General features: G+C 46.2%; 1 protein-coding gene and 1 long non-coding RNA gene across 14 annotated transcripts; both read left to right on the top strand.

The window, feature by feature from the left end:
* The first annotated feature begins 22,384 nt into the window (after positions 1 to 22,384).
* On the top strand, positions 22,385 to 59,124 carry AKAP1 (A-kinase anchoring protein 1). Of its 13 annotated transcripts, none has more exons than XM_063628426.1 (12): positions 22,394 to 22,573; positions 42,683 to 43,676; positions 43,824 to 44,963; positions 47,809 to 47,942; positions 49,582 to 49,708; positions 50,286 to 50,413; positions 52,254 to 52,431; positions 53,906 to 54,056; positions 54,655 to 54,722; positions 56,182 to 56,255; positions 56,784 to 56,846; positions 58,024 to 59,124. In XM_063628426.1, exons 2-12 carry the CDS (start codon positions 42,707 to 42,709, stop codon positions 58,096 to 58,098), a joined length of 3,108 nt encoding a protein of 1,035 aa, XP_063484496.1. In that variant the 5' UTR covers positions 22,394 to 22,573; positions 42,683 to 42,706; the 3' UTR covers positions 58,099 to 59,124. The 13 variants fall into 13 exon arrangements, 11 of the variants coding, with proteins under 11 accessions (XP_063484493.1, XP_063484496.1, XP_055112375.2 ...); XM_063628425.1 differs by having other exon boundaries at positions 22,409 to 22,573; positions 50,253 to 50,413; XM_063628427.1 differs by lacking the exon at positions 22,394 to 22,573 and adding an exon at positions 23,431 to 23,704.
* Positions 59,125 to 68,752: 9,628 nt separating this feature from the next.
* LOC134735314 (uncharacterized) lies at positions 68,753 to 70,283 on the top strand. The gene is made up of 3 exons (XR_010118394.1): positions 68,753 to 68,896; positions 69,556 to 69,624; positions 69,855 to 70,283. It is a non-coding gene; the product is annotated as an uncharacterized lncRNA (long non-coding RNA).
* The last annotated feature ends 73,323 nt before the right edge of the window (positions 70,284 to 143,606 follow it).

The following is a 143,606-nucleotide window of genomic DNA, read 5'->3' on the forward strand; positions in this document are numbered from 1 at the left end:
ACATAGCATTGACATTGTATTGAGTATTATAAGTAATCTAGAGATGATTTAAAGTATATAGGAGAATGTGCACAGGTCATATGCAAATACTACAACTTTTTTTTTTTTTTGAGACAGCGTCTCACTCCATTACCCAAGCTGGAGTACACTGACACCATCATGGCTCACTGCAGCCTTGATCTCCTGGGCTCAAGCAATCCTCACACCTGAGCCTCCCAAGTAGCTGGGACTACAGGTGCACGCTACCAAGCCCGGCTAAAATACTACAACATTTTATATCAGGGACTTGAGCCTCTGTGGATTTTGGTTTCAATGGGAGGTCCCAGAGGCAATCCCCACTGATACCAAGGGATGACTGTATACCTAGAAGTCAGATTGCTGGATTATATAGGAGTTCTATTTTGTGATACAGATTCCTTGACTGTAACTTACACTGGTGGGCCAGAAATGCCAGAATCACAGGGTAAGATGAAGCTTAGAGCAATAAAGCGCTAATAAGGCACTAATAAATGATAGCTAATATTTATTCAGCACTTACTCTGTACCAGGCATTGGGCTAAGTGTTTGCGTGAAATATCTCATTCAATCTTCACAACAATTGTAAAAAGCAGGCACTAGTTCTGTCCCCATTCTAGAGACAAGAAAATGGAGGCACAGACATACTAACTAACTGGCTCAGGTCACAAAACTAGTATGTGATAGAGCTGGGATTTGAGTCTGGCTTGCTGGACTCTTGAGTCTGTCCTCTTAAACACTATGCTAATGAGGAGCAAGGCAAAAAGATTAGAGAAAAGAAAGTGCTTCTCAAATGGCTGTAATGGCTTTTAGCCATTAGTATTTAATGGGAAGTATAGACAGGTCTATTGACGAAGAAAGAAAAAGAACCTAAAATTGTAGGTGAGGTGGTCATCCAAGAACAAAAGGTCAACAAATTGAGTTTCAAAAATCTGATTAGCTTTTATTAGCAATTCATGAACCACGCAGCATCCAATCTACAAAACAGAAAGGAGCTCCAATGAGCTGACAGAATGGGTAAGTTTTATGGGCAGAAAGAGACAGAGGAAAGCAGGAACAATGAACAAATGGTGGATTGATCATTTCAAGATTACTTTCCTTGTAAGAATGTAAGTGAAATCTTATTTGGCTTAATGGGATTTGGTTATCATCTCTCTCCTGATTTCTTGAAGATCTGATCTTACAAGTAAACAACTTTGGTTTGGTTTGATGACATGGAACTTCAGCCTTGTTTGGGGCCTGCTGTTTTTTTTTTCTTTTCATACCAGATAGGTAATGTTCGAGACCAGCCTGACCAACATGGAGAAACCCTGTCTCTATTAAAAATACAAAATTAGGCCGGGTGTGGTGGCTCACGCCTGTAATCCCAGCACTTTGGGAGGCTGAGGTGGGTAGATCACAAGGTCAGGAGTTCAAGACCAGCCTGGCCAACATGGTGAAACCCCGTCTCTACTAAAATACAAAAATTAGCTAAGTGCGGTGGTGAGCGCCTGTAATCCCAGCTACTCGGGAGGCTGAGGCAGGAGAATCGCTTGAACCCAGGAGGTGGAGGTTGCAGTGAGCTGAGATTGTGCCATTGCACTTCAGCCTGGGCAACAAGAGTGAAACTCCGTCTCAAAAAAAAAAAAAAAAAGGAAAAAGTGATGGAGAGGGGTAAGTGGCAGGTCATGCATGCACTGACTCCTCACATGTTGGCTCTCATGTCCTTAGTCAAAGCAAGTCTCATGACCGTACCTCACTTCAAAGAGAGCATGGATGTACATGCCTACTGCATGTTTGGAAAAGGAAAGAGAATATTTGTGATGGAAAAAAAATCAAGCATAATGATATTTGTGTCAATGACAGCTCAATGTTTATAGAAAACAGTGGACATTTTCTAGGTTTTATAGAAATTATGTGATGCAAAAATGTTTATCATGTAATACAGGTTTTAAAAAATGCATTAAATGACCAGGCACAATGACTCATGCCTGTAATCTTAGCACTTGGGTAGGCTAAGGTGGGAGGATCATTTGAGCCCAGGAGTTCGAGACTAACCTGGGCAATATAGTGAGACTCCATCTCTGTAAAAATAAAAATAAAAATAATTATATATTTTAAAATGCACTAAATGATCGCCATGTAGAATGGAGAACTCAAAATGAGGTTACTACTTTAATTGGTTTTAAAGTGAGAGAAGAAATCATAGACAACATATTTAAAAGTAAATATGGATTAGCTCATTCGTGGATTAAAGAGTTAATGGTTTCATGGATTAATGAGATATCATGGGAGTGAGACTGATGGCTTTATAAGAAGAGAAAGAGACTTTAGCTAGCACACTTAGCCCCTTGCCCTGTGATGCCCTGAGTTGCCTCCAGAGAGACCCCACCAGCAAGAAGACCCTCAGCAGATGCAAACTCTCGACTTGGGATTTCTCAGCTTCCATAATTGTAAGAAATATATTTCTTCTTCTTCTTCTTTTTCTTCTTTTTTTTTTTTTTTTTTGGCGACAGAGTCTTGCTCTGTCGCCTAGGCTGGAGTGCAACGGCACGGTCTGGTCTCACTGCAACCTCCACCTCCTGGGTTCAAGTGATTCTCTTGCCTCAGCCTCCCAAGTAGCTGGGATTACAGGCACCCGCCATCACGTCCAGCTAATTTTTGTATTTTTAGTAGAGACGGGGTTTCACCATGTTAGCCAGGCTGGTCTCGAACTGCTGACCTCGTGATCCGCCCACCTTGGCCTCCCAAAGTGCTGGGATTACAGGTATGAACACCGTGCCCGGCACATTTCTTTTATTTATAAATGACCCAGTTTCAGGTGTTCTGTTATAAGGAACTGAAAATAAACTAAGACGAGAGAAAACCTGGCCAAGGCCCATCCTAACGAACCAGCAGTCTCCCTATTCTATTTATTTATTTATTGCCATTTAGGAAACTTGTTACAGTTACAAGTCCTAGAACAGAGCTTTTCCTCCAAAGATTTTATACACACGCGCACACACGCGCGCACACACACACACGCACACACACGCGCGCACACGCACACACACACGCGCACGCACACACGCGCACACACGCATACACACACGCACACACGCACGCACACACGCACACACACACGCGCGCACACGCACACACACACGCGCACACGCACACACACCCGCACACACACACACATATTTTTTGAGACAGAGTCTAGCTCTTTCACCCAGGCTGGAGTGCAATGGCGTGATCTTGGCTCACTGCAACCTCCACCTCCCAGGTTCAAGCTATTCTCCTGTCTCAGCCTCTTGAGTAGCTGGGATTACAGATGTGCACCACCACACCCAGCTAACTTTTGTATTTTTAGTAGAGACAGAGTTTCACCATGTTGGCCAGGCTGGTCTCAGATTCCTGGTCTCAAGTGATCCCCCGGCTTTGGCCTCCCAAAGTGCTGGGATTACAGGTGTGAGCCACCTGCCTGGCCCAAAGATCATACTTATTTCACGAAGTTTCAGGCTCAAGCCCTCCCCACTATCCTGTGCCACACATGCCCATAACCTCAGTGCCAAGTCAGAGGCTGAACGCTCATTATGTGCTTAGTATAGAGTGGATCGTTTAAACATTAAAATATTCATGGAATGAAAAAAATAGGTACATTGCATTTTACCATAGGAAAACTAGTAAAATTGGACCACGTATTCCTGACCAAGGACTCAGAACTAAATAAGTCAAAAATACATCCTAAAAGAGTATAAAATCTGTAATCACCTAAAACAATAAACATGTGCCACTCCAGCTTCTATAAAATGGGTTTGAGGTACTCTACACAGTGATTACACAGGGAGTCCAATGAACTGTAGAGCACATAAAAGTACCATTGGATCACACACTTGAACTCAAGCCTAATTTGATGGCTATCAGGTGGTCAATTATAATCTTGCTGGACTAGTTAGACCTTAGCATGGCTCATATGAGATGATTTAATGATCCAAACATACCTCAAAGATGCCTTTATTTTCTCTTGATCTGTTTCCCTGGAGAGCAAGCAGAGGTATTTAAAACAATTTCCATGAGTCAGTACCCTCAGTGCTTAATGTGCTATTGGTAATGACAGTCCTTCCAGCCAACTGGGTCGAGTATTGAGGAAACAAGATGCACTGGGAGGTGTGGACGCCTGGCACGTGACACGCCCACTGGGGTGGGGCATGCCCTGGGAGGGAAGCCCATGAGTGTGGGTGCCGGGAAGCCATCCAGTATGGCAGGCAGAACTTGGAACTTGGGGTGCAAGGAAGCTGATAATAAACAGTTTTATAGTAAAATGGGAGGCCTCAGAGTCATCTGGTATAACAAGAGGTGGACAGAGGGTAGCAAGAGACCAGATATTTTTTTTTTTTTTTTTTTTTTTTTTTTTTTTTTTTTTTTTTTTTTTGAGACGGAGTCTCGCTCTGTCGCCCAGGCTGGAGTGCAGTGGCGCAATCTCGGCTCACTGCAAGCTCCGCCTCCCGGGTTCATGCCATTCTCCTGCCTCAGCCTCTCCGAGTAGCTGGGACTACAGGCGCCCGCCACCATAGACCAGATATTTAATTAACGCCCTTGGCATTCTTGGATACCACAGTCGCCATTCAAAATACTTTGGGGTGATCCCAGAGATCCGTGATATGTAGTCATTTGCCATTTTGCCAGGACAAGGATCTTAAACACCTGAGGACCTAGGAATGACTTGAGTGAATGGCTGACATTCCATCTCACCATAACTTTGTGGTTCTTTGTTCATGGTTGGGTATGCAGAAATTTTCCTTCGGTAATTAAAAAAATAAAAATGACCACAATGGTTTTTTCTTTGGAAAAAAGTCAGCTGCTTCTTACTGGTATTAAACTGAAGAGAAATTCAGCCAGAAAATGAAATATAACTGAAAGTGAAACTCAGCTGTGCTGGGCTAGAAGGGGTTGACCAGGCCCGCTTGCACTTTGTCTGTCTGTCTGTCTGTCTCTCTGTCTCCCTCTGTCACCCAGGCTAGAATGCAATGGTGTGATCACCACAGCCTCTAACTCCTGCCCATCCCAAAGTGCTGGATTACTTGAATGAGCCACTGCCTCTGGCCCGCACTTATACTCTAATAAAAAAAAAAAAAAAAGACATTGAAGAAGCTGTTTGAATATGACCCCAAAAAGGGTCATCAAAGGAGAGTTAAACTTTAGTGAAAGTTGAAAAGGGGGTTAACATGAGACGTGAGGCTATCCACAAGCAGCAGTGAGCCTTTGATTCTGGAGAACAAGGGGCATCTGCATAAACAACACAGAGATTCAAAAAGGCTTGGAAAAGTGTTGCTCAAGCATGGTATGGGTTGGCTGTAATCAGAAATCAAGCTTGTGGGAGCTGTTTTTGGGAAAGCATGTCAGCAGGTAAGCAGCAACATTGCCCCTCGCTGGATGGGTGGAGATGGGGAGGGACTTAGTCCCGGAAGGCCTGGAGGGAGTGCTCAGCAGATCATCATCACACCACTGCACTGTGCACTGCAGCCTGGGTGCAGACCCTGTCTCTTGAAAAAAAAAAAAAAAAAGTTGGGATTGGGGGAGGACTTTTGGCCCCGGGAGTGAGGCAGAAGCTAGCCAACAGAACCTAAGACAGGGGCCGGAAGTCCAAGCAGACCCCAGAGCAAACTTCCTTTGTGTTGTGCTCCCCAGTACCAAGCCAAACATCCTACTCTTCCTTTCTAAAATCAGGATCACTCCTAAAAATTGTGGCAGGGCTGACCCTCCAGGTTCAAAGGAGGTTCAAGAGCTCTGAGATATAGAGAAGAGGGCTGGAAAGGCTAGGAACCAGAAACGGCGTGAGAAAATTTTCCCAATGAGAAGAGCAGGGGCAGACTGCTGCAGGGCTCCTGGATAAATCAAATGATGTAACATCTGGTTCTCCTTCTTTGCTGGGGAACCTTTACATAAAGTCCTCAATTTGTGGCTGCCTGGCTTAAGGCTAGGGCAATTTGTACTGTGTCAACTTGAATAAGTTGGGATCTACATTTCCCAGAATCCCATTCCCCATACGGTTTCAAGAGTGAGTTCGCCAAAAGAGGAATTTGCAGGATATTGGACAGAGGTGAAGCAGCAGCCATTACCCTCTCCCTCTGTAGGCTGTCGTGATTAGAAGTGGTTACAGACAGATGCAGAGGTGCCTATGACCACTGGCACCGCTGGTTCCAGGTGTAGGGCCCGTCTTTTTTTCTGTCTGTCTTCTGCTCCCAATCTACCTCTTCCTACCAACTGCTGATGCTATGGAACAATGGTGTTTTTGTTTGTTTTGTTTTGTTTTAAGACAGAGTCTGGCTCTGTCCTCCAGACTGGAATGCAATGGCGTGACCTTGGCTCACTGAAACCTCCGCCTCCCGGGTTCAAGCAATTATTGTGCCTCAGCCTCCCGAGTAGCTGGGATTACAGGCGCATGCCACCACATCCAGCTAATTTTTGTATTTTTAGTGGAGACTTGATTTCATCATGTTGGCCAGCCTGGTCTCAAACTCCTGGCCTCAAGTGATCCAACTGCCTTGGCCTCCCAAAGTGCTGGGATTACAGGTATGAGCCTTTGCGCCCAGCCCAATGGTGACTCTTGACTCACCACCAGATGCTTGACAGTGATGCATAAAGGCAGCAGCTATGCAAAGGGACGGCTTCCCACTGACCTCCCATGAGCTTGTTTTGCCATCCTATTTTGGGGCTAGATGTGCTTAGCTTCTCAGATTGACCAAATAGTAATCTCTTCTCTGATCCCCAACTTTTCTCCTAGACCTTCACTTTCTTGGCTTCCCTTACAAATGTGTAGGATCTCATCCTAGAATACATTTCCTATCCCATAAGTAGTAGTTCTGTTTCCCTGGATAACCTCTGACTATATACTAGGTAGACTGAAAAATCCAGGCAGGTGTTTACTTACTCTTCAGGATTATTTGGTTCCAAGAAACAGAAAGCCACGCTGAACTAATTTAAGCAAAAAAGAGGGCCGTTATTGGCTGAGGTTCTCAAACCGTGAAAGTGCTGGAGTGACTAGAGCCAGGAGTTTAAAAACTGTCAGTCTCTTATCTCTGCCACTCTTTTCCTGTTAGCTTTATTCTTCCCTCCATGGGGAAAGGCTGATCAGCCCAGCTTGGGTCATGCGTCCACCACGTGGACTAATCACAGGCTAGAGGAATGAAGCATTATAATTGATCCACCTGGGTCACTTGCCCACCTCCATGATTTGGAATTGAGCCTATTATTAGAAAAAACTGTAGCATGAATGTGGCTGCTGGGAGAACTGTAAGCCAGGAAACTACCTCCGGTTACATCTACTACACTACATTTAGTAAAATTAAACTGGGCAATTTTGAGCATAACCAAAGCCCTTTCTCGCTAATGCATTTAAAGACATATCTAGTAGTTGGAGGACACAAATAAGTTGCACAGGCCCTTCACAGAATCTGATATTACAGGCCAGGCATTGTGGCTCACACCTGCAATCTCAGCACTTTGGGAGGCTGAGGCGGGTGGATCATCTGAGGTCAGGAGTTCAAGACCAGCCTGGCCAACATGGTGAAGCCCCATCTCTACTAATAATACAAAAATTAGCCAGGTGTGGTGGCGCATGCCTGTAATTGCAGCTACTTGGGAGGCTGAGGCAGGAGAATCACTTGAACCCGGGAGGCGGAGGTTGCAGTGAGCCAAGATTGCACCACTGCACTTGTCTGAGCAACAAGGGCAAAATTCTGTTTCAAAAAAAAAAAAAAAAGAATCTGATATTACACTAAAATGTGTTGAGAGTTTTTTTTTTTTTTGAGATGGAGTCGTGCTCTGTCCCCCAGGCTGGAGTGCAGTGGTGCAATCTCGCCTCACTGCAAGCTCTGCTTCCTGGGTTCACACCATTCTCCTGCTTCAGCCTCCTGAGTAGCTGGGTCTACAGGCGCCCGCCACCAGGCCCGGCTAATTTTTTGAATTTTTAGTAGAAACAGGGTTTCACCGTGTTAGCCAGGATGGTCTGAATCTCCTGACCTCGTGATCCGCCCGCCTTGGCCTCCCAAAGTGCTGGGATTACAGGCGTGAGCCACCGTGCCCAGCTTGAGAGCTTTTTGTACTTTACTGGAAACCTTACAAACATCAGCTTATTGAGGATCTTTAGATGGAGCTCCAAAATGTGTCTCACTAGAGGCTTGCTAAGATGGGCAGAAGACATTCTGACAGTGAAAGAAGGGTGAGAAGAACAATATGTTTTTTTTTTTTTTAGATGGAATCTTGCTCTGTTGCCCAGGCTGGAGTGTAGAGGCACAATCTTGGTTCACAGCAACCTCTGCTGCCCAGGTTCAAGTGATTCTCCTGCCTCAGCCTCCCAAGTAGCTGGGATTATAGGCATGCACCACTACATCCAGCTATTTTTTTTTTTAGTAGAGATAAGGTTTCACCTTATTGGCCAGGCTGGTCTCGAACTCCTGGCCTCATGTGATCTGCTAGCCTTGGCCTCCCAAAGTGCTGGGATTACAGGTGTGAGCCACTGTGCCCAGCCAAGAGCAATATAAGTCTTAATTAGGAAGCAAAGGAAGTGAAAGATGGAGAAGATTACATCTTTACTACATTGAGTCTCTCTATCCATAAACATATTTAATAATGTCTCCATTTGTTTAAGAATTATTTTATGTCTTTAAATAAAGGCTATAAGTTTTCTCCATGAATGTTTTGGCCATATTTTATTAGACTTATTCTTAGATACTTTATAGATTTTGGTACTATTATACATGGTATTTAAAAAATTATTCTAATTGTTTGCTATTAATATACAAGAAAGTATTTCCCCCTCCGGTGCCCCAGGCATTTTATATCCAGAAACTTTAGTGAACTTTCTCATTAGTTCTAAGAATTTATCTAGAAAGGCTCTTGAATTTTCTGTATATTGTCTCCTAATTTTTCACATTAAAGTTAATTTTTGTGAAAAATCCAAATTAAGTAACGTAAGCCTAGGACTGTAACATCCTGTATTAACATTTTATGCCTTAACAACTAGCAAAATTTATTTAGCTCTTGCTGGAAATCATATTGGTCTATGGAAGTGCTTTGCAATGTGTGTTCCATCAGCCAGGAGAAAGTTTCATACTTCATACTACATTCTTTTCTTGGAGATTCACAAAGGCCCTGAGAAGTCCTGCAAAGAAACTTCTCAAAACTGGGTAAAGCCTGCATTCCAAACTGACTTCATCATGGAACCCCTTTCCAAACAATACTTTCCAGCCTTCTGAAGAACTACTTTTTATAAAGAACACACTTTGGGAAATGATGGTCTAACGAAACAAGTCATGAAAACTGGGTAACCCCAGGATTTTCTCAAGAATCTACTCTCTCATTCACAATGTTATATGGAAGCTAAGCTGGGTGGAATGAGGCTCTATTTGGCTTTTTTCTTTTTCTATTCTTCAGTCTGTAACGATAACTCCCTGTGGGTTAATGCCGGCATCTGAAAGAAAGAAAAATATGCACATTAAATCTCATGAGGCTACCCAGTATGTCTGTTCGTCAGGAAGGGGTCACAGCTGGTCACAGTGGGAGACTGTCCTTGGAATTCCCATCAGTATCTTTTAACCGATGTTGAGATCACATTTTTTTTGTTTGTTTCCCTTCCTGCTAAACTCCAGGCAATCAGCTCTCATGCCGTGTGTTTTTCCTTACATTATACAGAACCACAAGTGTTTATCAAAAGCTGTCTTTTCTGTGTTCTGCATTATGTACAAAGGCTAAAAATTTGACAGAGTACAACTAAATAAATGGAAATATAAAAGCTCCACAAATATGAACATATTTTATTGGGGGAAAAAAGCTGTGATTATGTAAGTTTTCCTTGGATTGCTATTTCTGATCAGGGTGCTTATTACATTATCTGAAAGGATAATAATGAGTGTCTACCTTAGTGGGTCTCACATCAAACTTACTTGAGGAGCTCTGAAAAAATACAGGTTTTTCCCCAACTGGGACCCTCTGAATTAGAATCTCCAGTGACAAGCTTAAGCACTTGTATTTTTAAATGTTCTGGACTTCATTCTCTGGCATTTATTATGTGGCCTTTCTTTTTAAATAAATCATCTTTCAAAATTGTCTTGCCTACATTTTTTTTCCTGACTTCGATTTAAAATAACAATAAAGAACATTTTTAAATAAAAAAAATCAATTCCGGCCAGAAGTGACAGCTCATGCCTGTAATCCCAGCACTTTAGGAGGCCAAGGCAAGAGGATAGCTTGAGCCTAGGATTTCAAGACTTGCCTGGGCAACAGAGGGAGACTATGTCTCGACCAAAAAAAAAAAAAAAAAAAAAAAAAAAAAATAGCCCAGTGTGATAGCTCATGCCTGTAGTCCCAGCTACTCAGGAGGCTGAGGTGGGAAAATCACTTGAGCCCAGGAGGTTGAGGCTGCAGTGAGCCATGAATGCACCACTGCACTCCAGCCTGGGTGACAGAGTGTGACCCTGTCTCAAAACAAAACAAAACAGAACAACTTTCCAAACACAAACAAATGATGCTTTTTCCATGTCTGGCTCTGATCCTTCTTCACATAGAGAAATTCTGGAATTCTGAATTTGTCACTTAGCATTTTTTTTTTAATTTCCATGCTACCATACAGTAATAGTAATTGTCATTTTTAGCAATTGCAGGATATTCCAACACGTATTTATTTGTATCGTAACTTAGCTAACCATTCCTTTACTATCAGACCTTTAAGCTATTTCTCTATTTTTAGTTGCCCTAAGGAGCTTGATATGTATGGATTTTGCTTTTGTTTTGAACCAATTCCCTTGGGATAATTTTCTGGAAGTCTGGTTATTGGGTCAAAGGATACGAACGTTTTTTATGTCTCTTGTTAATGATTACTAAATTGCTTCCCAAAAGGTTGAACAAATTCACAAAGCCATGCCCCAACTCCATGGCATAATTGCTGAGGTTTTCAGAGAGGGGCAGACAATACTAGAAGTCTGTTGGGTTTTCCCATGACAAATCAATAAATGACTCTAAATATACAAGTCCTATTACCTTACCTAAGAAGAAAGGCAAGAAGCCTAGTAATAACAACAGTATTATGGCACTGCTCGAGCATCTCACCCTCTATCGGCCAGCACTTTCCTTGCATTCTTTCTATTATATAATTCTAATATATATTCTATAATTCTCAATACCCTAGGAAGTTAGATCTTGCTGCTCCTCAGTTCACAGATGAGACAAGGGTGGGAAGAGAGGTTTGATGCCTTGCCCAAGGGTTATACAGTGAGTTAGTATTGTAATGTGAATTTGAACCCTGTATTGTTGGGCTTAAAAATTTTATTATTTCATCTTTTTCGAAAACTTAAAAAATTTTTTGTTTTCCTTTTTCTTTCTTTGCTGCTTGAATCAGAATGAACCCTGTGTTTTACAACTGCTGCTATGCTATCAGGTTGGTGCAAAAGTGATTGTGAGTTTTGCCATTACAGTTTACTTTTTTTTTTTTTTTTTTTTGAGACAAAGTCTTGCTCTGTCAGCCAGGCTGGAGTGCAGTGGCACGATCTCGGCTCACTGCACCCTCCGCCTCCCAGGCTCAAGCAATTCTCCTGCTTCAGCCTCCCTAGTAGCTGGGATTACAGGAATGTGCCACCACGTCCGGCTAATTTTTGTATTTTTAGTAGAGAGGGGGTTTCACCATGTTGGCCAGGCTGGTCTCGAACCACTGACCTCAAGTGATCCACCCACCTTGGCATCCCAAAGTGCTGGGATGTGAGCCACCATGCCCTGCCTTACAGTTTACTTTTAATGGCAAAACTCACAATTACTTTTGCACCAACCTAATAAATTTCACACCATTGATTCCTAAAGCAGTCCCAAAATCTCACCAGCTAGGTGCCTCCTAATTCATAAATTGGCTGTAAAATGGAATAGGACACAATAGATGCAGTAGGTTAAGGATATCCACAATGTCCTGCTGCTTCTCCCATCAAGAGGTGGTCTATCGACCCTCCCCTTAAGTCTGGGCTGGCCTGTGACTTTTTTTGACCAATAGAATGCAGCATCACTACATCACACCCAGACTTAGGTCTGACAGCTTCAGTGTTCACCCTCTTGGAGCCCTAAGCCACTAAGTAAAGAGGACCAGTCTTTCTAGAGAGACCACAGAAGAAATGTGTGGCCAGCCCAGCTTTTTCAGCCATCACTGCTGAGGCTCTAGACGTGATTGCCACCATCTTGGATCCTCTATCCTCAGTTAAGTCACCCAGTTGGCAACATGTGGAACAGAAACAAACCATCCCTGATGAGCTAAAAATCAGCTGTTGTTTTAAATGCTGTTAAATATTGAGGTGCTCTGTTATGCAACAAAAATAACTGAAGCAATAGGGTTTATTTTGGTGAAAACCAAATACAGAAAGAGTATCAGCAATATGTCCAGTCTTCCCCGACCCTGACACAAGCAGAATAAAACCCATTGACATTTACCACCTCTCATGCCACCTGGCACTTAACCTCTATCACGACACTGACTCTGCTGCACGCAGCCTTAACTTACGTACCTGTCTCCCTTCCCTACCAGATTAGGTGTAAATTACCTTGGTAATCACAGCCTTTTACACAAGGCCTGGCACAAAAGAGTTGCTTAATACATATTTGTTGAATGAACTTTGACTTGCTCTTGATCGATTGATGAAAGCACTTGAAATGGAATAATAGCTTTCATTTATTGTGCTCAGCATTGTGCAAAGTATTTTACATAGATTATTTCATTTAATCTTCACGATGATCCCATGAAATAGGTCCTATGATTATCTTCATTTTACAGACGAGGAAACTAAGAGGCTAGGTAACTTGCTTGAGGTCACACTGCTAGGGGCCAGCGCAGATTCAAACCCCACTTTGCAAAGAGAAAATATTTTATTATAAAACATTTCAATCACACAAATAACTATAGAGATGAATGTAACACACACCAATGTACTTCTGCTTCCCCAAAGCAGAAGTCTTTTGCTTCAAGTCTTTACAATGCTTTTAAATAAATAAAATATTACAGATTCAGCTTAAGTTCCTTGTGTACTTGCCATTAGGAGGGTTCACAGTCAACTTCAACTGATCTATATCCTTCTCTTCCTCCTTTATCCTTGATCCCAAGATAACCATCAACCTGAATCTGGTGTCACTCATGACAGGCAACTCAGGCCTGTTTTTGTTTTTTCAACATATTCATGCATTCACAGGCAATGTTTTGTGGGTTTTAAAAAACTACATAAAAGGAATCATATTGTTTACACCCTTCCATGCCAGAAATGGCTTTTTCTCAGTCAATAAATACATTTTTGAGATTCATCCATGTTAATATATGTAGCTTTTTGATGCTATATAATATTTCACTGTAGAACTACACCATAATTTATTTAGTCATTCACCTGTTGAGGGAAATTGTTTCCAAAAAGAATTTTTTTGTTGCTATTACAAACAATGTCTCAATGGACATTTGTATACATGTCTCCCTAAGCAGATCAGTAACGGTTTCCACCTAGGAGTCCAGTTGCTGGATTACAGTTTACATACATCTTTAACTTTACTAGATTTTTTCCAAATGTTGGGCAAAGTAGTTGTACTGATTAATATTCCCAGAGCCCAGTTTCTTTTTTTTTAATTTTATTATTATTATACTTTAAGTTTTAGGGTACATGTGCACAATGTGCAGGTTTGTTACATATGTATACATGTGCCATGTTGGTGTGCTGCACTCGAGCCGAGTTTCTTAAACATAATGCAATTGTCTTTTTTTTTTTTTTTTTTTTTTTTTTAGACAGGGTCTCACTCTGTTGCCCTGGCTGGAATGCAGTGGTGCAGTCATAGCTCACTGCAGCTTTGATCTCCCAGCCTCAAGTGATTCTCCCACTTCTGCCTCCCAAGTAGCTGGGACTACAGGTGCATGCCATCATGCCCAACTAATTTGTTTTATTTTTATTTTTAGTAGAGATGAGGTTTCGCTATGTTGCCCAGGCTGGTCTTGAACTCCTGAGTTCAAGCAATCCTCCCACCTCAGCCTCCCAAAGCACCGGGATTATAGGCATGAGATACCGCACCCAACCGTAAGCAAAAATCTTGATATCAGTTCTAGGGTTATCACCAAACAAGTGTTTTTAAAGTATCTGTGCTGGGCAAGGTAATACTTTAGGCATTTGCAGCAATGAAATGAATGAAGCCATTGCAGTGTGTGCACAAAATCCTAAGAGGTCTGGTTGGTTGTGTCATGGTAGATAGCACTAGCTCTGTTAGGACTTACCCCCAACTACAACAGTGTCTCAGAGGGTCATGCAGGTCAAGCCCTGCACATGGGCATCCAACCCAAGGGCAAGTAGGGGCTGAAATGCAGGCTGGGCTTCTGCACTCCACTCACCATGAAGCCTCGCACAGGGCTGTGCCTGTCTAGGGAATGGAACACCTGTTGCCTAATTTGCATAATGCCACTGAATAGGCTCATGGCAGTCCTGGGTAGAATGCATTCATCTGTGGGAAACTGCTGTGCTTGATCAAATGAGAGAAAGAGATTACTAAGAAATTTGCTAGTTTTTAGAATAGGTAAAGCCAGAAAATGGTTCCAGAGAAATAGGAGGTGGTGTGTGGGGGTTGGTGGCAATGGAAAATTTGGGTGGAGTATCCAAGCTCTCATATTGCTATGTACTCTGCCCTATCACTCCTAGGAGTGGGTCACCTTGGCCAAATGTCTCATCCCCAGGGAAGCTCCTGTCTCCCTGAAGTTCTGCAAGACTTCTGGGTCTTGCTGTTTCAGACCATCTCAGCTGCAACTGTGTGCCTAAGGGTACGAAAACTAACAAAATAAATATGGTACATGAGATTGCAAACCTCACCCAGAAAGGGTTCACTGCAGTTTCCCTACAGATTCAAGCAATTCAAATGCCCATACACAGGCATCCAGCATGGTTGGGTGGCCCCCAGGAGGATCTCAATAGTTGGACCAGAAGATATCTCCCATGGAATCAAATGAGGTAAGTAACAGTGTTTGATGATTTAATTGCTTCTCTACATGCATGAACCTTGCTGTAGTTAAAGGACCTAAACTGGGTCTGGATAGAACCTCACCCTACCTGAAGGAGTCTGCAGAGTTTCTTAGGCTCCATTTCTAAACTAAATTCCAACTGGAAGAAGCTGGGAAGAATGGAGGGGGCTCTGGGAAGCTGGGAAATATGGCCAACCATATTCCTGACAGCCACTCATTAAACAGAACCAGAATCAGGATCTTAAATAACTAGCTAAAAAATTCCCAAGTAGTATGTGGTGGTGATGGTGCCTGGGTAGCAGTCCCCTTCATTACAGCCCCCTGGATGGGGCTCCTGCCCTGGGAAGCCAGGGCACCTGAGGTTCAGAAGGCAGTCAGGGGACAGCCCTCTTTTATCATGTTCTGAATGACATCACATTCCCTTTTACCAACTGCTGTCCATGGTTCAAGAAAGAAGGGCACTGTGTTAATTTCCTAGGGCCTCTGTAACAAAATACTGCAAACTGAGTGGCTTAAGACAGCAGAAATTTATCGTATCACAGTTCTAACGGGAAGAAGTCCAAATCAAGGTGTCAGCGGGGCCATGCTCCCTCTCTGAAACCTGTAGGGGAATCCTTCTTTGCCTCTTCCTTACTTCTGGTGGTTTGCTGGCGATCTGGCATTCTTTGGCTTATAGATACATTAATCCAATTTTCTGTCTTCACATGGTGCTGTCTCTTTGTCTCCCTGCCTTCACATGGTTGTCTTCTTTTTTTTTTTTTTTTTTTTTTGAGATGGAGTCTCGCTCTGTTGCCCAGGCTGGAGTACAGTGGGGGGCGATCTCGGCTGACTGCAACCTCCGCCTCCTGGGTTCACACCATTCTCCTGCCTCAGCCTTCCGAGTAGCTGGGACTACAGGCGCCCGCCACCACGCCTGGCTAATTTTTTTGTATTTTTAGTAGACACAGGGTTTCACCATGTTAGCCAGGATGGTCTCGATCTCCTGACCTCACGATCTGCCCGCCTTGGCCTCCCAAAGTATTGGGATTACAGGCGTGAGCCACCGCGCCCACCCAAAACATCATTCGCCCAGGCTGTGTGGTGGCACCATCACAGCTCACTGCAGCCTCAACCTTTCATGCTCAAGTGATCCTCCCACCTCAGCCTTCCAAGTAGTTGGGACCACAGGCACATGCCACCATGCTGCGCTAATTTTTTGTATTTTTAGTAGAGACAGGGTTTCACCGTGTTAGCCAGGATGGTCTTGATCTCCTGACCTTGTGATCCACCCGCCTCGGCCTCCCAAAGTGCTGGGATTACAGGCGTGAGCCACCGCACCTGGCCTGGTTGTCTTCTTATAAAGACGCCAGTCTCACTGGAGTAGGGGTCTAATCTATCCCAGGATGACCTCAGTTTTAACTCATTACATTTGCAATAACCCTGTTCCCACATAAGGTCACATTCTGAGGTACTGGGGGTTAGGGTTTCAACATTCTTTTTGAAGGGGCCTAATTCCACCCATAACAGACCTATTTCTGTATAAACTGCTCCCTTGGTCTCTGGATTTGCCTCCAGTGGCAGTTGGTTAATCCATGGGTTCCAAGTCAGATTGTTTGGGTGAAAATCTTGCCATTGCTCTTGTGTGACTAATGTCTGTGAAACAGAAATACAGTGATACAGATTGCTGTGATACAGAAATAAATACAGATAACAAGAGTATCTAGTATTTGAGGTTGATGGAGGATTAGGATAAAGGACTCTGCATGGTGCTGGGCATTAAGTGCTCATTAAGCCTTAGTTACTTAAGTGCCATTAGTATTGTTATTCCACAGCTCTTTCTATTGACTTCTCTAGGAGTGGGTTATTTATTCTTCCCTGCAGACACACATGGTCCTGGGGCATAACCAAATGCATCTCCATTTTAAGAGAACTGGGAGTGGGGTGGAGTGTGGGAGGGCTCCTTCAGTGTATACATATAAAGGAGACAGTTCGTATTTATTAGCACTAAAAAAGTTCTTTCTGTAGATGCTTCCAATAGAAAAGTAGGGCATTTCTCAAACATGTGCCCCTGAAATTGGAGGGACTGCCAAGAGAAGAAAACCAACTGACTAATTTTTTTTTTTGAGACAGAGTCTTGTTATGTTGCCCAGGCTGGAGTGCAGTGGTGTGATCATAGCTCACTGCAACCTTGAACTCCTGGGCTCGAGACATGCCTTCACCTCAGTCTCTGGAGTAGTTAAGACTACAGCAGTGTGCCACCACATCCAGCAATTTTTTTTTATTTTTTTTGAGACAGGGTCTCACTCTGTTGACCAGGCTGCTATGCAGTGGCACAATCACAGTTCACTGCAGCCTCAACCTCCTGGAGTCAGGCAGATCCTCCTGCCTTAGCCTCCTGAGTAGCTGGGACTACAGGTGAGTGCCACCATGCCCAGCTAATGTTTTTTATTTTTTGTAAGAGACAGGGTCTTCTTATGTTGCCTAAGCTGTTATTGAACTCCTGGGCTCAAGCACTCCTCCTGCGTCAGCCTCCCAAAGTGTTGGGATTACAGGTGTGAACCACTGCACCTGGCCATATATCGAGCTAATTTCTAAAATTTTCTTGTAGAGATGCGGTCTTGCTACGTTGCCCATGCTGCTCTTGAACTCCTAGCCTCAAGCGATCTTCCTGCCTTGCCTCTCAAAGCTCTGGGATTATATAGGTATCAGCCACTGCACCCGGCTCATTAACTAGCTAACTGTTTTTTGTTTTTGTTTTTTCTTTTTTTGAGACAGAGTCTCACTTTGTTGCCTGGGCTACAGTGCAGTGGTGCGATGATAGCTCATTACAGCCTCAACCTCCTGGGCTCAAGCAATCCTCCCGCCTCAGCTCCGCAAGTGGCAAGGACTAAAGGCAAGTACCAGCCTGTTTAGCTAATTTTTAAAATTTTTGTAGAGATGGGGTTTTGCCATTTTGTCCAGGCTGGTCTTGAACTCCTGGGCTCAAGCGATCCTTCTGCCTTGGCCTCTCAAAGTGCTGGGATTACATGCATGAGAATTAACTATCTTTTAAAAAGAGACTCACAAGGTGACATTTACCTTGATGGATTTTCCCAGGATCCTGTGTCAAGCCCTCACTAAGCTTTAAAACAGGTTCAGAAACTTCACCATGTTCAAGTCCCAGAACTGAAAGCTGACTCATACTAAAAATATTCACATGACGTACAAGATACAGAAAATGAGAGAGGGTAGGTTATGTAATTTATAATGATAAAAATGTCATTGGTGGACCAGTGCCTTTCATCGGTCCGATCATGGATTCTCTCCTTAGTCAGAATGATCAGAAGGCTGCTGGGTGGGTACAGAGTCAGAGTGAGGGGCTTGGGTCATAGAATTTAAATGAATAATAGCATTGGGTTCAGATCTGACTGGTCTGACTTCTCAGAGAGCCCAGCTTCTTGATTAAATGAGATTGGATACCTTCTTCCTTTCACGGACAGTTACTACTTCTTCTATTTTTATTTTTTTTTTTTTGGTCTCGTTTGAATACTTTTATTTTTTACCTTCTTATTCTGACTGACATACTCCTTTCTGGATAAAATGTTTTGCTCTATTCACCAGATTCTAATTTTTTGTTGTTGTTGTTAAGGTCAGGATTAGAGTCTGATAGAAATGATCCATAACTAATCTGTACAGAAAAATGCCATATTTATAAGACCATGCAAATGATTTCAGGGTGTTGTGGACATCCTTGATGTCCCAGGTTAAATTCCTATGCATCCTAGGTTAAAATTCCTGCCTTAGGCAGACCTTGCCCATTTTTGGGCTGACAAAGCTGAAGCCTAACAACCTTATCTTATTTTCCTCATGGCCAAGTTCTTAGGATCACCTTCCATCCTCACCTCTCTTCTTCTAATCTTATATTAGGGCTACCGTGGTGACCTTGGAACTGCTCAGACCTTGTGGATACTTCCTCAGCCACAGGTACTGGGTTGAGGTCTAATGGTGATTGTAGTCAATCCTATTTTCTCACCTTTTCCCCTTTGACTTGTATCTTGCACTTTCTCTAGTATTCCAGTTAACACACTCCTCTTTTCTTCCCTCATTCCTTTTTTCTGGCAGACTGTGCCCATGTGCCCTTGCATTGGGTATGACTGACATATTTCTCTCATTCACCCCCAGTCTTTGTCCTTCTTTCTCATAACCATATTCATAGCCCCATCTCCCTGTTTTACTCCTTCCATCTCCCTGTTTTTCTTTCCTAAAAATGCTTCCAGGGCTTACATCCCTGGACATCATTTTCGCAGTTTCTTTCTATTCCTACCTCCACTACTGCTAAGCATTGCCTTTTTTTTTTTTTTTTTTTTTTTCCCGAGATAGAATCTTGCTCTCTCACCCAGGCTTGAGTGCAGTGATGCGATCTCAGCTCACTGCAACCTCTGACCCCCGGGTTCAAGTGATTCTCCTGCCTCAGCCTCCCGAGTAGCTGGGATCACAGGTGCGCATCATGCCCGGCTAACTTTTGTATTTTTGGTAGAGACAGAATTTCACCATGTTGGCCAGGCTAGTCTTGAACTCCTGACCTCGTGATCCACTGGCCTCAGCCTCCCAAAATTCTGGGATTATAGGTGTGAGCCACTGTGCCCGGCCTAGCATTGTCTTTCTTTACCTTTTTAAACATGATTTTCAAACCATATTTGTATTTCCCATTCAGACCACTCCTCTGAGCTCCAGACTTGCATATCCAACCTAATTACTATTTATACTTCGATGTCACAAAAACAATGGGTCAAAAATGGAACCAACACTTCTCTGCCCCCAACTTTCTCCTTCTCAGGAAATTGCACCCCAGTTCACATTGTAACTCAAGCCAGAAGAATCATCATTCATTGTTCCTTTTTCTTTACCACCACCAACATGAGTAAGTCTGCTCCTCTTTCAAAATATATCTTAAGTTCAAAGCAGTGTCTTCATCCCCAGAGCCATAATCCTTTGTTCAAACTAGCATCATTTCTTACCTGAACCACGTCCAGCATCCTCTTTCACTACTCTCCCTGATTCGACACTGATCTCTCTCTAATCTGTTCTTCCCATAGCAGCTACAGCTTGCTTTTAAAAACAGAAATTATGTCACTCTCTACTTAACCCTGTTTAATAGCTTCCTATTCATTCATGAAACACATTTTTACTGAACACCCTGTATGTACCAGGCCCTTAAAAATCCCTGCCCTCATGAAATAAATGAAGTCTAGACAGGGATAAGGGTTATGAAGGAAAGAAGGGGTGAGGGATGGGGAATGTGTGTGTGTATATGTGTGTGTGTGTGTGTGTGTGTGTGCGTGCGTGTGTGGTTACCATTTAAAATAGAGAGTCCACGCCAGGCGCCGTGGCTCACGTCTGTAATCCCAGCACTTTGGGAGGCCGAGGCGGATGGATCACCTAAGGTTAGGAGTATGAGACCAGCCTGACCAACATGGTGAAACCCTGTCTCTACTAAAAATACAAAAAAATTTAGCTGGGCATGCTGCCACGTGCCTGTAGTGGGACTACTCTGGCAGCTGAGGGAGGAGAATCGCTTGAACCCCGTAGGTGGAGGTGGCAGTGAGCTGAGATCGCGCCACTGCACTCCAGCCTGGGTGACAGAGACTCCTCAAAAAATAAAAAATAAAATAAAACAGAGCCCAGGGAAGACTTCACAGAGTCTGAGTAGGTGACCTTTGAGCAAAGGACTTGAAAGAGGTTGAGACAGTGAGCTTTGCAGAATATTCCATGTGGAGGGAGGCCCGGAGGTAGAGTCATGACTGGCTTTGAGACTGAAGAGAAGAGAATAAAATCCAAGCTTCACTATTTACTATGGCAAATACTAAGTATTTACTAAGGCAGTCCAGGCCCCCATTCCCCCAAAAAACAAAGACAAGAAACGATCCTCTTTATCTCCTTTCCTGACACACCCTCCCTCAATACATACCATCCACACTGGTCTTCCAGTTTACCAGAAGTTGTTTCCTGCTTTTTCCTGTGTTGTGCATCTGCTAGGAATACTCCTCCAACCCTTATGCCCGTATACAATTTGCAAGGCTGGTTCCTTCTCAACCAATAGGTCTCAGTTTAAATTTCACTTTAGGCCTTTTCTGACCACAGGACCTAAAACATCTGGGCTCTTTTTGGCCGGGCGCGGTGGCTCACGCCTGTAATCCCAGCACTTTGGGAGGCCAAGGCGGGCGGATCACGAGGTCAGGAGATCGAGACCATCCTAGCTAACACGGTGAAAACCCGTCTCTACTAAAAATAGAAAAAATTAGCCGGGCGTGGTGGCGGGCGCCTGTAGTCCCAGCTACTCGGGAGGCTGAGGCAAGAGAATGGCGTGAACCTGGGAGGCGGAGCCTGCAGTGAGCCGAGCTCGTGCCACTGCACTCCAGCCTGGGCGACAGAGCAACACTCCGTCTCAAAAAAAAAAAAAAAAAAACAGGGCTCTTTTTCTTTCTTTCCTATGTCAGTTTCCTATTTGTTTCCTTCCTGACATCTACCACACCATGCAATTGGGATTCATATATATATATATATATATATATATTGACTTAAATCTCATTAGGTATAGTAAATGGCATCTGTCATTTAAACTTGCATTTGATCACTAGTGAAGATTAAGCATTTTCCCAAGTAATTGTTAGTTCTTAGCATGATCTATTTTCTATATTTTGGCCAAACAAATGTTCATTTAAAGTCACTTTGTTTTAAGGATGAGAGCAGGGCTGGACAGCCAAAACGCTACCCTCTCCATTTATTTTGGAGGAATTTATTTTCCCAAGTTCCTGGCAGAGACAGTGACTCACCGTGACTATCTCTGCAAAAATCATTCCAAAACCCACACCAATTCAGAGAAAAGTGCTTCATTTCGATAACATTAACTTGTGAAAACGAGCAAGAAAGTTGCATTTGAGTGGTACCAGGTCTCGCCATTATGCAGTTATCGAGCAATTATTAATGGCCAACCCAATTATACGCTACAAGGAAATGACGGTCACAGGGAAGCGCAAAGCCCCGGAGCGAGGGAAACCCTGCTCCTCACCGGCCCCTCTGCCTTTTCCAGGGCGCTCTCCGTCCCGAGGCAGGAGATGGCCTGGTTGACCCTTCGAGCCAAGGCGGCAAAACCGGTGCTGGGCTTGCGGGGCAGGGCATCAAAGTTCCTCCAGGTGCTGTACCGTCCCGCCTGGCCCCTCTCCCGGGCACCGGAGAGATGACGGCTCCTCTCGCGAGAGCGCGAGCAAGACCCGGCTCCGGGCAGCGGCGGGATGTTAGCCCAGCGCTTTAGACCGCGCCCCCTCTGGCGCAGCTGGGAGAGGCGCGGCGGAGGCACTGCCGGGAGCGGCCGGCGACGCGCACGCGCAGGTGAGCGGGGCGGGCTCGGGAGCGCGGGGGCACGAGGACGAGGGGCGGGGCCTGCGTCGCGCTGCGGGCACGTCGCCGCGCGTCTTCAGTATTTAATGTCTCTGTGTTCCACCCGCCTGGGCGAGCACGTGGGGGAGCTGCGGAAGCGCGGCGCTGCGGGCCGGGCCGCGGGGCACAGCTGGGGGCCGGCGGCGGCGCGCGGACTCCGCACCCCGCACCCCGACGGTCGCCGAGGAGCTGGTAGGTCGGGGGCGTCTGCGCCGGGGACCCCCTGCCGGAGACCCGAAGGCGGCGCGGTCAGGGCGATGGGGAGCCTGAGGTGCAGGTGCAGGGTGCGACGCGCGCTCCGGGTACCCCGGGGGCGGGACGCTCCGGACGCAGAGGTGTCCTGGGGGCTCTTGGCCGCTGCGCGCTGTCAGGCAGGCCCATCTTTCCCTCCCCCGCCTGCGCCCCCTCTTGTCCTCCCCCGCCAGTTGTCTGCCCGCGGGCTCCTGACAGATCGCTTGTGCGCGGCTCTGGGCGGCGCTCTGCGGCCGCGCCGTCCTCCCCACGCGCGTCACTGTCCTCGGGGGCAGGGGCGCGACGCCCAGGTCGCCTCTCTGCACCTCAACTTTACCGGAGCGCGCTCACTCGCCTGCGAGGCTGACCTGAGCGCGTCCCACCCAAGGTCGCCCAGCCCCGCGGGCGTTTACTTTTCAAAGGTCGTGTGTACACAGTCTGAGCCGGAGCTGCCCCTTCACTTCTGGAGCCTCACCCAACTTCTCACCCTCGGCTCGCCCGCCGGCGCAGCCCCTGGGAGTTCCTTGCGGCGAGCCAGGGGAACCGGGAAGATGGGCCGGGACATCGGCCGGTTGTGATCCAACCGTGTTTCGGGCTGAGGGACCGTTCGAACCGAGTTGGGGTCTGGAGGTCGGAGGCTCAGAGGCGTCTCGGGGGGATTTGCATTCGTAGCCCCTGCAGGCGTGTCCGGAGGGGCGGAGGCCGTCCAGCCCGGGGTGTCTGCCGACCTCACGCCCGGGGGCGCCGAGGGTCACGTGTCCGGCCCCGCCAGCGGCCCAGCGCCCCGGGTCCGCGATCTGGAGGGACCGTGCCAGTTTCGGGGTTACGATGTGCTAGGAGAGGCAGTGGCTGGATGCCTCGAACGCGGGCTTTCTGGCGTTCAACTCTTTTGTGCCCTAGCTGAAGGTCTTCCTGTTTCCCTTCCAGGGAGGGATAGGAGAAGAAAGGTGCTGATCGTGGTAGGCAGTGCTGTGGCGACTCGGAACGGCATGGGAGCCCTGGGCGTTTCGGGATCTTCCTCTCCTGGGGGATGTCCTGGGTGGCGGCGCCTTCCTGCCGCTGTTAACACAAATCCGGTGGACTTCGCTCCAGGTGCGAGTCGAGGCCTCTCAAGCTGGGTAGGGCGTATGCGCAGGGCAATTAGTGAGGTTAACCTGGGTATCTTTCCCCTACTGTAGTGCGCGTTACTTCGTGTTTAAATTTGTCTCCAATGAAATCTAGGCTGCTGGACCTGGTGCAACAGTATCTGTTAGTTACTGATCAAGGAACACCGTTCACAAAAAGCTATTAATTCTGGCAACTAGTAGCCTTACATGCTCATGTAACTGCTAAGTCCTTCCCAAATTAGTACCTTTTTTTTTTTTTTTTTTAAACTCTTTATTTAGAAAGCAAAGCTTGGACTCTTAGCACCACCCATCCACTTTGCTCTTAAAGGTACAGAACATCTTTGAAATGAAGAGGGCTGCCTGACTTGATCATTTATGTGATTCCTCTGTTCTTGGCATTGAAGTGGTTCACCTGCTGATTATTTAAGACCCTGAGCACTGGAAGCAAGTGCAGTTATGTTTTGGGAGCCTTGTGACTTGCGTTGAACTTTTCTTCTTTAACCTCTAACTAGTTTTGTAGGTTTCGCATAATTCCTGGGTGTATTCTCTTTGAAATATGGCCCTAGGTTAGAGGAGGTCCTCTGGATCCTACAGGCATGCAAATCACTAAAGCTTGAGGCCATTGCTGGATTAAATAGGCTCTGTCTTCATGCATGTTGTCAGATGATGGCTCAGAACTTGCAGGTAACATATCCTAGCCAATGGGTGAGACAGGTCTAATGGATTTGCGTCTAGGTCTAGTTCCTTGTAGGAATATCTCTCCCATCTCCCAGTTGTTTCTAGGAAATGCATTCTCACTTGGCCACTGCAGGGTGACAGTGGAGGTGTCTGTTGTAAGTGGCCTGCTCAGGTGCTGAAGTCGATATGTCTCCAGTGTAAGGTTGCTGAACATCAATATTTAAAAGCAATTTATCTTGCTACCTGGTAACCCAAATTATTCTTGAGCTTTGGACATAGGCTGGTTTGCAGCCATATTTTAGGGGGAGGCTGGTGTTAGCCTCTGCAGTATTCCCTTTTCCTGTCCTAAAGACAAATGGAGATCATATTTGTGATACTGGGGACTGTGATAGGTGCTTAAGCATTGCTCTTCCCCTCTCCTCCCTAAACAATCCCTGAGACTGACTTTGTTTCTCTTGAATTACTTGAGTGACTTGAATTCTATTAAAAGCACCCCTCTCCTTAGCCTCTGACCCAGAAGCTTGTTTGGGAGGAAAAACGAATTGGTTTCCCTAAGCTTTGCTGGCTAGCCTTCTGCTCCCAGCCTGCAACATGACTTGATTGTGTGTGCATTTCAGGGCTTTGAAGAGCAGGCAGCTTGTAGCCAATGTACCTGGAGAGCTGGCTGTAGAGTTCCCCTAGGTCACTCCTTCCTAATCTTACCTGTGAGTCTGAATGATTGGGCCTCTCTATAGCTTGGTCTGTTTTCCTATTGTGGGGAAATCAGTTGTTTCAGGTATGAGTTAATACCTTCAGCTTGTCATTCTCAGGCGTTTTCTTCCACTATGGGGAGGTAGTAGATCCTGTGGGCATCTTGTCCCATTGAAATCATCTCATATACTGTTTGAGAGTTGCTCATCTTTATGGTGGGGGGTGTATTTTAGTCCTAAATCGTGCTTCTTAGGGCAAGTTCTGTTTCTTCCATGTTCCTTCCTGGTGTAATACCTCAGGCAGTTTTCACTTTTATGATCATTCATTAAGTTCCCATGATATGTCGCATCCCACTGAAGGAACCTGCTGGCCTTGTTACCTAATTTTAAGCTTGGGCTGTGGAAAACATCATCAGTGAGCATGTTTGGAGTGGGACAGAGTCTGGCTGGAGAAACAGGTAGTGGGGGACCTGGGAGCTAAACTTGAGAGGATGCCTCTTTCTTGATAGTTACTGTGCTAGGTGAGTTATGAGCAAACGGCTCCCTAATCCTTTAATCCTCACACCTCTGAGTACAGTGAGGGTGAAGGTGGAGGTCATTTTGGATTGTTTCAGTGGCTGTCACACAAATTCAGATTGAGGGGTAGAGGAACTAGGAAGTGTGGGTGTGGAGTTAAAACTAGGTCCTCTGGATGGCTTTTGTGAGAAGAACCAAGAAATGTTCTTAAATCCCTGGGCTTTTCTCCTAATCTTTCTGCTGCTTTGTAAGTAGATTGTTAACATTGTGTGTATTATCATTCAGCATTCTGAGAACTAGCTTTCCAGCAATGAATAGCTTTCAAGGTGTCCTTTGCCTTAACTTTTTCATTTTACTAAATGGTGCAGCCTTGTCCACATTCTGTCTGGGTCTTCACCATCTGGTTGTTTTTCCGGCTTGGTTTGATAGTTTGCAGCAGTCAGTGGTAAACATTGTGTTCCCTGTTCTGTAATGGTGGCTGGTTGTGTTCACCAAGCCATGTGTCACTAAGGCCCAGTTGCACTTGGGAGCAAAGAAGGGCCCCGAGGTGAGTCCTGGAAGTAAAAGTATGTATAACCTAGGGCTGATGAGGCTTGTTTCACTGCTGGGCTTAGCTGACAAGAGCCTGGGACTTGCTGCAGCTCTGAGAGCTGAAACCTGGCTGTGATTCTAGGCAGGCTGGTTGGCCTTCCAGGTCTTGGTTTATATTCAGTGGCTAAAGGAGGGTTGGTCAAAATTATCAGTATTCAGATTATGGTCCTGGGAGCCTTGGAGTTAGACCAAACATGCCCAGGGGCCACTGGAGTGATGTGTTTCAGTTGGGGAGCACAGCTCAATGGGTAGTACATGTCAAAGACTTCAGGGGAAAAAAAACAACTCACTGTTCATCTCAAGTTCTTAGCTCTAAGGTGTGCTACTGTTCTAAATATTTTTTATTTTTAAAGATAGCTCTATTTGCCTAAATTTGTCCTGGGTGTGGGGAGTTTAGAGCTGCCTTGCCTATAGGGTAGCTGCTAGCTGTGTGACTAATTAAACTTTTCAAAGTATTTAAAAAAAAAAGTTTCTCAGTGGCATTGGCCACATTTCAGGTTCTCAGTGGCCTCGTGTAGCTAGTGGCTGCCGTCCTGGTCAGTACAGGTCAAGAACATTTTCCATAATCGAAGAAAGTTTTGTTGGACAGCGCTGGCCTAGAAAGTGTTTTTTTCTCCAACTCTAAAAGCTTAATTGTCTCAACTTGTAAGTCTCTAAAGCATAACATGTTTGAGCTTAGTCTTCCAGAGTCCATAAACCCAACAGCTTTGGTGACAAATTATCTACTGGTTGTCTCCATGACATACTACAATTGAGTTCTAGTCTGCCAGTTGGGAGTGGATGATCAGTTTTGAAACAGTTTGAGTGAGGGCCTTCAGAAAGGACCTGGGGATGGGAGCGTGAAGCAAACGTCCAGGTGCTAAGCCCTTAGAAAGCCCTTTTGGTTTGAGAGCCTGTTTATCATCATAAAGATCCCTGCTGGTTTGTCCTTGGTCTCCAAATGTCAGATGTCAACATATTGTTACTTGGTCCTTCACCCACCTGATGACTTCCTACAGATCTCAGTGCGGCCCTTCTCTTAAACCAGTTTGTGTTTTCATTCTCCTCTTTCCAGTCCACCTAAATGTTAGGGGCCATTCTTCACAGAAGGTGTTGGGGGAGAGTGGGGCCACAGCGCGGATGCTAAGGTGTTCTTTTGTGGCAGGGGTGGGGGGCTCTTTGTTTCTAGATGCCCCCTCTTCTAGTCCTTGGTGTGCTTTGTTTGAACCCTGCTAGATTGACCTTTGGTGTATATAATGTGAGATCTCTTTTCTTGGAGCCAGGCAGCATAAAGGACACTTATTGATGAGCACCTACAGGCATATTAGTGGCTTTTTTTTTTTCTGTGTCATTTTTATTCTCTGTCAGCCCTATGAGGTTAATACAGTGATTAGTTTGTGGGTGAAGAAACAAGATCCGAGTAGAGTAAACTGGTCCCTGGACACAGCGAGGGCTGGACTGGCTTGGACCTGGGCTGTGGTGTGCTCCCCACCTCCTCCTCTGCCCCCGCCGCCCCCCGTGCTCATTGGTTGTTGCTTATTTACTGCCCCTTTATCACCACAACCTCATTCAGGAAACTAAACTGGGTTTTAGAAAGACTAAAATCATTTATCCCACATATGGAGTCTGACTATTAAGTGTTTTCAGCCTCGTTACAACTCTGTGAGGGAGATATTCTTATTCCATGTTACAGGACATCTTCATTTTATGGGAAACTGAAGTACAGGATCCTACTCTTAACTAACTCTCTTGTCTTTCCAAAGCCATATTTTATCATCAGAATTATGCAACCATCAGGTGCTTTGGAAATGCACAAGTAATGACTATGAATAAAAAAAGCTGTACCTGAGGGCTCAGGGAAACCGCTCTGAAGACTGAGCTGGTTGAAAAAGACAATTCTGAAGTCACTAATTTCCCGACACCTGTCAGACCTCACTTGGAGGTCACGAGACCATCTCCTGGCCCTCCAAAGGCTGTCACCCAGCAGTAGCTGGCCTCCTGGTTAGAGGAGGCAGTAAGATCTGTTCAAGCACAGCCCCAGCCCCCATCCCTTCTCTGGCCTGGGCCTGGGTGTGCCTTTGTGAGGTTGGGTCGATGACAGATCTCAAGGACAGTTGAGTCTTCTGTACACTCCTTCTTGCCCCTCCTTTCTGCCCCTCCCAAGAAAAAGGAGCAGGAGTGATTCTCACTTTCCTGAACTGCCTTGGAGGGAGACCCACACTCAGCTGTGCCTTTAGCTGTCTCTGGGAGAAAAGGCCGTGCTGCAAATAACCTCCCTGCTTTGTCCTTTGGCTTTGGTGTGGCTCACCTGGCCAAGCATGTGCTGGTGCTATTTTTAGCAGGGTGGCATCCTTTAGGAGGGCCAAGTGCATGTGGCTGCAGTGTACGGGACAGGTCCTGGTGCCAAAGCTGCTGCTGTCTCTGCTACCACCGCCTCGTCAGGAGAGAGAGGAGAATAAAGCCACCCTGGAAGCTGCCAAGGGGTGTGTGGAGGGGGTGGCTGCTTAAGAGGTCTCCAGGGCTGCCTTTTCTATTCTGGATCTGTGGCAGGGGCCCAGCCTGCCTGCTGGTGCAGGCAGGCATGTGACTGAGGCAGCCCAGGGAGCTGGGGAGCTAGGTGTCAGACTGCTGCCTGGGGAGTGAGGACCCCTTGTTGCCCCAGCAGCCAATTTCTCAGGAAACCACATAACCCCATTAAAAACATTATTTATTTATTTATTTAGAGACGAGGTCTTGCTTTAAAACCCAGGCTAGAGTACAGTGGCTTGATCATGGCTCACTGCTGCCTTGAATTCCTGGGTTCAAGGGATCCTCCTGCCTCAGCCTCCCAAGTACCCGGGACTATAGGTGCACATCATGATGCCTGGCTAATTAAAAAAATTTTTTTTGTAGCGATGGGGTCTCATCACCTTGCCCAGACCCATCTCAAGACTCCTAGGCTCAAGTGATCATTCCATGTTGGTCTCCCAAAGTGCTGAGATTACAGGTGTGAACCACCGTGCCTGGCCCCATAACTTCATTTTTGTGTGAAGTTGCCCAGCTTAAGGGCCGGCCACTAAATGGACAGTAAAGACTCTCTAATAGTGTGGATTGGTGGGCAGTCTGATTCCTCTGGCTTAAACCAAAATGCAAACATGAAAGGAGGCATGGCCATAGACCCCCAGTGAGAATTCTTTACTGTCATGCCACAGAAGCTGAAGAGGGATGAAAAAGCAGTTTGACCAGCAAGCTTGCTGGTTCCCTAGGCCACCCTTTCTTCTCTCCTTTTCAGTTCCTCCTTCCCTCTAACTTGGAGCTGTTAACTCCAGCCCATCTATCTGTTTCTGATTAAGAAAGCTTCAAGCCTTATAAGGCCCTCTGTTGCCTATGGTTTATGTTGGCTGGAGAGCAAGGTTGTTTTTTTGCAAAGTCTGATTCAAAGAAGTGGCAAGGGCTTACGTAGGCTGTGTGTGTCCGCCTCCTGGGGCTGGACTGCCTTATTGGAACAGGTTCCTTTGAGGGAGCCTGAGAGTAAGGGGGGGCTTACTACCGCTTACCCTTAGTGGTGGCTCTGTAAGGCTAATGTGTGGTGTGGCCGCAGGGCTTCCTGGCAAGTGTATTCGCTGCGAACTTAAAGGTAAAAGCAAGCCCCTGTTTACCTACACAGTGTACCTGTCATGCTACCAGCCACAGAGGCATCCTGTTTCAGGAATCAAGTCTGGAAGCAGCTTCTGCTTATTAATTAAGAACTAAAGTCCCTTGGCTCTTCAGGCACATCATTTTCCCCCTGGAGAGAGTTTGGTGGACCGTATCCCTTGGGGTTCTTGCGAGTCCCACTGGCCTTCCGTGCAGTGACGTTGGAGAGCCCTTTCTCTGAGAGCCATTCTCTGACCTCATCTTCACCTCCCCTCTTGCTACCTCTTGAGTCAGCCAAGCCTGTTCCTGCCTTAGGACTTTGGCACATGTTCTTCCTGCCTGGAACTTTCTCCCCGCTCTCCTCCTGCCTTCCCCCAGATCTTGGCACAGTTCTCAAGTGTTCCAGTTCTGATGCCACCTCTTCCAAGAGGCATTCCCGCCTCATTCTGTCTGCAGCTTCCCCTTCCAAGTGTTCCATCCAGCCTTTCTCATTTCAACCACAGCACACAGAAAAGGACTAGGTGACCATTCCTCAACTCTCCCAGCTACACGCACAGGGATATAGGTAATTCATCACATGCAAGGGCAGCCTTAGGGTCCAGTTCTCTCAATCAGTTGAGAGAGGCTGCAGGTCTTTACATTTAAGTCGCTGAATCTTTGCAGTATCTTACCTATAATTTGACTCTCTACCCTTCCTTCCACCTTTGCTTCCTGAGGGATCTCTTTCCCTTATGTGCCCAGCGAACTTGGCTCACAGTGCGTGTTAAACTCTTTGTTGAATGACTGGCCCTGAGAGGTCCAGCCATCTGATGCTGGCTAGCCCTCAGTGCCTTGCTTCCAGAGGGGTCTAACCTGTCAATAAGCATGCTCTCTTTTTGATATTACTATTATGTCAGCTGGGCAGTTGGGGGTCTCTGAAGCAAAATTGGCACCAATTATTATAGGAAAATAAGGCCTTACAAGTTTGTACACAGATGAGTTGACATTAATACAAATTTAGGATGGTTAATAAGAAACATAAAGCTGTGTGGTAATAGAGCACGCATTGCTACTTGTATGTAGCTTAATAATGTGTTTTCTATCAAAACATTACTTGTAGAAAGATTTGGCTTTTGACTGTGTACAAGGCTTGAAAGGACAGTCCTTTGCCCACTGCCCCCCACCCCCATTGCTTTCAGTTCTTCCAGCTGTCCCCATCATTGTCAGTAGTATTATTTTCTTTCTTTTTAAGGATTATTATCTGATTTGTTTTTCTGCTGTGGGAGATAGGATTTAGCTCGTTCCTGTGCTTTTTTCTTCCCTCATCATCCCAGTGTAGAGATAGCCCAAGTTTTGGTCAAGTTGCTATTCAGAATATACATTATTATAATATGAACCTTGTTTATGGCTGCAAGGTTTTTAGTTTCCCATATTTCTTCTTTTCCTTCATTTTCTTCTTCTCCTCTCCTAGTTAATTTCCTTAGTTTCTTTTGCTTAATTTTCTGTCTGTCTCACCAGTTCCCTGACCACCTCCCAGCCTCCACCGTTGCTGTGGAACGCCTGTCATTGGGGGAAAGTGGGTTTCACTGTGGCTCCACATACCAGGTGCTCGCAAGAGTTCCACGTTGCTCCTGGGCACATCCCTTTTCCCTGGCTCTGCTTCCCCTTCAGCCTTGGAATTCCCTCTCCCCTTCTCTTGTCTCATTTCTGGATCCAGTGCCCCTCCTTTCTTGGTTGATTTCCTTGTCTTGGGGGAGCCCATCGTTCAGTAGCTTGCTGAGAAGGTGTGCGTGGTTTGTGGCCCACAAGAAGCCAGCCGATCCATGCAGGGACAGGCACCTTTGAAGGCATGGATTGGGCCTTCAGTTGGGTGGCTGAAGTCAGCAGACAACTAGGCCCGTGGAGCCCTTCCGCCAGGCCAGGCCAGGCCAGCAGAAGGTCTGACTTCACTTTTTAGAGAAGTTATAAATGTGGGGATCTGGATTTGGGTACCAGCTAGTGGTGAAAATGGGTCCCCCCCCCTTTTTTTTTTTTAAAAAGACAGCTCTCACTGTCCCCCAGGCTGGAGTGCAGTGATGCCATCATAGCTCACTGCAGCCTTGATTTCCTGAGCTCAAGGGATCCTCCCACCTCAGCCTGCTGAGTAGCTGGGACAAGAGGCATGTACTACTATGCCCGACTCATTCTTTTAAATTTGTTTTTGTAGAAATGAGGTCTCACCATGTTGCCCAGGCTAGTCTCGAACTCCTGGGCTCAAGTAATCTTCCAACTTCCCAAAGTGTTGGGATTACAGGTGTGAGCCATCGTGCCTGGCTGAAGATGGGTCTTGAATGAAAGTCTATATATTGAATGGGGCATCCCAACTCTCCTTGGCTCCCATAATGCTGGCATTCAGGCTTATATCCTCTCATTCCTACCCCAAGATACTAGAACATTCTAGTCTGAGGACACTGGCACCCCATTTTCTGTTCCTTCTTCATCCCTAACAGGGCACTTCCCTGTCCCTGGGAAAGGACAAAACTTTCAGTTGGTCAGTAGCAGAGAGTGGCAGTAACAAGCCCACTGGAGAAAAGGTCATTGCTTGTTTTTTGAGACAAGGTATCACTCTGTCGCCCAGGCTGGAGTGCAGTGGTGCGATCTCGGCTCACTGCAACCTCTGCCTCCTGGATTCAAGCAATTCTCCCACGTCAGCCTCTCGAGTAGTTGGGACTACAGGTGTGCGCCACTATGCCTGGGTAATTAAAAAAATTTTTTTTTTGTAGATACAAGGTCTCACTATATTGCCCAGGCTGGTTTTGAGCTCCTGGCCTCAAGCAATCCTCCCAAAGTGTTGGGGATTGCAGGCGTGAGCTACTGTGGTGGCCTGTTTGGGCTTTTTTTTTTTTTTTCTTCTGCCCTCATCTCCACTACTCCCCGCCCAGACTGAAAGTGCCTCGAGGGCAATGCCTTGCCTGATTAATTTGTGTCCCACCATGCTTTTCCCTGTTGAGTGCCAGTAATTATTTGTTGAATAGAAATTACCATCTATGCTTTTATGTGATTTCTGGGGTGGTTGTAGTTCACTGTCTGCCATTAGGAAGATCAGGGTCTTACCTCTTTGGTTTTGCCCATGTGAGGAGCTGTGAAGGGTTTTTTGCCGCACACCAACATCTTTTCTGATGTCTTTACTGGCTTTTAAGTAAAGTCGCTGTCAGGTGGCCATCGCGCACCTTTTGGGCAGTTTTGTGTAACGTCTTCTGTGGTCATGGGCGGGAACTCCATGTACCCAGGAAGGCATTCCTGGCACCTGTGTTGTGACCATCTTTAGAAACCTGTCAGAATTCACTTGTAAAGCAAGATGGTTGTCAAGGCCAGAGGTGAGGGGCAAGGTGAGAGTGACATAGTTTTCAAAGTTGTAAAATCCACACCCCTACCCCCCAAATGAAGTGATTAGGAAGACCTTTGTGTAGGAGGTGCTGATGATTTTTCCTTCATGAAAAGAGGCATGTGACTTATATCTGCCGTGGATGTGGCCAGCAGAGCAGGAAGGAGACTGGGCAGTTCACCGTTGGGTACTAAGTTTTCCAGAGTAGGAGTTAGTTTAACTTTTAGTTGGACTGAAGGAGCTCTTAATTTGAGGCCATGTCCAGAGATGGTATTTCTGGCTTTTGGCTTGTCTTACCTAGAGCTCCTGGTAGTGGATTCAGGGTTTCCATTTTGGCCATAGAAGGCTTTGCCAAGCAGGTGCTCAGACACTGCTGGGTTAAGCCTCTGGCCTTCTGGCCTTCCTCCTGTGAATTGGGCTGGAAAAGTGTCCCGAATTCCTGACAGCTGCTCTACATGGAAGGGCAGAAGCACCCCAAAGTGTGCTGGTCTGGTGGTGCTGGTCCCCTGGCTTCTCTATGGGCCATCATAATGGAGGGTGGGAGACAGTCCTGGACAGGACCTCACAGCCCCACTGTGAGCTAATTTGGGATCTCTAGGGTACCCACATGAAGTCATAGCTTACTGTGACTTACACAGGCCCCTAAGGATGAAGGTAACAGTCCTGTGAGCACTGAGGCTGGGCCGGGACCAACACCTGAGCCATGGCTCCAGCACTCTGATTCCTGGCCCAGCCATGCTGCTGAGGGCGCACAGCCCAGGCCTACCATCGCCCCCACCCTTGGTGGCAGAACTGAGCACTACCCAGCAAGGTAGGTGTTGGCGGCTGCAGCATGTATCCAGCCCTCCTGTTGGTTGGGGCCTTCTGGGAACACCCTTTAGAGCTGCATTGTCCAATAGGTAGCTGCCAGCTGCAGGTAGAGAGTTCAAGCTAAATTAACCTAAAGTAGAATTCAGTGCCCTAGTCACACTGGTCACATTTCAAGTGCTCAGTAACCTCCCATGACTGAGTGGCTGCCAGTATTGGATAGCAGTCACTCTTGAGGGTCACCCAGACCTTTACCTCTTGTGACGTACTCTACTTTACCATGTTGCAACTGCCGCGACTATGGCTCCTGTGGCGAAGGTCAAACTCTTTGTCTCTCCTGACCAGCACTTCAGCTCCTAGGATTTCTTCCTGTTTTACTCTGGGACTCACTGTTCCCTCCCATGCCCAAAGATATTAGAACCTCAATTTGTGTCCTGTCCCCCTCCCTACCCACCCGTTGCAGCCTAAGGAAATCCTGGCCCTCTTTGAGAAAGCCTTCCTGGGCTCCCTTTGGCCACTTCTCAGCTGCTTGTGGCACAGGGGTGTGTGTGAGTGAGTGAGAGAGATTGATTCTTCCATCAGAATCGTGTGCTTCTGGTGATCAGAATCTGCTGCTTGTAGCAACTTAAACATATTTGAATGAATGAGCAAAGTGAGTAATTGTGACCTGATGAGGAAATAGGTAAATGCATCTGATACAAGCCAAGAGGTGCTTTTGGAATCTTGTGGAGAACTCCAAGTTTGTGATTTTCCTCCACCAAACTCCCATGGAAGGGAGTATGCCTCTGCCTGGCCACAGTCTGCTGTCATTCTCTGAATGCAGTGGCTGAAGTGCTGGGCTTTAGGTTCTGATTCCCTGCCCTTGGAAGACCCCCTTCAAGGGGAAGAGTCCCTCAGCAGGAACTTAATGAGCTGGGCACTCTGGAGGTGGAGTGTCTTGGGCAGGCTCCTTCCTATTGGTAGAACACCCGGGGACAGCCTTTGTGAGTGTGAACACTGGAATAATGGAAGAAATGTTCAGATTCCAGTGTAAATGTTCATTCAGAACGCAAAGTGGATGTGGCTTCACTGACCAGGCCCAAGCCCAAACTGGGCTTGTTGGGCACTTGGCTCCTAAGCTGTTGTTTTTATGGTGGACTTTCCCATCAGTTACATGCGGCTCTTTTTGCAGTAACTGCAGCCAAATTGGCTTAGTCACTGGGACCAACACTCTTTGTACCGTTGCCGGGGATTTGTTTTCTTGTTTAGCAGAAGGCTGTAGCCTGCAGTTACCAGGTTTGTCAGCTGAGTTGAGAGTGAGGCCATTACTTTTCTGAGGGCTGTTCTGAGAAGCTACAGGTACCTCCCTGGAGAAAGAAGAGATCCTTTGGAACCTGGAGTGAGCAGATGAATGCTGAGGCCTGTGGCTGTAGCACGTGCCTAACTTCAGCTCTGTGTGGCCACTTGGCAACTAGCCAGTATGCATCTATTCCCAGGCAAATGGACCTGCTAAAAATAAGCAGGCAGCTATTTAATTCCAACAGATTCAAAATGACAGAGTGTCCTCCCCACCAACCCTAGGGCAGCGCTCTGCAGCATCCTTCTGGGAGGCTTTTCTCTGACTGCAGACAGGTCTGCCCTTAGTCCTGGGCCTGGGGGAGGAGCCAGCCTTTGATTAGCTTGTGAGTAGGAAGGCTTTGGGGACTACTGTGAAACCACTTAAATGTTGAGAAGTTCAGGTTTACAAAAACAAACACCTCAGGGCAAAGAGAGCAACTCCTAAGAGTCTGGCGCAGTGCGGGAAGGAAGATGTCAGAAGAGCCTTGTACGGCTGAAGGGGTGTGTGTCTGTATGAGAAGGTGGCACTATCTGGGCATTCAGGAAAGGCTGATGCATTTTATACCACCTCTTGTAGGCCTATCGGACCACGTAAATTGGGCAAAATGGCATCTTACCAATGCCCAAGAGAAGTCTATTTGACTGAGGTGAGAGTGGCTCAGGGGTGAGGGAGTGAGGGGCTAGCTGATTTTTTTTTTTTTTTTTTTTTTTTTTTTTTTTTTTTTTTTTTTTTTTTTGAGACAGAGTTTTGCTCTGTTGCCCAGGCTGGACTGCAGTGGTGCGAGCTCAGCTCACTGCAAGCTCCGCCTCCCGGGTTCATGCCATTCTCCTGCCTCAGCCTCCCGAGTAGCTGGGACTACAGGTGCCTGCCACCAAGCCCGACTAATTTTTTTTGTATTTTTAGTAGAGACGGGGTTTCACTGTATTAGCCAGGATGGTCTTGATCTCCTGATCTCATGATTTGCCCACCTCGGCCTCCCAAAGTGCTGGGATTACAGGCGTGAGCCACCGCACCTAGCCTAGCTGACTTCTTGACTAGTGGGAAGTGGGGGCTGGTGGAGGGGCATCTGTGAGGTGTCTTCTGGCAATGGGCGCCCTTATAGTGAGACCCAACCAAGGCCTGCTGATCCCAGGGTCTCTTGGCTCTGTTCTTGTTGGAGGATGGTTCACATCTCTAAGCACAGTTCCCTGGTAGCAAGGAAAAAAACACATCTTCCACTCTGCTCTTTGGGGATCTGGTAATCTCTGTTCTCAAGTGCTGGTGGAACGCTTCAAGCCAGGTAGTTCCTGTTCCTGGAAGCAATGGTGTGAGAAGGGCTTTATCTTGAGGCACTCACTGCATAGAAGCAGTGACACCTGGTTCCTGATTGCTCAGTCTTGGGTCTCTGGCTCTAGTCCAGAGTGCGGGCTGAAGGCTGGGGGAGTGATGGGCACTGGGAATTTAGGTGGGACATCCTGGATTCTGTGGGTTGGGTGAAGTGGGTAGCAGTATTCAGTGCCTTCTAGGAAGCCTTCCCTGGCTTGGAAATGTTGTAGAAACCATGTTTCCCAGGCATCAATTCTTCAGTAGCTCCAGTGACTATAGGGGTGACTCTAGAGGTGGTAGTCTGAGGGCTTAGAGCCTCAGTCTCTGGGGAACAAGCTGGGCTGGGAGGGCTAATGGTGGTGTCCCGGTAAGCTACAGAGCAGCAGGCAGAGATGGGTGTTGTGGCCTGCGGTGGTGATTCTGTGCATTCTGTCTGAGGACTGAGAACAGGGCAGGTGAAGTGCGGGGAGCCTAGTGACAGAAGACGCTGGGGACTGGGTATGGGTGGCCCAGGGTACAGGACCAAAGCCAGGGCAGAGGTGCGTGCTTTGAGTGTTGGGTCTCTACCTCACTGTAGTATAGCCCCCTTATGGGATCTTGGGAGGCTGGGTGTGGTGGTGTGGTGTGGGACCAGCAACTAACTGCCGGAGACAGGCAGGACCCCTTGGGATCAACTTTTAGTTCTAAAGGGGTGGGGCTTCTCCCAGCCATCTTGAGAGGTGGTTTGTGTTTTGAGCAGACAGCCAATTAGAGTCTGTGGCCTTGGGCCCTTGATAAGTAAAATAAGGAGAACTGGCCCCCGGTGGGGTAGCCGTTAGGATTTTTTTCTTCCTCTGTACCCCATCCCATTTAATCTTTTTCCTGAGATCGGATAATTGCTCATGGGAGTCACAGCTATAAATCTGGGTGAAATGGGATTGCCTAGTTAATAAGGAATCACAATCTAAATATACTGACCTGGCCAGGTGCGGTGGCTCACACCTATAATCCCAGCAGTTTTTGAGGCCAAGGTGGGTGGATCACCTGAGGTCAGGAGTTCGAGAACAGCCTGGCCAACATGGTGTGAAACTCCATCTCTGCTAAAAAAAAAAAAAAAAAAAAAACAAACACACGCACACACACACAAACATTAGCCAGGCATGGTGGCGTGTGCCTGTAACCCCAGCTACTTGGGAGGCTGAGGTGGGAGAATCACTTGAACCTAGGAGGTAGAGGTTGCTGTAAGCCGAGATCATGCCCCACTGCACTCCAGCTTGGGCCACAGAGCAAGACTGTCTTAAATAAATAAATAAGTAAACAAACAAACAAACAAACTGACCAGATGAAAACCTGGGTTTAGACTCCGCTCCTCTTCCTGCTGGCATGTGCCCTGCTGGGTAGGATTTGATCTCCTGACAGCAGGCCATGGGCACACTCCCCTATCCGTTGCAGCCTTTCCTCATAGCCACTTTCCCATCTCAAACTGTCCTTACTCTTTTTTTTTTTAAATTATTTTTTCCAGCCAGACCAACATGGAGAAACCCTGTCTCTACTAAAAATACAAAATTAGCTGGACATGGTGGCGCATGCCTGTAATGTCAGGTACTCAGGAGGCTGAGGCATAAGAATCACTTGAACCCAGGAGGCGGAGGTTGCGGTGAGCTGAGATCACGCCATTGCACTCCAGCCAGGCCAACGAGAGCAAAACGCCCATCTCAATAAATAAAATAAAATAAAATTATTTTTATTGGGCAGCCCCCAAACCAGAATAGGTTTAGGGAGACTTCCCTGTCTTTACTCTTTTATTTGAAAGACAATTGAACACAAAGCAAATACAAGGCAAATCTCCCATCATTACCACTTTTTTGGGTGTGGGCAGGTTGTTAGAGAACAGTGATTTTCATTTTTCCCCCCAGGATGGGGTCTCACTCTGTTGCAAGTGCAGTGGCACGATCTCAGCTCACTGCAACCTCCGCCTCCCTGGCTCAAGTGATCCTCCTGCCTCAGCCTCTGGAGCAGCTGGAATTATACCACCTGGCTAATTTTTTTTTTGTTTGTTTGTTTTTAGAGACAGGGTTTCACATGTTGCCCAGGCTGGTCTCAAACTCCTGGCCTCAAGCGATTTGCCGCTCCACCACCACCCCCAACCCCAGCCTTCCAAAGTGCTGGGATTTTGGGTGTGAGCCACCACACCTGGCCTCAGAACAGTGATTCTCAAACTTGACTGCACATTGTAATCACCTTGGTTTAAAAAAAAAACCCTGCCACTGGGGTCTCACTCTAAGATTCTGATTTAATAGGGCTGGTGCTGCCTTGGCCTTGGGCTTTTAAAAGCTTATCAGATGATTCTAATGTGAAGCCAAGTTGGAGAACAGTTGTGAAAGAAATTAAAAATCTCTCCTCCCAAAAGGAGGAAGTAAGACTCTTTATCTGTAGGTGAGAAATCCCAAGGAAATCTACTAAATGGTTAGAATTAGTGAGTTCAGCAAGTTTGCAGGATACAAGATCAGTGTGCAGAAACTTCCCCTCTCCTACAACTGAATGGCTTGTTGTGTGTCCTTCCCAGTTTTTCCATGGGATTATGTGAACATAGACATTCCATACACATGGCGGTCTGTACCTTCTTGTTTTACGTATCCAGGTGATTTTTTCCATGTCGGCACATGAGATCAACTTCTTTCTGTAACATCAGTATGTCCATGGATTCCATAATCTACCTAGCAGTGATTCCCCTGAAATGTTTGTTAATCCCAATTTTGTTTCAAATGATGCCTCAGCGGGCATTCTTCTATAGACCTCTGCCTATGCAGAGGTATGTGGGTTAAAAACATTTTGAAAAAAAAATTTTTAAGGCACTAGTCTCACTATGTTGCCCAGGCTGGTGGCAACTCCTGGACTTCAGCGAGCCTCCTGTCTCTGCCTCTTCAAGTAGCTGAGATCACAGGCGCTTGGTTTTGTGGATTTTTCTTTGTTGTGGTTTTGTTTTTTGTTTTTTTCTTAATTTGAAGATGCCAAGTGTGGGATTTCAGAGTTGTAGGATGTGGTTATGAGCTTTTAAGAGCTATCATAAGGCTTTCCGGAAAGGTAGTACAGACTTCCCCTTTTCTTGGCTCATATAGTGCCTCTTCCCCACAGTTCTAGAATAATGGGTTCCAGATTTAACATGGAAGAGAATTTAGGTACCCATCCCTTGGCTGTATGCCTTGAGCTTTTTTTTTTTTTTTTTTTTTGAGTCTCACTCTGTCACCCAGACTGGACTGCAGTGGCGCTATCTCGGCTCACTGCAACCTCTGCCTCCCGGGTTCAAGTGATTCTCCTGCTCAGCCTCCCGAGTAGCTGGGACTACAGGCTCCTGCCACAACGCCGGCTCTCTTTTTTTTTTGTATTTTTAGTAGAAAAATCTTGATCTCCTGACCTCGTGATCCACCTGCCTCAGCCTCTGAAAGTGCTAGGATTATAGGCCTGAGCCACCGCACCCAGCCTCCTTGAGCTATTTTAACCTTTAAGATAGTAATACATTTGGCTGGGCGCCGTGGCCTGTCATCCCAGCACTTTGGGAGGCCGGCTGGCGGATCACCTGAGGTCTGGAGTTCCAGCCTAGCCAACATGGTGAAACCCCATCTCTACCAAAAATACAAAAATTAGCCAGGTGTGGTGGTAGGCGCCTCTAGACCCAGCTACTCTGGAGGCTAAGGCAGGAGAATTGCATGAACCTGGAGGCAGAGGTTGTAATGAGCCGAGGTCACACCACTGCACTCCAGCCTGGACAACAGCGAGATAAAAGGAAAACAATCTAGCAAGGTTCTGTGTTTGAATGTGAAGCAAAACGGTAGCACTAAATTTCCTCCCTGAGGAATTGATGTAAAGCCTTAGCCCTGGCCACTGCCTAGCCCTGCATTGTGCTTCAAATGCTATCATTGCTGCTGCTTCAAATATCAGCAAGAAAGTTTATCTTTAAAGATATAGGGACTTTCAAATGGAGGTGACCAGAAGGTCACTACCACTGCCCCCACTTCATCACTTTAGGGGCAGAACACACCTCTTAGCATTCCTTCATAAACTGTAAGGGCCTTCTCAATCCCCTAGGGGTCTTGTTAAAATGCAGGTCTGAGGTGAGACTGGGATACTGCATTTCTAGCAAGGTCCTAGGCAATATTCAGGACTTCTGGTACATGGATCGCACTTCCAGAAGCAGAGTCCTAGAGTAGTGGTTCCCAGCCTTGGCTGGAAAGTAGAACCCCTCAGGGAACTTTTAAAAGTACTGATGTTCTGGTTCTGCCAGAAAACAATATAAGTCAAACCAATATGAGTGTTAAAACATGTACATTTGTTATCTCTAAAAGAAAACAAACCCAAATAAGGTGTAATTCAGCTTGTCAGTTCAAGGATTTTTGGTTTTAAAAAGACATTACTTTGGCAGAGAGATTTAACGTTTGCTGGCATAGGAAACATTGAATGTAAGTGTCCTAGAATAAGCCCGTCATATACCTTTAATGAGTGTTAACTCTGCTTTGCAAAGAACTTTCTATATCTCAGCTAATCCTTATACCGACCATCCATTAAGAGATGTGTCCCCGTCTTACAGATGAGGAAAAATTGAGTTTTCTATCCCCTTTACATGTCTGTTGCCTTCTTCTAGGCTCTTACCATTCCTCCTTGCTTAGACTTAACTGACTTAGGTTTCTAGGTTCCTTCTGCTCGATGTACTTCACTTTTCTTTTTTGAGATGGAGTCTTGATCTCGGCTCACTGCAACCTCCGCCCCCCGGGTTCAAGCAATTCTCCTGCCTCAGCCTCCTGAGTAGCTGGGATTACAGGCGCCTGCCACCATGCCCAGCTAATTTTTGCATTTTTAGTAGAGACAGGGTTTCACTGTGTTGCCCAGCCTAGTCTCGAACTTCTGGCCTTAGGTGATCTGCCCAGCTCTGCCTCCCAAAGTGCTGGAATTTCAGGCTTCAGGTGTGAGCCACTGCACCCAGCCTTGATGCACTTTTCATCCTGTTCCCAGAATTGCCTTCTAGAAACAATTTGATGTGTGTGCCTTGCAGAGCTATGCTGGTTCTCTATTGTCTGCAGGATAAAGTCCAGACTACGCAGTGGGGCCCTAGGACACCCTCACTGACCCCACAATGGTACAGATGCTCCTCAGCTTACAATGGAGTTACATCCTGGTAGACCCATTATAAGCTGAAAATGGCGTAAATCGAAAATAAATACATCTAATGCACCTAACCTACTGAACGCCATAGTTTAGCCCAGCCTACTTTACACGAGCTGAGAACACTCACAGTAGTCTACAATTGGGCAAAATCACCTAGCAACATGGTGCATTCTGGAGTGCTCATTGTTCACCCTTGTGATAGAGTGGATAACTGGGAGCTAGCATCGCGAGAGAGGAGCGCATCACCTATCTCTAGTCCAGGAAAAGATCAGAATCCAAAATTGGAAGTATAGTTTCCACTGAACGGGTATTGTTTTCACACCATTGTAAAGTTGAAAAATTCTCAGTTGAGCCTTGGAAGATCAGGGACCGCCTGTACTTGAATCTTCCAAGTCTGACCTGACCTTCATGCTGCAGTTTGCTGTGTTGGTCCCTCACCCTGGAGCATCTCCTTAGCCATTTGGAATTTTATTCCTCCTTCATTCTCACCGTCTCTAATTGCTGAGTAACAAAGTTCCATTTCATTGACTCATGGGTGGATATGAGGGACCCATGTACATGTGGATTCCATGGGGGTTTGAAATGCTCCGATGCCACTCGATAGATAAAAATGTTCTGTGAGTTTAGAGAACTGAGCCACACTGAGCAGAGCTAGCCCCTTTGGGAAACATAGGGAGAAATTGGCATCATGAAGTGATGAAGGGAGGGATTTGGGTTAAAGAATAGAATGCTCGGTTTGTTTCAAGAAGGTGCGTGAGTTGGGGAGCATGGAAGGGAAGATGCCTCTTCTTGGCCACTGACCCGTAGTGGATCACACAGAGGGTAGACTGGTACGAGCTGAGAGGCGTGCTCCTCCTGGAGGGCAGGGAAGGCGGAGGAGATGGCTCCGGCCCTACCCTGTTGACTGTCTTGCATGTGCGGTTGCCAGTATCTTCCTACCTGGCTCTGTAACATCCTTCCTCCCCGCTCTCCTGCTCTCCTCAGGTGTAATTACTTCAAGCCTCCAGGATGGCAATCCAGTTCCGTTCGCTCTTCCCCTTGGCATTGCCTGGGATGCTGGCGCTCCTCGGCTGGTGGTGGTTTTTCTCTCGTAAAAAAGGCCATGTCAGCAGCCATGATGGGCAGGTGGAGGCTGGTGCTGTGCAGCTGAGGGCTGACCCTGCCATCAGGGAACCTCTCCCCATGGAAGACGTCTGTACCGAAGTAGTGTCCACACCCCCCAGTGTCACACAGCTGCCGGAAAAGGAACTGTCCACCGTGAGCAAGCTGCCTGCAGAGCCCCCAGCATTGCTCCGGACACACCCACCTTGCCGAAGATCAGAGTCCTCGGGCGTTCTTCCTAACACCACAGACATGAGATCGCGACCAGGAACACGGAGAGACGACAGTACAAAGCTGGAGCTAGCTCTGACAGGTGGCGAAGCCAAATCGATTTCTCTAGAGTGCCCCCTTTCATCTCCAAAGGGTGTACTATTCCCCCACAAATCAGCTGAGGTGTGTAAGCAAGACTCCCCGTTCAGCAGGGTGCCAAGGAGGGTCCAGCCAGGCTACCCTGCAGTCCCCGCAGAGAAGCGTAGCTCTGGGGAGAGGGCAAGAGAGACAGGTGGGGCCGAAGGGACCGGTGATGCCGTGTTGAGGGAAAAGGTGCTTGAAGAAGCTCTATTGTCTCAGGAGCATGTCTTGGAATTGGAGAACAGCAAGGCCCCCAGCCTGGCCTCTTTAGACGGGGAAGAAGATAAGGGGAAGAGCAGCTCATCCCAGGTCGTGGGGCCGGTGCAGGAGGAAGAGTATGTAGCAGAGAAGTTGCCAGGTGGGTTCATTGAGTCGGCTCACACAGAGCTGGCAAAGGACGATGCGGCGCCAGCACCCCCAGTCACAGACGCCAAAGCCCAGGACAGAGGTGTCGAGGGAGAACTGGGCAATGAGGAGGGCTCGGATAGAAATGAGGAGGGCTTAGATAGAAATGAGGAGAGCTTGGGTAGAAATGAGGAGAGCTTGGATAGAAATGAGGAGAGCTTGGATATAAATGAGGAGAGCTTGGGTAGAAATGAGGAGAGCTTGGGTAGAAATGAGGAGAGCTTGGGTAGAAATGAGGAGAGCTTGGGTAGAAATGAGGAGAGCTTAGATAGAAATGAGGAGAGCTTGGGTAGAAATGAGGAGAGCTTGGGTAGAAATGAGGAGAGCTTGGGTAGAAATGAGGAGAGCTCGGATAGAAATGAGGAGAGCTCGGATAGAAATGAGGAGAGCTTGGGTAGAAATGAGGAGAGCTTGGATAGAAATGAGGAGAGCTTGGATATAAATGAGGAGAGCTTGGGTAGAAATGAGGAGAGCTTGGGTAGAAATGAGGAGAGCTTGGGTAGAAATGAGGAGAGCTTGGGTAGAAGTGAGGAGAGCTTGGGTAGAAGTGAAGAGAGCTTGGGTAGAAGTGAGGAGAGCTTGGATAGAAGTGAGGAGAGCTTGGGTAGAAGTGAGGAGAGCTTGGGTAGAAATGAGGAGAGCTTGGGTAGAAATGAGGAGAGCTTGGATAGAAATGTGGAGAGCTTGGATAGAAATGTGGAGAGCTTGGATAGAAATGAGGAGATTGAGCAGGCTGCCTTCCAGATAATCTCCCAAGTGATCTCAGAAGCAACCGAACAGGTGCTGGCCACCACGGTGGGCAAGGTTGCAGGTTGTGTGTATCAGGCCAGTCAGCTCCAAGGGCAGAAGGAAGAGACCTGTGTCCCAGTTCACCAGAAAACTGTCTTGGGCCCAGACACTGCAGAGCCTGCCACAGCAGAGGCAGCTGCTGCCCCACCGGATGCTGCCCTCCCCTTGCCAGGCCTACCAGCAGAGGGCTCACCACCACCAAAGACCTACGTGAGCTGCCTGAATAGCCCTCTGTCCAGCCCCACCAAGGACAGTAAGCCAAAGATCTCTGCACACCATATCTCCCTGGCCCCCTGCCTGGCACCGACCACCCCCAGTGAAGAGTCACCGGACCGGGCAGGCATCCTGGTGGAAGATGCCACCTGTGTCACCTGCATGTCAGACAGCAGCCAAAGTGTCCCTTTGGTGGCTTCCCCAGGACACTGCTCAGATGCTGTCAGCACTTCAGGGCTTGAAGACTCTTGCACAGAGACCAGCTCAAGCCCCAGGGACAAGGCCATCACCCCGCCACTGCCAGAAAGTACTGTGCCCTTCAGCAATGGGGTGCTGAAGGGGGAGTTGTCAGACTTGGGGGCTGAGGATGGATGGACCATGGATGCGGAAGCAGATCATTCAGGAGGTAGGAGGGTCTCGGGTTCATTTAGAGGATAGGGCGCTCCCAGTATTCCTTGGAGAAAGGCTGCCAGGCTGCCTCTCCCTTCTGCTACTTGTGCAGCAAAGTCATGGTGCTCTTTGCTGTTTATCCCAACCTGCAGAGAGCTGGACACAGCGTAGAGCTGGTGGGTAACTGAGGAGAGTTAGATTGCCCTGAAACCCCAAGTCGTGGGAGCTGTAATTTGGTTCCTCAGCCGGTGACCTTCCCCTGTGAGCCCTTCCCAAGGAACTAGCGCCAAGTTGGGCTCGCTGATTAACATTAGTGTGCCTCTTTTTCTTTGTTTAAAAAAATTATTATTTTGGTGCAGATGGAGTCTTCCTGTGTTGCCCAGGCTGGTCTCGCACTCCTGGGCTCAAGTGATCCTTCCGCCTTCGGCCTCCCAGAGTGCTGGGATTATAGGTGTGAGCCACCATGCCCAGCCCATTTTTTTTCTTTTTTAAACACTAACCTCTTTGTGTGTGCGTGTGTGTGTGTTTTAATGGAGAGGCCTCCTTAGCTTTACTTCCCTTGAGTGCCAGGTATGGGTGTGAGTGTTCTGAATGGTTTTTATTTCCATTTAATCATGTACTTGTTCCCATGTCTTCACCTGCTTTCCTTCTCCAGAAGCTCTTACAGGGTAAGTGCCCAAAGAACGGCCACAGCTTTGAATACTTGTGGGAGGCTCGAGCTTCCTGAGTTGTCGCTGTCACCTTTGCAGAAAGCCTCAGCCATTTTCTTTCTGTGCAGTTGCAGCTCCACCCCCGGGAAAGCGGGGCACTTTGATAACGAGGTGTCCTGGGTTTTTCGAGTGCTGACCCCAGCGTAGACAGTTCAGACCGCTAACTTACAGGTCAGCAGCTCCTGACCCTGCTTCTGCAGCCACCCTGGGGTGTTTTCATTTATCTCATGGAGAGAGGCCGTGAATATCCCGAGTGGCTCTCTGACTTGCTTGTCCTGGAGCCATTCCCTCCCATTTCAGCTCCAGGAAGATTGGGAATCTTTATTGGGAATTTTACCACTTTCAGCAACATCTAGTTTGTACCACACACTACATTTAGTCACCTCCAAGATGCTGTTAAGACACTACTGTTTTCATGTACCTTGGAAAGAAGAAAGTGCTGCCAGTCATGATTATAGAAGGCAAGATACTATATGATGCATCCTAATCTCGGGATGTTTAAATGTTTCTTAAAATACTGCATCTTAAAGTGGGTGATTTTTATTTTATTTATTTTTTAAGAATAAAGGAGTTTCCCTTTGCTTACTGCCTGCCCCTCAGCTGAATTAACAAGCCACGCAGCCTTGTCTGCCAGCTCTAGATGGATAGTAGTAGCTACTCAGACCTGTTGAAGTCTTCTGAGTTTAGGCTTGAACCTAAGCCGTAGTGATGGGCAGGGAGGTTTAGGGATGGCGGGTGGAAATGAGATAATACTGTCCATGAGCATGTGGTGGGTGCCAAGCGCCAGGTTAGTGCCTCGCATGTACCCTCAAGTCAGCCCTGCTTTGTGTGTGAGGAAGTTGAAGCTGAGAGGGGACCAGGGACCACCCCACTGAGGGAGCTGGAAGCTGGCCTTTGAGTGCAGCCTGCTAGAGTCCTGGTGTGGTTCTGAGCCACTGCTGGGAGCCATTGGGATGGCAGGTGTTAGCCAGTCCCATTCTGTGGGACAGAGGCTGGACGCTGTGAGTGAGCAGAGCTCCCCGCCCCCTCCCCCAACCGCTGTCAGCCTGTTATGCTTCCAGCAGGCTAGCCAAGCAGTCTTCCCCCAGAAGGGGTACTTCTCCCTGCATGAATCCTGTTCCAAGCGCCTAGTGTTAAGGGGGGAAGTCACTTTGAAGGTGATTCTTCCTTAGCTGGGAGCAGGATCTCTTGGGCCTTAGTTCTCTGCATCCAGTGTATGGGTTACTTGGCAAAGGATTATACCCAGGGTTTGGAGAAACCATGTGGAAGGTAACCTAATTGGTAGACTCTCAGGAGTGATCTATTTCTGGTGATTGAGTCATCCATATTTAAGCCAGGACCACTTCTCTTGAGCTGATCTGGACCCGCTTTTTTGTGACGGTCCCTTTGGCACACTCTTGAGCGAGAGTGGAACAGCCCAGGTCGGGAGCAGAATCTGTTCCCATTGGGTTTTCTTGGGCATGAGCTTTGGCTCAGTCTTTTGACCAAGGGAGTATTTGAGCCAGAAGAGTGTTCAGAGTTGCACGAATCAGGCCTAAGCAAAGGGAAAGGAGACTCTCCTTTTTTAGTCCACATATGGCAGAGGAACGAGTGGGTCCCCGCTAGGTATAAGAATGGGGCCCTCAGGTAGGCCAGTGAGGACTTTGTCTAGCTCTGCTGGGCTGAAGGCCAGTACCTGTGACCCTGGGACTGGGCCCTGGGGACAGGAGACCGACCCTTGGTCTGAGGGGGTAGGATAGTTGGAAGGGTGTCAGGGTGTTTGCGGTCCCTCGGCCTGGCTCTCAGGACCATGTGGAACTCAAGCATGTCTCCTCCCCCGCCCTGTGGGCTCCCCTTCCCTGGGCGCAGTCTGTCTCTTCCGAGTTCACCACTTGTGTCTCTGCTCCAGCAGCTGTGGCTGGGTGCGGCTGCCAATTAAGCAAGTGGGACTGTAAGTGACAGGCTAAAATTAGGTGTATCGACACCCCCAGTCCTCCTTTCACTGGGGTTGTTCTGAGCCTTCTAGACTGTAAGTTGACAGTCATCTGCCAAGCTTGAGGAGCGGGTGTGGGGCAGGGCCTCCTGGGAATGTGAGTTTGGGAAGTTCTTGGTTACTGGCTGCTCTGAGCTGGGGTCTGTGTGTGTGCGCGCCTGCTGCTTCCTCCCCTGCAGGTTCTGACAGGAACAGCATGGATTCCGTGGATAGCTGTTGCAGTCTCAAGAAGACTGAGAGCTTCCAAAATGCCCAGGCAGGCTCCAACCCTAAGAAGGTCGACCTCATCATCTGGGAGATCGAGGTGCCAAAGGTAGGGGCGGAGTCCCCCAGGCTGGTTCTGTGGTAAGCGCAAAGCTCCCTGGGGCCAGGGCCATTGGACCTCGGGGAGGGGGCTGGGAGAGGGACAGTAAACCAGAAGGAGCCCTGGGTCAGCCAAAGGCTGCAGGGAAAGGACACGCTACACTTTGCCAAGGCTCAGAGAGCTTCCTGCAATATGGAATTCCTCCAGCTGCCTCCAGGAGCATCTTATTCTTGTACTTCTCAAACTCGCAGGCCTGTGTGTCTCCCTTGGAGGTGGTTCTGGCATATTCTGGGGCTCAGATCTATTTGGAAAAAAAACACCAAGGCCGTGGGGGCCAGCCAGAATCCCTTCACTGAGCTCTGCTCAAGTGCTCCAAAGTAAAGTGTATTTTATAATTGAGCAAAGCATAAATCCGTATTTTAGAGAACTTGAAAAGTATAGAAACATATGCAGAAAATAAAAATCAGCTCTAATCCTACCCTTGAGAGTGACTGTGAAAGACTTTTATTTCCTTCTCATCTTGCACCCTGTGGTTTTTAAACAAAACTGAGATTATGTCGCTTTAATTAATACTTTAAATACTTAACAATTTAATTTTCGTGTGTTATTCTTTGAAAATGTAATTGTAACTGCATTATTCATTGTGTGGATGTCGGTTTACTTCATCAGTCCCCCATTCCTGAGTGCTTAAGTGGTTTCGAGCTTCTTGCTATTAGAACTTAACAACATATTAGCTTGATCTTGATGTTTATCTCTGGGGCTCAGAAATAATTTGTCAGACCGCATTCTCCCAGGGCTCTGGGCTCTGTGCTCAGGTGGAGACTTGGCTTGGTGTGAACTCTGGGTCAGAGTGGCTGTTTTGACCCTGGGTTGCAAGCTCTCTTGGTGGTTTCCTCCCTGGGGGGCCCTATTATCCGTCCTGCCTGCTTTTCCTTCAGCGGTTACAAAGGGCATGAAGAGAAAGGCTGTGCCTGAGGATGGACCATGTCCCCAGTAGCTCCTCCGGGAGGGGGTCGTTGGGGGTTGTGTGAGAGCCCGTCTTACATAAGGGCTAAGTTTGGCTGCTTCTATCTACCTTGAACTCTGGCGCACTGGGCACTTCTGCATGCCTCCTGCTCTGCAGGCTTCAGCCTGCTGTCACTTAGCGGGAGCCCAGGGTTCTTAGACCTTCATTTTCAAATCGAGCCCCTTTATCTTTGGATCTGAGTAGACTTGAGGGAGAGGGGCACGAGAAATCGAGAAACCGTGTGCTGACGAAACTTCTCAGCATGGGTTTTAGAGGAGAAGATGCTGCTGCCTGTGCAGCTTTCTGGGTCTGGGCCACATTGTTGGGATGAAATGGGAACTGCTTGGTCCTGGAGCCAGACTGCCTGGTTCAACTTCCTGGTTAGCAGCTGTGTGACCTTAAGGTAGTTCCTTAGCCTCTCTGGGCTTGTTTCCCCATCTACAGAATGGTGATAAAGTTCTCTGTGTTTCACAGGTACTATGAGTAAATGTAAGTGCTTAGAATAGTCCTGGAAAACAAATGCTGACATAGTAACAGCTAATATATTTGAGCATGATCTTGTGTAAAACAGAAGTAGGTCTTTGGGTGTCCAGGGAATTGGTTTCCCGTTAACCCTCTCATTTCTTTTTGTCTTTCTGGAAGCACTTAGTCGGTCGGCTAATTGGCAAGCAGGGGCGCTATGTGAGTTTTCTGAAGCAAACATCTGGTGCCAAGATCTACATTTCAACCCTGCCTTACACCCAGAGCGTCCAGATCTGCCACATAGAAGGTCAGTAGCATCTGCTGCTTGTATTGCCTCTTACCTGAAATATTAAATAGAAGTGAATAGCATCTGAGTTTCAATTGCTATCTTTTTGGAATAGGAAACCCTGCTTCTCATCCCAGGGAGGGAAGCATTAGGTGTCTTCCCTGTAGCCTTTCCCCCATTTCAGGTGCCTGCAGGAGACTCAGGTCCCTCCCTACTCTGATCTTTGGCCAGGAGAAGTGTGGGTGCTTGGTTGGGTGGGGCCTGGGTCCTGGGTTCATCGTGCCCACCACCTCATAAAGGCTTCTCTCAAAGCAGAAGTGCCCTGTGTGCAATTCCCCTTTGGCATTTTCCCGGCTGCCTGCCTCTTCCTGTTGCACTGGAAAGCATGGATCAAAATGGCAGAGGGATCATTTGAAAGGCTTAGATGCCTGTCTTCCTAAAGCAGAGCTTAAGTGTTTTGGTACCTCAAAGATGCACTTTGCAAGATGAACTCTATGCAAAGTCCGGTGGAGTGGGGTCTGTGGCTGTGTTTTTGTGAGTGTGTGTGTTACTTTTCCTCTTACAGTGATTGTATGTCCTGCCCCCATCCACTATTTAGGCTCTCAACATCATGTAGACAAAGCGCTGAACTTGATTGGGAAGAAGTTCAAAGAGCTGAACCTCACCAATATCTACGCTCCCCCATTGCCTTCCCTGGCGCTGCCTTCTCTGCCGATGACATCCTGGGTGAGGGTGCTACTGGGTGATCCGGACTTCTTGCCTCTTTCCCCTAAACCTACCCCAAACAAGAAACTCCCCAGACCTCAGGCTAAGAAGGCCAAGTGCACATGGGTGCCTGTGCCCTCTCCTCTCTGGCCTCTACTCGTCAGTTCTGCTATGGGACTGTGTTCTGGGGACAGGGCTTAGGTGGTGATAGCGCTGGCAGGAAACCAGAGGCGATAGCGCTGGCAGGAAACCAGTTCCCGTGGGAGGACTACTTTCCCTGGCTCTGCCCCTTGGGCACCTTTTAAGTTTTCTAGGCATTTGCTTAGAAAGGATGGTGTAGTTCAACCGGGAGATGGGGTGTTTCCAGGGTTGCCATTCAACACCTGAGACCTGGGTGGGACTAGAATCATGGGTTTGTATGGCGCTTGTTCATTCTTCTGGTTGAGTCAGACCTTAGCAGTGGCCCTGGTGAAGGATCTCCTTCCCCTTCCCCCTCCCCAGGAGGTGCCTAAATTACAAAGAAGAATGAATACTCCCCACCAGGCCCGGAAGCCCAGTGACTCTTTGGAGGTTGCCCCAGGAGTTTGGCAGAGGGAAGAGCTGCTATCTCCAGGGCCCCTGTGTGCTGCTGACTGCAGGGTCTCTCAGGGCCGTCGCCCATATCCTGCAGTGTGCCACTGGCCCTGGTTGGGTCTTATCTCACTGGGAGTAGAATTGCAGAATTCTGTGGGCCAAAGACTATTGACTACATTTTACACAGATGGACAGATGGGCTGACTGTAGCTCCAAGGAAATTGTCCTCCTTCGTGTTTTTTTTTTTTTTTTAAGGATGGTAGGCATTTCAGTTTTGTGTGTCTTCCCCTTTGCGAAGGCCCATGGGCTGGAGGGAAAGGGTTGGGGTATATTTTTCCTGTGGATATGTGAGAGTAGGCTGAATGCCACTTTATGCTTTACTCCTGAGTCAGGAGTTTTTCCCAGGAGGCTTGCTCCTAGACTCACTCTCTTTTTTTTTTTTTTTTTCTGAGACAGAGTCTCACTCTGTTGCCCAGTCTGGAGTGCAGTGGCATGATCTTGGCTCACTGCAACCTCTGCCCACCAGGTTCAAGTGATTATCCTGCCCCAGCCTCCTGAGTAGCTGGGATTACAGATGTGCTCCACCATGCTCGGCTAATTTTTATGTTTTTAGTAGAGATGGGATTTCACCATGTTTGCCAGGCTGGTCTTGAACTCCTGACCTCAGGAGGGTAAGCAGTAGGAGGGAGAGCAAATAGGAAGCAGACTCTGCTAGACCTTGACCATGGACCTGACCTGAGGCCACTGTTTGCTCTTGGGAAGGCAGCGTAGATGCTGTCCGACCATAGGCTCCTGGGGTCGTCTGCCAGTCCACAGGAGCTGGCTAAAGGGCCTGGGGGCCTGCCTACTGCTTATTTTCAGGAGTCTTGTTCTCAGCGGCCACCTCATTCCTGTGTTGCCCTCCCTGGGTCTTATAGATTCATCAACAGAAGTGGGAGGGAGGGCACCGCTGGTAGGTGGACCCTGCTCAGGCCTGTGCAAGGCCCAGCATTACCTCCGCAGTTGCTTCTTGGTTGCCCAGTACCTGTGGGACCCTCCCTGCCTGGTGCTGAGGTGAGACTGCCCCTAATGGCTGCTCGTGGTATTGCAGGACAACAGCCACAGGGTTGTCGAACACTTTCTGTTGTTAAAGCAGTCCTTCAACCTCTGCCTTCTGGGTGCCATGTTGTCTTGAGTTGCCCTTTTCAAAGATATGCCAGCCCAGAGACTTGCCCTTGGGTCTCAGGACTTATTCAAAGGTGAGATAAGAAGGATTGTTTCAGTGGCCGCTCCCCCTTCCCCTCTACAGCTCATGCTGCCTGATGGCATCACCGTGGAGGTCATTGTGGTCAACCAGGTCAATGCCGGGCACCTGTTCGTGCAGCAGCACACACACCCTACCTTCCACGCACTGCGCAGCCTCGACCAGCAGATGTACCTCTGTTACTCTCAGCCTGGAATCCCCACCTTGCCCACCCCAGTGGAAAGTAAGCAGTGCCCTGAGGGGTCGGGAAGGGGGACCCCTGGGGTTGCCTGTTCTGCCCTGGATCCTGATCAGGAGGAGGCTGTTCTGCGATCCTTCATGGAAGCAGCATCCTTCAATTCTTGCCATTGTTATGGAGCTGGGGTGGGTTTCCTGGCGAGGCGGAGCTGGGGTTTCCACTGGCTGGCAGAGTAATGGGTGTTGGAGTAGAGTTTTGACACAGGGATTCAGATCCCAGCTCTGCCACTAATTTTTTTTTTTTAAATTTTTTCTTTTTTTTCTCTCAAAGCCAGTGTCATAGTATCTGCCGCCTATTTATTATCTGTTAAAGGGGGTGACACCCACTTGTTCCAGGAATTAGTGTTGAATACTGTATGTGTTACATATAAAGCACTTGATGCATATAATGGTTACCATAAAAAAAATCCCCAAGTCCAACAAGCCTGTGCAGTGTGTTGGGTCATCTCCATTTAACAGATGAGAAAACTGAGCCTCAAGTGACTTGCCCAAGTGAGCAGGATCTGGGGTCTGAGCCCAGCCTTTGTCATTATTATCTTTGTTGTCCTTATCAGAGAGGATCAAATGTCAGAACATCACCCATTCCTCACCAGGGGATGGCGGTGTCACTCAGTGCAGTAGAAAACCTTCTGAAGTGATCTGTAGCCTTTTGTGTGTATTTTTTCCTTTTGGAAGGATAAGGACTTAGTTTTCATCAGCTTCTCTAAAGTTGCCTTAACCCAGCAGTAAAGACTGAACCAGAGTCCGAGGGGTAACTGCCAGGGGTTCTCTCTAAGGGTCAGGACGCAGCACAGTCAGCCTCATGTCACAGGTCCTCATCCTGGCCAGCGTGGGCAGCTGTTGGGGTGCTGCTGGGAACCTTTACCTCCTGGTCTCATCTGCATCTGACCCACAGTGGATTAGTGACCCCTTGATCCTGGGTGGCTGCCCAGGTGCTGTCAGCACCTTCTAGAGGCAAAGGCTAGAAGAAGGGGGTTTAGGCCCAGGAGGCCCCTTCTGGTCAAGCTCTCCATCTGAGTTGTGGGCTGGAGCACACCCTAGGTACGAGGATGCTAAGATCTGCTGCACTTGATTTCTTCAAGGACTTTCTTTTAAATGTAAGGCTGGCCCTGGCCCCCATTCCCTGAGTGCTATATTTACTTGGTTTATTCCTATTCATCTGTGTCCCTCTTGGGTCCCAGTAAGTTTTGGAGTAATGGATCTAGACTGAATGCTTTTCAGTCCGGATGGCCTCAGGGGCGGCACACTTGCTAGGCTGAACTTCTCACATCCAGGTTCTTCCCTCGGCTGGTCTTGGGCTTGGGGGAGGCTTTGCTTGGGGCCGGTTGCTGTTCCTGTCCCCTGCATCGTGGAGGTGCAGGCCTCTGAGAGGTAACACAGGGAGGTGGGTAGTGGCCAGGTGGCCCTTGGTGCCCTGCCCTGGCCCAGGCGTTCCACACACTCTGCTCCCTACCCTGCAGTAACGGTCATCTGTGCCGCCCCTGGTGCGGACGGGGCCTGGTGGCGAGCCCAAGTGGTTGCCTCCTATGAGGAGACCAATGAAGTGGAGATTCGATACGTGGACTACGGCGGATATAAGAGGGTGAAAGTAGACGTACTCCGGCAAATCAGGTGAGCGGAGATGCCTCAGACAGGCCTACGCCCTGCTTGTTCTGGGATGTGTGATCTCTGCGTGGCTGGCTCAGTTGTGCCAGGGCTTGGGTGAGGGTTAATTCTTCCCTCCTGCTGCCTACTGTGTTTTAGCAGAGTCTGATAGAAACAAACTCAATTACTCGCTTAGCCAAACTGGGCTAGAAGGCCTGTCTTGTGGAAGAATCCCCAGCATCATCCTTCAGAAGTGAAGCTGGGCCAGGCGTGGTGGCCTGCTGCAAATCCCAACGCTTTGGGAGGGTCACTTGAGTGCAGGAGTTCAAGACCAGACTGGGCAGTATAGCGAGACCTCATCTCTACAACAACAACAAAAAAGGAAAAACGTGAAGCGGGCTGCTTCTTAGGAATTTGCCGTAGGAAGTCCCTCTGAGGTCAGGCTTGCAGCAGGGTCGGCTGGCTGTGTTTGGATGTGCCGTGAGCCGTGGCCTGCTGCAAAGTATGGACCCTCTGCTTTGCTGCATCCCAGGTTATGGGCGTCACTGTACAAAGATGAATACTGGCTTGGAGTGGAGTCAGCCTTCATGTCCACGTTAAACTTGTTCCTTTCTTGTCTTCCCAGGTCCGACTTTGTCACCCTGCCGTTTCAGGGAGCAGAAGTCCTTCTGGACAGTGTGATGCCCCTGTCAGGTAACAGCTGGGGCCTCTGGCTTGGGGGATTGTTGGGGACAGTTGTTGAGAGTAGGTCTTTCTCAGAGCCTCCATTCTCACCTGGAGGATTTATGCTAACATAAGTTGCTACCATTTAAGAGTTTCTGATTGAATAGGTCTGGGCTTAGGCCCAGGAACTTACATTGCTATCAAGTTCCCAGGTGAGACCGGTGCTGCTGATCCTTTGAGATCCACTGCTCTAGACTGTACTCAGACCTCAGGCATCAAGGGGCTTCCAACAAAGGCACTTTCCGGATTATAGTCCAGACCCAGAGTCCTAGCCCTGGTGGTTGAGGGTGTGCTGGTCACTGATACTGCTCAGCTAGGCCATAGCTCCATAGGGCACAGTGGGGACACCGTATCTGGTGTCTTAGACTGTGAAAGCATTGTCAGAGGGAAGAGGACTGGCAAAATCTTCGGTAAATTACTTAGCCTCAATTTTCACCCCACAACATGGGAATGGTACCTGTCTTTGATGCTGGCTGTGAGAATTACATAAACCTAAGATCTGGTGTGTAGAGGGTGGCGAAATGGCAGCTGTTGATGGCTAGGAATTTTATATTTGTAGGTGGTAGTTCATCCCATCCCACTCCCTCCCCAGGTTTGCCCCTTCTGATCTTCTTCTTGCTTGTCTTAAGCGATTGCATGCGTTAGAAATACTGCAGTCTAGCTGGAGTCGGCTCAGAGGGAGCACTGGGGCAAGATCTTTGTTTGGCTTCTTTTATTGCTGTTGCCCCTCCTTCCTCTCCGCTTCTGTCCATCTAAGTGATCTGTCCAGACCCAGCTGAAGCTCTTTTTCCTTCGTAAGATTTTCCCAGATCTTCCTTGGTAAACCCCTGTCTCTCCCATCCTTGCCACTGCTTGCCTTGGGTGTGTTCTATGTAACTTTTATAATCCAGCAAAGCTGAATGCTGCCGCAGCCCCTTGCCCACTCTGAATGGCTGGCCTTATTGGGCTGTGTGGCCAACTGCCTGGGTTTGATTCCCACCTTCACCACTTGGGAGCTGGTTGACCTTCAGGAATCCACCTTTGCCTCAGTGTTCTCTCCTGTAAAGTGGGGATAGCACTTGGTGTTACTAATTTGGTGGAAGAACACATACTATATGCTGTGCACTGCCAGCACCCGAGTTGATGGGGGTGGTGGTGGTGCTGCTGCTGGTGGTATTGGTGGTGGTGGTAATGGTGAAGGCAAAAGTTTCTGTCCGTCTGTTGTCTGTGCTCCAGTGGGCAACATGCAGCTGGGGCCTGAGTTTATCCACTGGGAGTCGTATGGAGGCCTAGGCTCTGTCTCTGACCTGGGTGGATCTCCCCAGTGCAGTTCTCAAGTCCCACAGCATCTGAAGCATTCTACTTGGAATGCACCTGAAACTTGTGTACATGACAAGGGTGCCTTGCCTCAGTGAGAGCCTAAATGCCACTTTTCCTTTTCCTCCTGAAGACGATGACCAGTTTTCACCTGAAGCAGATGCCGCCATGAGCGAGATGACAGGGAATACAGCACTGCTTGCTCAGGTGTGTGGTTGGCAGGGGTGGGGGAGGCAGGCTGGCTGGGTTCTTGGGAACTGACCTTTCAATCCCTTCTTTCCTGTGGCTTGGCCCTGGATTGACCAGCAGTATTTAAGGAAAGGTGCATGAAGTAGCTAATACTTGATATTAGTCTGTTCTCACATTGCTATAAAGAAATACCCGGGACTGAATAATCTGTAAAGGAAAGAGGTGTAATTGACTCATAATTCTGTGGGCCTGGGGAGACCTCAGGAAACTTACAATCATGGCAGAAAGGGAAGAGGCACCTCTTACATGATGGGCAGGCAAGAGACAGTATGTGAAGGAGGACCTGTCAGATGCCTATAAAACCATCAGATCTCATGAGAACTCACTATCACGAGAACAGCATGGGCACACTGCCTCATGATCCAGTCACCTCCCACCAGGTGTCTCCCTCGACACATGGGGATTATGGAGATTACAATTCAAGATGATATTTGAGTGGGGACACAAAACCTAACCATATTATACTTTCCACCCCCCCTTCTTCAGGTGACAAGTTACAGTCCAACTGGTCTTCCTCTGATTCAGCTGTGGAGTGTGGTTGGAGATGAAGTAAGTTCTGCCCTTCTTTTCCTTCTGTGTTGCTGGCCAGAAGTAATGGATTGATTAGGAGGTGGTCCTGGGATTTGTTTCCTCTTGAGTTAATCAGATGATATAACTAGACAAGCACCTCCTAGGGGACACTTGGGATGTCCTGATTGGCAATGGTGATGTCAGTGTCCTCTAGTGGGTAGAGGCCAGGGATGCCACTAAACATTCCATAGTATTCAGGACAGCACCCCACAGCAAAGAATTATCCAACCCCAAATGTCAATAGCGCCAAGGTGGAGAAACCGTGTGCGAGACTTTCTGGGACCTTTTTCTGTCCTCCATCTTATGGTATGAAAGCTTAGATTTCTTGAGCATATTAAAAAGCCTATCCTGGCCAGGTACAGTGGCTCACCCCTGTAATCCCAGCACTCTGGGAGGCCGAGACAGGCAGATCACTTGAGGTCAAGAGTTTGAGACCAGCCTGGCCAACATGGTGAAACCCCCATCTCTACTAAAAATGCAAAAATCTGCTGGGTGTGGTGATGCACACCTGTGATCCCAGCTGCTTGGGAGGCTGAGGCAGGAGAATCACTTGAACCTGGGAGACGGAGGTTGCAGTGAACCAACATTGTGCCACTGCACTCCAGTCTGGGTGACAGAGCAAGACACTGTCTCAAAAAAACAAAAACAAAAAAAACCTATCCTTATGCCACAGCAGCCAACAGAACACTTAAATAAATGTTCCTGTTGGCTAGAGCATAAGCCATGTCCCCCACCCTGTTAACTCTTTTTTTTTTTGAGACAGAGTCTTGCTCTTGTTGTCCAGGCTGGAGTGCAGTGGCGTGATCTTGGCTCACTGTAACCTCCACCTCTGGCGTTCAAGCGATTCTGCCTCAGCCTCAGTAACTGGGATTACAGGTGTCTGCCACCACACCTGGCTAATTTTTGTATGTTTAGTAGAGATGGGGTTTCACCATGTTGGCCAGGCTGGTCTCGAACTCCTGACCTCAGGTGATCCACCTGCCTCAGCCTCCCGAAATGCTAGGATTACAGGCATGAGCCACCGCGTCTGGCCTACACTGTTACTCTCATACATCTGTTGCCTGCAGTGGCAACCAGGGAGGGGAGAACTCATGTTGGCTTGGGAGATGGCCCCAAGGTGCCATGGACAAAGCTTTAAGGGAACTTTCTTTTCTAGGTGGTGTTGATAAACCGGTCCCTGGTGGAGCGAGGCCTTGCCCAGTGGGTAGACAGCTACTACGCAAGCCTTTGACCCCCATGCTGCTTCCTGAGAGTCTTTTTTTGCACTGTTGAAATTGGGCTTGGCACTCAAGTCAAAGATTAACATCAGAATAACAAACATTGTCCTCTCCAGAAAGTCCTTTCTTCCTCCATACTGTAGTCCTATTGAGAAGAAGAGAAGACGTTTCGTCTCTGAGAAAAAAGGATGAAGCTATGGGTTCTCTTCTCAAAGCCAAAGGATAGTGTTTAACAAGCCAGCTGGCTTATCCTGGTTCTCAGCTGTTTAAAAAAAAAGGAATAGAAACAGTCTCAACCAGATTGTCCTATTCCCCCCTGTTCCATTCCCCTCTTCTTCGTTCTGTCCCCTTCCCCGGCAAAAACCAAACAAACTGGCAGACAGGCCAGGGATGTATGTTGCTTGCTTGAGAGGGTTTCTTTTACTTCAAAATCTTTCTTCAGGGAGCAAGACATGAACTGACTAATTGGTATCCACTAGTTGTACAGCTTACATAAATGAATTGATGATATTTAACCAGTTTTTATAAACTCCATTTAGGTGTCTAAACACAGACTTTTTAAATTGTAACTGTAAATATGGAACGGTCATCACACCTGACCTTGGTCAGTGGGGAGGGGAACTGGTATCCTGCCAAGCCTGGTTGTAATTTGTAACCATTTTCTATTTGTGCAAACTCTGTAAATATGTGTTTAAACAAATGTAATATTTTGTACAAGATACACTGGAGAACAAAGGGAACTCAAGATTTTTCCAGCCACGCGTTACCTGTAAGTAGAAGTAAACTCTGCAGTGCAGCTTCCGCTCTTGGCCCCTCTGGCCAGGGCCCCTGTGGCTTCCTGCACAGGATGGGTGACTATATGGTAGAGACTGTGATCTGGGAACTTTTTGCTGTACAAATCCGTTTAAAAAAAAATAGTAACTCATTGAATTAACTTGCAGTGGTGTGTTTGATTCTTTTTTAGACTGGCTTCAGCATTGTGCAGTTTAAAAATAAGTAACTTAAGTAACTTACATAAATCCTCCATTGTATGAACTATAGCTTTGAGTCCATTTTTTTCCAGTGGTGAAAAATTGCGGGGGTGGAGAGTGAAGAGGGGGGCGGTGAGTGTGGCGAGCTGGATCACAGGCCCCACGCAACTGCCTCTACAGGAGACCCGTGGTTTTTTGAAGACAATTTGGCCAGAAATTTCTATCTGGCCTTTTCCTCTCTCTCCTTGTCCCACCAGGTGGGCAGCCAAGCGTCCTCCGACTTCCTTGACTGCGTATTAACTAGCCAGACTCAGTTTAAAGCACTGGCTTCCAAAACGGGTTGTGCCTTCTTTGGTTGTCATTCTTAATAGACTCGTGAAGTTATTTAATTTACTGTAGTGATGAGAATGACGTAAAAAATACATGTAAGTTATGGGAAGAGATACTGCGTCAATTTAATAGCCCCTGCTCTTAAAGAAGGCTCTGGCCACTGCGGCCCAGGCCCACCCCAGTGCCCTGCCCCCCCCACGTTTGAGGCCTCTGGCTGCAGGGCTGTTGAGCTTGAGCTCTAGTTTTTAGAGAGCTGACGTAGCCTGACGGTCCTCCCACCGCAAACCCACTCCTGGGAGCTCCTCCCAGTTCCAACCCAGCTGGCTTGTTCTCCTTTCCGTCTCTCTGTCCTGGCTGAAGGCTGCAGCCCCATGAGCCTGAGCTGTGGCCATTATCAGGTGCCCATCTTCCCCTCCATCCAGGTTCTCACCTGTATGGTTAACAGCCTCTGCTTCCCTCATCTGTAAGATGAGATAACCTCATAAGGCAATTTCATCATGGAAATGCCCTCTGCTTCTACAGGGCTTGGTCCCAAGGAGCTCCCCTGCAGTTCCTTGGCCCCTGTTGGCTTTAAGTCCTGGCAGGAATTGGGTGTGACTTTGGCCAAGTCACCATACACCCAGGTCTAAGCTTTTCCTTTATAACCCAGCGTTGCTGGAACATGAAAAGGTCTATGGAAGCCCTCTGACTAACTTAGGGAATGCTCACAGAGCCTGGTATGCAGATTTAGCTTTTATCTCCAGGGAACCATTGAGGGGTTTCAAACATTAAAACGTGATTCTGGTGCAGGGAGAATGGTGGGTGAGGTGGAGGTGTATACACGAGAAAAAAGGGATTCCTCTGGGATGGAGCCCGGGACAGATAAGATGTGATGAAGTCAGGATCCTCAGATAAAGCCCCCTGGGCTTTGATGAGTGGAATGGGCTGCTTCCCGGGACTCCCACGCCTTAGAGTCCTACCCTGCAAGGGTGCCTCCATTAAACTCGGTTTGGAATGACGGAGGAAGAGCAAGTTGGAGGCTGGTGAGGGACTTGTACTCCTCGAATAAATGCTTCTCAGATTGTTATGCGCCTTTGATTAATTTCCAGAGTTCTGAAAAACTTGACTTTTAACTATTTTGCCAGAAATCTCATTGTTCTCAAGGAGGAGCGGATTTATGAAGGTCCTTACTCCATCCCTCCGCAAGTCAGCTGCCTGGGCAAGTGCATTTGAGATGCCCTCTTTTAATTACCTGTGGGGCATCCAGGGGATGTCTTGGTGTGAATTGGAAACTCACGGGAGAAGCCAGTGCTGGCGAGAGATCTGGTAATCTGCCGGGGGTGTAGGGGAGAGGGGTGGAATGCTGGACGCAGGAGGCTAGAGCTTCCACCCTGTTCTCACTGCAGGCGTTGGTGTCGGTACTGCCCCTCTGGTCTCTGGGGCATCACCATGGAGGCTGGGTTTTAGGGTTACTGCTATACCTTGTACAACTTCAGGTATGCCACTTGTAGACATCAACATCTGTCAGATGATAACTAATGTCAGTTCTAAGATAAAATGAGAGTTGTAGCTAGAGTTAGGGAGTGTTTACTGTTTGTCAGGCTCTGTCTCTTACAGGTAACACTGAGTCCTTGACACAACCCAGGGAGGCAGGGACTCCATGGTTGAGCAGACCCAAAGAGATAGAAGATGGTGATTTTGGAAAGTGGTTTGTGGATAGAGCAGAGCTGAAACTAAAAACCAGGCTGCTACCCCAGGCCAGGTGCTCTTCACTAGCATCCCTAAAGCAGCGTGGATTCATCTCGCCCCAGTCCACATCCCCAAATAAATGCCACAGTGATTAAATGATCAGTCCATGGAAAAGCTTTGGAACTTAGAGTGGGAAAGATACCATGACAGGAGAGATCAATGATTTTGCTTTTATGGAAAATTTAAATCTTAAGTAACATAAAGAAAGCCGAGAGACACTTGCAGCAGCTAGGGCCAGAGTGGACGTTTTGAATCTGTGATAACGTAAAACAAGGAAAACTGGCCAGGCATGGTGGATCGCGCCTGTAATCCCAGCATTTTGGGAGGCTGAGTTGGGTGGATCACTTGAGGCCAGGAGTTCGAGACCAGCCAGGTCAGCATAGCAAAAACCCCATCTCTACTAAAAATACAAGAAAAATGACATGGTGGCACGTACCTCTAATCCCAGCTACTTGGGAAGCTGAGATAGGAGAATCGCTTGAACCTAGAAGGCGGAGGTTGCAGTGAGCCGAGATCACACCACTGGACTCCAGCCTGGGTGGCAGAGCCAGACTTCCCAAAAAACAAAAACAAAAAAACCAAAACCTCTAAGTTTCCGTTGGGAAATATCATAAAGGATATGGGTGGAAAATCTGGGTCTGTTCGACTAGCAGTGTCCAATAGAAATATGTGAGCCCCATCTGTAATTTAAAACTTTCTAGGAGCCACAATTAAAAAGTGCAAAGAAACAGATGAAATTAATTTTCATAATACTTTGTCATATCATTTCAGCACGTAATGGATATGAAACATATTAATGAGTTGTTTTACAGTATTTTTCCTACTAAGTCCAGTTGGCATTTTACACTTCAGCATATCTCTGTTCAGGCCGGCCACATTTCAAGGGCTTGATAGCCACATGTGGCTTGTGGCTACCACGTTGGACAGTGTAGGCCTAGACTATTCCATTGATCACCATCACACTGATACAGCCTTATTTATGTTCTTCCTTATTCAAAAAGTTGTATGTTCTTTTGCACATTTATTTTTCCAGATGAACTTTAGAATCATTTTGCAGGGAAGGGGACCATACTAAATATTCTATTGGTATTTGAAAGTAATGCACACTATTGAGTTGGTATAAAGTTTTATATAATCTATGAAGTTGGGTGTGTAAAATATTTGAATTTATTGTTTTTCTTTCTTGCCCTCTCCTTCCCTGGGTTTGTTTTTTTTTTAAATACAGGGTCTCGATCTGCTGCCCAGACTGGAGTGCAGTGGTGCAGTCAGCTCATTGCAGCCTCGAACTCCCTGGCTCAAGCAATCCTCCCTCCTCAGCCTCCTGAGTAGCTGGGAGCACAGGCGCATGCCACCACACCGAACTAATTTGTTTTTTCATTTTTTTTGTAGAGATGGGGTCTTGCCATGTTGCCCAGGCTGATCTTGATCTCCTGGCCTCAAGCGATCTCCACTGCCTCAGCCCCCAAAGTGCTGGGATTACAGACACAAGCCACTGCACCCCGCTCTGAAATTGTTGTTGTCAGAGCATGTATGAGACCTTGTACATCAACATATTTATCTTTTTGCGGTTTGGCTGGGCATCTCTGGTAGACTGGATGTCTCCTTGCCAAAAATTCTGTCTTCCTCACAGCAGGATGTACAATCCTACTGTGTTTTGTTGGACTCAGGCACGGACTCATCCTGGTCAGTGGAAGATGGGTAAAGGTGGCACAAGTCACCAAGGCAGATGCGTTGAGCCAGTATGTGGTTCGCTTGTCTTCTCCCTCTGCACCAGCATCGGCCACATGCCAGGTAGATACCCATCCACCCACCTGGGGGCCCAGTGTGAAGATAACATGGAACAGGGCTGCAGCCAGCTCTCAGTGGGTATGTGGTTTGTGAAACATCTCACATGAGCCTCTGAGGTTTGGGGCTTGTGTGTTCCCCATGGTCTGTCATTCTAGGGTCCCAAACCTTTCCTCCAAGGGCTCAGAGCTCTGGCCATAGAAGCTGCCAGGGTACCATGTTCTTATGTCTGACTGGGGACAAGCTCCTCGCCCTCTCTTCTCATAACCCCATCTGTAAACAGTGGGGGTGAATTAGGTGAGTGCTGACATGCTTGCCAGGTTTGACTTTTGACTGATCTGTGAATAAGAGCCTTCCTGAAGATTCCTCTTAATGAAGCTGACTTGTATTTTTACAAAGCAAATCATCTAAGGGAGATCTTGGCTGTTTCTTGTTAGAAATAGGCCCAACTGACATCTGGTGGGGACAGACGGTATTTGAGAAGCCCTGATGCTCTGGGCAAGGAAGGCGGATACCTCCTACCTGGAGCTGGGATGGATTTCTTGTCTTTCACCAGCCTCCCTGGCTTGGTGACAGGCGGGAGCTCTGACTGCTCCCACTGATTTCTTTCTCTCCATTGAGTGCCTGCTGTATGCCAAGCATCCTGCTGGGGGCTTCAAAGATGAAACAAACATTGAGGCTTTAGGGAGCTTCTCTGTTTTGGGAGCGGGGTTTGATGATCTCGATGCAGATGGTGCTTTCCTGAGTGGGTGCCTTCTCCCACTTTGTAATGGGATCCTGGCAATTGCTGGTGAGGTAGGAAGGAAACTGAGGCTTCAAATCCACAGAGCCAGACTTGAACCGGGTCTTCTGCACTCCAGACTCTGTCTTTGCCTGCATGTGATGCCTCTGCTTCTCTTTATGATGGCCCGAGCACCAAAGGGACGTGTTGACAAGAAGGATGAATGAGGCGACAGGTGGGAGGGCTCCTCCCCAGAGCTGGCCTCGTCCAGGCTTTGAAGGAAGAGGAGGCTGAACAGAGTGGCATGGCAGGTGAGGGAGAAGCTGCATGGCCAGGGTCATTGCCATGATGGGAGGCACTTCCTGCTGAGATTGGGGCTGGTCCTGTGATCTGGCTCATGGACACTTGGAAAAGGAGATGGTGAAAGAGCAGGGGCTGGGCACGATGGCTCACACTTACAATCCCAGCACTTCGGGAGGTCGGGGTGGAAGGATCACTTGAGCCCAGGAGTTGGAGACCAGCCTGGGCAACATAGTGAAACCCCATCTCTACTAAAAATACAAAAATTAGCCAGGTGTGGTGGTGCACGCCTGTAATCCCAGCTACTCGGGAGACTGAGGCAAGAGGTGGAGGCTATAGTTGAGCCATGATTGCACCACTGCACTCCAGCCTGGACAATGAAGTGAGACCCTGTCTCTAAAAAATAAAAATGAAGTGAGAGGATGACATCATCACAGGAAGCCGTCTGTGAAAACATCACTTACAGAAGTCCTGTCTTTTTCATCTTTTAATAGGTAAGAAACACATAATACATGATTCCAAAGATACTTAAGGATAACCCAGAAAAAAGGAAATCTTCCTGTTTCCCCCAGACACCCACATTTTCTCTCTGGAGGACACTATGTCTAGTTTCTTGTGTTTCTTACGAGAGGTTCAATCCCTGCACACCCAGCACGCATAGATGATAGCATAACATAAACAGGGTCACACACTAGGCCCGGGTTTGTCAATAAAGTTTTATTGGAACAGGCATGACCATTTGTTTACATATTGCCTGTGGCTGTGTTTGTGCTACAACCACAGAGGTGAGTACCTACAATAGACTGGATGCCCTGCAAAGCCAAAAATATCTATAGTCTTTCGCTGAAAGTTTGCTGGCCCCTGCTGGAAACACTCGTGTGCAATTCCTAACCCCCCCACCCTCCATTTAATCAAACTTAAATGCAGCTTTGATATTTATTTGCCTCTTCCAACCATGAGTTTTTTTGGTCTGTTCTTCTTTGAGACAGAGTCTCGCTCTGTCGCCCAGGCTGGAGTGCAGTGGCACCATCCCGGCTCACTGCAACCTCCACCTCCTGGGTTCACGTGATTCTCCTGCCTCAGCCTTGTGAGTAGCTGGGATTACAGGTGTGCACCAGCACACCCAGCTAATTTTTGTATTTTTAGTAGAGACGGGGTCTCACTATGTTGCCCAGGCTGGTCGAACTCCTGAGCTCAAGCAGTCCACCCACCTCTGCCTCCCAAAGTGCTGGGATTATGGGCGTGAGCCACAGCGCTGGGCCAACCATGAGTTCTTCAGATTTTGAAAATTGCAGAATCTCAGCTTCCTTGTGATGGTAGTGGGCAGCTCTGTGCCTTGTAGACCTCCTTCCTGGTACCTGCTTTGTTCCTGGTAGAGTGATCACGCACAGAACCCTCCACCCCCAGAGCGTGGGCAGCCTTCCCAGGATAGACTGGGAAGACCCTCTTCAAACAGCAAAGTGTGGTCCAGGAACCTGCAGCGCTGGCAGCTCCTGGGAGAATCTCAGGCTCCACCCTCCTGAATCCTCATTTTTGTGACTCCCAGGCTATTCATACATTCATCAAAGTTTGAACACTTGATGAGCCCAGGGCATGGATGTTCAACCCTGGCTGCATATTGGAATCATTTTGAAAACTACTGATGCCTTCACAGGACATGCTTAAGTTATGGCTAAAAAAACCAACCAACCAACAACAACAAACGTTTAAATGACTTGATGCCAGAGACCTGTTTTCAGAGACACGGATTTAATTGGTCTGGGCTACACCCTGGGCACTGGGAGAGATTTAGAAAAAGTATTACCTTTGGAATGTAACGTGTACACCAAAGCACACCAAGTGCACACATCTTGAGTGTAGATCATGATGCATTTTCACATACTTGTGCATCTGGGTAACCATCACCAGAGGAAGTTGAAGGAACATTTCTAGGATCCCAGGAGTTGACCTCATGCTCTTGTTTAATCAATACCTTGTCCCCTAGGGAACTGTAATTCTATCGCTGTAAGATTAATTTTCCTACTCTGGAACTTCGTGTTAATGGGATGATAAAGTCTGCACTCTTGCGTCTTAGTGTTTGCACTCACCGTTTTGCCTGAGATGGCACATGCCTCGGCTCTCTTGTGTGCATCCCACTGTGTGAATATACTACAATTTATTTGCCCATCCTTTGATGTTCATTGAGGTTTCTGGTTTTAGGCTGTAATGCATAAAGCTCCTATCATTTTTGTATTTTTAGTGGATGCATGTATTCATTTCTCTTGGGCACACACCTGTGAGGGGCACGCACCACAGAGCAGGAACATGTTTAGCTCCGGTAATTATTTGTGTTTTGGGATTTTTTTTTTTTTTTTTGAGACAGGATCTCTCTCTGTTGCCCAGGCTGGAGTGCAGTAGCACAATTTTGTCTCACTGCAACCTCTGCCTCCTGGGCCCAAGGGATCCTCCTACCTCAGTCTCCCAAGTAGCTGGAACTACAGGCTCGTGTCACCATGCCTGGCTAATTTTTGTATTTTTTGTAGAGATGGGGTTTCACCATGGTGCCCAGACTGGTCTAGGACTCCTGAACTCAAGCAATCCTCCTGCCTCAACCCCCTAAAGTGCTGGGATTATAAGCAGGAGCCACCTCGCCCATCTATGTATTTGGATTTTTAAAGCTCACCAGGTGATTCTGATTTGCTGCTGAACTCAAGAATCCCTATTCCTGGCTGGGCACAGTGGCTCAAGCCTGTAATCTCAGCATTTTGGGAGGCTGAGGTGGGCAGATCACCTGAGGTCAGGAGTTCAAGACCAGCCTGGCCAACATGGTAAAACCCCGTCTCTACTAAAAATACAAAAATTAGCCAGGCATGGTGGCAGGTGCTGATAATCCCAGCTACTTGAGAGGCTGAGGCAGGAGAATCGCTTGAACCTGGAGGATGGAGGTTGCGGTGAGCTGAGATCGCACCACTTCACTCCAGCCTGGATGAAGGAGTGAAACTCTGTCTCAAAAAAAAAAAAAAAAAAAAAAATCCCTGCTCTAGAGGGATGGCTCTCAACTCCTGCTGCCAAGTGCTGCTCTGAGGGCAGTGGTTGAGCTCTTCCAGCAGCCATTCTGTGAGTTTCCTCAGTAGCCTTCCAATAAATCCCTAATCCATTTCTGTTGCTTGCCACCAATGAGCCCTATCCAACCAGACACGCAGTTCCAGTACATCTCCCCCGCGGCCCTCCGGTTCAGTGTTTACATCTCTTCCTATTATCACTGTTGATTGGATTTCAGTCTCAACCTCCTATCTCCCCTGCCAGAGCCCTCAATATCTGCCACCGCCTAGCTCAGACTCTTGACAAAGTTCTTTCTTCTGTGTTCTCCGGGTCATTTTGAATACGGCCATCTGAATATATGAACGTGGTAGTGGGAGTCAGAGATTCACAACACCCTCTGTATCTTGAGACTACTAACATAGGGTTGATGTGAGGCTGAAATGGCCTAGAGCAAGTAAAGCTCTTACCACAAGGCCTGGCGTATAGAAATTACTCAATAAATGATGCCTGAATGCAGGTGGTTTCCGTCGTCACACAAAGTTTTAATGGACTGCATTCCACTATCCTGTAGGGTAGCCACTGGCCATCTGGGGCTATTGAGCATTTGAACTGTGACTTGTCTAAATTGAGATGTGTTATAAAATATACATCTTATAAGAAAAATAAGAATTACACATTGAAATATTATTTTGGACATTGCGGGTTAAATAAAACATAGTTACACTTTTTTTTTTTTTTTTTTTGAGACAAAGTCTTGCTTTGTCGCCCAGGCTGGAGTGCAATGATGCGATCTCGGCTCACTGCAAGCTCTGCCTCCCGGGTTCACTCCATTCTCCTGCCTCAGCCTCCCGAGTAGCTGGGACTACAAGTGCCCACCACCACACCCGGCTAATTTTTTTTTTTTTTTGTATTTTTAGTAGAGACGGAGTTTCACTGGTTACACTTGTTTTTTTAAAGGGTGGCTAGTGGACATGCTATCACATGTATGCCTCTTAGTCCGGTTGGACAGCACGGGGTGGAGGAACATCATTACAGGAGATAATGCCCTTTCAGACAGTGTTTCTCAAATGAGGGAGCTCAGGCCATTAGCCTCAGTTTACCTGGAGTGCTTGTTAAAAAAGCAAAGTGCTGGGACCTGGAATCTGCATTTTCAATAAGCCTCCCAGGCTAAACTCATGCCTACTGCTCCTATAACTTGGGACCATTTGATTTTACTCATGAACAGGCACGTTCCCGTGCTTTAGGTTGTGAATAGATGGAATCCTTGTTTCCTACGTTGACTTGGCTGCTAGGAAGTGTTCGGGACTAAGTTTTTGGTTAAGTTAGGGTTTAATTATTGTGTAATCTGGGTGGCTGTTTCGCTGTCTTCCAATGTCTTGCCTTAGGCTGGAAGTATCCCGAGGACAAATACCAAAGTCTATTTGCACAGTTTAAAGTTTCTAGCTTTAAAACAGCCGTCTTCCAGTCTCAGTTCTGCCGTTGTGGGACTTTGGGCAGGACACAGTCTGTAAAGATCCCATTCTCTTGTAGTTGTTCAGAGTATGAAAAGTGATCATTTATCTTCAATCAAACACTTACTTAAAAAAGTAGAGATGATAAAGGTGAAGGCGCTTGGAGAGGGCTAGTTTTCAGGGTTACTCAATGCACACAGCACAGATTGCTGCCACTATGCCTTAGACCACTAGATGGCGGCACAGCACAAGCTACTGGAAGTGTCCTCCCCGCCTTCCGCCCCCGCCCCACCCCGCCCCCAGTAGTTAGAACAGCCGTTCTCCAAGCGATCTTATTATTAGAACTTAATAGAAACGCACATTCTCAGGCCCTCCTCCAGACCTCCTGAATCCAAAACTCTTTTAACACACTGTCCTGATGCACACTTAAGTTTGAAAATCACGGTCCTAGAATCAGCTTCTGGGTAACTTGGGAAGAAGTGAGCAGGAAGCGGTGAAACAGAGGGTGGGCCAGCTGGAGGGGGTGAGGGTGGTTGTGCTAGAGGGGGTGAGGGTGGGCGTGCTGGAGGGGGTGAGGATGGGCGGGCTGGACGGGGTGAAGGTGGGCCGGCTGGACGGGATGAGGGTGGGCATGCTGGAGGGGGTGAGGGTGGGCGTGCTGGAGGGGGTGAGGGTGGGCGGGCTGGAGGGGGTGAGGGTGGGCGGGCTGGAGGGGGTGAGGGTGGGCGTGCTGCAGGCGGTGAGGGTGGGCCAGCTGGAGGGGGTGAGGGTAGGTGTGCTGGAGGGGGTGAGGATGGGCGTGCTCGACGGGGTGAAGGTGGGCCGGCTGGATGGGATGAGGGTGGGCATGCTGGAGGGGATGAGGGTGGGCGTGCTGGAGGGGGTGAGGGTGGGCGGGCTGGAGGGGGTGAGGGTGGGCGTGCTGCAGGCGGTGAGGGTGGGCCAGCTGGAGGGGGTGAGGGTAGGTGTGCTGGAGGGGGTGAAGGTGGGTGGGCTGGAGGGGGTGAGGGTGTGCAGGCTGGAGGGGGTGAGGGTGTGCAGGCTGGAGGGGGTGAGGGTGGGTGTGCTGGAGGGGGTGAGGGTGGGTGGGCTGGAGGGGGTGAGGGTGGGTGGGCTGGGGAAGGGCTGCTGAGTGAAGGTCACAGTGCAAGAACAATTCCACAGCGCTTGTCCCAATCAGGGAACCTTTAAGGAACAAGATAACGGATGGCAATTTTGTATTTTCCTTTTTAGGTAAGACATATCCAATGCTGTCAGCTGGATAGAGGGAAAGGGGGGGCTACTAGGGGACCCGCAACTTAGGGGCAAGGTCTTGGACCAGAAACAGAAACAAGGGGCTGGCTGAGTGCTGCAGGGAGCCCTCAGCCAAACTGTGTCCCCACTCTGGCTGCTCGTCTCTGCCTGTTGAGATTTCACCAAACTACCACTGTGTTAATGGACTAAAATTTTGCAACCCTCTCTAGATGACCCAGGAAAATGGATGCTCAGAAATCAAAAAGAAGCTTGAGACTGCATGGAAAAATTACTAGTGAATTAAAACTTTATTTCTGTTTTTTTCAATCTTGTCTGTATCCTAACAAAAAGCTGGTGCTGGAATGAATGCGTATCTTTTTGTTGTTGTTGTTTTGACACTGACAAAAATTCCTTTTGCAAATGGCTATTGAGGCTTCAAAGGGGCAACGTATCATGCAAATAATTTTTTTTTTCAGCTATGACGTGTACAGTTCAGTTTGATTTATTTTTGATGTCAGAAACAAAATGGAAAGTTAGCGCTTTAAAAATGAGCGTGGCTGGCTGAATAAATAAATAATATGCTCTTGGCCAGAACCCGCCAGTGCCTCCTTAATTGTCCATTGATTCTTTAATTCTCTGCACTTTAACATCTACGGAAATTAAGAGGCCACACAGCATGGAGATGTCTTTTGTTAAACAAATTAAGGAAACTGGGTTTTAGAAGGTTTAGTTCTTCCTCGGGCTTTGACCTAGCATTTAAAGGCGGGAAGCGAAGTTGCCCAATGAAAGCCAGTTGCCCTCCGTGGTTTCTTCTGGAGCACAACTGTACTCTCACCTTGTTTTTCCAGCCATGAATATTTATAGCATGTCCTCAGGCCACGCACATATAGAACATGGTGTGACTCAGAGAGCAATGGAGACCCTGAGCGTCTCTCCTGTCAGTTGCTGGGAGGTATGCAGGGGGCCTGGCATGGCCTCCCTGGGGAAGATGCTGGTTCCCATGTTTTAGATCCTGGCAGACCAGCCCCAAGATACCCAGCAAGGGTCCTGGGAAGTCTCCTCCATTTCTTGCAGGGAGAGAAACACTTTGGAATCTTTGTTTCTTTTCTTTCTTTTTTCCTTTCCTTCTTTCCTTCCTTCCCTTCCACTTCCCCTTCCCCTTCCCCTTCCTTCCTCCTCCCTCCCTCCCTTCCTCTCTCTCTCTCTCTCTCTTTCTTTCTTCTTTTTTTTTTTTTTTTTTGACGGAATCTCACTCTGTTGCCCAGGCTGGAGTGCAGTGGTGTGATCTCAGCTCACTGCAACCTCTGCCTCCTGGGTTCAAGCAATTCTCCTGCCTCAGCCTCCCGAGTAGCTTGGATTACAGGTGTGTGCCACCATGCCCGGCTAATTTTTGTATTTTTAGTAGAGATGGGGTTTCACCATGTTGGCCAGGCTGGTCTTGAACTACTAACCTCAAGTGATCCACCCACCTTGGCCTCCCAAAGTGCTGTGATTACAGGTGTGAGCCACTGCGTCTTGCCGGGAATCTTTCTTTTATCCCCATTTCCAGCTGGATCAGAGGCACCAGCCATTCTTAGTGCCCCCAACAGAGGCTTTCAATACCATCCAGAAAGTCTCCCAGAACCCCACGGCCACCAGAGCCTCCTGGCTCACCAACCCCCCACTTCCAGTCTTCTAAACTGCAGAAAGTCTGTGTTCTCTCCCCACCTGCACCCCTTGCCCTTCCCCTAACACACTCTCCACTCTGAGGCTCCCTTCTCCAGGAAGTGTTTCTGAACCCTCACCCTGGCCTCCCACCAGGTGTGGGATGGTGGCCCCTCGGTTCCCATGGCCTGCTGTGATTCAGCTGCTGGTACTGTGGGCCCCTCCAGAGCAGGGCCTAGTTTTTTATTATGTAACCCCAGCATATAAAACAGGACCCAGAACATCATCCGCTCTCAAAAATATGTTGTTGAATGAATAAACAAGTGAGTCCATTTGCCCCCAAGCAAATACTACAGATAGAGGCACACGTAACAGAGGATGAGATGCCCAAAGGGAATTCCATGGCTGCATCCTTGTCTTGTGTGTTCCAGCATCTCAGGCCCCTTTGAAAGGGCCTTCCTTATATTCCTTCTAAGCACTGCACTTTGGGGTCAGGTAAGGTCTGATGAGGTTAGATGAGAAAATGAGTGCAGAATACCCAGTGAGCAGCTCACGCCAGTGGCAGGGAGCCTCCTCTGCACCTCCTGACTGGTGGAAGGTTTCGGACAGGTGGTGCCATCTTAGCCTCTGGTGGGTGCAGACTAGGCCTGTTAGGATACTTATGAGTGATATAAAGAAAAAGCCGGATCCTGCCAGGCTTTAGACCCTTGAACCTTAGATCTCTGACCACGTTGATGTGTCACTAAGGCTGGAACCTCCCAACCTGCAAAGGCAAATGTACATGCCTGGACAGTTCTGGGTTGGCTATGCCAGTTAAGAGCTGTGTGATCTTCGGGAAGTTACTCCATTTCTCTGGGCCTCAGTTTGCTCCTCTGTAAACTAGGGTCAATAATAGTGCTGCCTCAAAAGGTGATTATAGGACTTAAACATGAAGCCCTGGCATCCAGGTTGCACTCAATCTATATTTTATTACTTATGTCCCTTAGCTGCAGCCTGAAGACAACAAGATCTGCTGAATGCTTCTCTGTAGAAATCTCAAGCAGTCCAGCTTTGTCTGCTTCTATGGGTTCTTCCAGAGTCGGGGCTACCCCATCTCTCTAGGTCCACAGGGGCCCGTCATTTCCCCCACGCTGGAGACCCAGTTGCCAGTCCTCCTTCCACTTTCCCCTGGAACTGCCGTGGGATGCTCCCTGCCTGTAATTATGGCCCCAGGGTGCAGCTGCCATCAGAACACCTGCTGCCCAGGCCCTGCTCTCAGGGTGTGAAGCTGGGATCCCCCGTTCAGGCACAGCGACCTCAGCTGGCTGCCTTAGGGACCCCTCACCTGCCTCTCCCCTCTGAGTCCTCATTCCCCTCTCCATCAGCATCATTACATTAGAATTCTCGCCCTTCCACTTATCAAATCAGCATCGTGCCTGTCTGTCTCCGCCACTGTCAACAACGCTGCTTCTTGTGTCTCTTGCAACCGGGCGCCTGGGCCGCCCCTCTCTCTCTGGCAATTATGATTCCTTCCCCAGCTCACATTGAAAGTCTTTGTTCTTCTCCCTGAACGTTCAAGTTAATTTCCACTGACTGTTTATTCAGGCTTTGTACTGGCTGGCTTGCTACTCGCTCAGGAAAGGCAAGCCTTTGAGGCAGAGTGGGACGGCACAGCAACAGTTTGGGACAGGAAGGAAAGACACTTCAGAGAGTGAGGGGGCGAGGCAGGAGTCCTGAGGGCCCTGGAACGTGGGCGTGGGGAAGGGAGGAGGGAACCCAAGAGGGGTAGCCTGCCAATTCCCAAGCTCTGCTTTTCGGGTTAGCATCTTGGGGTATTTCTTCCCAGTGTGTGCAGATGCACACGGCTACGAAGGCGCGTAGAGTCACAAACCTACAGATGCAGGAGGCAGAAAAAAATAGCTCTTGGCAGTCGCAGCTATCTCTCTGTGGGCCTTCTGTTCTGCCGAGCATCTGAGAGTTTGGGAGGAGGTTCTGGACCAGCAGAATTGCCCTGCTCTGAAAAGGGAAGAATTTGGGACAGAGGAGAACGTGATCCCACAGGGAGGAACAAAGAGGAGAGAGGGGACTGGAAGCGGAGATGGGGAGGGAGGGAAGGCTGGGGTGGCGTGGCCGGCGCAGAGGAGGAAGTCCCAGCCAGGGCAGCCTGAGGAATACCGCGCACCCTTTTAATGTGTTTGCCCTGTGGTGCCTATTCGGTTTCAGGTAGCAGCCTTGTATTTGAGGTGCTTGGAGGTGGGGCTGGGGGTGAGGTGGGGTCGGGCCAGGAAACGAGGAGGGAAAGGAAGAGATGTCTCATTTATGAATGCTTAACCAGGGTGGAGATAAAGCCACAGCCAGGAGACCCAGGGCTGAGCAGGATTTGGGGGAGGCTGGAAGTCTAGAAACTCAGCTCTCTGGAATTTGGAGAAATTTTGGAGATAGTTTTGGACTGTGGAAATAGAAATGGGGTGTCAAATCAATGCTACCCACCGTATGGGGCCAGGAGACCCCAGCTGACATCTGGGATTCTCTATATAAACACCCCCCCCAGTATTTTAATAATCTAAAAATGCATACAAGTAATTATATGTGACACACAACATTAGACATTTATAAATCTATGAAATCATATGAAAGATATAAATGAGAAAATCAAATATATTTAATATAAATACACATATAAATATATATTTTAGTATGTAATCCTATATATACATAAAATGTAGACTACATAATCATATTTTTAATATATGTAATATAAATAATATCTTGGAACACAAAATAAAGTCACATCTTTTACTTTCCCCATTCTGACCACCTCTAACTTGTATTTGAAGTGTATAGGCCATTTACATTTTTTAACTTTATTGATGTATAATTAGAATAAAATAAGCTGTACATATTTAAAGTATGTAACTTTAAAAGTTTTTTTTTTTTTTTTTTGAGACAGAGTCTCACTGTGTCACCTAGGGTGGAGTGCAGCGGCGCAATCTCGGCTCACTGCGACCTCTGCCTCCCGGGTTCAAGTGATTCTGCTGCCTCAGCCTCCCGAGTAGCTGGGATTACAGGTGCCCGCCACCATGCCTGCCTAATTTTTTGTATTTTTAGTAGAGATGGGGTTTCACCATGTTGGCTAGGCTGGTCTTGAACTCCTGACCTCAGGTTATTCACCCGCCTTGGCCTCCCAAACTGCTGGAATTACAGGTGTGAGACACCGCACCCGGCCATACAACTTTATAAGTTTTGACCTATGTACACATCCGTGAACTCATTACCACAATCAAGATAATGAACATATCCATCACCCCCCAAGTGTACTTTTTTCTAGGTAGAACTTTCTGCCCCTCCCTCCCATCCCCAGACAACCAACAATCTGCTTTACAGCACTGGAGATTCGTTTGCATTTTCTGGAATTTTCAATAAATGGAATCAGGCGTATGATTCTACTTGGCTTCTTTCACCCGGCATCACTTTTTGAGATTTATTCATTTGCTTTGCGTATCAATAGTTCTTTCCTTTTTACTGCTGAGTTCCACTGAATGGTTGTACCACACTTTGTTAATCCAGCCACCTGCTGAAGGACATTTGGGTTTAACATTTAAATGAAAATGCCTCCCACATCCCATATCATGAATTGTAAGAAGTTCCTCTCTTTTCCTGAGTTGCTCCTCATTTCTGGAGTGCCCCAAGAGCTGCAGGGTTAATTTCTCCCTGGGCCAGTAAGTTCAGGACCTGCTGCCAGCACAGGTAAGCTGCTCAGTCTCCTGCCCTGGGCCAGGCTCCTCACTGCTCTGCCCCATCGGCCCCTCACAGGGCAGCATGGGCATAGGAGGCAGGCTCACACCGTGCCTCAGGGAGCTGGTCAGGAGACCAGGCAAGCCCTGCTCTCCCAGCTCACTCCAAGCGGACACAGCTGTGCCTCTCCATTCGGTCAGGGCACATTCTGGGCCTCCCCAGGGGTACACACGTGCACACGTGGCCACACTCCCGTGGAAGCGAGCACTGCAAAGTCTCAGGCCCTGCTACTGCCACACAGCTCTGCTGCTGCCGCACAAGCCTCCCAGCTGTTTCAAGGAGGCTCTTCTCACTGCAGCCTCCCATGTTTCCATCCCCACCTCCTGACTAGTCTCTCCCTCTCCTTCAATCCGCTTCATCCACACTGGCCCTTTGCTGTTCCTCAAGCACATAGGTGTACTCCTGCCCCAGCACCTTTGCATGTGCCCTTCCCTCTGCCCAGAATGCTTTTCCCTCAGGTGAGTACTCCTTCACTTCCTTCAGGCCTTTACTCAAAAGTCGCCTTCTCGAGGAAGCCTGCTGTGGCCACCTTATACCTAAAATTTCAGCCGGGCACGGTGGCTCATGCCTGTAATCCCAGTGCTTTGGGAGGCTGAGGTGAGTGGATCAGTTGAGCCCAGGACTTCAAGACTAGCCTGGGCAACATAACAAGACCCCTGTCTCTCCAAAAAACAAACAAACAAACAAACAAAAATTAGCTGGGCATGGTGGTTGAGTTGGGAGGATTGCTTGAGCCCCAGAGATCAAGGCCTCAGTGAGCTATGATCACACCACTGCACTCCAGCCTGGGCGACGGAGTGAAATCCTGACTCTAAAATTAACATACATAAAGTAAAATTTCACCCCACCACCCTTTAATTTTCCCTTTCCCAGGTTGACTTTTCTCTTTGGCAGGAGTCACCATTGCATGGCATAGTTTACTTCTCTCTTGTTTATCATTGTCTCCCCCATCGGACTGTAAGCTCTCTGAGGGCAGCAAGTAGTCTGCTTTGTTCATCACAATTCCCCACCCCTAGAGGGCCTGGCATATAGTAGGTGCTTAAATACTTGTCAAAAGACTGAGTGGATAAATGGACATTTGTTTCACGTTCATTCTATTGGAAAAGAGGGTCCCCACCCCTCCAGGATGAATAGCCAAGGGCGATTTCAATCTGAACAGGATGTGTAATTTCCATACTGAGAGCTGAGCACATTTAGCTCACTTAGTAAGTCCTGATGGAACCTGATCCCGTGCTGACACTGAATCACACGGCTGTCAGAGTCTCCCCAGGCCTTAAGGAACAGTGCCTCTGGTTGTTTGCAAACTTAAAAAAAAAAGTACAGTGGATCCCCTCTTTTTTTCCTTAAAGAAATCTTTCTGGAATTTCATTATACAAAACATACAAAATTGATGTTTTGTTAATATGAAACTACATGCACACATTTATAGTATTTACTTATTAAACAAGGACATCGAGATTGATGAAAATACAAAGTTGACTACATGCAATGTGATATATTGGATTGGATCCTGGAACAGAAAAAGGACATCAGTGGAAAAATGGGTGAAATCTGAATAAAATCTAGAGTTCACTTTAAAGTGACTTACCCCTGTTGGTTTCTTAGTTTTGATAAATGGTAATGTATGTGGGTAATATTAGGAAAAAGTGAAAGTGGGGGAGGGGTATTTAGGAACTGTTGGTGCTATCTTTACAAGTTTTCTGTGAATATAAAATTATTCCCAAAAAGAAAGTTTATTATTTTATTTATTTATTTATTTATTTATTTTGAGACAGAGTCCCACTCTGTCGCCCAGGCTGGAGTGCAGTGGCATAATCTTGGCTCACTGCAACCTTTGCCTCCCGGATTCAAGCGATTCTCTTGCCTCAGCCTCCCAAGTAGCTGGGATTATAGGTGTGTGTCACCACGCCCAGCTAATTTTTTTTGTATTTTTAGTAGAGACGGTGTTTTACCGTGTTGGCCAGGCTGGTCTTGAACTCCTGACCTCAGGTGATCCACCCACTTCAGCCTCCCAAAAGTGCTGGGATTATAGGCGTGAGCCACCTTGCCTGGCCTAAAGAGAAAGTGTATTTAACAAATGTGTGTTGCATCCCTGGAGGTTTAGTGGTTAGGATGTGGTGCCTAGCTCACTGGTGCAGCCCAAGTTTGTTTCCTGGTCAGGGAAAAAAAAAATATTTCTTATTGCATTAGTAAATAGATTTAACAAACAAAAAATACAAATTTGAAATTACGGTTATGGATGACAATTAGCATCTTCCACAACATATAAATTATTGCCATGTTTTGCTTTGGTGATACAATATTGAAAAAATCTTGACTCTCTCAGCTACGCAGTCCAAAATGGCAACAGATTTTGACAGCTGCTTGCCTTGTGGTCGTAGGGTATGCTCCAATTAAACCGAGAAGGCGAGAGAGGCTCATTTCAAGTTCTCTAGAAGAATGGGGGAAGCAGATAGTCCACATGAGTGCAGTGCTGGTCTGCAAGGGGTTATCATTTTGAACAAAGCACATTGGAATATGCACGTTGTTGCCTCTAGTTTTAAAATAGTTTTAAATATTTTTGAAAGATGACATTTAGATTAAACGTTTGCAGACCCTGTGAAGCATCGCTAGGACTTTGGCAAACGCAGTCTGAAAACCATTGGTCTCATCCTCAGTTCCCATTTTACAGATGAGAAAACTGGGGCCTGGAGGCCAGGTGCAGTGGCTAACGCCTGTAATCCCAGCACTTTGGGAGGCCGAGATGGGTGGATTACTTGAGGTCAGGAGTTCGAGACCAGCCTGACCAACATGGTAAAACGCCAGCTCTAATAAAAATACAAAAATTAGCCGGGCATGGTGGCGCATGCCTGTGATCCCAGCTACTCGGGAGGCTGAGGCAAGAGAATTGCTTGAACTCAGGAGGCACAGGTTGCAGTGAGCTGAGATCATGCCACTGCACTCCAGCCTGGGTAACAGAACAAGACTCTGTCTCAAAAAAAAAGAAAGAAAGAAAGAAAGAAAACTGGGACCTGGAGAGGATAAAGGACTGAGTGTTCACAAGTAGAGGATAAGCCCATGGTGGTCATATTTCCACCGTGAGATTCATTCCTATGGATGGATATAACTGGTTATTTTTCCTAAATGCTCGGATAGAAAGCCATTGCGTGCTTCATTCTGTTTGTTCTCTTGAGGGTCATTTAGTTAGCACCATTTTTTTCCTTCCATTATCTAATGCTTTTTTTTTTTTTTAATTATACTTTAAGTTCTAGGGTACATGTGCACAACATGCAGTTTTGATACATAGGTATACATGTGCCATGTTGGTTTGCTGCACCCATCAACTCATCATTTACATTTACATTAGGTATTTCTCCTAATGCTGTCCCTCCCCCAGCCCCCCACTCTCCGACAGGCCCGGGTGTGTGATGTTCCCCACCCTGTGTCCAAGTGATCTCACCCACCTATGAGTGAGAACATGCGGTGTTTGGTTTTCTGTCCTTATGATAGTTTGCTGAGAATGATGGTTTCCAGCTTCATCCATGTCCCTGAAAAGGACATGAACTCATCCTTTTTTATGGCTGCATAGTATTCCATGGTGTATATGAGTTAGAACCATTTTTTAAAGCTCCAGTGAACAATCTTTTTTTTTCTTTTCTTTTTTTTTTTTTGAGATGGAGTTTTGCTCTTGTTGCCCAGGCTGGACTGCAATGGCACGATTTTGGCTCACTGCAACCTCTGCCTCCCCTGCCTCCCGGGTTCAAGCGATTCTCCTGCCTCAGCCTCCCGAATAGCTGGGATTACAGGCATGCGCCACCACGCCTGGCTAATTTTGTATTTTTAGTAGAGACGGGGTTTATCCATGTTGGTCAGGCTGGTCTTGAACTCCCAACCTCAGGTGATCTACCCACCTCGGCCTCCCAAAGTGCTGGGATTACTGGCGTGAGCTACTGTGCCCAGACTTTTTTTTTTTTCTTTAAAAGGCAGCTCCAACAGAACAGTGAACAATCTTGAACAGATCTCCTTGTTTACATGTCTAGGGCGTAATTTAAAAAGGCCATTGCTGAGTCTTTGGATGTACATACCCTCAACTTCACTATAAAATGCCAAATTGTTGTCCAAGAGCTTGTAAGAATTCCATCTCCCCTCCAAAGCAGAGCATGGCTCCCTGTGGCTCCACATCCTCACTGGTGCTTGGTACTGTCAGAATGGAAGGAGGAAGTTTCCCCTTCTACTCTAGAAACCTTGATGGTCCCAGAACCTGGGTTCTTGCCCTGAGTCTGCTCTCGCTCACTTCATGACCTTGAGTGACTTTGACTGTCCTTATTTGTGGCATGAGGAGGTAGGCGTAGCTCAGAGGTTCATAATTTGAGTGTTTTTGTTTTTTTTTTATTTTTTTATTTTTCATTTTTGAGATGGAGTTTTGGTCTCGTCATTCTGGCTGGAGTGCAATGGTGCAATCGTGGCTCACTGCAACCTCCACCTCCTGGGTTCAAGTGATTCTCCTGCCTCAGTCTCCCAAGTAGCTGGGATTACAGGCATGTGCCACCACGCCTAGCTAATTTTTGTATTTTTAATAGAGACTGGGTTTCACCATGTTGGTGAGGCTGGTCTTGTCCTCCTGACCTCAGGTGATCCACCTGCCTCAGCCTCCAAAAGTGCTGGGATTACAGGTGTGAGCCACTGCACCTGGCCCTTTGAGTGTTTTTTTTTTTTTAATTACAATTTCACAAACCTCCTCCATAATAGCAGATGTACTTGTAGTATTTGCTGATTGAGAAAATACCTGATCCTAGGTGACTCTGAATTCAGTAATAATTTACATTATTAATTTGTATTTCATTAAACACTGTAACATGTAAGACATTTTGAAATGGCTCTGCATGTATCTGTGATCAGTGTATTTATTCAGTTTATCCACAATGCTTTTTACACATATGGACTCATACTCCATACCCCATGTTTATTCACACCCCCCCATCTGTCCACTCCACAGTCACAACCCAGGGTTGGAAAATACTGGACTAGAGAATATCAGTGAAGTGGGAAGGGAGCATAGTGGTTTCAGAAAGCCCTGGATTTGAATCCTGCTTCTGCCACTTGCTAGCTAATGACCTCGGGCAAGTTACTTGCTTCCTGAACCCTAGTTTTCTCTTACATGGGCACACATGCACCAGGCACTGTTCAAAGTGTCTTCTATGTATTAATGTTGTATGCTTAGAACAGCTCCTGGCACCTAAGTGTTCTTTAAATGTTAGCTCTTTTTGTTATTTCGGTTAATCCTCCCAACAATCTTATAAGAGAGGTATCATTCATTTATGTATTTATTTATTTATTATTTATTTATTTATTTATTTATTTATTTATTTATTTATTTATTGAGACAGGGTCTGTCTCTGTCACCCAGGCTGCAGTTCAGTGGCACAAACATGGCTCACCACAACCGCAACCTCCTAGGTTCAAGCAATCCTCCCACTTTAGCTTTCAGAGTAGCTGGGACCACAGGCATGCGCCATTACACCTGGCTAATTTTTAAATTTTTTGTAGAGATGGAGTCTCGCTATGTTGCCCAGGCTGGTCTTGAACTTCTGGGCTCAAGAGATCCTCCTGTTTCGGCCTCCCAACAAGCAGGTACTGGGATTATAGGCATGAGCCACTGTGCTCAGCTCATTCATTTATTTATTCAATAGGTATCTATTGAACATAAACATGTTCCAAGCATTGATTAGGCACTGGGGATATATCAGTGAACAAAACAATAAAAAACTACTGCCTTTATGGAGCACACCATTATCCCAATTTTACACTGAAGGAGGCTGAAGCCCAGAGAGGCTAAGTGCCTTTTCCAAGTCCACACAGTGAGTATAGAGAAAAAGCATTTGGGTTGCTTTGTCTGATGACACACACAATTCTCCCACATTGTCTGGGAACTGCTACTTCCCACACCCAGTTCATCGAATGCTTCCTGCAACAGCTGCTCTGGGTTCGTGACCCTGCTCCTGATCCTTGAACCACACGGGGAACTTGGGTTCCATTCCTTGTACTTGGGACCAGAGAAAGTACAAAGTCAGTTTGTGGAAACTGTAAGAGGCAGAACTTGGGAGCTGGTGGCTGCCATGTTTTCTTCCATATGAAGAATGTTAATCTGGAGTGAGAGAGAAGAATGGAGCCAAGGACCAGAGAAAGGCAGAGAGGCATAAGAGACGGGCATTTGTAGCCATTTTGAGACCCAGTCCCATGCCTCTCCTTGAGTTCCTGGAGACACCCAATATCCTTATAACGAGCTTCCCTTTTTTGCTTAAACTTGCAACCAAAGGAATCCTAGTTAATACCCTGGGACATGGCAAGTACCCAGTGAGTGACTGCTGTAAGATTCTTTGAGCTCTTGCCACACCCTAGACTTGCTGTTTTGGTGTCTGGAGCTGAGAGTGTCCTGCTCTTAGATAACTTTGCAATAGATTCACTACTTCAGAGCATGTGGCTGCAGCCTAACTCTTAATAAATCAGACAGGAGCTTTCTGCATGGAAAAGAGCTTCTGCCATACATCATTTTTGTTTTCCTCTTGGGGAGAACAGCTATGCTACAGCAATAACCTGCCACGTATACGTCTCAAAGCCCTATTTATATAGCCATATGGATAAATATATATAAATAGGACTTGGGAGTAATAGATTAAAGGATCTGCTCATCCATGGAAGACTTATGGGGCTTTCAGGACCTAATGGTGGCCTGATTCAGTAAGAAAAATTGGTCTCTAGTAGGATGTGGCCAAGAATTAGATGAGTCCATAACCTGACAGATGCTCACCCAGGAGACAGAGAGGTCGGGGGACCTTGTGAGGGGCCAGGGACTCTGACAGAATGAGCTGTAGGTGGGAACAGGATGGGAGCGGATGTGCAAAGTCATGAACTCTGAGCTGTCTTCCTAGCTCAGCTCCTGTTCCGTGTGACCTTGAGCAGGTCACTTGCCTTCTCTGAGCCTTAGTTCCTCATCTATAAATGAGGAATGTGGACGTGCTGACCTACAAGGTTCTTTTTTTTTTTTTTGAGATTGGGTCTAATTCTGTCTCCCAGGCTGCAGTGCAGTGGCTCACTGCAGCCTCGACCTCCTGGGCTCGGGTGATCCTCCCACCTAAGCCTCCTGAGCAACTGGGACTACAGGCATGTGCCACCATGCCTGTCTAATTTTTGCATTTTTTTTTTCAGTAGAGACAGGGCTTTGCCATGTTACTCAGGCTAGTTTTGAACTCCTGGGCTCAAGCGATCTGCCTGGCTCGTCCTCCCAAAGTGTTGGGATTATAGGTGTGAGCCACTGCGCCCAGCTGGTTCTTTTCTGCTCTGACGTTAAAATGACTCTGAGGCCTATGATCATGGTCCTCAGGGTGGGGAAGGTTGGGAAGATCTCATTTGAGTTTAGCTTATCCCTAGGCCTTGACCAATCACTGATGCTCCTTAAGGGTCTCCTACATTTTGGAGGCATATGCAGAAGGAACCTGAAGTCACAAGATCAGAGGTCCTGGGGCAGTTTAAATAACAATAATAACAACTGCTACGACTACTTCTCCCATCATTCAGCACAGCTGCAGCTGGGTGATTTAGGTTCATGATCTGCAGCTAACATTTATTGAGGACTTACTCTGGACCAGGCACCATTCCTTACGCTTTATGTATATTATTGTGCTTCATCCTCCCAACAACCCCAGGAGGTAGGTACTGTAGCTTCTACAGGAGGTAGAAGCAGAAGCACAGAAGCTTAGTGTGTGTCCCAGGCCACACAACCGGTAAGTGAGATTGTTAAGACGCCCCCGGGAGTCTCTCTCCAGAATCTGTGTTCCTCATCACTCCCGCATACTCCCCATTTACAAGGGCAGAAACTGAGGCTACAGGAGGTTAATTAATCTGTGAACATCCAGGATCCTGGGAGTTCTCAGACCTGTCCGTTGTGTGGGAAGGGAAAAAGTCTTGCTGCCCCTTGTGTTTCTTTCTGTTTTTCTACAATCAGTCCATTTTTTTTTCTTGTAACAGAAGTCTATTTACAGAAGAGACATATAGGACCCAAGATAACCATGCATCAGCCATGCTTCAGTGAACTCCCAAATCAAAGATGGGCTGGATAACGTGTACTCGACGCTCTTGGCTTTTTCAGCATTTCAGACGTTTTTGTTGTTGTTGTTCCCTCTTGTGGGTTGAAACCAGGCTTTTGTGACTTGATGAGGACACATTTTTCCTGGGGTGTAATAATGCCACTGGTGTTAGCCCTAATGCTGAAGACAGAACATTTGCTATTTTGGAAGAGTTAATCTCAAAGCTTCTTTCTTTTGCTCCTGCCTTTAGAAAAGGTATTTCTGAGGCAGGTCCAGGCAAGAGTGCTGCCTCTGTAATCCGCCCTCAATCATCTTAGTGCTAATCACCGAGCTTCATTGAGTACTTTGTAATGTGCCAAGCCGGGAGCTGAAGGCTGATTTGATTCTCTTAACCTCTTCTGAACGGGTATAGCTGTCACTCCCTTATTACAGATAGGGCACTGAGGCACGGAGCTTAAATGGGTTGACCAAGATGCCCCGGCAGCAAGGGGCAGAGCTGGGAATAGAACCCCAACTCCAGACATAGGCTGTTAATGCCACAGTCTGCTACTCCAGGACTGACCATTACATTTGTGGAGAGCAGGAGGGGAATGAAACTGCAGGGCCTCTTGTTCAACAAAGATTAAGACTTTAAGACTGCTGGGTGCAGCGGCTGAAGCCTGTAATCTCAGCACTTTGGGATGCTGAGGTGGGAGGATCACTTGAGCCCAGGAGTTCAAGACCAGCCTGGGTAACATAATGAGACCTCCGTCTCTATCTTTTAAATATAAAAAACTAAAAAATTAAAAATAAAAATAATGTAGGCTGGGCATGGTGGCTCACGCCTGTAATCCTAGCACTTTGAGAGGCCAAGGCAGGTGGAGAGTTCGAGACCAGCCTGGCCAGCACAGCGAAACCCCGTCTCTACTAAAAATACAAAACTTAGTGGCACATGCCTGTAATCCCAGCTACTCAGGAGGCTGAGGCAGAAGAATCGCTTTAACCCAGGAGGTAGAGGTTACAGTGAGCCGAGATCATGCCATTGCACTCCAGCCTGGGTAACAAGAGTGAAACTCCGTCTCAAAAAAAAAAAAAAAGTGTTAAGACTGTGACAGCAGAGTATTAACCAACTGTGGGGCCCTTCTCAGTATGAGGCCTTGTGTGACTGCACGAGGACAGATGCCCAGGAAGCTGGCCCTCACTACCCCTTTGGGCAGTTCCCTGGCTGTCTTCCAGCTTCCAGGCCTCTTTTCCAGGGGGACAAAAGCACCTTGGCCCAGGCAATGTGCCTTATACCACCCTGATAGCTACGAAAAAGACTGGCACAGCCTGAGCTTTAGAAAGCTTGGGTTGCTACAGTTTCCTTCTGAGCAGCAGGCAGAGAGGGCTCAAGCCGAGACTGGGTGCCCCAGCCCACCTTCTGCCTCATCAGTGTCCCCGAGGGCTGGCACTTGGCCAAGACCCACCCTACCTCCAGGCTGCGTCTTGCGGAGAACACAGCCCCTCTGGACTCCTCCCTGTCTCTGCCCATGCTGTGGCTGTGTTCATAATGGGGCCTCCTGGAGGTTCAGAGAGGGCCAGAACATTGTCCTTTCTTTAAGCTTTGGTTTATTAAACAATGGAGAAATGTCAAAATGGATTGCAAAAATTGTGGTGTGCTTCAAATGTGTGCATGTTTAAAATTAAGGCCATTATTATAAAAACAAATAAGATGCAATATAAATGTGCTTTTCCCAAGACAGTTACTGGATTTATTCATTCCCAGCTCACATACACAGTAGAACCCGGTAGTGGAATACGTGGTGTTATGATATAGGTGGGCTGTTGTCCACGGCTTCTGCTTCATATCTCCCATAGCCCCTGTTACAGCCTTTGGTTATAATGTTGTGTGTATTAGGCCTCAGGGGCAGGCTTCAGGAAACAGAATCTCTCTCCTGCCCTCCATTCACCTAACTCAAGATAGGACTCTCATTTTCCTTTTTTATTGAGATGGAGTCTCACTTTGTCAGCCAGGCTGGAGTGTAGTGGCACAATCTCAGCTTACTCCAACCTCCGCCTCCTGGGTTCAAGTGATTCTCCTGCCTCAGCCTCCTGTGTAGCTGGAATTACAGGTGCCCACCACCATGCCCAGCTAATTTTTGTATTTTTAGTAGAGACAGAGTTTCACCACATTGGCCAGGCTAGTCTTGAACTCCTGATCTCAGGTGATCCGCCCGCCTCAGCCTCACAAAGTGTTGGAATCACTGGCGTGAACCGCTATACCCAGCCTCAACTTCCCCTAGCTTTCTGATTGTGGGTCTTAAGGCTCTCTTCAGAGAGGGTCCCACCCTATACCTTGGGGGGAAAATGCCTAGAAACTTCCATAAATACCCAAGAGGACTGGGTTGGGAGAGCTCCCGGATACCTGAACATGTGAAGTCTGGTATTCCAGGGAGGGGATGGAAGCTCCACGTCCTTTCTCCTATACCCTATGCATCTCTTCATCTGTATCCTTTGCAATATCCTTTTTTTTTTTTTTTTTTTTTGGAGACAGAGTCTTGCTCTGTGCCCAGGCTGGAGTGCAGTGGTGTGATCTTGGCTCACTGCAACCTCTGCCTCCCGGGCTCAAGCCATCCTCCCATCTCAGCCTCTTGAGTAGCTGGGATTACAGGCATGCGCCATCACGCCTGGCTAATTTTTGTATTTTTTGTAGAGACGAGGTTTCACCATGTTGGCCAGGCTGGTCTCAAACTCCTGACCTCAAGTGATCTGCCCACTTTGGCCTCCCAACATGCTTGGATTACAAGCGTGAGCCACTGTGTCTGGCTGCAATATCCCTCATAATGAACTGGTAAATGTGAGTGTTTCCCTGAGTTCTGTGAGCTGCTCCAGCAAATTAATTGAACCCAAAGAGGGTGGTGGGAGCAATCGTGAAGCCAATCAGTCAGAAGTTTCAGAGGCCTGGTGTGTGCTGGAGGGCAGTCATGGGGACAAAGCCCTCAGCCTGTGGGAGCTGACACTATCGTAGTGTCTGAACTGAACTGGAGGACACCCCCCTGGGGTCCGCTGCTTGGTGTATGGGGAAGAAGCACACATACCTTTGGTCACAAAAATTCTGTGTTGATTGCTGTGGTGTGAGAGCTGAGGGCAAATGTGGCTGGAGAGAGTTTTTTCTTACAGAATATAATTAATTTTTAGTTTTCATTGAGGTATAATGCACGAAGTATGTGGAAAGTGCACTGATCTTAGGTGTTCCACTTGCTTTTTATATATGTATATACCCCATAACCACTACCCACATCAGGATATTTATAGCACCTAGAAGGTTCTCTCACCCCCCTTCAAAGTCAGTACCCCCAAAGAGGTCAGTGCCATTATGGGTTCTATCACCCATTGATTGGTTTTACCTGTTCTTGGATTTCCTATAAATGGAATAATACAGCATATATTCTTTTGTGCTTGGTGTCTTTCTCTGAACATAATGTCTGTGAAATCACCTATGTTTTTGCATGTGGCAGTGGCTTATTCTTTTTGTTGTTGAGTAGAATTCCATTACATGAATATGCTGCAATATATTCCCCATTCTTTTGCTGAAATGGGCATTTGGGTTGCATCCAGTTTGGGGCTATTAGGAGGCAAATGCTATCAACGTTCTTGGACACTCTTTTTTTTTGGTGGATATACACACTCATTTCTCTTGCCTAGGGTATGCATATGTTCAGTTTTCTGAAGTGGTTGTACCAGTTACCACTCGCATAGCAATGCGTGAGAAAGAATATACATTTAAAACTGTAGGATGAATGTCCTCTTCTTTCAATCTGTTTGGTGTCCCTCTGTGAATGCAGCATTTTGCAGAGATGTCCAAGTTTGAATAGGATGCTGGGCAGCCCCCTGGTGCCCCACTGTGACCATATCTGATAGGAAAATTCCACATAGGCACTGCTTTCTCTCAGGAGCCACTGTACCCCACCTCCTCCACATTACTCTCCGGCCACCAGGGCAGGGGCTTTGGGGGTAGGATGCCTCCAATCTGACTAGGTCTGTCAATGAGGTCATGGAAGGGAAAACTAAACCAAGAAAGAAAGAGCCAGAAGGGAAAAACGAGGGGGAAGGAAATGGTCCCATGTGACAGAGTCCTGTGGGATCTTGGGAAAGCCATGTGGATATCTAACCCGGGATCCTCAGCTGACTTCACTTTTTGGGCAGCTCCCATGGGCCAGGCACATTTGCTGCTTCGTGCAACCATTCCAACAACCTTGTAAATTCGCTATTATTCGACCTTCCCCTGTGTCAGGCACCTCACTAATATTCATTATCTCTAATCTTCATGACTCCTCTGTGGACAAAAGAGAAAAAGGCAGAGCAGAAAGAGAAGTCACTCGCACAGGACCACATAGCCAGGAAGTGCCGTCCTAGGACTCAAACCAGACCCTGCCGGGCACAGAGGGGAAGCCTTGTGGTACCCGACAAGCGGAGCCTCTGTCATCAGAAGTTATTCGCTCCCATGATGTGTGACCTGTGTACATGTATCACAGGTGTATGAGAATGAACACAACTTCTGGCATAGGTGTTGCTCATCTGAAAGGCTAAGCACAAATGGATATTTTACAAGTTGAATTACATTACTTACCAGGGGAGCTGACTTTTTTAAAAAAGATCTAAGAGGAGACATAGGGAGAGGCCATTGGAAAATGTGACCATATCTTCCGTGTGGATTTTATAGTTGGGACTCGCATGGACCCACTCCCTGCTGCTTTCCTCCCACTGTGTTGCTAGCATGTGTATGTTGCAAGAGGCAGTGTCCTATCTTGGTTTGCAGAGACCCCGAAGTGGTCAGGGCCCCTGACTCTGGCTCTTTGCTTTGTGGCCAGGTAGGTGTCCACAGCCCACAGGATTCAGGTTCATGCATGAGGGGCAGGCTCCTCTCCTTTCCCTACTTCCCACCCCAACACCTGTGGAGAGACCAGTCATTTCTGCCAGGTCTGTTTATTTCAGAGTCTGTGAAGCAAGCTAACACAGCTAGGGAAGTCATAGAAAGGGATGCCCTGCAGTTCCAAAAATAATTGTTCTTTTTGTCCCCTCAGATGGGTGGGAGGAGCAATCACAAGCTCTGGATGGGACGTGCTCATTCTATGGCAGGTCACCGTGATCACTCAGTCATCTAAGGGGAGCAGTCCTGGTGCCGGCCGTACCATCTTGGGCAGGGGGGCTGTTACCAGTGGTAGTTATCCATACGGGTCTGCAGCAATCTCAGTTTTTGCCTCTTCAGAAGAAAGAATTCCACTGAAGGGCGTAAGAAAGAAGGAGAGACTGAGGCAAGTTTTAGAGCAGGAGTTAAAGCTTATTAAAAAGCTTTAGAGCAGTAAGGAAAGGAAGGAAAGTACACTTGGAAGAGGGCCAGGTGGGCGACTTGAGAGACCAAGGGCACAGCTTGACCTCTTGACTTGGGGTTTTATATGTTGGCATACTTCCAGGATCTTGCGTTACTTCTCCCCACTCTGAAGATCTTATTGGGAAGTTGCTGATCGGTTTTAGGTGTTTTCTGTCTATTAGGAGACTGCCTTTCCCTGGCGCTGGCTGTGACCAATTATTATTTTAGAGAAACAGTTAACAACCGCCTGACCATCACCTGATGGTTGCCCGTCACTCCTAGTGTGTGTAGTGTCGGGGAGCCATCTCCTCCCCTAGCTACCTCGTGTGGGAAGGGGCCCCCCCAACTCCCACTGCCCAGCCTGCTCCTCTCTAGAACAACCAGACTTCGTGGCCACAAATAATTCTTCAAGTTAGGCACAGTGGGACCTGTATTCCCAGCACCTTAGGAGGCTGAGGCAGGAGGATCGCTGGAGCCCAGGAATTCAAGACTAGCCTGGGCAATGTAGCAAGACCCTGTCTCTACTAAAAAAAAATTTTAAAGAGTTCTTGGCAGGAGATGTCCTTGCTTCTGCCCAGGAACAGCTGGCAAAGCCAAGTCAACAGTAGCAGAGGGCTTTTCTGTGAGTTCTCAGCAGGGCCACCCTTAAAGGCAGGCACCAGAAGGCTGGGCACGGTGGCTCGTGCCTTTAATCCCAGCACGTTGGGAGGCCAAGGCAGGCAGATCACTTGAGCTCAGTAGTTAGAGACCAGCCTGGCCAACATGGTGAAACTCTGTCTCTACTAAAAATACAAAAACTAGTCAGGCATGATGGTGTACATTTGTAATCCCAGCTACTCAGGAGGCTGAGGCAGGAGAATCATTTGAACCCAGGAGGTGGAGTTTGCAGTGAGCCAAGATTGTGCCACTGCACTCCAGCCTGGGCGACTGAGCAAGACTTTACCTCCAAAAAAAAAAAAAAAAAAAAAAAGGCAGGCACTAGAGCTTCTGGAGCTACGAAAATGTATTGTTCTGAGAGGTGACAGAAGGGCAAAAGATGAAGGTTAGATGAATGGAGGGGAGTTCATATTTTTTCAGTACCTACAATGTGCTAGGAACCGTGTGAGGTGCTTCCACATGCCTTATCCTGTTTGCTCTTCACAGCAGTCCCATGAAATAGATACTACGTATTATAAATCCCAGCCCCCTCCACCGCCCGCATTGCTGGCCTGCAACCAGTGTGCTCATAGGGAGTCCTGTGCTCAGGACACCTGTGCTGTTTAATGCCCTGGTGTCACCGTGATGTGGTTTGGCTCTGTGTCCTCACCCAAATCTCATCTTGAATTGTAATCTCCACGTGTCGAGGGAGGGGCCTGGTGGAAGGTGATTGGATCATGGGGGCAGGTCCCCCATGCTGTTCTCACGATAGTGAGTTCTCACGATAGTGAGTGAGTTCTCACGATAGTGAGTGAGTTCTCACGAGATCTGATGGTTTTAAAGTGTTGCATTTCCTCCCTCGCACTCTTTCTGTCTCTCCTGCTGCCTTGTGAAGAAGGTGCTTGCTTCTCCCTTTGCCTTCTGCCATGATTGTAAGTTTTCTGAGGACTCTTCAGACATGCAGAACTGTGAGTCGTTAAGCCTCTTTCCTTTATAAATCACCTAGTCTCAGGTATATTGTTATAGCAGTGTGAGAATGAACTACTACGTGCCGCACTTCCATCTTGCACTGGACTCCACAAATTTGGTAGCAGGTCATGATTATACCCACTTTATAAATGAGGAAACTGAGGCTCCAAAAGGTTACATAACCTGCCCAAGGCCATAGCTAGGAAATGGTGGATTTTGCACTTGGTAGTCAGACAGCCCTGTGTTCAAGACCAAACTCACCATTATGGTGCATTTCATTCAACAATGTGTATATATTGAGGCTGGGTACAGGGGCTCATACCAGTAATCCCAGAATTTTAGGAGGCCAAGGTGGGAGGATTGCTTGAGGCCAGGTAAGACCAGCCTGGGCAACATAGCAAGACCCTGTCTCTATTCTGTGAAAACAAAAGTATAGGTATTGAGCATCTGCTCTAAGGCTGATATTCTCTTAGGCTCTTGGGATTCATCAGTGAGCAAAATAAAGTCCCTACCCTCATGGGGCTTGCACTCTAACAAGGTGTGTGGTATGCGAGTGCTTTGGTCTTAAAGGGAGGTCCCTGGATCTGCAGCCCGAAAACTTGTTAGAATCAGACACTCTGGGGGTGGGCCCAACAGTCAGTGTTTTAACAATCCCTCCAGGTGATTCTAATGCAACTCAAGTTTGAGAAATACTGACCTAAAAGGTAACACAGATAAAAAGTGCAGAGCAATGAGGGAGGGAGATGGGGAGTCTGCGGTTTAAACGGGATGGTCAAGGAGGGGCTCAGTGAAGGCTTCCCTCTGAGCAAATGTGTGAAGGACATGAGGAGGTTGCCCCCTCTGGGGGACATGTGAGCCAGGCAGAGGCGGTGGCTGGCAGAGAGGCCTGAGGGCAGGAGTGTGACTGAAGAGCATGAGGGAGACTGAAGGGCCATTGGCAGGGACGAAGTGTGGCAATGATGAGGCCATGTTTCATGTGTCACCAAGCCTCTGATTCTAATATGCTTTTCTTGCATATTCCAGCCATGTGACTGTTGCCTGGAGGGACCATTTTGGTATAGCCACCCACAGAGGAGCAGGACAAATGAGGAGTTGTTTCTCAAGATGGGCAATCATGCCCTTCAAGGAGAAGACAGAGGACCCAAGTGTTCTCCAGTTTCCCCTCCAGCTTGAGTTATCTGAAAGCACTGCTTAATGAATACACAGATCAGGCTTCATTGGGAAACCGAGGCTCCTAGCCAAGGCCCCTGATGTGGCATTCTCATTTTCTGGGTGGTAACCCCGTGGATAGATCAGGGACATTTTCATTAAGTGTCAAGTGTTCCTTGAGCTACAGCAAATGACGCAGGAAGATTCAGGACTCTACCACAGGGACAGCAAGTCTGCCATCTAAAGCTTTTCCTCAAAGTTTCAGGGCCACACTTGTCATGCAGCATGAAATCCCAAGGGAAAAAAATATCGGCACAGTTGACCAACAGGGGCTCACCCTCTGCCTTAGAAGAGGCCCTGCCTCTGGTGACTTTGTAGTCTCATGTCCCAGGGAGGGCCCATCCTCCTCTGTCTCTCTCTTTCTCATTGTGTTCCTAGTCTCAGCCCATTTTATAGATGTGAAAGCTGAGTCTCAGCTGGGAAATCATCTATAAAATGGGGATAATGAGGAATTAAATGCAATGACACACATAGTGCACTTAATATACTATCTGACATAATAAAATCAGCACTCAATTAAATGTTGGCTAATACTATCCAGGTGTCCAACTTGGAAGTTATCTTCCATTTTGCTTTCTTATCACCCACACATGCAATCCTTCATCCAGTCTATTCATCCTACACCCTTCATATTTCTTCCCTTCCTCTTTCCTTCTACCACTACTAACAGTTCTAGTCCTCATCATCCTGCATTTGAGGGAGGTACAGATTCTGCACAAGGGCTGAGATGGAGCTAGTAAATGGTGGATTTGGCATGGAAACCCAGGCCTGCTGAGATCTAAGACTTCAGTGATTCTCACATTAACGCATGTATCAGAATCACCTGGAATGCTTTTTAAAATACAGATTACTGGGCCCTATTTCCGAGGGGTCTGATTAGTGATTCTCACATTAATGCATGTATCAGAATCACCTGGAATGCTTATTAAACTACAGATCACTGGGCCCTATTTCCGAGGGGTCTGATTAGTGATTCTCACATTAACGCATGTATTGGAATCACCTGGAATGCTTGTTAAACTACAGATCACTGGGCCCTATTTCCGAGGGGTCTGATTCAGTGATTCTCACATTAACGCATGTATTGGAATCACCTGGAATGCTTGTTAAACTACAGATTACTGGGCCCTATTCCAGGGGGTCTGATTCAGTGATTTGCACATTAACGCATGTATTGGAATCACCTGGAATGCTCGTTAAACTACAGCTCACTGGGCCCTATTCCAGGGGGTCTGATTCAGTGGGTCTTGGGTGAGGCCCAAGAATTTGCTTTTCTAACAAGTTCCCAAGTGATGCTGATGCTGTTGATTCAGGGACTACACTTTGGGAACCAATGCATTTTAGCAAACCAGTGATTCTCAACGCTGGCTGTACATTGCAATCACCTGGACACTTAAAAATTCTGATGCCAGCCCCTCTCTGAAAGTCTGATTGAATTGGTCCACAGTGATGTCCAGACATTGGCATTGTTTTCTAATGTGCAGCCAGGAATGAGGACTACTCCTCTAAACGCTGTCAATAGGGAGTGTAGAAGGAGTAGCAGGTTCCTGAAGGCAAATAATGGTCACTTTTTCCTAAAATACAGAAACATAATGACTTCTGCTTTCAAGCTCAAAATCCACAGCATTACAAACCAATCTGTTCAGCCCCAGTTAGATGCTAATTGAGTTTCCTCTCTGGGCTGGGTCTTGTTCTCTGTGGCTTTTTCAACAACCTGAGTGTGGACTGATTGGGGCCAACTGGTTGGTGGGAAATGACAAGATGGAAATCCGTTGAGAAGCTGATGACAGGTCTACCTTGTAACTGGGCATTTTTCTTGCAAATAACAATCTGTGGTGATTTCACTTATGTTTTCAGCAGCATGTTTTATGACCACAGTCCTTGCATAATTATGCAATGGAAATGTATTTGAAATTGCTTAAATGGTTATATATAGGCAGGATTTGCTCAAGCATTTGATGTATACTTTTTAAAAGTCCACATGCAGTTGGATTACCATTGAAATGTGCTTTTGAAATTGGAGTTTGCTGTTGCCAGTTTAGTGCTGAGAAACAGGAGGGTTTTTTGAATAACCTAAAAGCAATAATGCATTTAGAAGGTGGCATTAATTCTAAGGATGATTAAATCTTATCTGGTGATAAATTGTTTAGGAACTAGGCAGGGAGGCTGGAGCTACTGCCTTAAACTGCAAGGAAAGTAAAAACAAACAAAACCCCCCAAACGCAAAAAGTCCGAACAGTCAAGAAAAGTTGAATATCTTAGTTCTTTGGCTACTATCGATACAAAAACAAAAATGGTGAGGATGTTGTCTGGATAGAGGAGGAAGAAGAGAAATTGTAATCATGGGGTGGTAGGCCTTCAGACTTGGAGCTGAAGAAGGCCTCTAATGAGGGAGCTCAAGTCCAATGCCTGCGGAAGTCTGAGTGAAGGACCAGCATGTGCCCCTTTTTCTCTTTCTTTCCTTTTCTTTCTCTTTCTTTCTTTCTTTCTTTCTTTCTTTCTTTCTTTCTTTCTTTCTTTCTTTCTTTCTTTCTTTCCTCTCTTTCTTTCTTTCTTTCTTTCTCTGTCTCTCTCTTTCTTTCTTTTTCTTTCTTTCTTTCTCTCTGTCTCTCTCTCTCTCTTTCTTTCTTTCCTTCTTTCCTTCTTTCTTTCTTTTTTTGAGATGGAGTTTCACTCTTGTTGCCCAGGCTGGAGTGCAATGGTGCAATCTCGGCTCACTGCAACCTCTGCCTCCTGGGTTCAAGCGATTCTCCTGCCTCAGCCTCCTGAGTAGCTGGGATTATAGGCATGCACCACCACGCCCGGCTAATTTTGTGTTGTTGTTGTTGTTGTTGTTGTTGTTTTGAGACAGTCTCGCTCGGTTGCCAGGCTGGAGGGCAGTGGCGCTGTCGGGCAGTGGCACGGTCTTGGCTCACTGTAACCTCCACCTCCCGGGTTCAAGCAATTCTTCTGCCTCAGCCTCCCGAGTTGCTGGGACTACAGGTGTGTGCCACCACGCCCAGCTAATTTTTGTATTTTTGGTAGAGACAGGGTTTTATCATATTGGCCAGGCTTGTCTCGAACTCCTGACCTCGTGATCTGCCTGCCTCAGCCTCCCAAAGTGCTGGGATTACAGGCGTGAGCCACTGTGCCCAGCCTGTATTATTATCATTTTTTTTTTTTCCGTAGCGATGGGGTTTCTCCATGTTGGTCAGGCTGGTCTGTAACTCCCGATCTCAGATGATCCGCCCACCTCGGCCTCCCAAAGTGCTGGGATTACAGGTGTAAGCCACCATGTCCAGCCGTGCCCCTTCAAAAGGAGCAGCCAGCTGTTCCATCCATGAATGTGGGCCCCATTTCATCAAACTCCTCTGAGTTTTCAAGAGAAGACAGAATTCAAGATTTTTTGTTTTGTTTTGTTTTGAGACAGGGCCTCACTCTGTCACCCAGGCTGGCGTGCAGTGGCGCTCTCAGCTCATTGCAATCCCTGCTTCCCGGGCTCAAGCAATCTTGCCTCATCCTCCTTAGTAGCTAGGACTATAGGTGTGAGCTACCAATGGCTGGCCAATTTTTGTAGAGATGGGGTTTCGCCCTGTTGGCCAGGCTGGTTTCAAACTCCTGAGTTCAAAGCAATCCACTCACCTCGGCTTCCCAAAGCACTGAGATTACAGGCATGAGCCACAGAGCCCAGCCTAGAATTCGAGATGTTAATATAAACTTTCTCAATTTAAAATGCTCCCTTAGGCTGGGTGTGGTGGCTCACCCAGCACTTTGGGAGGCCGAGGCAGGCGGATCACCTAAGGTCAGGAGTTTGAGACCAGCCTGGCCAACATGGCAAAACTCCTGTCTCTACTAAAAATACAAAAATTACCAGGGTGTGGTCGCGGGTGCCTATAATCCCAGCTACTCGGGAGGCTGAGACAGGAGAATCACTTGAACCTGGGAGGCAGAGGTTGCAGTGAGCCGAGATGGCGCCACTGCACTCCAGTCCGGGTGACAAAAGTGAAACTCCATCTCAAAAAAAAAAAAAAAAGGCTCATTTAGGCCGGGCATGGTGGCTCATGCCTGTAATCCCAGCACTTTGGGAGGCTGACGTGGGAAGATTGATTGAGGCCAGGAGTTTGAGACCAGCCTGAGCAATATAGCAAAACCACATGTCCACAAAATATTATATAAAAAAAAGCCAGGCAGCCAGGCGTGGTGGCTCACATCTGTAATCCCAGCACTTTGGGAGGCTGAGGCGGGTGGATCATGAGGTCAGGAGATCAAGACCATCCTGGCTAACACGGTGAAACCCCATCTCTGCTAAAAATACAAAAAATTAGCCAGGCATAAACCCCATCTCTACTAAAAATACAAAAATCAGCCGGGTGTGGTGGTGCGCACCTGTAGTCCCAGCTACTCAGGAGGCTGAGGCAGGAGAATCGCTTGAACCCAGAGGCAGAGGTTACAGTGAGCCAAGATCACGCCACTGCACCCCAGCCTGGGAGACAGAGCGAGACTCTGTCACAACAAAACAAAACAAAAACAAAAACAACAAAACAACCAGGCATGATGACATATGACTGTAGTCCCAGCTACTCAGGAGGCTAAGGTGGGAGGATCTCTTGAGCCCAGGAGTTAAAGGGTGCAGTGAGCTATGACAGCACCACTGCGCTCCAGCCTGGGCGACAGAGCAAGATCTTATCTCTTTTTTTTTTTTTGAGATGGAGTCTCACTCTGTCACTCAGGCTGGAGTGCAGTGGCATGATCTTGGCTCACTGCAACCTCTGCCTCCTGTGTTCAAGTGATTCTCCTGCCTCAGCCTCCCAAGTAGCTGGGACTACAGGTGCGCACCACCATGCCTGGCTAATTTTTTTGTATTTTTAGTAGAGATGGGGTTTCACCATGTTTGCCAGGCTGGTCTCAATCTCCTGGCCTCAAGTGATCTGCTCACCTCGGCCTCCCAAAGTGCTGGGATTACAGGCATGAGCCATCATACCCAGCCAGGACCTTGTCTCTTAAAAGAAAGAAAGAAAAAAAGCTTGCTTAAGTAAGATAAATATTCTGTGGGCTTTATTTAGATCATATCAATGATCTTGCCCAATCCCCTTATTTTACAGAGAAGAAACATGCCCTAAAGGGTTTATTGATTTAAATAAAGGGAGTCCACTCAGAGATCCTTTGCCTTCAGGGCGTTCATAGTCATGTGTGGGGAAAAGGTAGGAAATAGAGGTGGATTATGATGGAGTGGCCTCTGGAATGCAGTTAATGGAGAAGCAGTGGTCTCATCTGGCCTAGTGATCAGAAAGGACTTCTCTCTCTCCAGGTAGGAATTCTCAGCAGAGTCTTGGCAGAGGAATAGGAGTTAGCCAACTGGAATGGTGCTGCTTTGCAAACACCCAGGGACGTGAATGGTTGAAGGACTGCAGGCAGCTGTGGGACAGAACCCAGGTATAGAACCGAGAGGTCACAGGCTGAACCCCAAGGAGACTCCGAGCAATTGGGAGATTCTGATATGGCTAAAACTGTAGCCCACGCCCCAAGATGTATTTTCACAGTGGTGAAGGAAAAAGATAAGTGTCTGAAAATCTGAGAGCGGGGCTTAGCCACGCCTGAGGAAAAGGGTGACATGTCAGGTGGTGAAGTATAGTTTTGGCTTTTGTTTATTTTTCCTACTTGCTCTGAAATCAGCATTCCAAGCTCTGTCATCAGAACCCCTGAAAGGCTGCCTCATTCCTTCATGGAAATGGCTCCTTCTGCTTTTAAGAGCTCCCGGTGTTCTGAGTGGATGAGTCTTCACATTTCATAAATCAACGTGATTTCCCTTCGGTAACCTTGGCATTCATTGCACCTGATCAGGGAGGTTTTCTTTTTCAGTCCTGATGCCTTAAAAGAGGGAATCCAGATTGTTTTTCTGTGTTTCATGTGTTTGGGGGAGTTTTTTTTTTTTTTTTTTTTTCTACTCATATTGTTACTCAAACAGGGGCCACTAGGTGTGGACAGGAATAAAGGTTGTCTTATTTCCTCCCTAGGTCAATTGTTAACTGGCTGCCTCCATGACTTCTCTAAGTGTTGACGTCTCACTATTTTCAGTATTTCCTTGGCACTGTGATAGACTTGAGGATCTGGACTCTGCCCCTGCCCCCATGAAGCAGGAAAGAGACAGCCATGGGTGATCAAAGTTGATATGGTTTGGCTTTGTGTCCCCACCCAAATCTCATCTTGAATTGTAATCCCTATAATCCCCACCTGTCAAAGGCAGGAACAGGTAGAGGTAATTGAATCATGGGGATGGTTTTCCCCCATGCTGTTCTCGAGATATTGAGTCTCATGAGATCTGAGGGTTTTATAAGTGTCTGGCATTTCCTCTGCTGGCACTCATTCTCTCTCCTGCTACCCTGTGAAGAGGTGCCTTCTGTCGTGATTGTAAGCTTCCTGAGGCCTTCCCAGCCACGCAGAACTGTGAGTCAGTTACACCTCTTTCCCTTATAAATTATGCAGGCTTGGGTACTCCTTCATAGCACCGTGAGAATGGACTAATACAAAAGTCATGACATGGTTAAATATGAAGTCTTCCACCTGCAACAACAACAACAAAATTACAAAACAGAACCAGGGGTTTAGCAGGAATCTTATGGCAGGGAGTCGAGAGTTTGATTCCTTTTATTGTTGGGAACACTGATTCTACAAGCAAACAAATCTTGACCTGCCATTTATTTTTCATTTATTTTAAATTAAAAAAAGAAGAGATGGGCCAGTTATTGTGGCTCATGCCTTTAATCCCAGCACTTTGGGAGGCCAAGGAAGGAGGATCACCTGAGGTCAGGAGTTTGAGACCAGCCTGGCCAACATGGCGAAACTCCATCTCTACTAAAAATACAAAAAAAGAAAAAAAAATTAGCCAGGTGTGGTGGTGTTTGCCTGTAATCCCAGCTACTCAGGAGTCTGGGGAAGGAGAATCACTTGAACCTGGGGAACAGAGGCTGCCGTGAGCCGAGATTGTGCCACACGCTCCAGCCTGGGTGACACAGCAAGACTCCATCTCAAAAAAAAAAAAAAAAAAAAAAGGCCGGGCGCAGTGGCTCAGGCCTGTAATCCCAGCACTTTGGGAGCCCGAGGTGGGCGGATCATGAGGTCAGGAGATCGAGACCATCTTGGCTAACATGGTGAAACCCTGTCTCTACTAAAAAAAAAAAATACAAAAAAAATTAGCCGAGCGTGGTGGCAGGTGCCTGTAGTCCCAGCTACTTGGGAGGCTGAGGCAAGAGAATGGTGTGAACCCGGGAGGTGGAGCTTGCAGTGAGCCAAGATCGTACCACTGCACTCCAGCCTGAGCGAGACTCTGTCTCAAAAAAAAAAAAAAAAAAAAAATGGAGGTAAAATTTACATAACATAAAAATCACCATTTTAACCACTTTCGAGTATTCAGTTCAGTTATTTTTTTAGCATAATGCCATGTAACCATCACCACAATCTAATTTCTGAACATATTTATTACCCCCAAAAGAAACCCCATACCAGCTCCTCATTCTCTTACCCCTAGCTCCTGGCAAACAATAATCTACTTTCTGTCTCTCTGGATTTGCCCATGGACATTTCATATAAATGGAATCAGGCAATATGTGGCCTTTTCTTTCTGGCTTCTTTCACTTAGCATAATGTTTTCAAGGTTCATACATGTTGTAGCATGTATCAATACATCATTGCTTTTTATGGCTGAATAATGTTGCATTGTATGGATATACTAAATTTTGTTTATCTATTCATCAGTTGATGGACATAGGGGTTGTTACCACATTTTGGCTATCGTGAGTAGTGCGCCTATGAACATCTGTGTACAAATTTTTGTTTGAACACTTGTTTCAATTATTTTCAGATGTACAGCTAGGAGGTGAATTGCTGGGTCATGTGGTAATTCTACGTTTAACTTTTCGAGGAACTGCCACGTGTTTTTCACAGTGGCTGAACCATTATACATTCCTCCCAGCAATTTATTAGGGTTGCAATTTCTCCACATTCTCACCAACACTTGTTATTGTTTGTCTTTTTTATTATAGCCATCCTTATGGGTGTGAAGTGATATCTCATTGTAGTTTTAATTTTCATTTCCCTGATGGCTAGTGGTGCTGAGCATCTTTTTATATGCTTGTTGGCCATTTGTATATGCTCTTTGGAGAAATGTCTATTCAAGTTCTTTGTTCATTTTTCAATGGGTTGTTTGTTTTGTTTTGTTTTGTTTTCATTTTTAGAGATAGGATCTTGCTTTGTCACCCAGGCTGGAGTGCAGTGGCACAATCATAGCTCACTGTAACCTCAAACTCCTGGGCTGAAGTGATGTTCCCGCCTTGTCCTCCCAAGTAGCTGGGACTAGAGGTACATGCCATCATGCCCAGCTAATTTCTAAGTTTTTTGTAGAGACAGGGTCTTGCTTTGTTGCCCAGGCTTGTCTCCAACTCCTGGTTTCAAGTGATCCTCAAGCCTCAGCCTCCTAGAGCACTGGGATTACAGATGTGAGCCACTGTGTCTGGCCTGTTTGTCTTTTTGTTGTTGACTTGTAAGAGATCTTTGTATATTCTGGATTCTTTGTGTGTTCTGGACTCATATCTATAATTTGTAAATATTTTCTCCCATTCTGTAGACTGTCTTTTCAATTTCTTGACAGTGTTCTTTGAGGCACAAATGTTTTAAATTTTGATGAAATCCAATTTATCTATGTTTTCTTTTGTTGTTTGTGCTTTTGGGGTTCTGGCTAAGAAAATTTTGCCTAATCCAAGGTCACAAAAATTTACACCTATGTTTCATTCTAAGAATTGGGTTCTTACATTTAAGTCTTGGATCCATTTTGAGTTAATGTTTGTTTATGGTATGAAGTGGGGACCCAACTTTATATTTGCATGTGGATATCTAGTTGTCTTGGCAACATTTATTGGAAAGACTATTCTTTCACCATTACATGGTCTTGGCACTCTTGCCAAAAATCAATTGACAATAGATGTATGGGTTTATTTCTGAACTCTCAATTCTATTTTTACCATTTATCCTTATGCTAGTATCACACTGGTTAGATTACTATAGCTTTGTAATATAGTTGTGTCCAATGTGGTTGTGTCACACCCCCACCTCCCACCACCCCCATTTAATTGCCCTGGCAAGAACCTCTAGTACAATGCCAAATAGAAATGGCAAGAGTGGAAGTGCTTGTCTACTTCCTGATCTTTAAGGGGAAAGCCTTCAGTCTTTTGCCATTAAGTATGATGAAGGTAGAGGCACTTTCATAGATGCCCTTATCAAGGTTGATGAAGGTTTCCTTCTACTTGTAGAGTATTTTCATCATGAAAGGGTGTTGAATTGTTTAAAGTATTTATTCTGTGTCTATTGACATGGTCATATATATTTTTTCTTTATTCTATTAATATATGAGAAATTTTTTTCTTCTTGACACCAAATACATGGTATCTTTTCCAATACCACTTCTCAAGTTCTTTGACGCCAACTGCATGGCCAATAATCCAATTCAATTCTGAAAAAGTTAGCCCAGACCCTAGAGGTTAAAGGCTCAGTCCCATAAGACTGCTCCCACTTCAGACACCAGCCATAAATGGAGTGCCCAGGCTACTCACATTTCTGCCCCACCGACTACAATTTTGGGAGTTCCAATCACCCCTCCCCAGGTTCAATAATTGAATAGAATGACTCTCAGAACTCAGGAAAACACTATTTCCAGTTTGTTATAAAATATGCAATTCAGGAATAGCCAAATGGAAGACATGCATTGGGCAAGGTACGTGATTTAAAAATTCAGTAAATATTGATTGCATTAATGACATAAATGCCGCTGCCTAACAACAGAGTATTTCTGAATGTTTTAGTTGTGTATGTGTGGTGAATTTGTGGTTGTTGGTGGCGTTTCTATAGCATCTAAGGTGAATTGCCCCTAGTCATCACTGTCCTATATCTCAGTGTACCTGACTTGTCACAATCTCTTGGAAATGGCTGTCCAGGGGTTCATACAGGTGAGCCTTTCCTGGAGTCAAACCAGAGCTGACAACTATACAGAAATCCTGTGACCTTGACCATTTTAACATTTGGACTAGCTAAATCAGACAATAGATCTTTACCTTCCAAATGTTCAGGCCTAAAATGTTAATGTCAACTCCTAAGTGCATTGTGCATTAGAAAGCTACAAAGAGTTAATTCCAAGAAGCCATTCCTATTAATCTTGGCGTCCGGATAAAAACTAAATTTGGGACCTCAATTACCTGATCGTGTCCCATGTAGATTTAGCCGGCAGTAATATTGATGAGGGCAGCAATCATTTCTCCCACTTGGAGACCCAATTGCAATCCCATCCTAAGCAATCTGTCCTTCAAGTGCATCTGGAAGTGGGCATTATTTTCTCTTTTGTTTTGTTGTAGAGAGAGTTTTTCAGTTCCAGAATCTTTAACCCTTTGTGCTCCATAGCACAGCCCTACTTGACTGAAGAAGAGAAATCATACCACTAACATTTCAATTGTCTTTTATAGTTTAGGAAGCATTTAATGTTATCCTGTCTCAGTGAATCCTGATCATTGCTCAGTAAATATGTGTGGCTATGCTCATTCATCAGAGGCAGGACCTGAGGTTTGAAGACGTTAAGTCGCCTGCCTGTGCCATCCAGTTGGTCAGGGGCAGAGAGAGAGTTGGCACTCAAGCTGTGCTAATTTCTCTGGGTTTATAGCTACAGAGGATCTCATTAAATAGGTCCAGGTGTTTTCTGAAGGCCACAGACACAAAAGACTAAAACTTCAGTGGCTTGTGGGGGCAATGAAGGGCAAAGTCTGATTGAAGGACTGTGAGGGAGGAGAGAAGGATTTTGAAGAGGGGATTGGAATGGGCACTATTGGCAGATGATACAGTGATACTGCCATCAACTGCTGAACATCCCAGCCTCTCCAGCTGTGGTTTGTGCCACTGACCTTCATTTATTTGTAGTTCCCCTACACCAACCCTCGTCAATTATCTCCCTGGTGAATTATTGGTGATGTGTTTTTGATCCCAAACCACCTGGCACACATCTGGTCATCTACTTAGACAGTGGGCACGCAGTCAGAGAGCGCGAATTCCTTTGAGTAGGTCTCTATGCAAAATAAGTCATGGAAGCAAATCCTTATTTAAAAAATAGTCAAGCAGTGGTGGCAAAGGTCATATACCCTGGGAAAGATGAAAAGCCTTCTCCAAGCCATGCTCCTGTCATTAGGACCAGCTGGTAACTGGTCCTGTATGAAGAAGAGAGAGCAGTAGCTTTGTGAAGAGAGCAGCTTTATGTTACCTTTGCTCTTTTGCATTTTATCATTGAACAAAGGGAAAGAGAATGAGACCTGATGGAATTCGTCCGTTCATCTGTTCTTTGCATTTAATTCTGGATTCCTTCACTCAATAACGATGTATTGGCTGGGCATGGTGGCTCATGCCTGTAATCCCAGCACTTTGGGAGACCAAGGCAGGGGGATCACCTGAGGTCAGGAATGGCCAAAGTGATGAAACCCTGTCTCTGCTAAAAATACAAAAATTAGCCAGGTGTGGTGGTGTGTGCCTGTAATCCCAACTGTTTGAGAGGCTGAGGCAAGAGAATTGCTTGAACCTAGGAGGCAGAGATTGCAGTGAGCCGAGATCACACCATTGCACTCCAGCCTGGGCAGCAGAACAAGACTCTATCTCAAAACAACAACAAAAACTATGTATTAAGCATCTACTGGGGTCAGTGCTGAGCACTCAGGATGCAACAATGAGCAAACCAGATACCATCTTTGCCTTCACGAAGCTTCGAGTCTAATAGAGAAGGAGAAATAAATAATTACAAATAAGGTAAAGAGCCAGTAGGAAAGTAAACAGGACCCCTTTGCTAGAGAACACTACGAGACTTACTTGGATTCCATGGTCATAAAGACGTCTTTTTGAGGATGTGGCAGTTAAGTCCTATTTTAAACATGAGAAGGAGCCCATTTTGAGATAGGGAAAGTGGCTAGGGGAAGAAGAGTTTTCCGTGCAAAGCACATTCTAAAGCACAAAGGAACAGCACATGCAAGGGCCCTGAGGCAGCAAAGAGATTAGGGCCTTCAAAAAAAAAAAAAACAGAACAAACCGGCTGGGCATGGTGGCTCATGCCTATAATCCCAGTACTGTGGGAGGCTGAGGTGGGCAGATCACCTGAGCTCAGGAGTTTGAGGCCAACCTGGCCAACATGGTGAAACCCTGTTTCTACTAAAAATATGAAAATTAGCTGGGCGTGGTGGCACATGCCTGTAGTCCCAGCTACTAGGGAGGCTGAGGCACAAGAATAGCTTGAACCTGGGAGGCGGAGGTTGCAGTGAGCCAAGATCACACCACTGCACTTTAGCCTGGTTGTCAGAGTGAAACTGTGTTTCCGACAACAACAACAAAAAAGAAACGCATTACAGCTAATGAGTGAGGAGGAAGAAGAATGGTAGGCAGGGGCCAGACCATTGCAAGGCCTTGCTCCTTTCTCCAGAGCCTCCTACTCCCCACTAACCCATGAGGCTTTGTAAGAGTGTGTCCAATCGAAAAGGGTCAATCAATTTTTCATTCCCTCCTATTCTACATCTACACTTCTACCATGGTCTCTTGACTTTGGCTTGACCTCGTAACTTTGCTTTAGCCAATAGTATGTGAAGGTGGCAAGGGCTAGAAATGTGCTTAGGCAGCTGGGAATATCCCTGTGTGCTCCTGCCTTTTCCCATTAAAAGAACATGCTTTGGGGAGTCCCAGGAAGACGACAGACATCTGGAGCAGACCTGGACCCAACCTGAAGCCCAGAGTCAAGCTCCACCAAGTCCAGGTTAAGGCAATATGCCATTGAGTTCTTTGGTTTTTACTGAGTTTGTTTTTTTCCATTGAAATTTTGGAGAGGCTTGTTACACAGCATTAGTCTTCTAATAGCTGACTAATACAAACAGGACAATGAGGACTTCTCTAAGAAATGATTGGCAGAGAAGGCATATGTAGTCTGGAGAACAGAAGAAAAAAAGGAACCTAAGAAAGGAAAGTAAAATGTGTCACATGACAGAAACATGAGATTTGTTCCATGTAACCCTAAAGTAGATGTCTGAGATCCATGAGCGAATATACAGGGACACAGGTTTAGCCATACCTAGGGAAGAATTTTTTATCAACTAAAAAGTCAGGAAAATGAAATGACTTATCTCAGAGACTGTCTTTCACCACCAGAGGGAACAGAAATGATGATTAGTGCCTACTATGTGCCAAGGACTCTCATATTTTTCTTTCATTTTGTGGTAATTCTCAGACACACACAAATTTTTGAGATAAGAATTATTCTACAGATAAGAGAATTGAGATTCAGAGAAGATAAGAAACTTACAAAAATCTATATCTAGCCAGTAAATTGCAGAAGCAGGATTTGAACCTAGATCTGGCTGGTACTAAAATCCTGCTGATTTAGAAGCTGGTTTCCAGGAGATCCAAGTGCCCAATGGAAAGTGATACCTAAAGCCTGGGTCCATAAGCCATCCCGTTTCGGGGATAAAGTTTTCACTTGTCGGCCGGGCGCGGTGGCTCACGCCTGTAGTCCCAGCACTTTGGGAGGCCTAGGTGGGCGGATCACGAGGTCAGGAGATCGAGACCACCCTGGCTAACACGGTGAAACCCCGTCTCTACTAAAAATACAAAAAAATTAGCCGGGCGTGGTGGCGGGCGCCTGTAGTCCCAGCTATGCGGGAGGTTGAGGCAGGAGAATGGCGTGAACCCGGGAGGCGGAGCTTGCAGTCAGCCGAGATCGCGTCACTGCACTCCCGCCTGGGCGACAGAGTGAGACTACGTCTCAAAAAAAAAAAAAAAGTTTTCACTTGTCTTTGGCAAGTTTTCACTACTGGGGAAAGACGAGGAGTGGGGAGGGGAAAGGAGAAAGGTAATGAGTTTTTCATAATGCTGAATTGTTCCATTTAAATGGCTTTCTTTTATTCTAACATTCTATCTTTTCAATTATTCTTTAAAAAAAACATCCAATAATGACATTTAATGATCCAATAACGTTCCTTGTCAGTGCCCCTGGATATTTTAGAATGATATGGGATGTGAAGCCTAAAAGTCTAGAAGCCACTATCTGGGTGACATCCAAGCCTAAACTTTTATAACTTTTCTGTCTTAACTCTAAAGGTCAAATTACAGGCTCGAGGGCCTCAGGAATCAGCCCCGGCCTGCACTTGCCTAGAGGCTGAGGGAGGACTGCAAGGTTGGCTGCCTTCTGGCTGGAAAAGGAGGGGGAAAGCCTCCCGCATCGTTTGCTGCGTGAGAGCTGTCTGCCTTTCTCTCAGGTCACCCATTTTGCTGATTCAATGGCAATAGGTCAGCGGTGTCTCATCCGTAATGGTCTTTGTCATAATGTTATGACAGAAAGGGTGTGGCTTGTCTAGTGCCCTTTCTGAGATAAGAATACCTGTTAATCAGCTAAGCTGAGCTGTGTTTATACTGATGAGCCCTCGCAGCAGAAATCTTACCCCTACCCCTCAGCAGAGAGTCAAAGTGGTCAAAGGCGGTAGGGTGGTGGGGAAGGGGGGTGGGGGGTCAGCTCCTTAGCCACAGGTGAAGCTAACTAGCAGGGACTCCTGGGAGGCTGCAGTCCTGACTGATTTTTTTTTTTTTTTTTAAAGACAGGGTCTCTGCCCAGGTCGGAGTGCAGTGGTGCAATCGCAGTTTACCGCAGCCTTGATCTCGCAGGCTCAGATGATCCTCCTGTCTCAGCCTCCCGAGTAGCTGGGACTACAGGCTTGCACTACCCTGCTTGGCTAATTTTTGTACTTTTTGTAGAGATGGGGTCTTGCTGTGTTGCCCAGGCTAGTCTCATACTCCTGGGCTCAAACAATCCTCCTGTCTCAGCCTCTCAAAGTGCTGGGATTACAGGCATGAACCACTATTCCCACCTCCACCCCACCACTTTTTTAAAACAGCTTCATTGAGATATAATTTACATATCGTATAATTCACCCATTTAAAGTGTATGATTCAGTGATTTTTAGTATTAATATATTCACAAATACACGCAACTCTCACCACAGTCAATTTTAGAACATTTTCATCACCTTAAAAAGAAACCCATACCTTTTAGCTGTCACTTCCCCTCTCGTTCATTCCACACCCTCCTGCCTCTGGCAGCCATGGGTCTAGTGTCTGTCTCTATCAATTTCCCTATTCTGGGCATTTCATATAAATGGAATCATATAATATGTGGCCTTTTGTGACTGGCTTTCTTCACGTAGCACGATGGTTTCAGGATTTGTCTGTGTCGTAGCATGTCTCAACACTTCATTCCATGTTTTTAGACTATTTTGTAGAACAGTTTTAGGTTCACAGCAAAAATGAGCAGAAAGTACAGAGAATTTCCTCAACCCCACACATGTATAGCCTCCCCCACTGCCAACACTGGCACCAGTGGTACATTTGTTAGAACTGGTGAAACTGTATGGATATGTTATCACTTAAAGTCCATAGTTTACATTAGGATTCACTGTTGGTGGACATTCTATAGATGCTGACAAGTGCGTAATGGCATTGGCAGGTATTCACCATTACAGTATTATACAGAATAGTTTCACTGCCCTAAAAATCCTCTCTGCTTTGCTATTCGTCCCTCCTCCGAAGTAACTATTGATATTTTTACTGTCTCCATAGTTTTGCTTTTTCTGGAATGTCATGTAGTTAGAATCACGCACTGTGTAGCCTTTTCAGATTAGCTTCTTTCACTTAGTAGCATGTCAATAACATATCATTGTCTGGATATACCACATTTTATTTCTCTATTCACCTACTGAAGGGCATCTCGGTTGCTTCCAAGTTTGGGCAGTTATCAACACAGCTGCTATACTTTATTTCTTTTCTTGGTTGAATAATATTCCATGGATATAACATTTTGTTTACTTATAGTTGATGGGCATTTAGGTTGTTTCCACCTTTTGGCTATTGTGAACAGTGCTGTTATGAACAAATTGAGCCTGTTTTCAAACAAATATTGTTTTCAGTTCTTTTGGGCATATACCTAGGAGAGCAATTGCTGGGCCATATGGTAACTCTGTATTTAACCACGAGATAAACTGCCAGACTGTTTTTTAAAGCGAGTGTATCATTTCACATTACCACCAGCAGGATATGAAGATTCTGATTTTTCTACATCCTTGTCCGACGTTTTTATTCTAGCCATCCTAGCGGGTGTGAAGTGGTATCTCACTGTGGTTTTGTTTTGCATTTCCCTGAAGACTAATGACACAGAGCATCTTTTCATATCCTTATTAGCCATTTGCATATCATCCTTGGAGAAATGTCTATTCAGATCCTTTGCCCGTTTTTTAATTGGGTTATTTGTCTTTTTATTATTGAGTTGTGAGAGGTTTTTTTTCTTCTATATTCTGGATACAAGTCTCTTATCAGATATATGATTTGCAAATAATGTCTCCCACCATCCACTCTTACACAGTGCTCTCCTCCCCCTTCCTGCCCCCTGCAAAGCTGGTAACCCAGTAGGAGAGTTTTGATTTGTTTTTAAAAACTCATCTACTTTTGGATATATACCCTGTATTAGTCTGTTCTCACACTGCTATAGAGAACTACTTAAGACTGGGTAGATTATAAAGAAAAGAGGTTTAATTGGCTTATAGTTCAACAGGCTGTATAGGAAGCATGGCTGGGGAGACCTCAGGAAACTTACAATCATGGCAGAAGGTGAAGGGGAAGCCAGCACATCTTCACATGGCAGCAGGAGAGAGAGAGCAAGGGGGAAAGTGCTATATACTTGTTAACCAGTTCTCAAGAGAACTCTATCAGGAGACAGCACTAGGGGGATGGTGCTAAACCATTAGAAACCACCTCCGTGATCCAATCACCTCTCACCAGGCCGCACCTCCAACACTTGGGATCACAATTCAATGTGAGATTTGGATGGGGATGCAGAGCCAAACCATATCATACCCCAAAGAATTGAAAGCAGAGACTCAAACATAGAAGATACCTGTATACCAATGTTCATAGCAGCATTATTCACAATAGCCAAAAGGGGAAACAACTCAAATGACCATTAATGGATGAAAGGATAAGCAAAATGTATTATATACATAATGTGGAATATTATTCCACTTAAAAAAACAATGAGCCTGGCATGGTGGCTCACGCCTGTAATCCCAGCACTTTTGGAGGCTGAGGCAGGCAGATCACTTGAGCTCAAGAGCTTGAGACCAGCCTGGGCAACATGGTGAGACCCTGTCTCTACCAAAAATACAAAAACATAGCCAGGCATGGTGGTGTGCACCTGTGGTCCCAACTACTCAGGAGGCTGAGGTGGGAGGATCACTTGAACCCAGAGGGTGAGGCAGAGGCTGCAGTGAGCCGACATTACACCACTGCATGCCAGCCTGGGTGACAGAGTGAGACCCTGTCTCAAAAAAAATTTGACACATGTTACAACATAGGTAAACCTTGAGGACTTCATACTAAGTGAAATAAGCCAGACACAAAGGAGAAATACTGTATGATTCTACTTATATCTAGTACTTAGAGTAGTCAAATTCCTAGAGACAAAGTAGAATGGTGGCTGTCAGGGGCTGGTGAGGAGGGAAGGGACAATGGAGAACTGTTTAATGGTCATAGAGTTTCAGTTTCAGAAGGTGGAAAACGTTCTAGAGCTGGAGGGTGGCAATAGTCATACGTCAATGTGAATATACTGGCAGCGGTTCAGGCCTGTAATCCCAAAACTTTGGGAGGCCGAGGCTGGTGGATCACCTGAGCTCAGGAGTTCGAGACCAGCCTGGGCAACATGGCAAAACCCCATATCTACTAAAAATACAAAAAATTATCCGGGTGTGGTGGCAGGTGCCTGTAATCGCAGCTACTCCGGAGGCTAAGGCAGGAGAATCACTTGAACCCAGGAGGCAGAGGTTGCAGTGAGTGAGATCGCACCACTGCACTCCAGCCTGGGCGACAGAGAAAGACTGTCTCAAAAACAAAAATAAAAACAAAACAAAACCAGCTTGGCCAACATGGTTAGCCTCCATCTCTACTAAAAATAAAAAATAAAACATTAGCCAGGCGGGGTGGTGCACACTCGTAATCCCAGCTACTCGGGAGGCTGAGACAGGAGAACCACTTAAACCCAGGAGGTGGAGGTTGCAGTGAACCAAGATCGTGCCACTGCACTCAAGCCTGGGTGACAGAGGGAGACTCCGTCTTGAAAAAAAAAATGGTCAAAATGGTAAATCTTATGTATATTTTACCATAAGTATCAATTAACCAAATGAAAGAAAACTGAACAGAAAAAAAAACCCAACTCACCCATGGACTCTGCCCAAGAAGCATGCCTCCCCTGCAGCTGGCTCTGGGTTGAGCCTGGGGGTTCCACTAAAACGAATGTGGACAGTCCAGCACTGACCTGAGGGCTGCCACCTGCCAAGACTGAGAACAGGTGGTAGAAGCGATGAGAATGCGGAAAAACAAGAGAGGCACTCTGAGAGGGAGGGGCCTGGGGAGGCCATGTAGATTGTTGGAACGAGATCTGGCTTTGGAGTCAGCTTGCCTGAATTTGACTTCTGGTTCTACTATGTGACCTCAGGCAAGTTACCTTGCCTCTCTGGGCCCCAGCTTCCTCACCTGTAAAAATGGGGGTGGTAATAATTATTTCTTGGGAAGATGTGTGGCTCAGAGAGAGAGCGTGCCAAGAGATGACCAGTGTCAGGAACACTGGCCTTGGAGAGAGTCCTGGAGGAAGGTTTCTGCTCTGCCCCATCCTTGCTGTCTGTCTGATGTTGGTGGGCAAGATGCTCGATCATGCCGGACTCCAGTTTTCCCATCTGCAAAGTGGAGATAATTATACCAGCCTCTGTTATATGCTCTGAAGTTATGGGCTGGATAAGAATACCTTCTGTAAATGGAACAGCCTTATATAAAAGCAAAATGGAGGTTAAAGAATAAAGATATCCTTGGCATTATAATGAACTGTTAACGCAGGGTATTGTAGTTAATTAAAAATGATCCTGCATAATATGTAGCCATTAAAACAAATAATTATGCAGATGTGTAGAAACAACACCATTTATAAGAGGTAGAATGCTTACAAAATTATATGTACATGAGGATCAGAACTGTGTAGAATTATGTATAATGCAGACAAAGACTAGAAAAGGATCACGAAAAATCTAATTGTGCACAGGCATGGGGAAGATTATGGGTGATTTAAACACATTCCTTTAAAGTCATCGTTATATTGTTTTGACAATAATATGATTTAAAAAAATAGATGTGGCAGGGGGTCATATGGGGACAGCCTGTATTTGAATTCTGGCTTTGTGTGCTCTTGGGAATGAAACCACATTGTTTTGCTGGGTCATGTGGTAATTCAGCAGTTTGAGTTGCCCCTGCAGAGCCCTGCCCAGCCTTCCCTGTCTGTCCTATTCTCAGCACCACCCACTCTTCCCCTGCTGATTTCAGGACTGACAGATGTCAACAGGAGACGGACCAAGCACCCGTCCTAGCACCACCACTGCGGAAGTGGGCCATTTCACATTCTGACAAGTTACTCAGCCTCCTAAGCCTGGATCCTGTATGGAAAATGAGGAGACCTAGTCCCCGCCCTCACATTCCCAACTCATAGGGTTGGGAAGAGGATAGAATGAAATAGTAGATGTAGAATAACCCAACCCGCTGGATCCCACCAAACAAATATGGGTGTCACTGCTCCTATTTAACTGCAGAGGGAAGAGGGGCTCCACATCAGTGCAGTTAACTGCAACCAAAGCCAGCTTCCTTCTCATTCCAACCCCTGGCTATATTTGAGAAATCTCCAATTTATTTATTAACATGCTTACATCCCTTCAAGTATAGGACATATGGGATATAACTGTGCTTTCATTTAAGATGCTTTTTTAAGTCAAATAACAGAGTCCTCTGTTCTTCAATCCCCGGAGCAACCACTTCCCACCTTTTTAGATGTTTTTCTCTGAATGTTTTCTGCATGTCCTTAAGTAAATACTGCTTTTATTTTTTACTTTTTTATTTTTTTTGAGACGGAGTCTCGCTCTGTTGCCAGGCTGGGGTGCAGTCGCACGATCTTGGCTCACTGCAACCTCCCCCTCCCGGGTTCAAGCGATTCTCCTGCCTCAGCTTCCCAAGTAGCTGAGGCTACAGGGGCACGCTACCACACCCAGCTAATTTTTGTATTTTTAGTAGAGATGGGGTTTCACCACGTTGCCTAGGCTGGTCTTGAACTCCTGACCTCAGGTGACCCACCCACCTCGGCCTCCCAAAGTGCTGGGATTACAGGTGTGAGCCACCATGCCCGGCCGGTTTTTTATTTCACATTTTAAATGCATACTCATTGACTTCCTGCTACATTGGAAAATGACTTAGCTCACTTACACCGCTCCTCCATCTCCCTTCCTCTCATTCTCTCAACACAGCTATATCACTATTTTGGCTGCAATTGTCACCTTCAGAAATAGGCTTAGATTGCCCCTTGTTCATCTACTAGTATCTCCTGACACCGCCCACCAATGCTTTATAAGAGGCGGCTGGTGCCTCAGCCTTCCTTCTTCTCTCCTCCTTCCTTTTCTCCCCAAGCCTCTGTCATATGTACTGTTACATTCTACTGACTGAAAGCTTCCTCATTCTGTTTCATGACTCTAATTAAGTCTTCTATGCTTTGCTTATAGATTGATTGTAAAATCAATAAACAATGCTTACATTATTGAAACCATACACCTACGGTTCTTTGTCTAGCCAGTATTATATCTGTTTATGTTTGTTTCTTGTGATACTTTTCTTTGATCTGGAATTTCAAAATGCTTTTTTTTCTTGCGCTATTTGACTTTATCATGTTCTCAGTTTCCCCCTGACTTTCCCTCCCAGTGGGCATTCTATTGAGTTTTTTTGTCCTCCCCAAGGTCTACCTCCTACAGCCTCTGTCCTCCTCCTTCAGTCTGGACAGTTATCATTTGGGGACTTCATGCCATGCTTTCCTGGGTTCAGACACAATTTCTGAGACTTAGGTTGCCACCTAGATTTTTCTTTATTTTGCCAGAGCATACCCGCTAAGTGACATCCTACATAGAAGTCTGTGGTAGGTAAAACTTCTGAATCCTTTATTATTAGAAATTTACTTATTCTGCCTTTCTACTTGACTGATAATGGGGCTGGGCATTGAATCCTCAGTTGTAAATCGAATTCCCTTAAAACTTTGAAGGCACTGATCTATTCCCCATCCATATTGATTTTCCTATTGAAAAATCCTGATTCTTGCTTTACATACTTACCAGCAAAAAAGAAAAAATATTTGGGCTGGGCACGGTGACTCATGCCTGTAATCTCAGCACTTTGAGAGGCTGAGGCGAGTGGATTACATGAGGTCAGGAGTTCGAGACCAGTCTGGCGAAACCCCGTCTCTACTAAAAATACAGAAATTAGCCGGGCATGGTGGCGCACACCTGTAATCCCAGCTACTTGGGAGGCTGAGGCAGGAGAATCACTTGAACCTGGGAGGTGGAGATTGTAGTGAGCAGAGATCATGCCACTGCACTCCAGGCTCAAAAAAAAAATTTTTTTTTTAAAAAGAAAACCCGGATTCATCGTTATTATTGCTTCATAAGGAATCTGACCTTCCATGGGAGTTTTATGGTGCTCTTTTTATCCCTGGTGACCTCTTACTTCACAGTGTAGTTTCTAGGTGTGAGTCTTGTTTCATTCATTGTCCTGAGATCTCTTAATCTCAGCTCTTGTGTCTTTCACCCCTGAGAAATTTCCTATATTATTTCTTTGATAATTTCCTCTTCTGTTTTTCCTGTCCTCTTTTTTCAGAAACTCCTATTAGTTGGATCCCAATTTGACCCTCTATGCCCCTTATCTATTGGCTCATTTTTTTCCATCTCTTTGTCTTGATATTTCCAAATTCAAATATTTAGGTGTGAGAACAATTTATCTTTTCTGGCTGCTACGTAGAGTCTTACACGAAAATGTATTTCTTGTTATATTGTTTCTGTAATAACAGAGTGACAGACATTTCAAACAAGTTTCACTTAATGGTTTAAGAATTACCATAAAAGAGAAACGAAAATTGCCTTAAATGAGCAAGGCTCTGAAAACTTAACTACAAAATGAGAGTAAGGGCTTTTAGAGGCATAAAAGGAGGATTGCGGTAACTATGCTAGGCAAGGCAGGAGCCAGCTCGGGAGAAAAATGCCATCTTAGCAAGTGGTTGCAGGTGCTGCCTTAGGTCAACAGGCTTGTGGGAATGCTGTCCCCTGCTCCCCTCCCTGCCAAGAAGTGGGTAATGTCAGCAAGTCAGGCAGTGGGGCTGAAAGAGTCAAATCCCAAATCTGTGATAGGGTCTTCTCTGAGCAAGGCAGCTGGATCGAGAGTGCCGGTGGTCTTCTTAGCAAGGAGACAAACCCATCAATGCACTAGGCAGGGGGAGGCAGGAGCCAGGCAGGCAAATGAAGAATCAGGCTCAGGCAAGGGCTCAGAGCCACTCAGCTTGAGTGGATGACAGGGGCGGCTAATAAGTGGACAGAGGCGTTGAATGCTGATGGGCACTCAAGGCCGTGTGGGTCAAATGAAGCAGCACTCTCCCGGCCCATGGGGCTGAGGAAACTCTTCCCCAACATATGCCTTCTACCTCCAGGCCACAGGGTCTTCCTCCAATGAAGATGAGGTGGCAGAGTAACCGGATACAACAGAGGTTCAAGGGCCTTTTTGATGTTCTGGGACCCTGCGTGTGTGACTTACCCTTAAGCCTATGTTCATCCTTTGTGCATGCTCTTACGTTGCCCAGAGCATCTCTGCAACCCTGTGCCATTTGCAGTCAGGTTTCATTGTGAAGGAATAAGAGGCAGTACACACACACACACACGCACCCCATCACCACCACACCAACTCGTTCTTTTCTGCACACACAAGTGTGTGGAGAGTCTGCCCCATCACCGTGCCTGCACGGAGTGTGGGCTGGAACCCCAACACTGAATTGGATGCCCTTCCTGTTTCTGCGTCCCACAGGGGAGCAGACATGTGCACAGAGGAGGGCTGGCAATTCCTTCATGGTTCAGCTGCCTCCAAATGAGATGTTTGGCAGGAGAGGAGGACTGTCGCCTGTTGTCCCTATGTTCATTGTTTATTTGCTAAAGGAATAATTTAGGTAATTAGTTATTCATGCAAATGTTTACTTACTCAAAAAATGTTTGGTAGTTCCAATAATAGTAATAATAATTAGCACTCACTGAGTGCACACTATATGTCAGACACAGTGCTAAGCCCTTTAACCTCCACTATGTGCCAGATTTTAGAAAGATAAAGAAGTAACAATATTCAAGGAGTAGAGAGACCAGTGATCAACATTGCAACCAATTTTTGAAACCTTCACAACAGCCTTGGGAAGCATTATTCTTGAAGTGTAACATAATGGTTAATAGTAAGGCCTTTTCTAGCCGAGTGTGGCAGTGTGCACCTGTAGTCCCAGCTGCTTGGGAGGCTGAGGCGAGAGGATCACTTGAGCCCAGGAGTCTGAGGCTGCAGTGAGCCAAGATTGTGCCACTGCACTCCAGTATGGGCAACAGAGTGAGACCCTGACTCTTAAAACGAGTAAGGCTTTTGTACTGGGGACCTGGGTTGAAACCTGTCTATACCTCTTATTAGCTGTGCAACCTTAGGAAAGTTATTTAAATGCTCTAAGCCTCAGTTTTTCCATCTATAAAATAGGCATGGAATTAATAACAGGTATACCTAATGAAGTTGCAATGGTCAAATGAGATAATGCATATAAAATGTTAACACATTGCTGGGAACATAGTTGTTATTAAGTCCAGGGTACTATACGATCCCAGGAATTAACTTAGCATAATGTTAGACTAAGGCAGCCAAAGGCATTAATATTCACAGGATGTAGCAGTTAGACAAAATAGGAAGTGGAATCGTTCTAAATGATTCCTATTATTCTGCTTGGAAACCCAGTATCTCCCCCCATCCGTATTTCTATGTGATGACACAAGCCTCTTCAGTTCCACGTTCTACCACCATATCTCACAATGGGTAATTACCGTAGGCCTTGGGAAGTCTTTTCTTACATCTGGGCTTCAGACTTTTCATCTTTACAGAGAAACAGCTGTAACAATCCAACTTGGATCTATCCTTCAAGGATGTCGACTATAACATTGCTTATAATAGCAAAAACTTGGGAGAAATCTAAATGTCCATCAATGGGGAAACAGTTTGATAAATTATGGTACATTCATACAACAGAAGATTATACAGCTGCTAAAAAGGTAAATTTACTCAGAGGTAAGTCCATATGAGCTGATATAGGGAAATGTACTTTACTGAGCCATAATTTACATATTCTAAGGATGAGTCTATGCATTTTTACAAATATATTCACCTGTGTCAATACCACCCTGATCAAGATAAAAAACATTTCCGTCACTGAAAATTCCCCCTTTTGGTCAGTTTCTCCCCACCCAAACAGAGGCAACCACTGTTTTGATTTCTCACATCATAGATCATTTCTTTGTTCTTCATATTTTTTGAATTATAGGTCTTTTTATATTCAGTCACGTTGCAAGGATCAGTAGCTTCCTTTTTGTTGCTGTTTTGGACATTTTTACCTCCCCCCCAAATTCATATATTGAAGCCCTAATTCCTCAGTGTGGCTGTATTTGGAGATGGGGCCTCCAAGGAAGTAATTAAGATTAAATTGCTTAATTAAGATGGTCCCACCCCCACCACCATCACTTTGTGGACACCTTAGCTTGGACTTCCCAGCCCTCAGAGCTGTGGTATTTTGCTATGGCAGCCCGAGCGACTAAGACAGTTGCAGACTAGTATGCCATTACTCATTTGTATACCATGCTTTGTTTATTCACAGTGGATGGACGTTTGGGATGTTTCAGTTTTTGGCCATTATGTATAAAAGTGTGACCGTTCTTGTATAAGTCTTTTGTGCATATACGTATATATATCATTTCTCTTGGGTATACACCTAGGAATTGAATTGCTGTGTCAGGCCAGGCGCCGTGGCCTTTGCCTGTAATCCCAGCACTTTGGGAGGCTGAGGCAGGTAGATCACTTGAGCTCACGAGCTCGAGACCAGCCTGGGCAACAATGTGAGACCCTGTCTCTTAAAAAAACAAAAACAACGATGAAAGAATTGCTGTGTCATATGATGAATATTTGTTTAACTTCATTAAAAACTGCCAAGCAGGATCATGAAGTCAGGAGATCGAGACCATCCTGGCTAACACGGTGAAACCCCATCTCTACTAAAAATACAAAAAATTAGCTGGGCGTGGTGGCGGGTGCCTGTGGTCCCAGCTACTCGAGAGGCTGAGGCAGGAGAATGGCGTGAACCCGGGAGGCAGAGCTTGCAGTGAGCAGAGATCACGCCACTGCACTCCAGCCTGGGGGACAGTGCAAGACTCTGTCTCAAAAAAAAAAAAAAAAAAAAAAAAGGAAAAACCCAAAAAAACTGCCAAGCAGTTTTCAAAGTAGTAGTACTATTTCACACTTCTACCAGAATATATGAAAGTTCCAATGGATCCATATTCTTACCTACATTGTGTATTTTCACTCTTTTAAATTTTAGCCATTTAGTGTGTTTAATGGTCTATTTCGTGGTTTTAATTTATATTTATCTGATGACAAATGATGTGGAACACCTTTTCGTATGATTACTGGATATTCCCATATCTTCTTTACAATTTTTTTTTTTTTTTTGAAACGGAATTTTGCTCTTGTTGCCCAGGCTGAGCGCAATGGCGCAATCTAGGCTCACCACAACTTCCGCCTCCCGGGTTCAAGCGATTCTCCTGCCTCAGCCTCCTGAGTGGCTGGGATTACAGGCATGCGCCACCACACCTGGCTAATTTTGTATTTTTAGTAGAGACGGGGTTTCTCCATGTTGGCTAGGCTGGTCTCAAACTCCTGACCTCAAGTGATCTGCCCACCTCGGCCTCCCAAAGTGCTGGGATTACAGGCGTGAGCCACCATGCACAGCCGATGAATTCAATTTTTAACAAATATAGGATGATTCATATTTTTTATTCCTTCTTGGATCAGTTTCAAAAGTTTTCTTTTTCAAAAAATGTTTTCATTTCCTCTAAGTAATTGAATGTATTGTTGTAAGTTATAGTTAAGATAGACTAACAGGAACCAGATTTGCCCTTCTGCCTGGAGTGACTAAAAAAAAAATAGTAATAAATAAATAAAGTAGAACATCAGGCAACAATGGCTAATGACAATCGAGGTTAGGGAGACAAATAAGATGAGCCTCCTACAATTGCCCCAGCTCTTTGCCTAGAGACAGATTCCAGGCCTCAGAATAGGGAGGGAAAACCCACATGGAAGCCAGCAGTTTCCCAGAATTGAGGATATGGAGCTGGGAGCCTGGGGAGGCCAAAGGTGTTAGAGTTTGTAGGACAGAGTATTAGAGAGAATAGAGCTTGGATAGGGGTGGGAGATTGGGAGGCGAGGGGAAAGGGAACTGGAGGAGGAGGCAGGGGAAGAGAGTTCTGGAGACATTTGGAGAACTCTCCTTGAGTCTTCAGCTAAATACTTGTCAGTGCGTGCACGTGAGAAAACCATGCAGAACTGAAGAAAGAACTACCGAAGAGCATCAGAGAGAACGATGCCCCAAACTTACGCAGGACTGGGAATAATTCCTGCTTCTGCCAGAATAGAAAGCCTCATGATTCAGAGAGAGTCCCCAGTTAGTGTCTTCAGAAGAGTTTTGCCTCAAATAATGGTACAAAATTAGCCCAAAATGCGGCTTTGGTCTCACCTGACAAAGCTTAAAAACAAAACCTGAAAGAATCAAACTGTCTCTAAGTAACTTAATCATATCACAGAACAAAGGCCAAGAACATAGAAATAGAAAAATGGGTAGTAATTTTTCATTACATTCTTGGTATTGTGACTGATGTATCATAGAGACTCTGGATTTTAAAAATGTTTTTCTAAAGAGTGTTGAAGTTTTGGGGGGGTGGGGGCAGGTAGCTAAATTTTTGATGGGTCACCTCACTCTTGTTGAGGTTTGGTTTTAGTTTTTGTTAAGGTGGATCTATTTCAGTTTCACCCTTATTCCTAGGCCAAGCACCTGCTCCTAGGACATGGTCCTTATTTCTACAATGAGGTCTTTCTGGGGGGTCTCTACTGAAGGCCCTTTGTGTCTTGGCTCTGTCTGGGTCATAATTCCAAAGGCTTGCCAGTATTCTTTTTTTTTTTTTTTTGAGACAGGGTCTTGCTCTGTTGCCCAGGCTGGGGTGCAGTGGTGCAATCTCAGCTCACTGCAACCTCTGCCACCCAGGTTCAAACAATTCTCTTGCCTCAGCCTCCCAAGTAGCTGGCATTAAAGGTGCCCACCACCACACTTGGCTAATTTTTCTATTTTTAGTAGAGATGGGGTTTCACCATGTTGGCCAGACTGGTCTTGAACTCCTGGTCTCAAGTGATCCACCCACCTCGGCCTCCCAAGTGCTGGGATTCCAGGCGTGAGCCACAGCGCCCGGGGATTTCAATCCTTGAAATCTCTGTTCAACTGTCAGCCCTTCGGCAGCTGTTCTCTACCAGACCTTGTGAATTACCACCCTTGGCACAGGCAGCTCCGGATTTGTCCGGATGCTTGAAGGGAACTGCTTCACAGATTTCTGGGGTTCCTTTTCTGCAGTTCCCTCTGCTCCATAGCCCACAGGTTCCAGCCATCTTAGAGCCCTGAACTCTGATCTGTCTCCTCCACCAGGTCCCTGTTTTTTTCTGCCCAGTGCAACACCATGGTTGGCCTCTACTGCCTCCACTACGGCTTGGAAACCACCCTCCCAGGCAGAAAGCCAGGGTGAATATGGGGTTGCCACTGCTACAAAGACACAGCTCAGCACTTGCCCAATGCCTGAAATCAGTTGCTTCCTATCTTTTATTCATGATTATGGTTATTTACAGTTGAGGTTGAAACCAGATACTAAGTCATGGCTGAAACTGGAAAATCCAGGATATACTTTTATTTATTTAGTTTTAGTGAGGTAACATTCACATAACATAAAATTAACCATTTATTTTTTATTTTATTTTATTTTATTTTATTTTGATTTTTCGAGGAGTCTCACTCTGTTGCCCAGGCTGGAGTGCAATGGCACAATCTCGGCTCACTGCAACCTCCGCCTTCCTCGTTCAAGCAATTCTCCTACCTCAGCCTCCCGAGTAGCTGGGAATACAGGCGCCCGCCATCACGCCCAGCTAATTTTTTGTATTTTTAGTAGAGACAGGTTTTCACTGTGTTAGCCAGGATGGTCTCCATCTCCTGACCTCATGATCCGCCCGCGTTGGCCTCCCAAAGTGTTGGGATTACAGGTGTGAGCCACTGCACCCAGCCCAAATTGACCATTTTAAAGTGAACAATTCAGTGGTGTTCAATCCAGTCATAATGTTTTTTTTGTTTTGTTTTGTTTTTGAGACGGAGTCTTGCTCTGTCACCCAGGCTGATCTCGACTCACTGCAAGCTCCGCCTCCTGGGTTCACGACATTCTGCTGCCTCAGCCTCCCCAGCAGCTGGGACTACAGGCGCACGCCACCACGCCCAGCTAATTTTTTTGTATTTTTAGTAGAAACGGGGTTTCACCGTGTTAGCCAGGATGGTCTCGATCTCCTAACCTCGTGATCCACCCACCTTGGCCTCCCAAAGTGCTGGGATTACAGGCATTAGCCACTGCACCCGGCCAACATTCACAATGTTGTGTAACCATCATCACTTCTATCTACTTCTAAAACATTTTCATCACTCCCAAATGAGACCTGTATAAATTAAGCAGCCCTCAGCAACAACCAATCTTCTATTTCTATGGATTCACCTGTTCTTGATAATTCATATAAATGGAGTTCTGCAATACGTAGCCTTTTGTGTCTGGCTTCTTTCCCTAAAGGTTCATCCACATTGTAGCATGTGTTCACACTTCATTCCTTCTTTTTTGTTTTGTTTTTTTATTTTAAGAGATGGGGTCAGCTGGGCATGGTGGCTCATGCCTATAATCCCAGCACTTTGCGAGGCTGAGGTGGGCAAATCACCTGATGTCACAGGTTTGAGACCAGCCTGGCCAACATGGTGAAACTCCATCTCTACTAAAAATAGAAAAATTAGCCAGGCATGGTGGCATGTGCCTGTAATCCCAGCTACTTGGGAGGCTGAGACAGGAGAATCACTTGAACCTGGGAGGCGGAGGTTGCAGTGATCTAAGATTGTGCCACTGCACTCCGGTCTGGGTGACAGAGTGAGACTCCATCTCAAAAAAAAAAAAAAAAAAAAAAAAAAAGAGAGAGATGGGGGTCTTGTTACCCAGGCTGGTTATATGCATAGAAAAGATGTCTTTAAAGAAAGTCCATTGTTAACAGGGAATACCACCAGAGAATAGCAATGGAGAGGAATGGGGACACTTAAAAAAACTGATGTAGTTTTGTACTGTTTGAATTTGTTAAGAGTATATTAGGAAATAAAGATTTTAATTAAAAAATTGACTAGGCATGGTGGCATGTGCCTGTGGTCCCAGCTACTCAGGAGGCTGACGTAGGAGGAAGGCTTGAGCCCAGGAGGTTGAGGCTGGAGTGAGCTGTGATGGTGCACTCCAAGGGGGTGACAGAGCCGGGCAGACAGAGACCCTATCTCAAAACAAAAACAAAAAACAACAACAAAAAAAGATTAAAGATAAAACTTGATGAAAAATAAGGGAATTTTCTGCTTTAAAGTTTAACTTTAGCCTTAACCCTCAACCCAAGGCTGTTCACAGCTGTTGCAGCTTGCCAGATGGCCTTGTTTTTCTCATGGCGTTTCCAGAGGCTGTGGTGCAGGTCACTTTTCCAGGAGGGGCTGTGAGGAGAGTCCTGCCTATCCCTCCCCTGGATTCCCTCGCTGCCCCCCATCTCTGTTCTCCCACTACTCAGAACTTCCTCTAGTTCCTGGAACACCTCGCTTTCTCATGCTGAAGAGACTTTTCACAGTTTGTTCACTCCCTCTGCCAGGAATTCTGTCTCAGACTCATCTCCTTCCTGTCCTTCTTTCAAGCTGGGTGGGGTGTCCCTCCCTCCCCTGCACTTGTCCAGTGTTCTGTGTGATCTCAAGTTTACCTCTTGTTACACCATATTGGGAATTGCCTGTCTCCTATGATGGGGAACTAGTAGGACAGAGGCCATGTTTATTTCCATCACAGCCTCGTGGTCCTGTTTCCAAAGGCTGGCACACAGCCTGGAACATGAGAAGTGCCCACTGCACGTGTTGAATGAGAGAATAAAGGAAGGAGAGAGCTGTGGTTCTCTAGTCAGAAACCCAAGCTTCAGTCATTAACTGCGTGTCCTGGTTTACTTGGCATATAGCTTCATGCCTCACAGACATGGGGCTTTCAGGATCTAAAGAAAATCCTCTAGAGGAAATTTCCCCAAATGGAAAGCTAAGTAGACTGTAGATCCTTGCCCCTTCTCTCAACAGAGCTGCCTGCAGATTCCCAAAGAACTGATGACTATCACCCTCCCAATTCTCTTGGATATTATTGAAGGATCATTTCCTTCTTGGAAATAAAGCAAGGTGGCTTGTATGTGTGTTTTTTTCCCCAAGCCCATGAGTCTCAAAACACCCCCTCAAGTTCCAGAGGTGGTGCAGCTGTTCTTTAAAAAAATGAAAATAACTAGAAAAATGTATTTTACCTCCCTGAGAAATAAAAATCTCCTTGTTTCCAAAATTTCCAAAAGAAATAGGATGTCCTGAGTGTCCAGTATGTGTTCCTGGCACGGGAACACCATGAGGTTGAGAGGTTAACACTGAGTTAGGTCTCCAAGCATCCTTCAGAACAGTGTTGCACAAACGAGGTACCACATCAAGACACAAGCAGAACAACAGAGCTCCTATGACATGTTATTCAGGAAGGGGCCCAGCCACGAGAGTACATTTCTCCATGAGCCAACATCCAGAGCAAAGATTTATCACTAAACTTAAAAAATCCACTGTGGGTTATTGTTGTTATTGGTGTGAATTATTATAACTCTTGTTATCTTTGGCTTGTGTGTTCTGGTATGTCTGTTTTGGTTGTTATGGTAATGTTGGGGTGGAGTGTGTACTTTACTTGCCCTTTTAAAAGAAAATTCTTTTTATGGGATTTATGGGATTCTGGTGGTAAACAATGGCTCTTCCCATTTTGGATGAAAAGGGTTTCAGGTGCAGGGATGATTAGAATATAGGAGAGCTTCCTGTAGGTGAGCCACCGATCACAGCCAACCTAGGGGAGATGCTCACCTTGGCCTCTCGCACCCAGACCAACAAGACTACTGATGCCTTGAGGTCAGCTGCCTCAAGTCTCATGGCAGATGAGCAGAATGTCTTTGCTGAAGCACCCTTGCATCTTCTGAGCACACTCATCACCTCACAGGTTTCCAGGGACTGGGAGGCTGGCACTGCCTGCCTCCCACAATGCCCCATGTCCCAGCCCAGACTGAAGGTGATCACCCTTGAGATTTCTGGAGCAGCCAACAATGTGATCTGGCCTTCAAAGAGGGCTTTGTAAGCAGGGGTGGAGGTAGCTGTAGCCTGAGTTACTCTTCTGCTTCTTAATATCCAAGACAGGCCTGGGTGTCTCACAGTACCATAATATTAATATTAATTACCACCATATTGTCTCTATGAGTATTTACTATATGCCAGGCACTCTGCTGAACATTTGAGATGGAATATTTTATCTGATATTCCCAAGAATCCTATAGGGTTTACTCCTGTTTTACAAATAAGGAACCTGGGGCTGAGAGGCTAAGCAACTTGCCTGAGATCACCTAACCTAACTACTTATAAGTGAAGAAGACAAGATACAAACACAGGCAGTAGCTCCTGGGCAGTGGTGGGCACACCCTAAGGTGACCTCCAATGATCATGTTCTTGAGCAATCCTGTCCCCTTGAGTGTGGCCACAACCTCTGACTGGCTTCTCGTCAATAGAATGATGCAAAGGTGATAAACATCACTCTCATGATTATGCTGCCTTTATTTATTTATTTATTTATTTATTTTGAGATGGAGTCTTGCTCTGTCACCCAGGCTGGAGTGTAGTGGCGTGATCTCAGCTCACTGCAAGCTCTGCCTCCCGGGTTCATGCCATTCTCCTGCCTCAGCCTCCCAAGTAGCTGGGACTACAGGTGCCCACCACCACGCCCGGCTAATTTTTTGTATTTTTTAGTAGAGACGGGGTTTACCATGTTAGCCAGGATGGTCTCGATCTCTTGACCTCGTGATCCGCCCACCTCGGCCTCCCAAAGTGCTGGGATTACAGGCGTGAGCCACTGTGCCTGGCCAATTATGGTGTTTAATTGAGTTAGTGCTGGGCTTCTAGGGCGCATTTCACCTTGACTTTGAGTGCTGGAATTTAAAGTGTGGCCCACCAGCCACACGCAGCTGGAATGGTATTGCATCTGTTGGATACTTTCAATTTATCTACTTCATTGAGCATGGCAGTAAAATGTCAATACCACAAGACAGGGCTGCCTGCGTAATTCTGCAAAAATAAAATGTAGACCTATGTTTGGGGACTAATACAAGTGGAAGGTTTCCCTGTCATGTTGACCGTGTTTGTGCAATCAGGCCTGTGCAGAGCCTGGTCTAACAAGGGCAGCCATATAAGGCCATTTAAAAAGCCATTTCCAGTCTCTGCCCCAGTGACCAGGGACACTGGACTCCTTCACTGGTTACCACGAGAGGCAGAAAGCCACACAAGGGCCCGCCCAGAGTGGGCCTCCCCTCCAGGCAAAGCTGGCACCATCCTGGTGGCCTGTGGGTTTACCTTTACTCATCACAATTTCCGTAGAAGAGAAAGGAACACCCACACCCAGGCTGTGGCTGGGCTGGTGACTTGGCCTGCTGGGCATTGGGGTGGCAATTGTGTTTCTCAGCAAGTTGCCTCAAGAAGCGAGAATGGCTACTGATTCTTCTCTTATAGGATCCACACAGCATTCAATCCTTCTACTGGCAACTGAAAGGGACAAAAGACTTGCCTGTTCAAAAATGTCTTTTGCCAAGAGGGTGTGGCTCATGCCTGTAATCCCAGCATTTGGGGATGCCGAGGCAGGAGGATCAATTGAGCCCAGGAGTTCAAGACCAGCCTGGGCAACATAGGGAGACCCTCATCTCTTGTTTTTATTAATTAATTAATTTTTTACTGACTCTTCATTCTGGTCTGAAGGGAGACCTCATCTCTACAAAAAATTTAAAAATTAGCTTGGCTTAGTGGTGCATGCCTACAGTCCCAGCTACTTGGGAAGCTGAGGTGGGAGGATAGGTTGAGCCCAAGAGTTTGAGGCTGCAGTGAGCAGTGATCATGCGACTACACTCCAGCCTGGGCGATAGAGTAAGACCTCGTCTAAGAAAAAAAAATGTCTTTTTAGGAGATGTCAGCTAGGCAAGACTGTCATCCTGCTGTGTCCAACTCCAGTCTATCTGCCTTCCTGAGTCAGAACTTTTTTGGGAGATAGAGAATCAGCTATAGGTGAGGCTTTGGGAGGAATGGAAGAAGACTTTCTTCTCTGTGGACTGGGTGAGAGGCAGGAGATCAGCCTCAGAGAACCTAAGGGGAGGAGCAGCCCCCCAGCTCTAGAGCGAGTTTGGCCCTCAGAAACCCAAGGATTCCTGGGCTGCTGTTTGCACACGAAAGCCAAGTGGCTAGACAGGAGCTGGATGGCTGGGCTTGGTCCTTGGGTCCCCATGGAAAGATGGCTCAGAAACAACAGAATTTGGCCAGCTGCAGTGGCTCACACCTGTAATCCCGGCACTTTGGTGAGGCGGAGGTGGGTGAATCACTGAGGCGAGGAATTCGAGACCAGCCTGGCTAACACGGTGAGATCCTATCTCTACCAAAAAGTACAAAAATTAGCCAGGCATGGTGGCATGTACGTGTAGTCCCAGCTACTCAGGAGGCTGAGGTGGGAGAATCACTTGAACCCGGGAGGCGGAGGCTACAGTGAGCCGAGATAGTGCCACATTGCACTCTAGCCTGGGTGACAGAGTCTCTAAAGAACCAACAGAATTTGTGCCAAATGAAAAAGACACAAGCATCCACATTAGCCAAAAATTAATAAGCACACTCAAGAAGACTAGGAGACGCACAAAACAACGGGAGCGTGCAGATGCGCAAAAACTCAGAGCATATCACTCACATCCCTGTCTGTTAACAATACTTGAGAAAGACTGGCAAAACCAATGAATCCACTAGAGACCTCAAGACATAGGAAGATGAAGCAATGCCCTCATCTTGCTGGCTCGGACAGGAAAGGTGTGATCTCACTCCTGTTCCGTGTCCCTTATGAGCACGGCAGCTCTACTCCACATCCTCTTCACTTGGGACCCTTTCGGTGTAAAAGTCCATAAATGTGATTTTATTGCTTCCATTTTGTGTTGATTATTTTTTCCATTGTTTCTTCTTTTCAGTTCCCTTCCTTCGACCAGTTGGATCAAATTCCTATTCATTCTGCTTCTCACCTGCTCAGCTAAGGAATACCATTGCACTTTCCATTTAACCAAGACTCACTTTTCTCCCATTAGCTAAAGAACGCACAATTCTCTACTATTATTTGAAAGTAACATGCCAACTAAGAACGACAGAAAAGAAGGACAGGTGTGGGTCCCTGGTGACTGGGAGCTTTCCTGTGAACCCAAGATTGCCTATTTGGGGCTTATTTTGCAAGAGAGAAGAGCAGCTTGCATATTTGCCTTTGGTATTTGGGGTTTTCTATTACATGCAGCAAGGATAGATTCTATTGTTGAAGACATTTCCTGTCTCTTCCTGAGTGAGGGGATTATGTAACTGCTTTATTGAGGACAGACTCACACATGACTGGTTTGGGCCAATGAAAATTTAGCAGAGGTGACCTGTGCCACTTCTAAGCAGAAGATTTGAGAACCACTGTGTCATTCCACCCTTTTCTCTTTTTCTATGCCCTGAGCCCAGTAATGCCCCAGGTCAGAGACACTCTGACAGCCCAGGTCCCAAAGTAAATAGCACTTGGAGCAAAGCAGTACCCCCATCACAACAGATCAGTTAAGTGAGCAAGAACTAAATCTCGAAATCCCTGAGATTTTTGGAATCATTTGTTAACACAGATCATCCCAGTCTATTCACACTGATACAATAGTTAAACATAATTCTAGCTTCTGGTATTGCTGCCTAAAATGTATTTTATTTAACAATGCGTCATGTCATCTAATATTTAATCACCACTCTGGACTTATAATTAACCCTATTTTCTGAGGCACTGATGGGGACATAGGGAGATTAGGTCACCTTCCCAGAACAGCACAGCCAGTAAAGGGAGCAGAGCCAGATTTCAAACTCCGAAGACTCAATCTCTTGCTCATTTTACTGCAAAAGCTGCCACAGGGGAAATGATAGCAGCCTCACTGGCATCACAACAGAAGTGCATGAAGGACTGTGGTTTCAACTTGGGGTTTTCTCATTCAATTCCATTTTTAGCTAGAATGGCACATGGTGGTAGGTTGCTGACTGTTATCCTTGGAGTCTGATTGACTTATTACATAATAAGGATCTTCTAGCCCCCAAACTTCTCATGCTTTTAAAAAAATAAAAATAAAAAGGAGCCAGGCATGGTGGTGTTTGCCTGTATTCCCAGCTACTTGGGAGGCTGAGGTGGAAGAATAGCTTGAGTCCACAAGTTCAAAGCTGAAGTGAGCAGAGATGGCGCCACTGCACTCCAGACTGGGTAACAGGAGTGAGTGAGAGCCCTGTCTCTAAAAAATAATAATAATGGCCGGGTACCATGGCTCATGCCTGTAATCCCAACACTTTGGGAGGCTGAGGCAGGATTGCTTTAACCTAGGAGTTTGAGACCAGCCTGGGCAACATAGTGAGACCATGCCTCTACAAACAATGAGGTGGAAGGATCACTTAAACCCAGGAGGTTGAGGCTACAATCAGCTGTGATCTTGCCACTGTACTCCCACCTGGGTAACAGAGACCCTGCCTCAAAATAATAATAATAAAATAAGGGAAGAAAAACATAACTGTCAATGTCCAACTCCCACTGCCAAACTGGGCCTAAAGATGAATGTTCAGTATAAGTATTCCACACCTTCTGAACCTGAGGCCTGAATAATCAGTTTCCTGAATTAGGGGAGGTTATCCTCAGTTTCACTTTTGTGCGGTAATTCTAGGCTTCTGGGGGGATTCAAATCTCAGGGTGTGTACTTAGCAGAACAGCGTCCCCATTATCTGGGAGTCTGGGACTCGATGACTGTCTCTGCTTCACACTCTGCTCTGAGTTTGGCAGAATGGTCACCTTTCTAAGGAAACTCAGGCAGTCCCCAGCCATCTCCCTGGGAGGGAGCAAAACTATTCAAGGGCCCCTTTCATGAGGAGAAAAAATCATCCAAAAACCTCACACCAGCATAAACCAAAGTATTCAGGGCCCTCTTACAGATTTTTAAATAAGGCTTTAAGGGGAAAAAGAGAGGAGATGGGAAGAAGAGAGAAGAAAGAACTCTTGGAATTTGATTGAACAAATGTGGACATGAACAAGAAAATGGTGCACATACCAGTTGATGGTGGGGATTGGGAGGGCTGTGAAAATCACTGGAAGTTCCACAGACTAAACTTTCCATTTTTATCTTGACATTTTTCCTACCTGAGCTTTTATGCAAGTGGGTTTTTGGATCTCCAGGGTATAATTTGTGTAATATTTAATGATGAAAAAATGGATTTGGACCAAAGCACTTCACTTCTCAAAAAGCTAACTGATTGCCTCCTGCCTCTCTCAGAAGTTCACTTTGAAAGAGGCCTTGTGTCGCTTTCCGATCAAGGCTCTTCCCAAGCCTTGTGCCTGTACTAAGTTGTACAAGTTGGGGACCACCATCCCTCAACCTGGGAAAAGGCCTGGCACAAAGAACAGAGAGAAATATTTGGTGCATGGAATCGGTAAAATAAGTGTGTGCAAGGATGGGCTGTGGAAGCACCTAGAGGTGCTGGGTATATTGGGGCATTTGGTTTGCTGTCTGAATTGTGGACAAGGGAGTATTACAACCATGCCCATGAGAAAGATGGATGCCATAGGCTGGTGGGGTATCATATCTTGGTTTGGATTTGGAACAAGTTTTCTCACATGGCTTGAAAAGTCTGATGCTAAGAGGTATCTAGAGTCCTTTTTTTTTTTTTTTTTTTTTGAGATAGGGTCTTGCTGTGTTGCCCAGGCTGGAGTGCACTGGCACGATCTCAGTTTACTGCAATCTCTGCCTCCTGGGCTCAAGCCATCCTCCCACCTCCACCTCTCAAGTAGCTGGGACTACAGGTGTGCACCACCACACTTGGCTAATTTTTGCATTTTGTGTAGAGACAGAGTTTTGCCATGTTGCCCAGGCTGGTCTCAAACTCCTGAGCTCAAGCAATCTGCCCACCTCAGCCTCCCAAAGTGCTAGGATTACAGGTGTGAGCCACCACGCCCAGCCTATCCAGAGTCTTGACATCAAGATAGATCACAGAGTCCTAGAGGAGTGAGATGTTGCCACCTGGACAGCACGTGACCCTGAACTCAAGGATTTATCGCTTCATGTTTGACCTTTGATCCTAACAAGGTACCCATGAACAGATTTAATAGATGGTGTTCACTGGCAGTAAGAAGTTGATCCAGGTGGGGCCCGGTGGCTCACGCCTATAATCCCAGCACTTTGGGAGGCCGAGGTGGGTGGGTCACTTGAGGCCAGGAGTTCGAGACAAGCCTGGCCAACGTGGTGAAACCCTGTCTCTACTAAAATACAAAAAAATTGCCGGGCATGGTGGTACATGCCGGTGATCCCAGCTACTCGGGAGGCTGAGGAATCAGAATCACTTGAACCCAGGAGTTGGAGGTTGCAGTGAGCCGAGATTGCACCCCTGCACTCCAGCTTGGGTGGCAGAGTGAGACCCTGTCTCAAAAAAAAAAAAAGTAAGAAGTTGATTCAGGTTAGAAGCATGTATTTCCAGAGAACTTGTGGACTTCATAAAGACATAAGAAACCCCAAGATCATCTGCAAGACTTTTAGGATGACTCATTACCACATGCTGTCCTGAAATGAAGATGTTGTACATGGCTCCCTGGTATCAAAGGCACTTTCTCTCTAAGTGAGAATAGATTAAGTAGAGGCTCGAGTCACCTCTATGTATCAGTTAGTTACTGTTGTGTAACAAAACACCCCCAAACTTCATGGCTTATTAAAGCAAACAGTTCTTATTCCTCACAGGTCATCTATGGAACAATTGTGGTTTCTTCTGGTCTGGGCTAAACTAGGCTGTTTATGGTGTGGCTGGCTCATGCCTCTCTTGCCAGCTGGCAGGTTGGCTGGGGGCTGGCTGGGGGCTGGCTGGTCTTGGATGGCTTCACTCATATGTTTGGTGATTGGCTGGCTTTTGGCTGCAGCGATGGCGGTGACTGAGTCATGAATCTCTCTGTATCTAGCGGGCTAGCCTAGGCTTGTTCCCTTGGTGGTAGCAGGATTCCCAGAGAATGATTAGAAGTGTGAATCCTGGCCTTGGAACTGGCTCAGTGTCACTTTTACCTCCATACCATCAGCCAAAGCAATCCATAAGATCAGCATGAACTCAAGGACAGGGGAAATAAACTCCATCTCTTGATGGGAGGAGCTGCAAAATCACATCATCAATGGTGTGGGTAAAGGCAGGTTTGGAGCATTGGAGCCATATTTGTAGACAGCCTACACAAATGGGTTGGCTGTATTTTCAAGATGGCTGACCCGGGCCAGGGGTACAATGTGTAACCTGGAACTGAGGCCATCTCTGTATGAAACGAGTATACCATAGAGGAATCAGACACATAGCCCTAACCTCAATGGGCCTGTGTCCCTAAGCCAGCAACTGTAGGGCCAAAGAGTTTCCCATTTCAAAATATTACCTACGATTTCTTCTCTCAGTACCCTTGTGAGTGTTTCCTGCATTTTGCAGTAAAGGGAACCACAAAATAAGGGCTTGGGGCTATTTTTTATTGTTATTTTTTGACAGATACTTCTTTTTGAAACAAGGTTTAAGCCAATCAAACATTCTTCTTTGGAAACAACTGATTGCAGTATTTCTACTCTATAGTTTCATTGATTCCTGCTGACTTCCTAAGGTACTGCGCACATAGAAGAGGTAGGGGGAGTAAGCCAAGCTTTGTGGTTTAAAGGCTATTAATCAAATTTTGTAAATCTAGGGCACAAATGTGACCTACTAAGGATGGTAGTGAACTGTGGTGCCCCATCCAGTTATTGAGAGCAAGGCTTTCAAGCATTCAACTTGGCTGTATCAGTTGGTCTTGAATCATGTCCTTGAATATCTCTAGAGCCACCTACACAGACCCATGATGCTGCCATCTCTGGGAGAAAAGAAGCAGCATTCGTGAGGTGGCCAGATTCCCTGATCATCCCACCCCACTCCATGGTGATACAATAAAAAAATGAAAAGTTGCTTCTTAGGCTGGGCATGGTGGCTTGCGCCTGTAATCCTAGCATTTTAGGAGGCCGAGGCAGGTGGATCGCTTGAGCTCAGGAGTTCGAGACTAGCCTGGGCAACATGGCGAAACTCCGTCTCTACAAAAAATACAAAAATTAGCCAGGTGTGGTGGCGTGCACTTGTACTACCAGCTACTTGAGGGGCTGAGGCAGGAGGATAGCTTGAACCTGGGCAGTCGAGGCTGCAGTGAGCTATCACACCACTGCACTCTAGCCTGGATGACAAAGTGAGAACCTGTCTAAAAAAAAGAAGAAAAGTTTCTTCTTACTGAAAAGTCAACGTGGCGATTATTGCTGGTTACTTACCCAATAGCTCTTCCTTACCGCCCCCACACACTTTGCTTTCTTCCAGGCTAACAGAACCCTAATTTGGTTTCAGTACAAGTAGCAATGCGTTTTGGCGAGATAGGACCCTCCATTGCCACAGAGAATGAACTGTGACTGGTCCCAGGTAACCACTGTACTCCCTTTTTCCTGTGGTAATGATTGGCTTCAGGGTGGACATGTGACCTAATTCTGGCCAACAGTACTAAGAGGGAGTCTGCCAGGGGCTTCTGGGAAAGATTTCTCCTTGATAAAAAAGAGAGATGAACTAAGGGAATCCTTCATCCCTTCCTTCCTGCTTTTAGACTTTATTTTTAGATGAAGAAAAGTGATGTTTGGCGATGTGGCAGCCATCTTGTCACCACAAATGGAGGGCTAAGAGGGTCTCTCAGAAACGGACCCAAGCCCTGACATTGTGATGCTGAGCCAGCCTGGAACCAGGGATGGGGTGTAGCCAGAAGTATGATCCAGCAGCAATGGTTGTTTAAGGGTAGGCTTTATTCTGACTCGTCAGGCTTCAGTTCTCATTTGTCAATGTCTGGGACAGATTGGTTGTTAAGTATTTTGAATACCCCTTGGTTGGAATCAATGCCTCTGGATTTATTGGTATGTAATGAAAATAAACACTTTTTTTAAAAAAACTACTTAATTGGATATTCAGTTACTTGCAGCCAAAAGCTTTCTAACTATGTAGTTTGGGTTCACGGATCCCAGTCACATCTGAACTGCATCTGTGGGGACTTCACTTGCACAGCTTTGGGGGACTGCAGCCCTGTTAGCATCTATCTCATTCCTTCCTCACCACCACTCCCGCCCCCTACCCATTGTTAGGTAGCAATAATGTCTTTCTGTGTTTATTTTATATATCAGGTGGTGGTGGCAGGGTAAAGGCAAACTATCTAATATCTGTGGCCTGGAAAAGGAAGCTAGTGTAGCTCTATCAGTGTACTCTATCTGCTCTTCATGGAAGAGTTGAGATAGAAATTTATCCTCTCTGGCAGAATGTAGGAGATTTAGCTAACTTCTACCTAATCTATCCATTTGCTCTTTTGCTATACCATTTGATTAGCCATATTGATAATGTCTTTTTTAGGAATGAGGCTTGGGTAGCCATCGGTCAACCAGTCAACCAATCAATCTTGTTGATGCATGCCATCGGTAACAAGAGGAGACTTCAGGGAGACGGTCTAGGGGCACACTCGCTGCTTTGCATTGTAATTTTTTTTTTCTGTGTCCATCTTCCCTGTTAGACTATGAGCAATTTAATGGGAAGAACGGTATCTTCAATCTCTGTATTCCTAGGTTTAGCACAGTATCTGGCCCATACAGGGTGCTTAATAGATGATTTGTTGAAAGAAAAAAAAAATGAATCACATATGAAATTATTTTAAAATTCATGTTCTACCAAGACAAGATGATTTTTATGGACACAGAAACACCTTCCTATGTGGCCAGCTAAAAAAAGTTCTAATTAGGGATATTGGAATAACTTATCCCATTTTAAAACCCACACATTCAGAAATACAATCAAAGGGAATCAGCCCATCTTTCCACATGCTTTTTGTGGCACAGTTTGTGCCTAGAAAGCCTTTTTTTAATGGGAAAGATGATGTTTCTTAAAGCAACTCTCCTACTAAATATGGTGACGAGAAATGGAAATACCATTCTCAGGGTTAAAAAAGATTTTTCATGAATTCACTAAGTAGTGTGTTTGAACTAACTTTAAAAGCTGACTTCGAGAAACTAGATAAAATATATTTCTATCTCTGCTAACCATCTTTCAACATATCAGCTCATCTGAGGCCTCCCTGAGATCCGTGAGAGACAGCGTGTAAGCTGTTCTTTAGATGGCCATCTAAAAACTCATCAAATAGCAAGGTATGAAAAACAAAATCACCTCCAAAACTTTCAAATTGCATTGATCTGTGGCATAAAACCCTCACCCCAGGAAGAGAAATGATGGATTTGAGACCCGCAGGAGGATTCGTTTAAAGTGCTTTGTGTTGTATGTGTGTGTGTTTTATTTTAATTTATGTATGGAATTGCCCGGGAGTAGTAAATAGACTTTATTTGCTATATTTCGAGGAAGATAAAATTACCAGGACTGTCTATGTATTTCAAAGCCAAGAAAAACAAAAACAGCTTTGAAGCGTCTCCTGGATTTTTTTGTCCTAATCTTCTAAGAGATGGTCTTGATAATGTTTATTCTTTTCTTCTTTCTAAACCGATTGAAAGTACCATTTTTCTCAGTTAAAATAGCAATCTGATTCTTAACTAGGTCAGGTAAAGTACCCATTGAGCAGCACAGATTATTTAAACGATTGCAAAAGGGCAGGTAGGAATTTCTGAATAGCATTGCCACCCTTCTTTCCAAATCTCTCTCCTTCTCTCTAAGCCTGTCTGTGTGGCTCCCACCGGGAACACACCCTGGTCTTTGAAGGGTGGGTTTTTCATTTGAATTCATACCCACCATCTGGACAAGTTTTTCTGCTGCGTTTCCCTCATAACCCAAAGAGAGAAGCCATTTTCCATCTGCTTGGAGATAATGTCTAGAGTTTTTCTTTCCATTGGTGGGCATGGGGAAGGAGATACGCATACTGTATTATCCGTAGCCAGTGATGACGGAGAGGCAGGGCTTTGGTTTAAATTTTACGTACTCAGAACCATCCATTTCTGACAAAATCCCATCTTGTGAATCCCCCATAGCCTGGAGGAGCAATTGGCAAACTTCTTCTGTAAAGGGCCAGATAGTAAATATCTTAGGCTTTGTAGGACATTTGGTCTCTGTTGAAACTGCTCAACACTGCACTAAAGTGGCCGTAAACAATATGGATTTGAATAGGCATGACTGTGTTCAGTAAAGCTATGTACAGAACCAGACAGTGCGTCTTGGTCCCTGGCTCAGAGCATGTCTCCGTGCTTCACGTTGGAGGCCCACATCTTGGTTTTCTGCAAGATGGCATTCTATCTGCCCTCGTGAGGAGGGGGTGAGCCCAGCAATGGCTCAGATCCACTTAGACAAGACCATACCGCCACCCTACCTGTGTCCCAGGACACACCTGTGCACAATGGAGACCTGGTGAGCATTATAGGGTGTAAACCCTCAAATTAATGAGCTTGCCAGCTGCCCTTGTTAAGGCCCTGAGTGTCCCATCTCAGTCACGGTGACCATCTTCTCCCTCATCAAATATTTCATTCTTTGGCCTCTTCTCCATACTGTCAACTAGGGCTAGCTTTCTGAAGTACTGTTTGGTCACGGAGCTCTTGTTTGAAAAATGATTGATGAAGAAAGTTCATCATGTCTAACACGGCGTTCAAGGCTCTTTATAAGCTGGCACCAGGGCTGACTTATTAGGCACAATAGATATAGTAGTTGGGGTCCGTGATGCTTTTAGGCCCTCAAGCATGTTCTAATTTTAATTTCCTTTAAAGTACAAGAAAAATGAGTACAATAATAGTAATAATGAGTATATAATAATGAATCCAGGCTGGGTTACATTGTCTTTTTTCTTTTTCTTTTTTTTTGAGTCTGAGTCTCACTCTGTCGCCCAGGCTGGAGTGCAGTGGCCCAATCTCGGCTCACTGCAACCTCTGCCACCCAGGTTCAAACAATTCTCCTGCCTCAGCCTCCCAAGTAGCTGGGATTATAGGCGCCCACCACGGCCAGTTAATTTTTGTATTTTTAGTAAAGATGGGGGTTTCACCATGTTGGCCAGGCTGGTCTTGAACTCCTGACCTCAGGAGATCTGCCTGCCTCAGCCTCCTAAAGTGCTGGGATTATAGATGTGAGCCACCACGCCCGGCCTATATTCTTTTTTTTTAATTAAAAAAAATTTTTTTAGAGACAGAATTTTGCTCTGTCACCCAGGCTGGAGTGGCATGATCATAGCTCATTGCAGCCTTGGACTCCTGGACTCAAATGATCCTCTTGCTGCAGCCTCCTGAGCAGCTGGGACCACAGGCATGCATCACTATATCTGGCTAATTTTTAAAATTTTTTGTAGAGACAAGATCTTGTGGCTGGACGTGGTGGCTCACGCCTGGAATCTCAGCACTTTGGGAGGCCGAGGCGGGCAGATCACTTGAGGTCAGGAATTTGAGACCAGCCTGGCCAACATGGCGAAACCCTGTCTTTACTAAAAATACAAAAAAATTAGCAGGCATGGTGGTACAAGCCTATAATCCCAGCTATTCAGGAGGCTGAGGCAGAAGAATGGGTTGAACCAGGGAGGCAGAAGTTGCAGTGAGCTGAGATTGTGCCACTGTACTCCAGCCTGGATGACAGAGTGAGATTCCGTCTCAAAAAAAAAAAAAAAAAAAGAGAGAGAGACAGAATCTTACTAGTTCAAGACCTTGCTTAGGCTGGTCTTGAATTCCTGGCTTCAAACAATCCTCTTGCCTTGGCCTCCCAAAGTGCTGGCATTGCAGGCATGAGCCACCATGCCCAGCCTACATTCATCTTTATACCAGTGCAGTTGTAAATATAACTTTTTTTTTTAATAGAAGAAGGGGCCTACAAAAGCAAAAGGACTTGAAGTCCTTTCTAAGGACTGCCATATAAAATACGGAAGGCCCAGTTACATTTGCATTTCAGATCAAAAATGAATAATATCTTTGTACAAATATTTTGCAAATATTGCATGGGACATATTCGTACTAAGAAAACAATTGTTGTTTATCTGAAATTCAAATTAACTGGGCATCTTGTATTTTTTATTGGCTAAATCTGGCAGCCCTGCAGGAAAGTCATAATGTGGCCCTGGCTGGCATGAAGTACAGTTGCAGCCTTCTCTCTCACGTTCTTGAAGGTAAGTGTTTAGGTCAGGTTCCCTGGAAACAGACCCTAAGATGAGAGTTTTTGTGTAAGTAATTTTTTTCTAAAGAAGTGCTTTCAGGGGAGACAAGTAGGAGAGTGAGGGAAAAGTCAGGGCAGGACAGGCAAGGAGGCCAAGCAAGGGTAAGTCTCAGGCCAGTCCCTGTAGAGGGTAGCTTCAGCCTGACCCCATCTGGGTCGCTTTAGAAATGTCCTAAAGGATATCTGGGGCCGGGCACGGTGCCTCATGCCTGTAATCCCAGCACTTTGGGAGGCCGAGGCAGGCAGATCATGAGGTCAAGAGATCGAGACCATCCTGGCCAACATGGTGAAACCCCGTCTCTACTCAAAATACAAAAATTATCTGGGCGTGGTGGTGTGCACCTGTAGTCCCAGCTACTTGGGAGGCTGAGGCAGGAGAATCACTTGAATCCAGGAGGTGGAGCTTGCAGTGAGCTGAGTTGTGCCATTGCACTCCAGCCTGACGACAGAGCAAGACTCCATCTCAAAAAAAAAAAAAAAAAAAGGATATCTGGGCAGAGGATTGACATTGTCGTCTACACTAGACTGGAAACGTGACTGGTCCAAGTTCAAAGCTTAGAGAGAATAATCACCCTGCCTCTGCTGCTAGCTTTCATTTGGTTTTACTTCCTAACCTGTACATAAGCAGTGCAAAGGAGAATGATGAAATCAAGCATATATAATGGCGTGAAAGAAGGCAGCTCCCTCATGCTGGTCTGTACCTCACATTGGGGCGTCAGTACCTCACAGAGGAGGCCTGTACTTACAGAGGAGGCCTGGGCCTCACAGAGAAGCCTGGACCTCACAGAGGCCGGCCTGAAGTTGGCAGTCCCAGCAGCTTACACAAGGGAAGGGATTTGTGACTTCAGAGGAGCAGCCTTGCTATATTTTATACCTTTTTGTTGTTGTCCAGGAGAGGCCCATACCTCACAGAGGCATTATGTCAGAACCCAAGGATCTGCCTTATCATGAAAATAATTTCTTACTTCCGCCCCTCTGTGCTTTAACCCTTACTGCACCATCAAGGTTACCCCACAGCTCTGTGGGCTGACCACAGCCCTGCCTTGTCACCAGCACAGACAGGAGAGGGCATTTTGATGAGCCATGAGAGATGGGGATTCGACATTCCGATTGCCCTCTCCACTGGGGTGCTTTCTCCTACCTCCAAGCCCAAGAGGAACACATACCTTTCTGGGTACCTTGGCACACCTCTGTCACCGATGACTCCTGCTATAAATATACACATGCACATCTGCTCCCTGGGTATCTGTGACCTCTGTGCTGGCAGGGATTGTGTTTTATTCATTTGGTTTTCCCCAGCACCTAGCCCATAGTAGCCCCTCAAATGTTTGCTATATGAATACATGAATGAATGAATGCATTGAATGAATGAATGAATGAATGAATATAGGAATTTAATCTGCGGCTTTGCACAAGCAAGCACTGCACCACAACTGGCCGGCGCTGAGTTACTGTAGGTAAAGTGTGTACATGCAAGTAGAGGCACCAAAAAATTAGTAGGAAACTGAAAAACAGAGTCTTGTATCCAATGGCATCAAGCTTCATCCTGGTGGAGCAAGGTGGGTATCAGCAGTCCCATCCGCTGGAGATGTTGTCTTCCACGTGCCTGGGCTGCAGACTGAGGCCTTTCCCTAACCTGCACTGGAGTGTCCCATTTGATTGATGGCTTTATTTCTACCTCCATTTCCAGGAATAGGAGCCTGGTCCTAATCCACCTCCATTTACTGTTTAGGGCCTAGCCTTTGCCCAATTCCTCACCAACCCCTTTCTTCTGGAGGCTTCCTGTGGCTTCCCTGCAACCCCATCTCTAAAACATCCGGACCTGATGGGCAATAGCCTGGTGTGAAGAGCATCAGGAAATCTCATGGCCAAATCGGGCCCCCGTGGCCTTGGATGCCAGCCTCAGTCAGATCTACATTCAAAGTGTCTCCTGCCTCTCCTTCCCCAAAGCCTCCTGGGCAGCCTACTCAGGCAGAGGTGGGTGGGGGAGGCGAGGGCCCCGATGCTGGAGTGGACATTTCTGGATTTGGGTCTTGACTCTGACACTGACCAGCTGAGTGGTCTTGGGGAAGTTATTTCATCTCAGTTTCCTCATCAGTCAACTAATAATACGATCTCATCGGAAAGAGAGAATTAAGTGAGATCACTTAGCAGATACACAAAACCATATCAATTCTTTTCCCTTATGCTCTTGGACCCCTACCTCTTCCTAAATTTCTCCTTCTCCACTTATCTTTGAAATGCAGGGTTCAAAGTGCCCTGTAGTCTGAGAAAGAGCCAGAGAGGCATTCTCCTTGAGTCCTACTCTGCAACCAAGCCTTTCCGAGTGGCCGCTCTCTTGTACGCTGGGGAAGGGAGGATGATGTTAACCAAAAGGACCCAGCAGCAGACATGAGGAGCAACAAAGCACAAGACCAGCACACAGAGCACAAGTTGCTGAAAAGGGCACAGATGGCACAGCACATTCTGCCCAAGCTGGAGAGACAAACATGATTAGAAAGAGATAGAATGGAATACACTCCTGACGTCAGTGGGCAAGAGGGGACCAAGCAATAAAGGGAAAATGCTGTAAAGGAAAACTGGAATTTCATTTTCACGGTTGGTTCTCAATTACTCAGGCTCGGTGGGAGGTTACACTTGTACCAAATGTAGCACCCAGAGTGCGTGGCCGCTCCTCTCTTCCTGGAAACAGAGTAATGGTTGCCATTCACTTTCTGATCCATTCAGTAAGTCCCTGGTGGGATCCTTCAGAAAGAGAAAGGGCAACATCCATTATGCTGCTACAGTTTCCCGTCCTTTCCACTTGCTTCCATTTCTGTCTCCTTCTCTTCCTGCGGTTTACCACAGCCAAGTACATAGAATGACAAGAGATTCAGTGATGGCTGTCCTCAATTTCCAGTTTAATTCAGATTGTTTTCTGTGGGAAAAAAATATCTCAAGGTTGATCTTTCTTTCTTTTTCTTTGTTTCTTTTTTTTTTTTTTTTTTTTTTGAGACAGAGTCTTACTTTGTCACCCAGGCTGGATTGCGTTGCAGTGATCTCGGTTTGCTGCAAACTTTGCCTCCCGGGTTCAAGTGATTCTTCTGCCTCAGCCTCCTGAGTAGCTGGGATTACAGCCACCCGCCACCACACCTGGCTAATTTTTGTATTTTCAGTAGAGATGGGGTTTCGCCATGTTGGCTAGGCTGGTCTTAAATTCCTGACCTCAAGCGGTCTGCCCGCCTTGGCCTCCCAAAATTCTGGGATTACAGGCGTGAGCCACTACGTCTGGCCCCAAGGTTGATCTTTCAAGAAGAATCATTTAATTACTTTTTGTGTTGTTTATTCCCCCAGTATCACCTATAATATGTTAATCACAAGAGGGGATGCAGGGGGAGTTAAGATGAGCTACTCAGTCCACATAGTCCGGTAAGAGAGAGAGGGATGTACACAAATGATTCTAGGACAAGATATGCTAAAGCTGCCACAAAGGGCTGTTCAAAGTGCTATGGGAACACCAAGAAATGAGTGACTCACAGTCTCAAAAGAGAAACTGCTTGAGCTGTCTTAAAGGACGAACCCCTTTGCTCAGATTTACAGATGGTCAGAAAACATTCCAAATGGAGAGAGCAATTCAACAAAGTCTCAGATGCGTGGATTGGCCTAACTTATGGGAGAATTTAGTTGGGCTAGAATACAGGGTATTTGGGGGAAGTAGCAAGAGCTGGAGCTAGATAGCTTAGCTGAAGCCTGATTACTGCATTCACAAATATTTACTGAGCACCTGCCATGCACCAGGGGCCGTTCTATGTGCTTGAGACAGAATAATCCTTGAGAGCACCGTGGGCCCTGCCATCTCAGGTCACACTCACCATGAGGCCTGCATAGGGAGGGAAGCAATCGGTTGCCAAACCAGGAAGTGCCTTTCAACGCTGTGCAAGGGAATGCGATCTTACCTCAGTAGAAGCTCAGGGACCATTGAAAGATTTTAAATAAAGGAATGTAATGCTCATTTTGACACTGTAGAGAATTCATGGAACATGGAGTGAAGATAAGTAAAACTGGGGACAGGAGACTAGTTAGGAGGCTACTGTTATAATCTAAGTGGCATATGACAAAAAAACTGAGCTAGGCAGGAGAGGCGTTTCAGGAAGTGACCTGGATAGACAACCATAACATAATAGCAACATGACAGCTGCTCTTAAGCAAAGATCTCTCTTTTTAAATTATTATAGTAAAATATACATAACATAAAATTTACCATTTGGCCACTTTTCAGTGTATAATTCAGTTACATTTGATACATTCACAGAGTTGTACAACTGTCACCACTATCTTGTTCCAAAATATTTTCATCACCCTGAAAGGAAACTCCATACTTACAAAGCAGTCACTCCCCATTCCCCTCTCCCTCACCTCCTGGCAATCATCAGTCTGCTTTCTATCTCTATAGATTTGCCTACCCTGAATATTTCATATAATTAGAATTATACAATATGTGGCCTTTTGTGTCTGGATTCTTTCACTTAGCATAATGTTTGCAAGATTCATCCATGTCATAGCACAGATGAGTTACTGCATTCCTCTTTATGGCTGAATAATATTCCATTGTATGGATATACCATATTTCATTTATCTGTTCTTCAGCTGATGAACATTCAAATTGTTTCTATCTTTTGACTATTGTGAATAGTATGTGCTACTGTGAACATTCATGTACAAGTTTTTGCTTAAACACCTGTTTTCAATTCTTTAGGGTATATGCCCAGGAGTGAAATTGCTGAGACCCCTCTTTTTAATTTATAACTTTTAGTTCCCAGGAAAATTCATTTTTTGGAAAACTTACACAAAAGCTTTGTTCACTTGCTGGGGGATTATGAATGATAGGGGAATATTTCTTTCAGTTTGTGATTTCACTGGGATCAGTTTCAACCCTAAGCTTTTGCTCAGGGCCTGCCTGACTCTGATCTGCAGAAGTGATCTCCAGCTGGGGCCTGATTTTGTTGAAGTGGCCACAGAAGCAAATTGTCATGGGCTCCTTGATCTAGAGACATATGGTCAAATTTCTTGACCAAAATAGACTCCATATTGTCTGTCCTGATTTCCCGTCTGAGTTATTCAAGGAAAGCCTGAGGGGACCAGTGTTGATAATTAGAGACTCTCAGCTTCTGACCTCAGCACCTGCTTCAGGATTTAGGATGATTATCATTCCATGGCCTTTTGAAGGACAAATGCAACACTATTTCCTCCATTAGCCATAGTATGGTCTTTTAGAATGACTAAATGAAGTTGACAGATACCTTAGCTATTTTGGTTTTACGTGTGAGTTTGGGGCATGATAAATGCTGTCTGAATTTTTCTAGCTGTACTGATATGGCCTAGTGGAAATAACATCTTCTCTGGTCCTGACCAAGCTCAATTTGAATTATGTCACTTTGTAACTATATGACCTTGGGCAAATTATTTAAACTCTCTGAGCCTAACATCCCTCATTTGTAAAATAAAAGTAATAATTCCATCTATAGATAGATGTCTTGATTTTGGCTGAGGCCCCAAAATACTGAGAAAAGCGAAAGTGGCAAGCTTTCCCCTTTTTCAAAAAATAAGATACTAGAACACATTTGCAAGACTATGGAGCCATCCTGGAACCAGTTCTGTGACCCCTAGCTCTGTCCACCTCAAAGATATGACCCAGGCTGAAGTTGTAAAGTCCAGAAGTTGAAATTAGATTTCTTGGAAAGAGTTGTCAGTGAGATAGGAGTTTTATTCTTTCCTTTAGAGAGAGCTAAGAAATGTTTTCCTTTCACTACAAGTTTAGTGAGAAAGCTCCGTAGAAACCCTAATTCCTAAAATCAGAAATAAGACGAGGATGTTTGCTTCACCATTCCTATCTAACATTTTATTGAAGGTTGCAGCCAGTGCAATAAGGCAAGAAAAAAGAAGTAAAAGGCATATGCATTGTAAAAGAAGAAATACAACTATTTCTATTCAAAGATGACATAATTTTCTACACAGAAAATCTCAGAGAATCTGCAAAGAAAGCTACAAGGGCCAATAAATGAGATTAGTAAGATTACAAGATACCAGGTCAAAAACCAAAAATCAATCGTATTTTTATACACTAACAATTAACAATGGGGAACTAATTTTTTAAAGTATTTTTTAACAATAGCATCCAAAGACATGAAATATTTAGTTATAAATCTAATACAATATGTATAAGATCTAGATGCTGAAAGCTATAAAACACTGATGAAATAAAAAAACGCTAAATAAGTAGATGGTTGGACTGGAAGACTCAGAATTGTCAAGATGGCAATTCTCAAACTGATCTATTGATTCATTGCAATTCCAATTCAGCAGGATTTTTTTTTGTAGAAATAGACAAGTTGATTCTAAAATTTATATGGAAAGGCAAAGGAATAATTTTGAAAAAGGTCAAAATTTGAGGACTTGCACTATCTGATTTCAAGGCTTACTCTAGAGTAACCAAGACAGTGTGATATTGTCAAAAGAAAATACACAGATCAAAGAAATCAAATAGAAGTCCAGAAACAGACCCATACATATATAATCAATTGACTTTCAACAAAGATACAGACAAGCCAATGGAGAAAGGAGAGTTTTACAACAAATGGTGCTAAAACAATTAGACATCTATAGGTAAAAGTGAACCTTGTTCTATTCGTTGCACCATGTAAAAAAAATTAACTCAAAATGGGTTATAAACTTTAATGTAAAGCCCAATACTATAAAAGCTCTAGAAGAAAATATAGGAGAAAATCATTGTGATCTTGGGTTAGGCAAAGATTCTGCAGTTACAAAACTAAAAGCATGATTCATAAAAGAAAAAAATGCTATATTAGACTGCATCGAAGTTTAAAACTTCTGCTCTTCAAAAGGCACTGTTAAGAGAATGAAAAAACAAACTACAGACTGGGAGAAGATATTTGCAGCACACTTATCTGATCCATACTATATGAAAAACTCTAAAAACTCATTGATTAAAAAACATAATTTAAAAGTAGGCAAAGATTTGAACGGATGGTTCATCAAAGATAATATATGGATGGCAAATAAATAGATAAAGAGATGCTCAGTGTCATTAGTTATTAAGGAAATGCACATTAAAACTATAAGATACTGCTCTACATTTATTAGATTGGCTAAAATAAAAAATTGGCAATACTAAGTGCTGACAAAGATGTGGGACAGCTGGAACTTTCACACAGTGCTGGTGGATGCAAAATGGTACAGCTACAGCTGCCGTGGAAAACAGTTTGGCAGTTTCTTATAATACTATCCAGCAATCCCTTTTTTTTTTTTTTTGAGACAGAGCCTCACTCTGTCATCCAGGCTGGAGTGCCGTGGTGGCACAATCTCGGCTCACTGCAACCTCCACCTCCCGGGTTCAAACGATTCTCATGTCTCAGCCTCCCAAGTAGCTGGGCCTACAGGCACACACCACCATGCCTGGCTAATTTTTGTATTTTTAGTAGAGATGGGATTTCACCATGCTGGCCAAGCTGATCTCAGACTCTTGGACTCAAGTGATCTGCCCTCTTCAGCCTCCCAAAGTGCTGGGATTACAGGTGTGAGTCACTGCACCTGGCCATTATCCAGCAATTCTAACATCTCATTCCTAGGTATTTACCCAAGTGAAATGAAAACTTGTTTTCACACAAAAACCTATAAAACGATTGTTTATAGTGGC

This window comes from Symphalangus syndactylus, chromosome 20, assembly GCF_028878055.3.
Source record: "Symphalangus syndactylus isolate Jambi chromosome 20, NHGRI_mSymSyn1-v2.1_pri, whole genome shotgun sequence".
NCBI classification, from domain to species: Eukaryota; Metazoa; Chordata; class Mammalia; order Primates; family Hylobatidae; genus Symphalangus; species Symphalangus syndactylus.

Bases quoted from the DNA above. Each gene is read 5' to 3' on its own strand.
- AKAP1 (XM_055256400.2), top strand. From the start codon at position 42,707: ATGGCAATCCAGTTCCGTTCGCTCTTCCCCTTGGCATTGCCTGGGATG. The intron at 49,709-50,252 runs GTCAGTAGCATC...TTCCTCTTACAG, and splicing joins CCAGATCTGCCACATAGAAG to TGATTGTATGTCCTGCCCCC. The intron at 56,847-58,023 runs GTAAGTTCTGCC...TTTCTTTTCTAG, and splicing joins GGAGTGTGGTTGGAGATGAA to GTGGTGTTGATAAACCGGTC.